A 130,845-nucleotide genomic window follows, 5' to 3' on the forward strand; every position below is an offset into this window, starting at 1 on the left:
ACACTGTGTGACATAATCGAGGGTACAGACATTATTTGAGACTGAAGGGCATACTATACCAAAGTCAGCCTGGGAAATGACAGCGCTGCTTGCAATGAGCTCCTGTTATGCTGTCAAATTACTGTTTTAAACTAAAGGCTTCAGGCAGTGCATGAGAAACACGCTCCAGGATGGCATCAGTCATTACACATCATGTTATTGTACTTAAATGATTTTGTCATGAGGGACAGTTTGTCTCATTCATCGCTGAGATCATTGTGAGCATAAACTACGGGCGGATTTCACTTGTCACAGAACTCAATTTAGGAACTGACAATCAGAATACTGCATAAAGAAAATAGTTTGTTTTGAGAATTGTCCGTTAATTGACAAGTATTTCCGTGTGATTACATACAGAATTGACACATTCAATTTTGGTGAGATGAACTGACTGCATGTCATGGTTAAAACACTGTTAAAAGAGACAATAGACGCAATTTTATGCATTTATTCATGTAGTTATTCCACTCTGATTCAAAGGCTCAAGGCTGGGTCAGCGATTTAATAGCCAAAAATACTCTAGAATTTATGGTTATTGTTTTTTTTTATCTCCTTCAGGTTTTCTCTTCATTTTTTGTACCATCCTTCCTTAAAAATGCCACAAAACTTTGAAAAGTGCATTTTTGTGAATATCTCCAAAACTTCTCAAGTTGTTCATATACCCCCATAAAAATGTTCCCCGTCGTCAAGGCTTGTGAGGTCACAAATTTGCAACAAGAAACCACCAACATTTTTTCCCCAAAGGTTTTATAACCATCCTGTTCAAACAACATTCTCTTTTTTCTTTTTACACAGCCAGAGAACAAAAAAGATTAAACATAATAAACTCCCAAACCTTTTGTACAGAGAAATCAAACTAAATGAAGAAAACGTCTCTTATATTAGTCCATGTTTTATCCTCTGAATCCACTCTTGCATTTGCCATTAAATTGGGAAGGGAGACACAATTGTGTCAACATGAGGCTCTCTGTGTTGTACGCAATGTCAATCAGTCCGTTTCACTTGCTGGTTTTATCTGTTTTATATGGAATAGAAACCAGTAAGTCTAGGCCATTCAACAAGTAATCCAGTAATGTCTATGATAGTGTGTGCGTGTGTGCGTGCGTTCAAAGGTTATCAGTGTGAATGTGTCAGGAGTAGGCAAAACTAAATCAAGTGTTTGTATGCATGTCTGTGTGTGTGTGTTAAGAGTCTCAGTTTAAGCCAGTCCGAATCCCTCTGAGCATTCCTGAATGGCCAACAGCAGCATATGTCTCAGCTTCTCATAGCTCTCATAAGCCGGGAGGTCCAGCTGGTTAAAGCTGAGGGTGGGAGAAAGAGAAAGAACCTTAAAGTTAGTTTGTGCCTTCGGGATTGTTATATTATTATTTATGCCTTGTAATCTCGCTACGTCTTTACCAGGTATGAGCAGATGGCAGGCGGTCAGTGGAGCGATCATCACGGTGGATCTGGAACTTCTGGATACCGTTCATGCCCTCCAGAGCAGCGAAACCCTGGAGGGGAACCTTAGATGTGCCGGTGACAAACTGTAAGAATTTGGCCCGGTCGGCCTGGTCAAAGGACCGCAAGGCCCGCCAGAACCACTGGATCTAAAAAGACAAAAGTAGTTGAGTTATAAACATGATCTAATATAATTTTATGTGACTTTTTAAACTCCTGGGTTATGTCTCTTAACATACCCATATCAGTCCTCTCTAACATATGTAGAAGTGGGTAGACACTAACAATAATGTTGCATGTGTGTTTACTCATCCATACCTGGATGGAGCTGGACTGGTATTTGTGATATTCAGTGTTGGCCTTCAGGTCATCGATGTCGATAGTGGGCAGGCCAGAGATGAGCAGCTCCAGCTCCTGCTCAGTGAAGATGGAGATCAGCCTCTTGGGGATGATCTCATAGAAACCCTCAAGGAAGGCTGCAAGCTGCTTGCGGATCGCACCTAAAAAACAAATAAAAGTATTCACTCGGGGATCGTTCTGTGGCAGTGAGAATATTCTTTATTTGGCATGCGACCAATGTTATTCTACCAATTAAGTCGGTGGCTTTTAATTTTTTTTTTCCAATTAAGCAGCTGAAAACTCAAGCTTCGCTGAATAATTTATTCGAGCAGCAGCTGGAGGTACTGCTTGTGATAAATCAGCCATCTTCCAGAAAGCAACACCTTTGGCTCTCTGCTGCATGTTGATCAGCTCTAAATTTAGGAGCGCTGCCACCTAGTGCATCACTGAGAATAATACTTTTCATAAACTATACAACCTGAACATTTGGAGATATAGATCATTTGCAGGCACAACTTGATTTATCAGTCACACTGAGTATTATTACAGCAGAATTACAAAGAGAAATTAAATATGCAGTGAAGTAACCATAATCTCACCCGTCATCTTCATCTGGCATACCAGGTGCACATATTCTTTTTTGTTTTCCTCCGTGACTAGGATATTGGCTCCATTTGGCTTGAGGTCTCTCACTTCACAAACCCCAAACTCCTGGACCTACAAACACAAGAGCACATGAAGTCTTTCACTGGAGCTCCGTCTCGCAGAGTTTCAGCTTCATACTGTACTGTGAGTCACAGATGGTATCCATTAACAGCTTTTTAAGGCCATCAGATTCCAAATTACACTTCTGCAGCACTTATTTTACGAGCACATAAAGCATCTGGGATTCAAACCCTTGAGGGCTAATCCTAATTTCAATGGTTAAGGAGAGGATACAGCAGGAGAATCAATTTTCCACTTGAAGCTAATTGAAACATTTAGAGAACAGACACAAACCTCCGTGCTGAATGTCAGCTCATAACCCAGAGTGGACACATCGTTCTCCAACAAGTACACCAAGCCCTGGAAGAATGGGTAGTCCTCGCTCTCCATGTCAGTGTACCTTATAATACCACAGAGAGACATCCACATTATTACCACATCCAAGAAACAGACCGCAAAATATGGCTACCCAGCCCCCTTGTTGGCAAAAACATTTAGTGCAGCACTCAATAAGCCATGGTTTGTTGGGATAATTAGTGTAGTTGGAACAGTCTTGGAAAATTAGCGTACTTGGCTTTAACTGCCAGAAGCTCAAATACCTGACACTCTTGCCCAGGATGTGCTTGTAGAAGCTGCGGGTGAAGTAGCACTCCAATAACCGGTTATCATAGACGGCCTTGGCCACCACGCGACCCACAAACTTGAAGTAGCTGAGGTGGTTGGGGTTGCAGTGGGATGAGGGGTTGATGGTATAGGTGACACGGTCGCCTGGCGAAGTGCGGAACAGGGCGTACATGGGGTTGAACATCTCTCGGGAGATGATCATGTACCATTCCCTCAGCAGGCCACCAGCGTCCTGGCCCTCCTCCCCTTCAAACACAATGTACCTGTAATGGAAAGGGAGAAGAGTATTAGGCTGAGTGGTTCTGAATTGAGAGGACACACAGCTGGATGGAGGGGCAATGGAGCCTTACAGTCTATTCTTCATGTCCTCTGGGCTCTTGCGATGCAACTCCCTGTAGGAGTCCTCGAAAACGTGATCTCTCCTCACATGCACGGCCATGTCCTCCTTCCTCAGGCCTTCATCCAGCCGCTCTAACTCCTGGCGGAAGTACCTGCAGAAAGAAAGAAAAATACATCAGTGATTTAAAAAAATAACAATAACTCTGTATTTGACTGTGTAAGACAAAAGTGTAAAATAATCCTGCTTACTTCCTCTTGACGTCAAAGTCCAGGATGCGTATGTAGTCTACCAGGACTGCAAAAGGCCCATCAGCCAAGTGAGTGGTGGACTGGCGCAGGATCTGGTTAAGCACTGTGCGGTGAGTTTCTAAAACGAGGAAAAACAAGTCCTGTTAGGCATTACCCTTCACATGAGTATTAAGCTGTATCGCTCTACTTATATCTTTCAGCCTCACCGGCAAAGCGGAGGAACTTCTGGGTGTCTGGTGGCAGGTTTGAAGAGATGTGCATGGAGGATGGTTCCCTGGAAAAGAACGGGTCTAGGGATGAGGGTGTGGCAGGTGTAAGGGGTGCTGGCGACAGTGGTGGAGGCTCGTCTTTGATGTGAGAAAGCTGGCTCTCCCGGGTGTCCCTCACAGGTGGTTTGCTCTCTCGCTCGGTGGCATGGACGAGGAAGAAGGCCTCCACAGCAGGCTGGAGAACTGGGGAAGGAAATCATTATTAGGGGGACATATCTAATATAAATAACATACAAAAAAGATTTCTTATGAAGGATTCCATGTACCCAGTACGGCATGTTGGTCATGGGACTCCTCCAGCTCTTTCAGGCACTCCCCAAGCATGTCCCACAGTTCGTCCAGCAGCAGCTGCTCACTGAGCAGTGGGAGGTCTGGAAGTCTCTCCTCACTTTCTGATTGGCCGTTTCCTTCTTCATCTAAAAAGGAAAAAATTCCACTTTGTTCAGAACCATTACATCATTCATCATAAATATCTGCTAATAGACTGAAACCATTATTTGGCTGCTAAAGAACTGCTCCAGAGGTGACGAACAAGCCCAAATGTGTTTATCAATGTTAAAATTGCTTGGTTTATTACAGCAGCTCCTTGCTTTTTTTTGTGTTTTTTAAATGCAATTTATTCCAATCATGATAAAGTATATAAGTGATCAAAAGCATACAAGCCTTTTTTACTAACAGGTGGGCATTCTTGTTCAGATTGTTCTGTTAGTAATTGTTAGCCCCAACATGTTTCCTTTCATATAATAAGTTTGTGCACCTAAAATTTAAAATAAATAAGACACTGAAATGACAAAAAGCATACAGCTGTTCTTAAAATGCATAATGTCACAATGTCAATTTCATTGACGCATTCCTCATCAAGTCTGTACCATGTAACCAATTAAATATGTCATTTCTAATTGATTAAGTTCCTTATGCAACTGCTGGACTAAATAAATTAAAAGCAATTTGTCGTAATAATGAAGACTTATAAACAGAGAATGGTAGACATATTGGGGTCATTTACTAATCAAACAAACAAAAACACAACATATCAGCAGGTGTTTTATATTCTCATTAGGGCTTCAGTTCAGTTCAGTTCAGTTCATTTTCTTGACCGCTTTATCCGTGAGGGTTGCGGAGATGTTGCCGCTTTCTCCCCCCCTTTCAGGGGGTTGCGGGGGTTACTGGGGCCAAATCCAGTTTTCTTATGGGCGGAGGCCAGGGTATGTCCCTGGACGAGTCACCAGCTCATCGCAGGGCCCTCTGACGGCAGAGGCTGCCACACAAGGTGCCAACTGCGCGTCAGGAGCAATTTCGGGGTTCAGTATCTTGCTCAAGGATACTTCGGCATCATTAGGGCTTTTCACAGTGAATATTTTTATCCCAGGACCATCCTTAACCCAGGGCTGCCTGAATAATTAGCCCCTTTTCACACACAGATTGTTAACCCAGGGTTAAGCTAGGCTCGGTGCTATATGATTCACACTACACTTCTACTAGCCCTGGGTTACGCAATAAAATTGTTTTGAAGCTAATGTGAACATTCTACAATGTTGTGTTACTACTCTGTTTACCTTAGCCCCATTTTACACTGGCACCGCTTAACCGCTTGATTTTCTGGGGATACCCACACAAAGTCGGGAACACTTACCCAGTGGTGCAGGGTCCTGCTCTAGCGGAGATGGCTGGTCCACGTCCATTGGAGAGTCATCTCTCTGGGCTGCCTGGGTTTCTGACATGGACTGCACTTCAGACTACAGGAAACAAACCAGGAAGGACCAGAGAGGCAGAGACAGAGGTTCAACAACATGGAACAATTAATTATTAACTTTTTTTTTGTTCATGGTAACCATCTTGACTGATACTGCCATGCATAATGACATTCCCATGATCCACTGTGAGAGGAGAGGGACTGGAACAGAGTATGGAAGGAGGGAGGGCCAAAGCATGAAGCCATGTCAGCCAGCAAACAGACAACATCAGTGGAACAGATCAAACAGTTTGGAGCAGGCAGCACACTTATATTCAGACCACTTCAACAGTAGAACATGTCAATGCAAACTCATTGAAAGAGAACACAGTGGGTCACTGGCATATCTGTCTTTGTGATGGGGCTGTCCATATTCATCATGGCAGCAGTTGTCACTAAGCATAAACCACTTGAGGTAGCAGGCTGATGGTGACTGTACACTCAATTATGTAATTTACAGATGCAATGCAATACACCATAAGAAAGGTTACCCTATAATTTATAATTTGTGTTTTCCAAATGAGACAGATATGCATACAAGTAATGGGGTTAGCTCATGATTTTACAAAATGCACAAAGCCAGTACAGGCAAAGCCAAATTAGACAAGAAGCATGACGGAATGTCGTAGCACTTATCTTGCTGACCACCATAGTAACTTTGAAATAATTATACTGTGATGGTCATACTATGTGTTTAACAATGTGCTTTTTATCAGCTTCCAAATGGTCTCCTACTGCAAGTGTGTGCAGTGTGTAAGTAGAAGTATGCCTGCTATCAGTGCAGCCCATGCTAACCGTGGCAGCAGCAGCCGTGCCAGCAGGGGGAGCAGCACCAGTGGGGGCATGGGGGACAGCCACTGAAGATCCGGCGGCGACGGCGGCAGAGGCAGAAGAGGCAGTGGGTGGGGGTGCCTGTTGAAGCCGGCGTGCCCGCTGGCCCTCTCTCACCATCTGGATGATGGCGTCAGCTTCAGCCTCGAGCTGACGCACCGCAGCCTGGATGCTGCTGGCTGAGCCCAAACTGGTTGAGCCTGGCCGGTGAGAGGAGGAGACACCATATCACATGACACAACAGGATATTTTATACATCACGAATACTGTGTGTATGCAACATCATCTTACCTAATCGCCCTGTCTGTTTGGCTTTCTTGTTGGCGCGCCGAGTGTCCTCACGGAGCTGGATAATGACCTGCAGCACTCGCAGGAAAAACTTCTGCGTCGATGTCTTGGAGGTTAGCGAGCTCATACAGGGAAGCTGGAGTTCACGTCCGCCGAGTGTGCGCTTCTGTGCAGCCACAATCACGACACTCTCTGAACCGTCAAACCTGTGCCCCAACCAACAAAGACAAACAAGGTAAAGGAAATTGTAGCTGTAAGACATCCTTGCATTTCCTTGAATGCAAAAACAGATGTACCGTCATTACATGCTGTAGGCTAATCTAATTTAGAGATTAGATGCAACAGAACGACCATCTCTCTTGCATATGTATTGAAAACCTAATGCTGCCCAGAGTCATCACTAGCTAACCTGCTAGTCATCTTGCCCTTCAGCCTGGCTGAGATGGAGGAATCCTCAGGAGGGCCATCTGGAGAGTGTGAATCAGCTTGTGCCCGTCTCTGCTGCTCCAAGTTATATTCTCTAAGTTCGGCCAGTAACGTGCCTGAGAGAGAGCGTAAAAACGTTAAAAAATGTGCATAAAGGGGTAAATTGAATTTGCTTCAATAGGAGCATGACAACAGGCATCTGTAAAGTTGACCAGAACTGACCGATCTGTTTGCACAGAGTGTAACCGAGGTGTCTAGCTCCACTGAGCAGCAGTCTGAGCACAGTGTCTCTGGTGGCACCGTCTCCTCTGGATAACTGCAGCAGAATGTTAGCTGCATCTTCCAGACCTTCCTCTGAACATGAGTGAGATGTCAACACCTGTTAAGGAAAAGAGTTGTTAGAAAATAGAGGTCTTTGAGTGATGGATGTGACAATTCAAGCACACCATCAGTGACAACCATTTGATGGGAGCCCAGGTGGTGTCTGGAAGTAGATCAAAGGAAAAATACATGGTGGTGTGGCACACATCACCCACACACCTTTTATTACCGTTTACTGCTCATTTAAATATTGATTCACTGAAAACCCACATATTAAAAATGTTGAAAAATCGTTTTCAATAGAATTTTATCTGGATTATACTTCAGGTTCCCACACAAAGTAATTTTTTATTTTTCCTGCCTTAGGACACTGCTAAATACAGCTAAATGTAATCAAGGTCCTCTTGTAGTGAAGACAGCTCAGCATTCTTCCAGTAACAGAACTTTAATGGAATATATGCGTTTATGTTTTGGTAGTAATGCTGTTGATCAACCAGAGCCCCATAAATAATATAACATTTAACGATTATACCGTGTTTGGGCTGCAGATAGCATTTTAGTATCCGACTTTCGCCCACGGTTATGACTTCTAGATAAGACAACTAATATTCTTAAATATCCAAAAAAATACTAAAAAATTCATGAAGTCACATACCAAAATTTAGCTCTGCTCTTTTCATCATCCAAACCTCCCTCCTGAGTGTGCCATCTGGCTTGCCTCAGATGATACTCAGAGGTTATCCAAACTATCCAAACTAGTATTTAAAGTTACACTTTTCCATGAACAGTTCTAGGTTCATGTTCAACAGTTCTTTTTAAACTTTTCCCCCATACCTCTACAGAGAGTTGAAGCTGTTTCTCCGTGAGTCCAGAGGAGGCCATCTTGTTGTCACTCTCTATAATGCTAGCAGTGGCCCTCAGTTTCCCTGTTTTACCAGGAAAAAAAGGTCATTATTTTTTATACTGAAATTGCCGTTAGATGCTGATAGATAGATGCTGGTACATTTATTTTTTGGAAATAATTAACACTACCTGTAGAGGTTGTTCCAGTGGACGTGGGTATAGAGATTGTTGTAGAGGATGTCTGGGAGGCTGCTAAACTTGTCCCTGAGGATGTTCCCTGGGCCGCAGCTCCTACAGAGGCCCCTGGGACTGCCACAGTGGGCTGGGTAGAGCCGGCTGACACCATGCCCTGTGTTGTGATTGGGGCTGTGGCTCCTGAGCTGGTTGCCACACTGGGGTTGGCAGCCTGTGGGGTGGGGTGTCCAGCAGGCACCTCGGTGGCCTTGTTGTCAGGCAGGGCGATGGATATGAGGGAGAGCAGGCGCAGCAGCTTTTCAGTGAGCAAGGAGCTCCGTCTGATGACTGGGTGGGACAGCATGTTCATCAGCTGGCCTAGAGGGGAGGTCTCCAGGCTGAACTGAGCCCCCTCAGCCTCTGCACTGCCCCCCAGAGGCACTGTCTTCATAGAGGCTTTGCCCTTGCGGCTGACATTCATGTTGTCCAGCTTGACCAGCAGGTCCCAAAAATCAGTGGAGATTCCCAGAGACTGGAGAGTAGCAGCAGCAGAGCCCAAGGAGTTCTGGGTGTTGGAGGCATTGGAGCTGGGGTTGCTCTGAGACTGCGACCCTGACCTGGAGCCAACAGTTCCACCCCCTCCTCCAGAGGTGACCGAACAAAGACGAGAGTCCAGTTCAGAAGCAGATGCTGACAGATCCTTACAGCGCTGCTGGGTGAAGTGGCTGGGGAACACCTGCAGGGACAGACAAACAAAAACAACTTTAGTGAGTTTTTATGTTTGTGTTGATGTTATGTTGATGATGTTTTATGTTGTTAAATGTTTACAGTAGGGCATCTACAATAGATGATGCAGCAGGTTTATAAAAAGATAGGTAGACTCATACCTTAGCTAGCTGGATAAGTGTGTCCAATACGTGTCGACAAACTACTGGAGCAGCTTGTGGGTGGATGTGGACAGTGGAACCTCCACCTCCAGCACATGTGACACCTGTAGCAGTGCCTGACACTCCTCCCAGTGTTCCAGATCCTGTAGATCCCCCAGCTGAGTGCCGGTCCGCATGCTTTCTACCTGATACTCGCTGAATCTGGAAAATGTTTGTCCGACAGCCCAAAGCTGCATCCATAGAAACAGAGAGCCAGGAAAGCTGACTGGAGCTGCGAGACTCCACCCTGTTCAGTAGCTCTAAGGAGGAAGATGAGGATGACGAAGAAGAGGAGGATGAAGAGGAGAGGGAGGAGGTAGCTGAGCCTTTCCCTCCACAGCTTCCCTGGATGCTCCTCTTGCCGCGAGAGTCTTCTAAACGCGAGGTCTCCACACACACCTCACTCTCGCTGCTGCGCTGGAGAATGGATAACAGGCTGCGAATGACCCATCCGCGCGTCTGAGAGTGGTAGCAGAGGTTCCTGAGCACACGGTGCAGACGACTGGTGTTGAGCTTTGGCTCATCCACAAACAACAGAACCAGCAGGCAGGACAAGGCCTCGTGGTCCAACAGCAATCGTCCACGCAGACGCAACAAGGAGTCCACACTGGAGCTGGATGGTCTGTAGAAACAAAGAATAACATAAATTTAGTTTGTCATCCGTCATGTGCAATATGATTTGATGAAGAAATGTTCAATAACAAAGTCAAGCAAGTCCCCCTAACCTGTCATAATCACTTCTTGTCATTAAACAAAAATATAAGGAATTACATTTTCAAAACCTACAATTAAATCAAAGTCTCCCCTCACCTGTGGTTTGTTCCTCCCCCCATCTGAAATGTGCCTCCTCTCTGCACAGCCAGTCGGGTGTACTGGACGCCACGATTGCTCCCTAACCGACTTGTGAAGGCTGGTGAGCGCAAGATGGCTGAAAGGGCTGAAGATGAGCTATGACCAAACAACCTCTCATGCATCAGTTGTCTCTGCCGTGCCTCTTGCTCTCTACGCAAAGCGGCTGCTTCAGCAGCAATGTCCGGAGGCATGACAGCCAACACGCTGTCCTCCATGTCCTCCAGGACGCTACGCCGGAGCTCTGAGGGCAGCGTCTGGATGAAGGTGACTGGATCCAGAGGAGTATCTCCTTGTGGGGGCTGTTGGGCTAGCTCCCGGCGCTGCTGCTCTGCTCGCTGCTGGGCAAGAACCTGAGACAACCAATGGCATACTTAGTTAAATGAACGGATTATCTATGACTCCTTTACTTATTTGCTTGGAAATCATATAGTCCTTTTTGTCCCAGTTAACAGGTCTTTAAAAGGTAAACATTTAGTGACGAGTCTCTCACCTCCTCCTGGATGGCAGGTGGCAAAGCCGCCAGGAACTCAGGGCTGACCTCTGTAACCCCTGGTCCTCCCAGTACCGGTGCAGTAGTGGAAGGCAGGCTGGTAGCAACAGGAGGACGGGAGGGTGGTCTGATGCCAAGCTGGTTTTGCAGCACCTCTCGGCGGATGTCCTCAGGAAGAGCTGCCAGGAAAGAGGGATCCACACCCTCTGGCAGACTAATGCCTGCCAGGAGAAAATTATCAGAAAAAATTAATGGCATAATATTTTATAAAAATGTTTTTTTAAAAAGGCAGAAAAGATAAGGTAGCAATAATTTTACCTGCAAGTGGGTCCTCATCCTCATTGCTGGTGGATGGGAGGGGCTCTTCCTGGATGGCCTGAGACTGGCTGTCAGCACTATCACTCCTGGGCATTGTTTCCCCCGGTGATGAGACAGAAGTAGAGCTGTTGACATTAAAAAAACAGAAAAGGAAAAAAAAATGGTCACACAACAGCAAATGTGTGTGGATATAATTGGCTGATTCACAGCGTCAAACCGACAGGATGGGGATTGTGTTTGGAAAACGAGGTCAGAATTTTGCTTTGGCCAGCAGCTGGTTATGAGGACCAACTGTTTTTGAAACCAGAAACCAATGCATTTCACAAAAACAACTTAAAAAGAGTTGGTACATAAACTGAACCTTAACTCAAATTCAGACGAAGCCAGCAGAAATGTTGGCTTTCAACCCTCTTTTTTAAAATCTGTCTGTATTGGACTGAAACAGAAGTTACATACACTGGCAAAGGAAACGGGGAGGGCATTTTGCACAACCTCCTACTATTTAAATTTATGGTTATCAGGCACGGGGATAACAGGGAACATGATACTACTTTCAAACATCAATTTGTTCAGGGATGATGCTGTGAGCTACTCACCCAGTCTCTGCATCTGTCTGCCTATCGGTCAGCCCACTCTCCCCACTGCCAGACAGCTCCTGAGACAGCTGGGCAGTTTGAGCAGGGTTAGTAGCAGCTTCTTCCTGAGTGGCAGAGGCAGGGCTGCTGGTATCCATGGGTGACCCTTCCAGCTGTGACACACCAACCGCTGCAGGCTCCGAGGTCTCCACAATGTCTGGACTAAGAGAGGCTGGTTGAAAAAACAGTGGGGATTACGGTTAGGAAATCATGCCAAACAATGCAATGTTGCAAAAATCCCTTGGGTAATTGATTTGTATTTCATAGTATTGACAAAGTTTTATGACAGTACTAACTACAAGCACAGTCAACAACATCATTTACATTACAGATGTGTGTCCTTACTGTTGGCCAGTCTATATAAAGAGAGTTTTCAAAGTTAGTCTACCTTCCCTGCCTTCATCCAACGCTCCTCCTCCTCCACCACCCCCACCGACTCTCTCACCGATTGTGGGTGCTGGGGACATTTCCATCTGAGATGCCTCCGCTTCACTGTTTGGTCTTTCAGCTGCCGACAAGGGTGGTAGGCCTGCCCCCGCCAGAGCAGCGAGTGAGCTTGCATGAGACTCGGCCAGGAGCAGGTCGGCAATTGGCTGGTGGACCTGCTGACTGATCGCAGTTTCCAGAGAGACTAGGGCCTGTTCGTGAGGAGCAGGTGTGGTGGGAGTGACTTCTCCAGATGGGGGAGCAGTGAGGAAGCCCTCTGAGACCCTGGGTGGGTCCAGACATGACACAGTACCACCCTGAGCCTGTTCACCCTCTGCAACAGCGAGAAAGAAAAAAAACACATGTGAAGACAGAAACATAGTTTTTATACATTCTTTGCTGGGGAAAAAAAAAACACTTACTGCTCTTAATTTTTTCAGTGATTTAACAAAGAGGTTTTAAACAGGAAAATACTCATTCTGAACTACTACACAACTGTTACAAGTGACTGGCTGTCTTTCTCTATGCTTACCAACAGCTACAGATGCATACTGTTAAATTGTTTCCAAGTCCTTTAAAGGCATTAATGACTGATGTTCAGAAGAGGAGAGCTCAAAGCAACCACACAAACAGAACTGAACATGTGAATCAGTTATCGCTCGTTTTCTACATAGATGCCATGGGCCTCCGCTGAGGAAGGCAGTAAGTTGTATAGTTATCTCCTGAACGGGGTGCACAATCCTGATCCCCAACAACAACACAACTTACTACCTCACCACAGCAAAGCCAGCTGCAGAAATTACAATGAATGCAAGATGCACATGAAGCAACATTGTACTCCAGAGATATGATGTAAAAGCAATGTTCATTAAATATTTTCAGTCCGTTTCAAGTTAAGAGTAGATCTTCTTTGAGCAGATGAAGATGTCAAGCTGGTATAGCGTTGCCATAAGAAAGACAGTAGACTGTATAGTTATCTCCCAGATCTGGTGTGATCCTAAAACTATACAAACTACTACCTCATCCCACAGCACGCTCTGCTGGCTGCTCGTCTCTGGGTGCCCATCACTGAGATGTGTGGTAATCCCTGAAAATAATTTAACATTAAGACAGAAGGAGAAAGAAAATCTATACAAACGTCAGTACCTGCAGTGTTCTCTGCACCATTAACTGTCCCCAATCCAGAGCCCTGTTGACAAAAAACAGTTGACATTAGCAAACCTTTAATAAAAATTCCCAAGATCATGCACTTCAACAGTATGTTGGAAAATTCCCTCTCCTGCACAGCCTACAAACATGTATTATTTTCCCACCTGCAGGCTCTGTTCCCTGGCCTGTTCAGCTCCAGATGCCCTCCTCTCATTCTGCTTAGACTCCTCCTCCTCAGCCAGCTGACGCCTTCTCTTCTCTCTACGCTCTTCCAGTTCCTCATCTCGCAGACTCTCCAGATGCTGCAGGATAGGCACCTTCACCACTGAAAGCAGACAGAATTGTCAGAATTCATCCTTGGCGGTGGCGGCTGTAACTTCAAGGTATAACAAGTCACCACGCTCAATTAATGCCAATTTAGCTTAAAAGCATCATGAAAGTGTTTTCATGCTTCACGTTTTCTAAGAAAACTTGCTGGACCCCACGTCATTCAGTTACTTTACTGAAAAGTAGATCATCACACTGTCTGATTGACTTTTATGTTAAAATATCACGAATAAAGTCAATTGATATGTCTGCATTCTCAACTCGGAGATTACAGGGTTTCATTATTAATAAATGAGACTCCAAGCAAGATGTAATCATGGTCCATCAAAATGTTGTCCAACTACTGGAGTATTGTAGTGCCTACAGCTGGGTTAAATTAATATATACTTATAACTTCTTGGCGATCATATCCAAATTTTTAGTAATCCAATTTTTCAGACCTACCTGCCACACAGTCATGCATACTCTCAGCATCCAGCACTTTACACTCATCTGTCCATCTAGTTAAGGCAGTGGGAATGCTGGAGAGGGTGCCTAGAGAGACAGAAAGAACGAACACATTAGGAATTTAGGCCAATCCTCAACAAAAAGAACAATACATTAATGACAATCTCTAGTAATTCTCACCTGCTTGTCCCCCAGTACTGCTCTGCTCATGGAAAAAGTCATCCAACAACTCGTCATCAGAACGAGCGATGATGTGCACATCCTCATTTCCGACCAAAAGGCGCGCACGACCACGAGATTGCAGAGGCAAAGAGCTGGACAGCTGTAAAATGTCTGCTGCAGCACTGGGGCCCAGCAATCTAAATAAAAACATTACAGGAGACATTTTAATTAGCATCATCATTCAAAGAATGGTGGTGTAACAGATGTTGCAAAATTTTGTGTCGTTTAACACAGCCACCAAAAATAACATTCTTTCACCTTTGCAAGATCAGTGGAGGGTTGGGCTGGCGGTTGCCGGGGTAGTGGACGTGGATGGTGTGTCCACTGTTGGCAGTGAGCTGGCGCAGTGTTCGCTGGCTGCGACCCATGCCCTGCGCCAGGCGGCTGCTGGTGCCTGCTACACCGAGGGTGAGCGAACCGTGGTCAGCATGGCGCACCATCAGTGGGTGGGAGCTGGGGATATTGCCTGGGGAGGGAGGGATGTCAGCTGATGGAAAAACAACAGAAAACAGTGGGCAGACATTAGGGGGACAGCTCTGGCACAACCCCGAGTAACGTTTGTGCGTCGTATGTAGCTGGAGTCTTTGGAAGAATGGCTGAACGTGTTTTTGGAATGATTATGGATTTTGAATTTATTTTTTTCAGTACAAAGATTTTTTGAAACCAAGAAGTTAAATTCAATTAAACTGAGATAGCCATTCTTTTAATAATACAATAAATACAAATAATAAATTTGACCTGACTAAATGTTAGTAATAAATTAGCCTGCTTACCGTTGTTGGAGAACATGTTGTCAAACTCTATGATGAGGTCATCATCCCTGTCAAACCTTTCGAAACGGATGTGTGGTGCAGCATTGATGTCAGGGAAGTCCTCATCCAACTCCATCTCCGAACCTTCATCATCATCATCCTCATCTCCTTCTTCATCATCCTTGAGGAAAAGTTGCAGCCATGAGTTATAAGTATACAGAACAATTAACTTGTTTACTTGTCTTGTTGACTTGTTTACTGAGCCTCATTGCATTGATCCACACCTGATCCTCCTCCTCCTCTTCCTCCTCCTCCTCCTCTTCATCCTGGCTGTCTTCATCATCATTGCTGCCGCTAGAATCTTCCTCCTGTGTGTGCTCCTCATCCTCTGGTTCCAGGATGTTCATGGAATCTGATGGAAGAGAAAAACCACACAGTCCCTTACACGGAGATCTTAAAAACAGAGAAACATTCAGTAAAACCATCGCAAACACTGGGGTCATTTGCCATGATTGATACACTTAGTTCTGATGTGGCCATGTCTTACCTTCCCTGTTAGCCTGAAGAGTGGATGCCTGGCTAATATTGGAGGGGGCCTCATCCATCAACACATCCTCTTGTGATTCATCTTCACCACTGCGTCCCACTGTTTGAAAAAACAGACAACAAGTGATACACTCACTCTGGGTATCCTAGCCTGTTTGCAAAACCTGGATTACCCGCTCTCTGGTTTAAAGTACCATAAAAACCATAACATTAAAAGGAACTGTAATTCTAGGGTGCAGGTATCTCTTTGTATTGTAATTGTATTGTTTTTTCTTTGTATCCAGCGACTATCCATTGAGGTTTAGTGGTTGTGCGAACAACTACTCTATAATTTTCCTTGCCCGTTTACTCTCTACTCTCACTGTGCCCTCCCAAATAAATCAAGTGGCTTACCTATAATTGTGCTGTTGACAGTGCCAGCATCTCTCTCCAGCAGCTCATCAATCAGGTCCACCAACTCATTCTCTACCTACAAACACACAAAATACAAAAGCAATGTCAGCCATAAAGTGGAAAAACAGGCATTACTATTTTGAGCTCAAGCATCTACCTTTGGTAAGACCTACTTTCATATTTTAGCCATTAATTATAGAGGTAGTTACCTATGAGGTAAAGTGGTGAAATACTATTAGAGTATTGTGTGTAATACAAAATCAATGACCTGCATAGCCTGTGTGCTGAGCACCTCTGGCTGACCAGCAATGACCACCGTATCTCCCTCCGTCTCGCCATCCATCAGGTCGCTGTCTGTTCCCTGCACCCGGTGACTGCCCTCCACTGGCTCTGCCTCACCAGACTCTCCTGGAAAACATGCCACACATTAACAACAACATATTTGGAATCCCTTGATTGACAGTGTTTAAGTTTCTCATCTGACTCATGGATACCTTGGTCCTGAGTGTTGCTGTTGCTGTCCCTGGCAGTGCCCACAGTGTCATGTTCTGTCTTGTTCTTGCTGGAGCCTCCCTTGCCCCCAAAGAGACTGCTGGGCTGGTTCACAATGCGGGACAGAGTCTCCAAGGGCTTCAGGGCAGCATTCACTGTGTTGGCCATGTTGGGACTAAAGCAAATGATGAAAAGGAAGAATATGGAGTCAATATAGATTTTATTCAGCATTAATAATTTTTTCTTTTTACGCAAAGTCAACTCTGCTTCATGATACCGAAAAGCCTGGGTTAAAGGTTATAGGGCTGGTGCAACACGTCGACATAATCGATTATGTAAATACATCAATTTTCGTCAGCTGGATTCACATTGGATCCGGTGGTACAGCGAACACTGCAGCTTGGTACGGCAGTGTGGGAGTGTCACTCCATGGTCCGTGTGTGTGACGTGTTGGGAACCCTCGCTGATCAGTTTGCAGAAAGAAGAAGCTGCTATGTTGTTATCCTACTGGCAAGCTGATCCTACTAGTGATTGTTCGTCCTCATCGATGGATTAAAAGTAACAGTTAACAACCAGGATGAGGTAGATCATTACTGTGTTTTAAACTGGGGGACAAGACTGAACCGAAGTGAAAGTAAAACTTAAAGCTACACAGAGGAATGGCTGTTGTGTTCCCTCTGTAGTATTTATCCATGCTAAATAATATGCCCTTCTTATCACCAGCTTATGTGATTGGCCACTGCAACACTGGGCTGTGTTTCTCCAAAAGTTGAGTCAGCTTCAGTTGGCACTTGACACATGTAAATATAAATAAAACTCCACAGGATCTCTTTAACTGACTAACCAGATCACAGCTTGTGATGCAAGCCCCCTGTAATACCCTCTGTAAGCAAAATTAAATCAATATGGTGTAATCATATACCTGGACAAATCCAAGCTGTGAGGGACACGGGCCAAGTCATTGACCAGCCCTTTCTTAAGAAAGAGCCTGATGATATTGTTCATGCCATTGTGTTGGGTCTTGGCTGCTGCTGTGCTGTAGAAGCTGGATGTGGAGGGACATGATTCCATGATGGTGCTGATGATGCACATTACTGCTTGAAGCCTGTGAAATAGATGTAAGGACAAAGTAAGAATGGGAGTCAATCAAGTGTTACAGTACCAATAGAAGGTTGGTGTACTCATCTTTTTATGCTGCTTACCTGGCATGTTTTTCGGCACCTTCTGCCATTGCCAGTGCTCGACTCAAGGCAGCCTTCACCTCATTGACCAGGGCCACCTGGGCATCAGTGCCCGTGCCAGCAGCTGCCAGGCTGGCTAGGAACAGACGTGCCAAGGCTGGGGTGTCCTTGTCCTCCGAATTCTGAGTGTGGGGCAGCAAGTGGTCGAGCACAAAGGCTAGAACACTGCAATCCTGTAAGGATACAAGGAGGTTAAAACAGGTTTAAGAAATTATAGTTAAGTCATACAGAAAAAGAAGAGTGGCACACTGACAAGAATTTGTTTAACTACCCACCTCTTTAATAAGCTCAGACTGTCCCGCAGTGTAGCAGTAGGAGGCAATTAGTGTGGCGATGCCCACATAGGAGCGCACCAGTTCAGCCAGCAGTCTCAGGATGGTGGAGGTAGGCATTAGAGGCTTGCTTGCCTTTACCTTGGCTGCTTTACCCTCCTCTGAGCTCGTACTCTTCTCTCCCTCCTGTTCTTTCTTTTCCTCCCGCATCTCTTCTGGTGTGGAAGCTGAGGAAAATGGGATGACAAAATGAGATTACAAACAGTACAAACTGTCCCGCATAAATAAAATGAAAACTCAAATTAAGTCAAAGTTAGGTAGAATGTTTTTTAGCTTTATTGTGCTTAATTTGCATGGGAAAACATCTTAGAGCAATTAACCATAAACACCCAGAGAAATGTTACCAGAGTATCTGATATGTAAAGTTACTTTGCACAAATAGTCTCACCTTCTCCCTGTGGTGTGCCAGACTGGGAAGACTCGGCCACACCTCCATCAGCAGCAAACACCTGAGTCTGAGAGGAAGAGGCACAGCTCTATTATTGATTTAGAAATCACACATTTAATTTTTCAGCATTGGACAACTAGTCTTTGAGACTCACATTGATATGGAATGCAGACTGGGAGTCAAAGTCGCTGCCCTGCCGGGTGAGTCTGTACTGCTGGTAGACGTCATCACCAACATCTTGCAATATCTGGCACAGGTCTTGTCCGCCAGGCACCGCTGCTGCACGTTCTTCTGGACGCTCAGCTGTGCCACACACACAAATACAATTAGCTGAAATGCTCAAATCACTATTTCCATTAAAGTTACACATTAAGCATTCAAATGTTTGTCAGGATCTTATTAACATGTATTACGTTCTTCAGGAGCGTGATAGGCAGCCAAGGCATTGAGCATGTCGTAGATGACCTCCTTGATGGTGTCAGGGATAGAGGGTAAGGGGGACAGTTTCAGAGGAGTGGTCTTCACCAGCTGCACAGCATTTGGCCCCTTAATCCGTAGGTTCTCAAACTCGTCATCAGAGGCTGTAGAAAAAAAGATACGAGTATGAGTTTTTAAGAGTAATTCAAAAATAAAATGTAGAAATGCCATGATAGATAAATAAATGTGTCAAACCAATTTACAGTGCTTCGAACTTCAAATATAATCAAAAGTTACCACTCATACTCAAGCTCAAAAAGCTTGCACTCTCACCTGTGCCAGCCCCACGGGGTGCAGGCAGAGCAATGCGGACACAGTTGCTGGCGGTTTCAGCGAAGCACTCAGGGTTACGACAGGCGGCCGGCCCCAGGACACGAAGGATATAATTAATTTCTCTGGAACCGAGGCTGCCCGACACCACTCCTGAGGTGGTGCTACCTGCTCCACTGGTCACAGCTGACCTCACCACCTATGGAAACAGATTTTTTAGGAATTTGTTTATGTTCTCAAAACAACTAAGAAGCATTATGTAGAGTACTATATTTAGCAAACATTAATTGCTGAGACAACAGTATACTGGCGTTTTTCATTATGTCTACCGGCTTAGCTCTACTCAATTTGACTCAGCGCGGCTGTAAGGCATTTTAAACAGTTTGAAAATAGACCAACCTTTTCCATGGTGTGCCGCAGTGTGGCTGGATCTTCTATGATGTGTCTGAAGAGCAGAGTTACCAGTGGGGTGAAGCCATTGAAGCCAGAGCTCTGCGTCAGCCCCAGAATCATCCGTGTGCTCTTCAGCTCAGCAAACATCATAGCATAGTGGTGATTGCGTGTGAGGCGCAAACACAGACGCAATGTGGCATGGAGGGTGTCTGGGTCCACAGGAACGCTGATCATACTGACACAGGCACGAATAAGAACGGTGGTCATGTCCTCAGTCAGGCCTTGGACGACAATATCAGCGCCCTGAGTGTAGTCAGACTCCAGGGAAGATGAGGGGCCAGATGTGGTCTCCTTCAGCTGGCTGGAATCATCCTTCGAAGCACTCATCTCAACTGCTGCCCCCGAGTCCAGATCAGTATGGGTTTCCTCCACTTTGCTCCTGTCTCCCTCTTCTCTCTCGGAGTCAGTAATGCTACCAGTCTTGGCAGGCTTGGGCAAGCGAGGCACTCTCTGGACAGTTAACATCACTGGCCTCCTGTTACCAGTCTCCTCGTTTACCTGTCCAATATCAGTGGTGTTAAATCAAACAAAGGAACATAGCAAATTTCTAGTAATACAAATAACCATAAAATTCAAGAGTCCATGGAGTCTAGTTTCTGGTTATTCTCTCGAAGTGGAGAAAGATGTTTAACTTTTTGTGTTTACCTGCACCATGGTGTTAAACTGCACAGTGTATCTCCGGCGGCCAGCTGTAAAGCGGACACTGCTCTCGCCTGCTCTCCATGCTGAATCAATGGTACTGTTGTTTGATGCACTGTAACTGCACCAACGGCCTGAGCGGTCGTCAAACCATCGCCAGTTATTCCCATTTGGCTGCAGATACTAAAAGGCAGACAAAGAGAGAACTCAGTTGTACTAAAGGGGTACATAAAATAAAAATAAAAAAAAATAAAAAATAAAAAAAAACCCCACCAAAACTACAAATGTAACGCACACAATTTAATAACGCTGGACACAACACAACAAAAGTTTATTATAAGCTTGACGTGGTTGCATTTATACAGTATATACAGTGCGATATGGGGTTCAATTTTTTTGCCTACCTCCTGTAAACTTGTGTTGAATAAAGAAAACCAACAGCAATGACATGCAAACAAGAGGCCTATGTGGTAATACTAACATACTGTAGGTACTTCTGTTTTTGATTTACTCTCTTCACTGACCCCTAGTACATGTCTGCTTGTCTATACCTGTGCTTGCAACGTGGCATACCAACTGAAGTATCCAACTTTACCATTATAATCTTCATCTGTGGCTTTGTTTTATATGATTAAGTTTTACCTTGTTCATTTGCTCCCTGCGCTTTGAAGAGACTGCCATCTTCTCATAGAAGTCAATGATCAGCAGTACTGGTGTGATCCATCTGCAGAAAACGGTCATTTTATATAATATAAATTCATAACATATGCACACACTTTATTGATTTCATGATAATGAGTCTGTAGGGTTGTGCCAAACTCACTTTGGTGTCTGGATGTCTTTCTGTTCTTTAGCAGCCTGCAGACAGGGCTGCACAACCTCAAGCAGCTTAATCAGCAAATCAAGAATCCCGCTGTTCTCCACCACTCTGGCACCCAACAGTTTCAGTTCCTAACAAAACAGAAAACAATAAATGATTGGTATGTGTATATGAACAATGACAAAAAAAGCAAACACCTTAAGGCTAGAATTTTATTAATGTTTGTGTTTCTATTACCTCAAAGAGCAACGTGAGCAGCAGAATCCGTGTTGCTAGCTTGGAAGCCTGGGGCAGTGTTGCCATCTGTCTGGTCCACTCAGACACCGTCTTTGTGTCACTGGTAGTCAGAGGCTCAGCCGCCTTGATCAGCACGTCTGCTGCCTCCCACACCTACAGACAACATGAACACAATCAGGCTGGTAAAAGAATGATGTGCTTCCATTGTCAAGACTCATTAAAAGCTTTGTGTTTTTTCACTTTTACTGTGTGGCATTTGCATTTAAGATGTGTTACTTACTAAAAGCACTTATTAAAATGCCTCACAATTAATTACATTCAACTGAATCCAACTAAATCTGCATCTGACAACTGATTTTGATATTTAAGATGAAAAGACGTGATAGTAAATGTGTTCTACTACAGTTGTAAGGCCAGCACCTTCAAAGCAGACGTACAAAAGGAAAGAGGAAGCTTAAAACAGGAATGAACAAGAACATCCACCACTGCCTCCTAGATCATCAGACCCTAACTCTGAACATTCATAGTAGGCTCTAGAGAGCAGACTGTTGTAAACATGCATTTATCCACTGACCTGGTGGACAACCTGTCCAAGGATGAGATCCCTGTACTCTGGGCCGCTCCTCTTAATGGCCGTCATGAGCAGGTCACAGAGTCGGTAGACAGTGTCAGGCAGCTCATCTAGAAGATGGAAGCACCCAGGCAGCATGGAGTCAGTGAAGGAATGAAGCTCCTTGGGGTCCAGCGGCTCAGCCTCCATGAAGCGCTCCAAGCAGCGGGCCTCCTCCTCCTCTGCCCGCTCCCTGGCTCTCCTGTCTTCCTCCTCACGCCTGCGTGCCGCTTCCTGAAGCAGACACAGAAAAAACCTCAACAGCTGCTCAGCTAAAAACTAAGTTATTCATTCATGAGGCTTTATTTAGCAACAGACAGTTTAGAGTGAATGTTTGTTCTCCATGTAATTTGAGCAGTGAGGGTGGCGGACCTCAGGAGAGTCAGAGCGCTGCTCCATGCTGACCTCTTGCCCGAGTGACATGGCAATGGCCCTCATCATCTGGTCCTCTTCAGACATAGTCAGATCCTAGAGGGAACAAGGGAAACATTGTTAGCTGCCTGAATTTGATTATGAATCTAAGAATGGAAGTATGTTTCTGTCTATGAATGCCTTACTCTGACTGCTCCACCAAGAAGTGGCGGAGGGTGTGTAAGTAGGTACTCAGTGGCCTGCTCCATGGTGCTGGTGTTCAGTAGAGCCTCCATAGCATGCTCTCTTGAGAAACCCATATCCATCAGCTAAAAAAAAACAAAAAAAACACAGAAAGTATTTTTACAGGAGTAACAAGAGACGGTGTCATGAACAAAGGGCAAATTAAGTGTGTGTGTGGGGGGTTGGGGGGTTTGACACACAAACGAGTGACTAAAAAATGTCATAAATAGAGAGGATAAGCCAAGGACGCTTGCTATGAGGGCAAGGAGTGTTTCTTCTTCAACTCGTCTTCCCCCCTTTTTTTGAAAACCCTTTTCCTATTACATCCTTATCCTGATAATCTGCCTCAATAAAAAAGGTATGAATCAAAATAATCTGGTCCAAATTTATCTCGCCCTTTTCTTGTTTTATTTGTCCTTATTCTCCAGGCTTTCTCTATTTTCTCCTCTCAGTTTCTCCCCTTTCCCTGATGGCTCTTATACCTGCTGGAGATGCTGCCGTTGGACCTGTGCAGGTCTCTCTCTCCCTCTCCCTCTGCCTCTTCCCTGTTATAAAACAAATGGTGGCCCAGGATTCAGTGCATGCATAATACGGGGCAGGAAGATTGGTAAACACGCCACCTCTGTTTAATTTTCTTGCTCAGATGGCCACCTAGATACCCAATTATGCAGTTAACCTGTGCTGCCAGAACTGCCTGCAGTAGTGGCACAGCACGCTGAAAATACTAACAAGGCTGCAGGAATAAACCACAGCTGGTGAGCAGAAAAAGCTTTCAAATTACAAACAATACTACATGATTAAAGGAAAAAAAGACCCATGCACACATCGTCCCCAGTAGTTCCTGGACTGTTATCCCAAAAGACAAAAGCCCAGTATCATGAGAAAGTGTGTTCAAAGGTGTATCTGACAGCTTTCCCACATACCTGTGTAAGCTGAGCCTGGTTAACCTGCGGCTCACGGCGGGGAGTGGAATTGGTTGAATCATCAGCTGATCCCCCTGCTGGAACTGCAGGTGTTGTTCCAGTTGGTGCTGGTGTCTCTCCACTTGTTGTAGATGCTCCAGGGGCAACGCTGGGTCCCAAAGTACCAGTGGAGGCTGCCTCATCATCCGGGCGCACCGTCCCCTCTCTCTCCTTGGCCAGGCGCTCCTGGATAACGGGCTCCCCTCTCAGGATGTGGCAGAGGATGGCCAGCATGGATTCAGCCATCCTGCCACCATACACCTTAAGCGGCTTCCTGTTCCACAGACTGCGGATGCAGGTGAATGCAGCCTGGATGAATGAGAGACTGTGTTACAATAATAAAACACGAACATATGTACATGGAAAAGTAATGTCCCTAAGTAGGAAAATGCAAATAAACTTTAAGATTAATGTGTTTTGATTGCTGACAAGGAGTCCAAATTAATCAACAGGTGATGTAGTATTTATAAAAAATAACTTGTATTTTTGATGTTGCAGAGGTCAAAGAAGCCCTTCAAAGCTGTTGCCAACCATTTAATTTTTCCTTGACATGTTATTAAAATTCAGAAATGCAACAAAGATAAGACAGCAGGAAGAATTCTTACAGTGTCCATCTTTTCTCATTTCCCTAGCAACTGTGTTCACATGAGATTAAAACCACTTGAATGCCACACAGACCATATAAGTGACTTCCCATGTTGGAAACAAATTTTCGAGGGCAGCAACAGACTCATTGTAGTCTATAGTCAGTGGATACTGACCTTCTGGGTGACTATGAGGAACCGAAGAGCGCTGAACTGGGGCATGGTAGGGGTGACCCCAGGCATTTTAGCTGGCAGGGAGTGGGGAGAGTCCAGCACTGTGCTTGGGTTCACCATCTTCTCCACCAGCATTAACCAAGCATCCAGGAACTCCCCTGTCCCATCTGGGAGGTCAGTATGCTCCAGCCCCTCAGACACAGGCACCTTCCCACCCATTGACAGGGCCCAGTTAAATGTCCTGCAGAAAAGCAACACAACCATTAAAACCCCCACATCTTGCATAAAAAAAAGACTATTAGAAAGCAACATTTTAGAATAAAATACTGTTCTTGATCTTGGTACGTCACTGTGTAGGGTTGGACTTACTCAAATAAGGCATCATGTCCCCCAGAGCAGAAGAACTTTTGCAGCATGAGGTGGTAGGGGTACTTCCTCTCATCAAAAAGCATGGGAGATGTGAAGCCCACTGAGCAAATGAAGAAAGTCAGCCTGCCAGACAAAAAAAACAATAATTAAAAAAAAAGCATTACATATCACATATGTGTGCAATGCATACAGTACAATAACACTGGCAAACAGTGGTGATGGTAGTCTGCTCTTACCTAAACCGAGGGGTGGGTGTGTAAGGTGGGGGCTGCCAACTCAGACCCTTGGTGAGGAGCTTCGTGAGGGCAGATGCAGTGGCCCGGGCAGCAGGCGTGGGGGTGGTGCCTGTGCTTGTGGCATGGTGCGAGCGTCGTTGCCGCACTGGGGAGCCCACACACAGCTTCACCAAGAGGCCAAAGAGCTCAGCCAGAGCCCTACCTAGTCGAGATGAAGCTGGAAAGACACATGTAGGTCAGTGACTCACAGGGATTTAAGGGCAACTTGAGACATTTGGTTAAAATATTTACAGACATAAAAACTTGATTGTGTGTCTCACCAGAGAGCAGCGGTTTAATCTGTTTGATGCGGGTGGCCATAGCTGGAGTAAGTTTGGACTTGGCCTTGGGGTCAGTTGCAGTGGGCTCGTCAGTCTCCATGGGAGCCAAGGTGTCCCCATCCAGACCCATGCCTTCCAACAGTCCACCAGCAGATGAATCCACAGACACCGCTTCAGACTCTGCTAGATAAAAGGTAGAGGAGACTGAGGTTGTTGGAGATTGTTCCATGGACATGCTGGTTTTCAGTGAACAAGATTAAATGGTCATATTACCGGTTCTCCTGGAGCCAGAGGCTGCAGTTGCAGCAGTGCTGCCAGATGGCTTCTCCTCTTTGGGAACCAGTTTCTGCATGTCAGCCTGGCCAAACTCACATCCTGGAGGCAGACTGTAGAGTAAAGGCAAAAGGTGTTAGAGGGTTACAACTGATAGCACAGTTAAAATAACAGAGGTAAAGGATTAGTCATTCACCTGTTAGGTGTGCAAAGGGACAGCAGCACGGTGCTCTCCCATACCAGAGAGCAGTAGAGCTGACTGAGCTTGTTGAGAACACTCAAGCCCAGCTGGGAGCCCCACTGGTTGACTGAAATAGCTCTGATCTCACTCTGTTTAAAAAGAGAAGAGAAGCGTTTAGAGCTGCTGAACCATTCTAAAAATGATCGCACATTTGGAAAACCCCTCCACAGCTTGAAAAAAAAAAAAACCCAAATCTAATTCTTAGTCATCACCTGCAATTTTCATCTGTTTCATTGTTTAAAACCCTGATATACACTACAGTGGCTGTAATTAGACCTTTTAAACACTGCTCAACAAAAATGAATGACAACAATTTTCTACAAATTCATCTAAATTAAAAGGTACCCTGTGAAGTTTTCTTATAATAAACAAAAGTTCTGTTTATGGAGCGTTTTAAACTTTGTTTGACAACCTGGGAATAAGACTCAAAAATCAACTATTCTTCAGAATTGCTTTTTAAAATGTTGCCTACATTGTGTTACTTTATTTGTCCACCTTTATAGAAGATTAGTGTGTGTGTTTCTATGCAGAGCATATGCGAATGTCAGTAGAAAGAAGGGGTAAAGCACAGGCAGATTGTCCTCTAGATCACTGAAGGCGTCGTTTTCTCAGATGGATGAAAGAATGCTAAAACGGGTCACCAAATATACTTGGGTTAATATACCTTAGTGCAGACCCAAGTCAGGCCTTTGTGTGGGGAAAAACTGTTATGCATTACTGTCATTTTAATACTGTGAAACTATTGGTACAAATGCATACCACCTTTGTGCTTGTGCATGAGACAAAAAAATCAGGGACACACACATAGAAAAGTGCTCTATAGTACTACAATAGCTCCTAAACTCCACGAAGGAACCTCTAAACTGAAACTTTGCCAATTTTCAACCAACTTTGTATCACTACACTTTTTGATAGTATATGCAAATGAACAATAGGAACCTGCTTTTCATTTTGCCTGAACCCAGAGCAGCCAAAAATCCTCCAAATGATGCACAACACTTTATCTGGAGGATTTAGGGCTGTTGTATCAACTAGAGATTGAACTTCAAAATTTTTATATGCGGATTGAGAGAGTTAGTTGCCCCAAAATATTTTCACTATACACCGTCTACGTAACATAAATCAAGATGGGGGACCCTGGGATAGATCTGTTCAAATAAGGTCCATGGTCTAATTCGTGTCAGTCTAAGTAACCTTGACCTGAAAAGGTTAGAATACAACTGCCATAACTGATAACATAAAATAAACAGAGACCAACTTTGTTTAGTCAAATTAATTTTAGGTTATCAAAATAGGGTGTGGGAGGTGTCAATTATTTTCATTAAGAAAATACCATCATATTTACCTGTCCTACCCTGCAAGTATGGACAAACATGAGGATGTAGGCATGCGCTGCAGTAAGAGCATGGAGCAGTGGTGTGGCACGGGCTGACAACGTGGCGTCGGTGACATGGCCCGCGTTAGCCAGTTCTCTGAGAAGAACAGACCCTCCAGGCACCTCAATTGGACGATGAAGTGGCTCCAGAGACGTCAAGATACTGTCCAGTTGGCACAGACCCTCCTGGAGTACCTTGGGCTCATGTGAGAGAGTCTAAGGGAGAGGAATTAGGGAAAAATACACAGTCTAAATACAGCAAACTGATGTTTCTTTGACCTATTATCATCAAGTCACCTTGGGACTTGCAGATTAAAAAGATTCTTTTGCAATCTTTCCTCTGTGCTCACCAGTATAGACTTGCAGACACCAGCTACCGCTTGGCAGGCAGCAGATGTGGGGAAGTCTATGGGCAAGTTGGGCAAGCCCAGAATAGAAACCAGGGGTAGCAGCCCCTTCTGGTTCACAAACTCCTGACAGTGGTCGTCTGTCGTATTGTTGCTTAGAATGGATTCCACAAACTTCATCTGGAAAACATGCATCGGTAATCAATAAGTTAAAAGAAATTAGGCAAGCACCACCTTTTATAGCTAGGAATCAACACAAGGATCAACACTCACCACATTCAGAATATAATCCATTAGAGGAATGGGTATCCGCTCCTCAGTGCCCACCACCCTGCAATAAGCCAAATATCATCAAAATGAGAAACGCCAACAAAAATATTTGAAATGTAGTCGAATGACTTGGAAAAAAATGAAAGTCTGTAAAGAGTTTTTGTTCTATTCTATTGTGTTATGAACTCAGCGTCATACAGTTCAAGTGGCACTGACTGTCTGTTGCTCTCTGGTTCCCCCTGCTGCTGGCTGAAGGTGTGGAGGGCCTCCTCTTCCTCTTCATCCTCACTTGAAGCTTCTTCAGCAGCGTGGCTGGAGCGTGCTGGGGGCACCGCCACGGTGCCATCTGCTTTCTGAATAGATGGTTTCTGGCAGATGTACTCAGGGGCTCTACCAAGGTTACAGATCTCCTCCAGTAACTGTAACACCAATTAATCTTTAATTTTCCTACCAAAACATGTGGCAACACTTGAAAAAATGCTTGTAAACCAAAGTAGAATACCTTAATAATGGCAGTAGTAGCATCAGTCTTCAAAGTGGGTTGGTGCCTCATGAGCTCATCCACAGCACTGCCCAAGTTGGATGCAGTATCCCCTGTAGCCAAACCAAATATATATCATCCACTCATGCAAGTTTGACAGGTGAAGATGTGAATAACACAGCACATACAGTCCAACTTACCCAATGGGTCTGAGCTGCGTCGCCGTCGCATGGCAGGCAGGTAGTCAGGAGACAAAAGCACTTTGAAGAGGCGCTCAAACGGCTGGCACTGAACGAACGAGTGCAGGCCTCTTGCATTCAGGCACAGGGCACTGAACACATTGGGGAGAGAACCCAACACCTCACGAGTAGCAGGAACCTGGGAAAGAGAAACATTGGAGAACATGCAGTAAAAGTTAGAAATACAGAAGGAAGATGGTGAAAGTTACAAATATGAACCAACAACTAACATTTTACCAATGAAAGACCAATTACCTTCCTCTGCTTTTTCAACAGTGCTGTCTTACCATTGTAACCCTTTCACACAAAACAAAATGACCTACATAATTCTTGCCAGAATCTGACCTCAGGTCAGCCAAGAGAGCCTATTAATCCAAGTATGATGTTTGTAAACAAGAAACTGAATAGTCTACAGCATTAAACCACACACATCCTGAAACAGTATAACATGTCATCAAAGTCTCTGAACATAACTGGTTAATGGAACTAAAGAGCAGCATCTCTCACAGAAAAAAAAGATAGTTTCATACAAGTCTGCCATATTAAAGCATTAATGTAATGGGACATTCACAGGACAGCAATGCAATCTGAAATCCATTAAATCAACCAGCTTCAAAACAAAACACAGTGCAGAAGGTAATTTTAAGTTGTAGGAGTTTGTGTAGGAGAGCATCCAGGGGTTCAGGTATGTTTGGTCTATCTGGAGGTGACTGATGTTACAAGGTGATAACAGTATCTGTCTGAAGCTTACTGTGATATAAATTATCAATAAATCCACAGGTCTAAACCCTTTTGCTGTGACAGTCAACCAATATCCAGACAAACAAAGAGCTCAACACAAGAGTAATCTATTGACTGTACTGTGCACAGAGATAGCTAGAAGAATTAACAAATTTAGATATTAAATTCAGTTAATTTGCCTACACAATGAAAAAAAGTGTAACAGCTGAAATTGAACTGTCATGAACTGTCTGAGACAAGACCAAAAAAAACGCAGCACACTAGAGCAGTGCTGGAAACTCACGTCTTTGATGAGAAGGGCATGCAGCATGACATCAGTGAGACCATTATCCTGCAGGGAGGAGAGCAGGGATGGCTCCTGGAACACAAACACCGTCACAACCTCCGTCGCTACAAAACCAAAAGAGAGAAAGAAAGGAAAGAGAGAGAGAAAAAAGAATAGAACATTAATAAAGCAAACATTAAAATGTCATCACATTCAATTACCTTTTCCAGTTGATACGGTTTAATGTGACATAAAAGCTGCATCTCTAAAATCAAGAGAGCACTTGACTCAGTAAGAAGAGTACCTGAAGGGCTTTTCTGATGCGCTACTGTGAACTCACCTAAGAGGAACAGTGAAGGGCCATAATATTCTGCATTACTGATGATGTGCTTGAGTGAGGTAGGCAAGGACCCATCCATTACTGTGAGAAGCACAAACACACGTGAACATCCAACATTTGCATAATGAAATCTTGAGGATACAATTCATGAATTTGTTTAACATATACCTAAGAGTAGTAAAACCCCTTTATCTCATGTTTATCTATAGAACAAGAAAGGGGATGCCAAATGACTCACCATGGCGGATACCATCGGAGAAGGCAGGATCTTGGATGGCTTTCTTCAAGAAGTTTAGCATTGACTTTAACAGAGCTGCCCTCTGGGGGATACACTGCATACCTGCAGAGACAAAGTGTTTTGGTGTTGATAGCGTGCTATCGTGACAGAAGTGTTTTGGGTTTGATTTTGCCTTTGCTGTGTACCTGCACGAGGCGTGTTTGCAGCGCTGCTCTGTGCTCGGTGGTCCGCCTCTGGTCTGGAACCAGAGGATGTGGACGGTCCAGGGCTGCTCTCCATGGCAACTTCTGACACTGCAAGAATACACAATGTTAGCAGTCATTACTTCATATGTATATCTTGGCAATACTGATTAATAGCCTAGAACCTACCTGCCTTGGCATTTTGACATTAATTTCTGAAGGTGAATACATTCTAGAGAAGTTTTAGGAAAAGTGACTTACTCTCCATGTCTGTATCCATGTCCTCTGACTCCACAGCTGTGTTAGGCCTCTGGATCTTTGGCTTGATGACAAAAGGGCACTCTTTCCTCGACAGGTCCACCTCATGCTACATATACAAAGTAATAGAGCGAGAGACAGAGAGAAGAATAACTGAGTCCAGAGGTTTGGCAAATGTTTCAATGGCTTTGTAGCTGAAGACTGTCGTGTTGGGAATAGAAAATTCAAAGTGCATCACCAACCTCTAGCCTGCAGATGAAAATGGAAAGGCCGCTGTGGGACTGAAAGGCAGCCATGTCAAGGTTGGTGATGAGGTCCACGACTCGCACTGCGCGTGTCACAAAGGTGATCTGGTCCTGCTCATCACCCAGGAACTTGATCACCTAGAAAGCCAAAGAAAAAATAAAACCAGAGTCATATTCCTTGTATTAGTACACATACTAGGCTAATAAAGCTAATTTTAAATAAATGGATTCATTTTTTTGTAAAGTACTGTATTTTTCTACTTTTTTACTACTTGGTAATGAGGTATTGGTAAGATCAGGATATACCTTAAGGAGGGCTTCCATCATGCCACAGGAGACAAGGGCTTCCCCTCCAGCATCATAGCTAGCCAAGTGGTAGAGGAATGAGAAGAGTGCAGTGGCAAACTGGTGCGGGTAGGGTTCCATTAGAGGATCTAGGGAATAGAAATCAATATTAACAACAGAACAACAGGGTACATGCAGGAATCCTGAAGTTAAATTTAAGACCTTTTAAGACATTTTTTACAAGACCCTTTCCATACATTTTAAGACTTCATCACCACTTTGTGTTCTAACCGGTTACATCAGCGACACATTTTAACTTACATTTACTATATATTGATTGTAAGATAGCACAATTAAACCGTCTTAGTTTGTGGTAACTCCTTGTCAATACAACATAATTCAAATAGGCGGGGTGGAAACAAAGCACAAGAGAATGAACTGAGTGACTAACCCAATGCAAGGTTTATTAGAAAGAAACCATTAGAAACCAGTATTTGACCAATAACTAAAAATGAAATATATTAAACTTAAAGCTTCAGGAGGGTCATGCCATGTAGGAACTCCCTCACAAATACCCAGTGGTGGAATAAGTATCAAAATATTTTACTGAAGTCAAAGTAGCAATAGAACAATGTAAAAGTACTCCACAACAGGTAAAAGTACAGTAACAAAAGTAAAAGTAAATAAAATTGGCCCTGTGACTGATATATTATTAGAGTTTTACCTCTAGGAGCCTCAGATATCCATTTAAATTAAACCATATGAGGAGTTAATAGGGGAAATGTCTGGTAACAACGCATGGTCATGCAATGATTAAAGTCAGGCAAACTTGACCTATTTGGATAAATATACATATTGAAAACAAGCTTTAAAATTTAACACCTAGGAAAAAGCAGTTTAATACTTTTAAGGGCCTTTTGCTGAATTGATTTATCAACTTTAAATCTTTTAAAGATCCCGTATAAACCCTGAACAAGCATACATTTCAATTGTCCCATTTTCTTGTGCATCAAACTTAACTGTTAAATAAACATTTAGGCCACATTCTTACCAATCATTGCCTGTATACAGTTGCGCACCAACACAGGCAAGAAGCCATGGTAGGAGGCAGTGCCGGTGCAGTCGATGATGTTGGAAAGCTTGGGCGTCCTCTCAAGATGGACAATCGAAGTTAAAGTGCGCAAAGATGCTGCCTTGATATCCTGAAGGACAAAAATCAAATACAGTTTTTCAGAAAACTTGTTGATACATCTGCATCTACACTGGATTACACAAACATTTATGTAATTTTGGCCTGACAAAGCAGCAAAAGATATTCAATGCCACATTACGAATAAAGTGCTAGAGCCTGTGTAGTAAAGACATTCAGCATAATGACAGTGATTAAGCAGAAAAAGCAAACTACTTTCTCACCACAAGCTGTTTGTCTGTAATCTGTAATACATCCACCAGCTCCTCTATCAAGCCATTATACAGAATACTGTTGGCTGACTCTTGGAGTGCATTTGAATACACTGCAAAGAAACAGAAAAGGTCAGCAGTTAAAATTTGAAGCAAAAGCATTTGTCATTTTTATCTGTGGAAGGAGTTTTCCACTCACCAAGAATAGAGATGGCATGCAGTCGGGCCTGCACGGCCTGCAACCTCTTCTTGTGATTTGAGAAACCATGGGCCAGTCGAATGTGTGTGAACAGCAGAGTCTGCTTGTCTTTAGGTATGTTGTACATCACTGTCAGCGACTCCATGATCTCAGATGGGCTCTCTGAAATCTGAGCGACACAGACCACCAAGCGTAAGCTGAAGAACTCGCAGCAGAAGATGTTATTACTTGACTGTTAATGACAACTTTAAAATCAGACTGTACCTTGTCAAGCTGCTCGATGTGAATATAGTGTAGTGTGTTACTACTTGTTTGCTAGGATGAGGGAAAAAAAAAAAGTTCACAAAGGTTTAGGAAGGAGTTGAGCCATCAACATAATATTCCTAAACTATATTTAGTTTTTATTGCATAATGATTTCATAAATAAATGTCTTTACCTTTCTCTCTACTTTGACCTCAGGGCCCGGTTCAGCGTAAAACTCAAAGTGCAGTGTGGTGGCACTGGGAGGGTACTTCTGCTCATGTGCCAACGGGGGCGGCATAGTAAGGAAAGATGGTTTATAAATAATGGTTGATTAGTCTCTTTAACAGCCTTAATGTATACACATAAAACTAAAATTCCCATGGCTGGAGATAGTTGACTGAGAGATTTATTGAACATCACTATGTTAAATTCTCACCGTCATTGGCAGATCCCTGCAGCACTCAGCCAGACCAAAGCCATTCTCCTTTCCTCCCCAGCTCTACAGAAGAGAACAAAGACACTAAACAATACAGCTCTTTCTCTTGAGGGACAGCTGGAATCATGGCAATAGGAAAACAATGGCATTCACTAGACCTCAGCCAGGTGTTGCAGACGGGCCAGCAGAGGCGTCCTTTTGTCAGAGCCCAGTCTTGTGATGTAGTTGGAGCGCTTACTGAACACATAGAGCAAGTTCAGCACAGACAGGACCACCTGCATGTCACATGACGCTAACAAGGTGGTTAAGTGCTGTAAAGGGGGATAGAGTGGAGATAAAAGAGGGTTAACGTTAGTGAGCTGCTTCACTTTTACCCCTGTGACATATGTACAGTCCAGAAAACAGTAGTGGTAGAGAAGAGTGTACTAATTTCAAGCCTACCTCTATGGAGCTGTAGAGGTGCCTAGAGAAGCTATACTCAATGAGCAGTGCAGTGAAGTTGAGCACTGCCAAAAGCAGGGCTTTGAGCTGTCCATTGTCGGGACGGTCACACACCAGCAGCCATGACATGTTCTCCACTGTCTGGCCTGCATCGCACAGAATGCCATCAAAGCGGTCCAGCAGATCCACCCAGTGGTACAGCTCACACTGTCAAAGACAGACAAAAATCATTTTCAATTACCAACCAAGTAAAGGTAAAGTAATCCACATGAACATCGTTGACAGCTCATATATAGTATTAACTGGTTACAGTCAATAGTATTACAGCTGATCAAACACTGTACATATAAAACAGTTGAAAACCACTAACCAGGAGATATTTTAACACTTTCAATCTTTTTTATATTCAGGGTGGAATCAACTTTTGCCTTTCTACCTGTTTTTATCAGTTGCCCTTTTTACTGATTTTTTTTTGTTTGGCTTTTTTGTGGAGCAGAAACATGAATATTCAAAATGCTCAGGAAAAAAGATGTAATTTGGAATAGTAATTACTTCTTGAACAATCAAGGCATCCTGGTGGGCAAGCATTCCCAGAGTACATCTATAAACAGGTAAATGAGACTGAACAGTGGTTTACTGGGTTGACACCAATATGCAGTTTTGTTGTTCACGAACCGAAAGGAGGATGATGGAGTGATTTTGACATTTGTCTACAGTAAAAGAACTGAATAATAGAAAGAGGTCTCTACAAAATGCTAGTGTGTCATGAAAACACATTTTCATGAAGGCAGCATTTTACAAATTAGGTTTAGTGTAGACACAGTCTAAGATGTGTCCCAGTTTCTGTCAAATTCCTGGAACACACTTCACATCCACTATATTCTGAACAATCAGCTGGATCTGTCGTAACAGATATGTTATCAGTCTTTTCCTTGGAACTCACCTTGCCAATATTCCAGGTCTTGATGTGCTGTAGTTCAACCAGCAGTTGCTCATCGCTGCATGCCTTGAGCTTTTCTATGAGTATCCTGCAGTCGGCAGGCTGTTGGTTCAGAAGGAGCACAAAATGGTTCATTAAGCAGAGCACACAGACCTCTGCCTTTTTTCTACTAACACAGTATAACATGCTTTAGCTATGCTGTGACATGCAGAGATAATAAAATTTGCATTTCCTCTGTGAACTCAGGGCAGGGTCAAACCACATTGACCCACAATATATTGTCCTGCTTAGGCGCATCTCCACCCTAAGCTGAGAAGTGTCACTGCACTAAAAGGATTGGCTCATCATAGTCGACCATCCGACACAAAGTTCTGATGAAGTATTATAGCAGCTTAACAGAGCAGCCTTACAGTTGTGATTTGTTCTCCTTTAACGCAAAGTCAGAGGTGAGATTAATGTGTTATTTATATGCAAACCGAAAATGTACAGCTGCTGCTTAGATGCTTACTATTATGCTACTGCTTTTTTTGTGACACACCCTCAGGAAGTACATCCTTATTATCACCAAGCAGCAATTGACTTCCTACTCCTTGTTTCAATGCTCTTTTGGTCAGCTGGTTAGATAAGAAAGGTGCAGGTGACAGGCGCATACTACTGCAAATCTCAACACATCAAACTAAGCAACCCATTTTCTTAAGCTCTTGTATTACAAAGAAAAACACTTGGGCTGTGTCCCCATTACATGCTCCAATCACATTTGGTCAAAGTAAAACTCAGTCTGGGTATTCCAACTGCAGGCACTAGTGAGGCAAACAATGATAACACAGCAAGTAATATCCATACTCACAGCTTCCGTAGGAGTTTTCTTTAACTTGCTTCTGTCGACCTTCATTGTCGATAATCTCTGTGTGTTGCTCCTGCCAAGAAATGTTCATGTCCATCAGAAGGCAACAAAAGCTGCTGAATTTTAGTGTTTTATGATACAGAACTATTTAGATGTATAATTTGTAAATAAGCCAAATATTCTCTAACTAAAATACATATATCAAATTGTATACAGCTTGAAATGTGGAATATACTTACAGAAAAGGATTTGGCAATACCCACTTAACAGCATGTTCCAGTCACGTTATCTGCAAAAGGATAGTGAAAATCAAGCAGTGTCCCATATGTCACAACACAAACTGAATTAAAAAAAGTGTACATATAAGATGCATCAACCTCAAGACAGGACAGTTTGATAAAAGACCTAGGCAAAGCTGTAAATGAATCAATCGAATAACATCCAATGCAAAACTGCATGCATAACACTGCATTCTGACGATGTATATGGAAATGTACATGATGTTCTGCAAGTAAAATGACAAAATTCAGACAATCAGTTATAACGTTGAATTTTGACAGGCACTCAATACACAAGGTCAGGGGCTATGAGTATTTTCCCTTTCTTCTGTATGAGTTAACAAATGACTGATCACAATCCTTGGTTTAAAAGGTAATAACGACACTAAATTTGTTTAGGTTATCTAGCGAAGACTGATCATCACAAAGCAGACCGAGGTAGAGCATTAGCTCGTGGCTAGCTAGCAACATACGACACAAAGTTAATTAAATCAGGCTGGGCCTTATTTGGTGGCCTAAAACATTTGTCTATCGCTCCACGTATTTGGAATTCAAGTGATATATTGATAAAACAGATCACTACCTCACTATACGCTTGCCCATCATCAACTCAAGTGACTTGACGCTGACAGGTTAAAGTTGTAGCGACCTAGCTAACAAGCTAACGTCACCCTTGCTAACAGCATAACGTTATTTACCTAATGTTAACAAGTCACTAAACACACGTTTGACTACAGTTGGTAAACACAAACGATATTGGGTTGCTTTGTTATTGGTGAACAACTCATCCGACAAAACAAAGAACATTAGGAGGCTCAGCCAACCAAAGAAATCTATCGGTAACGTTTGCTACGGAGTTGATGTTAGCCCCTGACCAGCTAACACTGAGCTACCGGCAACGTTAGCAAGCGATCTTTTCTTGAAATACTTCTAAGCATTTGAATACCACCAGAGCTTATACAAGTCAGCCAAGTCACAAACAAGACATGTGTGTAATCAACGACAAACAAAAAAAATAGAGCTAAACAAAAATTAGGCTGTTTTAGCCATCTGTGCCACAGCTGTCAATCCAGATCCCACAAATTTCACCATGCTGTCCTGACCTGACTCTGGACTAATTTAGGTCGGGGCTGCACAGGCCGCAAAAGAAGCCCGCACTCCCTTCTCCAGCACCATCTCTGCTTTACTCAAAAACGAAACTGTAAACATAACTTGGTGACCAGCGACAGTGAGATGGGTGTGTGTCAAATACCTGGAACCAGGTAACGTTACTTTGCTCGGGCTCTTACCCTGGTTCCTCAGCTAGACAGTCGTAGCACGCGCTAGCTAGCAGGCTAGCTACCGTTAGTTGAGTAGCCAGCAGAAACGCATAATAACTCGCTGAATCATTGCCGGACGGGTCTAACGTGACTCTGCGAGTTTTGTTTGCAGTTTTCTCTCAGGATGATTTACTGAAAGGCTATCGGCTCGCTAAACAACTGTGTTCATCCGCTCGTTGTATTAATTTGCAGTGTATCCGCGCTTGTTTCCATAACACTCAGGCACTAGCTGTTGGCACAGTCATCATGACTCTGGGTAGTGTGCAAAAAGTGAATAACGTTACGGCTGGGAGTGAGTAGCCACTGTTTATTGATGCAGTGCAACTGCCCCTCTGTAGACCCACACTGTACATCAACATTTAACATCATCATAAGTCTCCAATTGACACCAATCCACAGAAAATGACTAAAAACGCTACAATAATGATATCATCAAAAATCATTTTCATCAAAATCTATCAGGTGCACAACTGTAAACCGGAGGAAGGGATTTATATCTGCCTCACATCTAATAAACACCAAACTGACTGAACAGTTAACCAAACATACCAAAGTACTGAAGCAGAATGAGTCAACAAAGCTGCAGAATTTCATACAAGCAAACAAAGTAAAGGCATCATTTTAAGAGCATATTTGGCTCTGACCAAACCAGCTGATAATGACGCAAAAAGTCCAAGTTTTTATGCCAGCTAAAGAAAGCTCACCATTAATGGCAATGATGATCTTTTTATGTTGATAATTCTTCAGTTAAATCAGTAGATTAATATTTTTGTAGGTTAGATACAGCTACATTCTTTGTGCCTGACCAATATTGTGTTTCACAAGTAACAAAAATCAATTACTAGATTTATACCCCGACAATATTGGACATTTTTAAGGAATCTTCTTTGGTGGACCATATCACTCAAATTGCCAATAGCACTGAAATACAGAATAGAAGTCAAAATACAGAGGTGTGTGATTTTGTATTGTAGGAACTAACATTAGTTAACATGTTGGAACACGTTAAAAATGAATAGGAGGGATATGGTTATCCAAGACTGATGCACCCATCAACGAAACTTAGTGCATCATAAAATGTAATAAAATAGAGCACTCATTATTTCACAGAATGATTACTCCGTCATCACATATGTTATGGAATTTAATTTGTGCTGCAACATGATTTATATTTTGTTTTTAATCTTCTTTTAGAGGCTTTTTCTCAACTGAACACTTTTTGGCAATATTAAAATTTTATTCCTATCGTTTTCACTTGCGACTTCAAAGCATAAATTCAGATCAGTGGGAACTCATTTAAAACTCACAAATTAACAGCATCTCTGGATTATCATTACATGTGACAGCCATATTGTTAAGAGATGATGTGGCAATATCTGTTGGTATTCCCTAGTTATCGCAAATATTTCCATATATTGGCAGATGTGCAAATCTAAATCACAGCACATAAATCCTTTAAAGCCATGAGATGCATTTTGACAAATATTTCTTATTTCTAAATTAAAATAATATTTATTGTATTTATATTAACTTGAGTGGAACTCAAGTATATTCAGAAAAATAATTTATTATCATAAACAAATCTGTAATCAAAGGACTAAATTATTGTCAAATATTTTTTTACTCTCATTATCAAGTATGGCATTAAAAATTCTCATACCAGTCAGCATCTAAGAGTTGATGACTATCAAAACCTAATTTTCTGGAGCTATTAGCAGCACAAATCCCGTGACACTGAGCTCCATTGTACTGAGGTGAACTACAGCTGTGCACATTACAGTAAATCACCCCAACACCATCCGGGTGGATCAAGAAAACCACACGGAAGACAAAATTAGCTGCCTTTGTTTAGGGTGAAATCCCCATGTAAGAAGCTATACCATCTACTTTCATTTTTATTTTTAAGGAATGTGAAAAAGATTGGGTTACTGTAGAAAAAAGATAAAACATTTTTTAGATATACCTTACTTCATAGCCACAAATATCTGATAATTCCTGTGTGGAAAATATAGTTTATCATGTGTCGTTCATGATATTAACCCCTAAGTGGTAATTGCTTTTTTTCAGGATGGTAAAGGCTTAGATGAAATATTTATTACAAATCACCTCATCCCTTTTGCATTCAAATGTTTCACCACGACAGTCTTAAGTATACGTACTAAGTAGGTTAGCAGTACATACCAGAACCTGCTTTGGTTAAATAGCTCCACCATTTTCATCCTTGGCTTGCTTTGCAGTTTCTTTAATCTATCTGAAAAAAAAACATGACAATCAAATCAGATATGACAGACTGAGAAAATTCTAGCGGCATGAGCGTTTAACAGGTTTACGCACAAAACAAAGCTGGTGAAAAGAATAAAAAATAATGGCAACTTCAAACCAACTCTGTTAAGAAATAATGTTATAATGCAGATAAATGTCTCGGCTTTCTCAGCCACTGATGATCTAAAAACCCATTGTTAACGTTCTATCTTTGAGGTTTCCTTTTTACATGGACGTGTCCGCACATGTCTCTGTTTGACCTTTGCTGTTACAATTAAGATTAGATGGGTTTTTTTTATAGGTTATAAGTTCTTGTGAGGAGCATGGACCAGAAACTCATCATTCCTGATCAAAATTCTCTAATAAGAAGTTCAACTGATTTGTCTGCAATACAACTAGGTTACTTGATGCAGACTTGTTTTGGCTGTGCACATGCATGCCTTGGTTAGGTAAATCAAATGGACTGTAATGTCTCAATAAGTCTGAATAACCCACAATCTGAATTTTAGACCATCACTATCACTTAAATGGTCTGACACTTTAATGATTGCAATTAAAATCACAACATGTTTAAGATCACATACAATTAACCGAAGTGCCAAATATTTGGGGTACATGGCCATATAATTTCAGGCAAAACATTTTTCAGCAGGCTGTGCTATTAAGTGTCAACTTTAGTGTGCCAACTAAGAACTGACTTGAATTAATGAACTCAGATGTTGTTTTCTTATATAATAAATCAATGCAGCATTCTTTACATCAACTCCACTCCTCTGTGTAACTGTGCTCTCTGATTGAGAGGATGACAAGGACCAAAGAGGATGCAGACAGTCACCACGGATTCACTTCACATTTACACTGAAACAGTCTTGCAGATGTGATCCGTGTCTTTTGTTAGAAGCCTATCTGACAGTGTGATGCTTCCCTTGTGAACGAATTCACCACTCTTTCCGGGATAATTGCATTCACAAACGACAGCGCAGCATTAACGTCAATATCAGCTTCTGACGTTGTAAACGGATCAATTCATCTACATCAGAAAATACAGTAATGGCCGTGGAAAGTACCTCAGTTTAAGTAACATTACGACACTCGCTAACTCGTTTATCATTCTCAAGTTAGCTAGGTTAGTCTTACCCACGTAAAGACTGCTAACTAAGATGCTAACAGTGTTTGCCAATATTGTTGGACGTACCGTTAGCTGCCTAACGTTTCGCTGTTTCGGTTAGAGTCAACAGTGGGGCTAACGTTAGCAAAGTTAAGAGCTAACTAGTTACATGACGTTAGCTAGGCTCAGTAGCAGTTCATGCTAACGTTAGTTACTTCGGCTCCAATTCAGCTTTGACGGCTAACGTTAGCAGATTACGAAAAGTCAAATCTGCAACCTGACACACATTTTAACTCTCACCGGTTATTTCTATCATCACACCCGAAAGTCAGTAGCCACTGAACGAGGATACATCTTTGACTTGTAGTTATACAGAGGCGCATACCCACACACACTGAACATGAGTGTGTGTGTGTGTGTGTGTGTGTGTGTGTTGCTTGTATGTTTGCGGGTTTCGCGCGAGCTAACTAGCTAGCATCGCGAGCTCCGCACAATGCTCTATCAGTTGGATCATGGCTAAATTAAAAATGGCGGTTTACACAGCATATGATCGGTACTTTACCCTTAAAAAGACACTAGTTTGTAGTCTCTGGCCTCAGTGGTGGGTGCGAATCATCGATAGTAGGTCTTAAGGAAGAGAACTGTATGCCAGCGGTTAGCTAAAACCCATGTCAATGCTGTGCATTAAGTCTTTCTGCTTACCTCGAATGCGTGTTACATTTGCTTCTCCATCTTGCACTAGCGAGTGGTAGGGCAGTTGGGATCTCGCGAGAATACCTGCTGCTGCGTTTACCCAGGGCACTCCCTTGTAATTGTTGCACAGAAACGAAAAACGACGCTGGTGCATTTGCGTCTCAAAGAGGGCACACCGGCTATTAACTGGTATTTCCACAATCCATCTGATTAGATGTGCACACGAAAGCACACAGCAGAATTATCCGGGCTTTATGAAAAATATAATTCAATTCAATTTAATATGAAAGTGCGTTCAAATCCACTGACATAGAGGAAATGAAGACTGCAGATTTTTAATAACAACTGCATGTGACCCCCATTTGGACGGTGAGTTATACTCAAAATTCGGTTAAAGTTAAGTCATGTTTGTATATGAAAATAGTACAATTATTAGTACAACAAAAAAACCCGAGAAAACTGTCACAAGTTTTTCAAAAGTAAGATCTTAAGTGGCTTTAACATTAAAATGTATTTCATTGCAATAAAACAATGACAATACATGTGTTTAATAAAACACAGTATTATTTGTTGTATCTTAATGATGACTTTTCCAATACAAATTTTTTTTGCTTAAATCCCACCTTAGGGTGTGCTATAAAAACTGAGCTATCCGCACACAGTAAACAGAAAGCCATTAATTGGGCCCACACATCTCACTTTTGGTGTTCCTGAAATAAATTCAATGAAAAAGGAAATTTTGCCCAAGGTATATTTTATCTGTTCCTGGTCGTATTTAAACACATCATGTTTAAAACACACAGTACACACCAACACAAGAGTGAATATCAACAATAATTAATAAAACTAAATGGATGAAGTAAAACAGGGGCTTTTTTTTTCAGAACAATTCACTATTACACTGACGAGACAACATGACAAACTAAGCATGATAATTACTGCGTACAAATATAAAAAAATGAACTATTTCAGATATTTTCCAAATACAGCAATGTATCATGTACAAGTTATGTTAAGAAAGATTTCAAAGTTTTTGAACTATAAAAGAACTTAAATTACAACATATATTTACATATCAATTCATATCCTGCACCTTCACAATGTTTTCACACAGTTTAATCTAAATTACTGCCATTTTATCACTAGTACATTCTGTGGAGAGAAAGCACATCTCTACATCTGGCCCAAGAAAGCTGCCAACACTTGGGGCACAAATTATGGCAACTTGCAGGAAACTAGTCTCCTCCTCACAATATTATTCTGCTCTTCCAATGAAGCTATATAAATTACAAATATTACAAATATTTACAATTGCAACTTAAACTGTAAAAATTTCGACAAAGCAATGGATACAATTTTTATACAGGTATTAAGTGGTTGAAAATAATTAAAGTAGGGACCAAAAAGATGTACTGGGGAAAACATTCTGTGTTATAACAGACTATGAGATGGCAAAATGCTGGTAAATAAATATGATCACAATAAATAGAATCATATGATGTTACTCTTGGCATCGGTTAAGTGCTGTCTATTTCGTGTGTAGAGCTACAGTATATGGAGTTACACAAACATCAGTGAAAAATTCCTCAAAAAGAACTGGACATTGAACAAATGTGGCATACAAAGAGCTGATCATGTGCATAAACTACAGTTTGTGTGTATGGACTGGTGTCCTGTAATCATTATACCAAAGAAGAATGTGTGTAATGAGGTAAAAAGTCCACTAAACAACACTACAGCTTCATGGGCGTGTTTGTGGGATTGTGTGAGGGCTATACAGACGTAACATTTTACCTGACTAGAAAATTGGTGGGTTTTTTTCCCTTTTAAAAATCATGATGGACAGGAGAAAGTATCTGCATAAATAGAGCCACGAAAAACAGTCTAAACAAAAGAAAACATTAGGTTCAGTTAATTTATAATGCTGGTTATTCTAGCTAGTTTAATCAATGTCCACCTGTCCTTTTGAAATGCAAGTCACAATTTCCCATTGCCACTATCAAATGTGATCATCAAGATTTATCTACGACATTAAGTGTGCATCCAGCACATTACAGTGAGTTGTTTAAAACCACAGATGCGCCTGTGAAAATACCTTTATGCAGATATTGATAAGTGGAATGAGTTGGGATTTAGCTGGGCAGAGCAAACGGTGTAGGACAAGATGTAGTGAGGTTCAATAACAGGTGAAAACAGTAAACAAATTTATCTAGAGTACAAAATATAGATCACTATCTCTATGTCCTTCAGACCTACTTTCACAAAAGCCATTTTCTTCCTTCCCACTTAAAAGTCTTCAGCCACATTTCCAACATCTCTCACAAGAGAAGTTTGCCGTTGCGGTGTATTTTCAGAATTTTTCCAAGTCTCTGTTTTGCAGTTGCAAGTCCTTTCTTTGGACGTTTCCCTATATTAAAGCAAGAGGGGAAAATGCATTAGAAATTTGCCATCACTGAGATGTGAAATTATGCTGTTATTGCTTTAGGTTTAGGCTTACCTTGACCAACAACTGTTGTGCCTTGGCTGGCTAATCCTGCAGGGGATGCACCAGAGTGAGAGCTGCTGTTCTGCGGAGACAGTGAAGGTCGGCGTGAAGTGAGGAATACACCTGGGGCCATGGCTCCGCTGCCTCTAGGGCCTCCTGGGCCAAAAGGTCCTGGTCCTGCTGTGTATTCATGGTCCAACAGACTAGCAGAGTAGTAGTCCATCCTTCTGTCTGGGCTGAAGTCTGCTGCAGACTCTGCAGCAGGTGGTGGTGAGGGTGGAGCTGGCTCAGTCTGAACAGGGGGAGGAGTGACGACAGGAGCAGGAGGACGCTGCTTTTTGGTGTACTTCCTTTTCGCAGGCTTTTGCTGCTCCTGAAACATTACCAAAAGAAAAAACAGATGATCTTTTACTCACTGGGCACACACTTCAAACACCAATGGCCTTTGTTTCCCAACTCACTTGTTGTGCCAGCTTGGCAGCAGCTGCTGCAAGACCAGTTTCTACAGATGCGACTCTAGCCCCTTCCCTGGCTGGCCGCTCCTGTTTGGGAAGGGTGGGCATCACCCTGGCTATAAATGAAAATAAATGATCAAGAGACCAACCATCAGAGAGCTAAAAAGCAAATGTGAACCATCTTATTGCTATTTTTAAGCCAGCTACCTTTTGGGCTCCAAGGTGTGTCATCCCAGTTTTTCTTCCGCTTCATCTTAGCCTTGTTAGCATGGTCCTCCTCATCAGACTCCAAGGACGGGTAAACTTAAACAAGGATTGATTTGCACAATTAAACATAGGCTTGATCAATAAAAGCTTTAAACTTTATTGCTTGGACTAGTCTTGATTTGTACAGCAGCAGGTGTTAGTTGTTGAGTGTACTGCTCACCATAGTCTGAATCTTTAAAACAGGTTCCCAGAGTCTCTTGCTCATCTGGACTCTCCTCATCACTTAGGTGACGGGCTGGCCTTTTAATTGGCCGTTTTCCAGGCCGCTGGATGACAGGTTTCTTCTCAGGATTTGCTGTCTTTTTGACCCCTCCAGTCACCCATACAGCCCTGCCACCTTTATCCTTGACCTTCCCTAAACCCTGTGTCAGGCCACCAGAAATAGATAAGGGAGATGATGAGGAGGAAGACGAGGAGGAGGAAGGAGGGTTGGCCATGGACAGCATACCCTGAATAGCGTCACGGGTGCTGGGAGAGGCTGGGGCTTCCTCACTGAGAGAAGGAGAGAGTTGAGCAATCACTCATCATCAAATATGTGAAATATGCAAGTTTCAAAGGTTACTGGATTCTTGCAGCAACACAATGAGATTTTTTTTCCCCACTTGTGTTCTAAACGATTCATCTAGTCACAAGAATCCAAAGATCAGGAGGTGTATTTCAAATACACTACTTCAAACATTATAAAACTCAAATCAAATTGACCTATTTAAATAAACGTATTATAAATTACCATCACAGACATCCTGAATTTGAGTGTTAAATAATACAAATAATAAATGAATCACTAGTGATCAAGGAGAGCTAACCTGAGTGCTGCAGAGTCCAAGCCTGCCACTTGCTTGCTGGCCTTCAGTAAGTCCAGAATGCCCCCCGCGCCACCCTTCACTCCGTGGGCGGCTAGTGCCTCTTCATCTGTGGTGTAATCCTCCTGAAGCCACATGCACAGACATGCTATTGTTACTATTGAACCAGTGCTGGAATAATAAATCCGTTCTTATCTTGCGGATAATGCATGGCACATGTAACAGTAAAAGAACTGTCTTACAAATCACAAGTAGTCTATTCCATTGGACAGAGGACAGAGTGTATGTGCCACAAGGAGCAACTTCATTAACAGTGTATCTGTTTCAGTGAATGAGCAATTATCAAAAAATAACAAATTATTGTCAGATACACTCGCATTTACAAAATACAAATCTAGAACTGGTGACCTCATCAGCGATTCATTATTTAAATAGTACGATAAATATGTAGATTGTGATATGCAGTGAACCAGCTTGATCGAACTGAAAACAGAAAATTGTCTTGTAAAACAACAAATGTAATGTGTGTTTGGGGGCAACTACCATGTAACAAAAATAATTTGTGATGAGCTGTGGCCAGCGCAATGCTAAACTTGGAAGTATAGAAATATAATTTATCACTTTTGGGGCTGACTTATATCGGCTACTAAAGCATAAAGACGACATTCAGAATTGGTCCCAGAAATTCTGATTGTTGTGTCAATAATAATCTTACCTCAATGTCAAAGTCTACCTCTCCTGGCTCCCTGATGCGATTGGGGTCAGAGCACGGTTTGGCTCTGGGCAGCTTCCTAGGAAGACCTGATGGCACATTTTAACATAGTTAGGTTACAACAACAAGGTGACATTTGAAACTATACTACTAAATTATATTAGGTATTAACAGTCCAAGCATTCAAACATCTACACTGATTTTTCAGACTTAACTGGCAGATAAAGGAATTAAAGCAATGTGTGTGTATACAAGAGCTATAAAATTCATAATACTGAATTCTCACCGCTTAGTTTCTTTTTCTTGCTTGGTCCTGCAGGTTTGCGTCGTGGAGGAGGGGTCTCGTCAATCTGCAGCTCATCCTCAGACTCCAGGTCAGACAGACTGGATCCCTCCATGGCAAGATGTTTGTACTTTCCAGCACTTCCTGCACCATTACTGCTGCCATCCTTTTTACTAAAGCCAGAGGATCAACAGGTAAGAACCCAAACATTTGAAAGTCACATACAATCACAAAACTTATAGGAACAGCTGCAAAGCATACCCTTGAATTTTTCCATTGGTCAGCACAAGTTTCAGTTTGCTTTTATTCAACTTCCCTTCAAACTCCTCTAAAGGCAACTCCAACTGGAAAGACAGATAGGAGTTGAAAGCAAACATGAGGATTAAAAGTTTAGTAAAATTAAACATGTGAAGTAAACATAACCACTGTCTTCACCATCGTCTGCAAACATCATACCTTGTTCTTGTTTTTGGATTTGCCAGGTTGAAATTTCTTGAGTGTATGTTTGGTGTGGATCTCAATGAGGTCTAGTTCTCCTGCTTCTGCCTTAAGGAGCCCCTTTTGATTCTTCTTCTTGGGTCCTGGAGATCCAAGACCCCCTATCCCCTCTTTAGGCTTGGGTCCTTTCTTTTTTCCAGGGGGACGTCCTGAATTCTGAGAGGTGGTAAGGGGAGCTTTAGAGAGTGGTGAACCAGGAAACTGGGGTCCAGTGCGGCCAATGTTTTGCTGGAAGATATCCTATCAAAGGAGAACAGTACTGTTTAGTCAGTAAAACCAATTAAGTTATATTGATATTTTAATAATCACACATTTTAAAAATTAAAACAAAGCTAAAAACATGCACAAACTTTCAGCGATTCTATTATTTACCTCAACCAGACGAATCTCCTTGGCCAGGTCCTTCACTAAAGTCTGAGTATTGATGGTTTCAGGAATTTCCACTTCATGCTCTGCTAAAGCCTGAGTGGAGGGAGATAACTATTAGATAACTCATTCCACACAATTTTTGCAGTTAAAGTTACAATTGCATAAAAGCCATATTTAATTTAACATTGTCTTGTTTATATTCAAAATGTAAGGGAATAGTTTGGCATTTTAAGAAACCCGCTTTCTCGTGGAGAGCTACTTCTTCTTTTGCCATCTCCCATCTCTCCCCTGTCCCATCAAATCTAATTTTTAAATTGCATATGAGCGAATGCATGGATATTTAGTGGAGGAGGAGCGCTGGTGGGCGTCCGTCCTAGTGGAGTGGTGATGCACAGAATGGATGGGCAGGGTCATAGAAATTATCATTCTGATTAATAGCAGGAGGGTAAAATAATACAACTTTAATAAGGAAAATAAAAATGTTAAATGTTGCGATCCCCCAGCAGCAGAAACGTTAAGTGCATCTCTCAATTAAGAGAGGCAATGAGTGCATTTAAACATGAGGCATGTTTAACTTCATTGATTATTTAAATCTCCCGACACACCACCAGGATTGGCAGGATCTAAAGTTAGTAAATGTTCTGTGTTCTTTGACACATCCAAACACACACACAATGAAATTGTTTGGAGTAACTCAGTCGTCCTCCTGATAAATCTTCTTCTGGAGTATTTCCTCCGTCCTGCCAAGTTTATCACTACAGCTTTGAGTTTGCTACTTAAATGTGCCACGCTATCTTCTGCAGTGACATTACTACATGCATGGGAAAAAAATTACTGAAAAATGTCTCTCGAATCATTTCAGTAGTGTACGCACATAAACCCGCCAATGAAGGTGCATCCGACTGTCTGAATATTGCACCCTTTAGATAGTAGGAAAATACTGCATCACTGTCTTTAGGCCAGGCTTCTGTTGGTCTTTGGTGCAGTTGGCTTCTGCTGCCTCAAGATAGCAATTCACCAACAATGCACCTGACCACACCTCATTTAAGACCTACACATTCTTTTAATGTTGCAATTTATGATGGTCTTTTGAGATTTTATAATAAAAACAAACCTGTGCATTACCCTTTTTTAAATTGTAATACGTTTATTTAATGATTTATATAAAAATATTATTTTATGTAATAAAAATATAATTTTGCACGTCAGTTTCATTTGTTGTAGCTTGTGTCAGGTACATGTCAATGTCAAAACTGGTTATGAAGGGAATTAAAACCAATTAATGACACAAAAATAATATACAAAAAGGTAAATATTAAGTCATTGAATGACATTTTGCCAACCTCTTTACGGGTCCAGCCACGGAAAGCATTGTTCAGAGCCTTAGCTCCATGAACCAGGTAAGTTGCAGGGTGTCTGCGGTTTTCCCTCAAACCTGGGAGACAGAACAGCACAAAGTTAACAATATCACAAGAACAAACAATAAACATAGGCCACTCAAGCTCATAGGTTCACAAAAATACATACGAACATTATGAAATTCATTGAACTCACCTCTGAATGTATCCAGAAGGTGCTTTCCAACATACCAGCACACAGTCTCAAAGTTGGGAAATCTGAACAGGTCTGCTGTGCTTAATCTCTTCTCTATTTCATACGCTCTAAAATGATAACACAGCACAGGCAAATTCAGACATAAATGGTTATAGCCGCAAACTTGCAGATTACCTCTTCAGAGCTGTGACCGAAAATTGATAGAAATCACCATTTTTGACCAAAAATAGGAACGAAATAGGGTGGACTACAATATTCAGGGACTTAAAGGTCCATTAGCATATCCAAGTTCACGTTTCAACCGTGTCTGAGGAGTCATGAAGATTCAGCAAATTATAATAGAGTCAGAATAATGACTTGGAGGACAGTGGGTGATAAAACCAGAAAGGCAACCAAAGCAGCAAGGATCTGCCACATGTTTTTTTCCTGGTTAATACTGGAAACAATTAGCAAGTAAAATCAAGTTTCAATTGGTATCAACTAGTATGGAAATAGTCCTGAGGATACTAACCGCAGCTGCATGTCAATGTTGAGACTATGCAAGAAGTTTCCTCCAAAGGCCAGACAGTCCACTGGAGTCAGCACAGCATGAATCCACCCTGGAAGACGAACATTATAGTACTTTATTCAGACTTATAACAACTCTACTAAACACATTTTGTGACAAACAAAACAAATAGCTTACCTGTTGGTATGAACAAGGTGTTTCCTTGTTTGACAGAGCACTTGTAGCACATGTCAACCTGGTCTCCAAAGAACATCTCATTCTGGTTAGATGAAGAACTCCACCGCTCAAAAAGTGCCAAGTTGGCTGGGGTGGGGGAAATTAGGTAGAAGATTTTCTCGCCCTGAAAAGACATAGCGAGGCAAGCTCTTAGAATAATACCAATTCATTTTTAAAAAGGAAAATGTGTTCTGCAGTCAGTGTTACTAAAATAATATGATTTCATTTTTCCTCTCACCCTCAGGACATGGTACCATACTGAGGTGCCTCCAAAGTCAATGTGGAAGTCTGTGTAGCTGTCCTTCACTCCCATTAGGCAGTACTTCTGCACATTGGGGCGTTCAAACACTGATTCTTCAGGCCAGAGGTTTTCCACCCATGACAGTTTCCTTACAATCTTCGGAGTCTCCACCAAGTTTGACAGCCTGAAATAAGACCAACACTTGTCTTTAGTCTTTAAAATATCACATCAGTAACAACACAACTTCAGTTACAGAATAAAGTTCTCATTTCTTTCTTTTTTATTTTTTTAGTCCAACTAAATTTGACGGCGACGTAACATTAAACTCAACTAACCAGACACTGCAGTATAACGATGAACTGAACGTAAAGTGAATACGTTTGTGTACCTGGTCTCAGAGAACTCCAGGCTTATGACATTGAGCACTCTATCTCTGTTGGGGCTGTTGTAGTATTCAACAAAGTCTCCCAACCGCATCTTCAGGTCACATTGGCGAGACACATCAATCACATCAATCTCTTTGTCTGCACCTACATTTAGAACAAAATTAACACATTTGAGAAAAGTGTAGATGACTTAGTTACCATATCCAACACATAAAAAGTAAGCACGTTTTATTTTAGTATTAAATGTGTCAAAACTTTACCGATGTAGTGCTCCACATCGCTGACGCCAAATGATGCTGGAGGAAGGGTCATTCCAAGGCCATCCCGCCTCAGCACCATGACAGGAACGCTGAATGAATGCTCTTCTAGAAACTCAACTGTCAGCTGGGCGCCAGATGGCTTTAGCAAGACTTCATCCGCACTGTCATAGTAACACAAACAGATACATACACAAGTTTTGATTATGACCACAGAGAGAAAATGTTCAAAAAAGAGTGCTTTACAATTATGTTACAATAAGGCATAGGTTCTCCAACCAGTCTAAGACCAGAAGCTCTGGAGTAACTTCTGTACTAGAGCAACACTAGTACACAAAAATATAGCAATAACAACGTGATAAAAAGTATCTTACTGTATGTTCACACCTTATTTTTAGTTGTTGAATCAACATGTGATGTGCACTACAACCAGTCTGACATTTAATGCAAATCATGGTTTTGTCATTAAACTTGTGAATAGCAAACTTTAGCCTTTACAGGACACTGGAAGAGACTTACTTTGGGAAGGTGCGGCTCCGTAGCTCCCTAACAAACTGTGGGCTTCCTGTCTTAACAGGCCGACTTGGATCTCTTGCTCCACTAGCACCGTAATCTGTCTGTTTATTGCCTCCACGGCGTTTGCGCACTGGGACAGATGAGAGACATAGAGGGAGATGAATATCTGCATTTTTATGTAAAGTAAACCAACTGGATCATAACTTAACGTAACTTACTGACAGACGGCCCATGGGTGACCTGACAGTTGGGGCAGTGATACAGGTCAATTTCAGCTGCTTTGTCCTCCTCTACTCCCACACAGCTACATTGAAAAAGATCATGTATCAGACAAGGAATGCGCAGATCAGATAGCTTAATTGAGATAAGTCAAATACAGCCAAAAGAATCATGCAACTAATAAAAACAGATATAATAAGCACATCATAAATCATACAACATACCATTTGAATATAATTGCAACAGCACAGTTTTAAATCTGAAATCTTACCTTCCATGGAACCAGTCTTGACAAATGTCACACTCGATCATGAAGCGTGTCACATCATATGGCAGGCGACACAAGCAGTACACTGGCACTGATGCCATATTGTGTGTGTGTGGGGGGGACTAATTTTCAATGTCAAAATCTAGTTTAAATGGGAAGGACTATTTAACAAACTGCTTTATTAACTATGTAGTACTGGTAATGATATCACTGTAACTGAGGTTAGATGCAAGTCTGTCACTTCACTTCCAGATTCTTGTTACTGGTACATGCACACCGGGATTCCCTTGGAAGCCTGCTGAGATATAGGAAAGAAAGAAAAACGTGTTAATAACTTACTGTGAGACATGACAATAATGCAACAGCATGGCAAGCTCTTTAATTCACACAGTAAAGCACTAACACTAAAACCTACTCCTGCCAGAATATACAGTAGTACACATACACAGATGTGTATACATGCATACAATTAACATCAACTATTCACACCATATACACATTTCCTATATTTACTTTGTATTTCTTTGCACTACTTGTACTGTTTACAACACACAGAAAGGCTGACTTGCATACAGACTTATTGTGTATAGTTTAACGGTGCCGGCCATGGTTATTAATAGTAATGTAATAATAGTAAATAACTGAGTATTGTTGTCCTAAAATGCCAACTAGCAGGATCACGAAACTATTCGTTTCGGTGGCTTAACAAATACCTTAAATAGTATCAAACCATGTCATTCTCTTCATATACATAATTGGAGAAACAAGAGTGATCTTATATCATTCAGAGATTTTGATTAAAAAATATTTTGTTCTGCTTACCAGTTGGTAACATTAGCTAACTAACAGGTCGTAACGTTAGCTCGCTGTTTGTAAACACGCTATGCTCAGTGAATGTTGTATTGCTATCAAAACACTAACGTGTTTTGCACGTAAGCTAACTTTAGCTATGTTAGCCACCAATGCTAACCTAAGCATTTACTTTAACTTAGACAAGAAAACAGTTAGTGCAATCAATTTAACGTTTAAACTTGAAAGAAACGCTACATGCACTCAATACAACTGAATAGTTTGAGCCAAACAAAAGAAGCGTCGTTTGCAAGCCAAATTGATATTCAGCGCTAGCAACTTACCGACATCTAGCTGCGGCAGGCCACGCATTCAAAAGCCGTTGTAATCCCCACGCAAGGCCGGGGTTAGCTGCGGCCTTATTATGCAACGTAAATTATTAGCAGTTTGCTTTACCACATATTTATGTATCAACTCCGTAATGCCCAAATATAGGGGCCAGGTCCAAAAATTCACTAGCCCAGAAAGCTAAAACCTGAAGCGACCTAGACGACCATAATAACTACAAATAACGGCATCTTGAACTACATCAACGCCATTTCAAAGGCAGTAGCGTCAGACCGTTGTTTGTCGCTATCTGCTGTTGAAAGAACAATAAAGTTGCGGACAGTCAAATGTTGAGTTGCGTTCAGGAAAACAACGTTGCCAAACGTTACAGTAGCCTGCAAACTTCTTGTATTTGTAAATATATCGCTAGATCAATAAAAGTCAGAAAAAGTCTAGAAACACATAAATGAACACATATTTTACCAACTTTTATTTTTGACACATAAATTTATCTTCATTCATCAAAAACTATTTTTTGTCTTTGTTCACAGTATAAAAACTTTGAAGATGTCAATGAAGATCCTATGATTCGTCCTCTAGTTATGATTTATAAGAAGGTCCAATGCAATACTTTATGTGCAATGTGATCCATGCAAACACCCAACAAACCCACAGCTTTTCTTATGTCAAATATTATTTCACATCATAGTTGTGATATATTTTTGGTAATGTTCAACAACGTGCACACTGAAATGTAAAGATTTGTCTTCACCTTTATTTTACAATTGGAAGGAAGATTAAGCTACACCTCAAAATATATTAAATCTCAAAAAATAACTTAACATAATCTTCACAGATTACACATCTATTTATTAACATATGAATAATTTAATAGAATATTTTATTTATGAATCAATTAACTTATTTCCAATCAGTCAGCTTTGCTCCTCCTGTGTTTTTGCTTATTAGTTATTTTTATCACATTTTGAGATTGAGATTTTGAAATGAATTATTCCATTCAGTTTAGTTCAATGTGATAATCAGTTTGCAGCTTGTTTGATATTTTTAATTGATTAAATTTGAAATATCATCAACTTATTTGAATAATTATACAATTATCATTTCATAGTATTCAGTACTCATGCAGTGCACACTTTATAAATTCTGCTTATAACTGCATTGGTTAGAGTTATTTTGTGTTAGTGTGATTGCTGGGCAATAGCTTAGCCTTTACCAAAAGCAGAGGCAGACTTTATGTTGATTGTAATGGATCGCTATCTAAAAGTTCAAATATCTGCAAATTGATTTTAAATTTGTACTGCAGAAATCAAGTGTTTCCTGTAATATAATAAAATGTATGTAAGTATGTTTTCAAAAATGGTTGGCAGAAGTGTATACTCCATTTAAATTACATGTACTGTAAGTGATGTAACAACCAAGTCACACTTCTGGCCTTCGCACTTGGTTTGGTGATAAAGTCTCCACAATAAATCATTGTGGTGTGAGGGAGCAAAATTATGGCATGTAAAAACATCCACACTATGTTTGATGTTTAACATCATTTATTTTGATTAGTTACAAAACATAAATAAAATCAACAGTTGAATTAGTTACAATTTACAGAGGCTAAATCACCAGCAACGTACTTTATTTTTTGAGGTTTCTCTGCCCAAATGTCCTTTTATCATTGGTTCTCATTAATGCCATTTTGGGACTCCCCACATTTTTGTTGTATTAATTTTAAAGTTTATTAAATCTAAACTAAGGCCTAGCAGGGAGGCTTATGTCGCATGTATCTAACAGTTTGTCATGGTTCAAAACTGACATAAGATGTCAAAAATGAGCAAATTCTCTAAATATAATCTTAAATGACCCTGGCCTGTCAGGACTCATAGAGATATATGAAGGCAGGGGAGTCCCACGTAAACAGGGATGAAAACCAGCATTTTCTAGTTTCAAATAACCTCAGATTTATAATGAGAACACAATTTTACAATTTGTACAACCCCATTTCAAAATACAAAAATAATCTTTATCTTTTAGATAACATTTTGGTAACACTTCAAGGACAAAGCCAGCTCCACATCATGGATAATGATCATTAAGCTGTAGCTCGCAGTCAACATGTTAGTATCAGACATGACAGCACAGTATCTCACCTTCACTAATAAAGACCTACATCTCTGTGACAATGTGGGTTTTCTTGAAAAGCAACAAATACAGAAAATCGTGTTATATTCTAGATTATGCAATTGTGGATTCTGAACAACCATACCCTTTAGCACAAAGTATTCCTCCTTCACAATTTATGTTTTAAATGTCTTTGACTCACATTTAGCAGTCTTAAACAACCGGCACAATCTCCTGTTTTCAGTGGCACACAATCTCTATCATTAATAAAACAGAAATGCTGCTTTGACTACAGGCTACTTATTATGCCAAAAAATTTATTAACGCCTGACCATTGATACTCAAATATGTGTATGGCTAAGTGTACTGATAACCCAATAAAATGTGCCGTAATATATCAGCTGCTGATATATTACTTTGTGTATCTCTGCATCTAAACATGAAGTGAGTTTAGGAATTGAGGAATGGAGCATTTTTGACTAGAGTAAACCTTTTGCAATGTGCGTGAAGCACAATTATGGCCCAGAGTTCAGTTTCTGACAGATGCATTCACACTGACAGCCTATGGTCAAAGACTAGATTTCACTAAAGAAATAAGTCTGTTTGTCTAAGTTGACAAACAGGCAAGTGACATCAAGCTGACAGCCGGTATATGGTCTAACCTCTCACTTTTTTTGTTTTTGAGGAAACAAACCCAAAACATAGGCAGAGTAAACATTTTAAACAGTTGGGTACAGTGACATCTGAGAGGCCGCTTTGAATGAAAGAAAACAGGGATGCTATTTTTAATGCAATATACCATGGGACTATCACAAAGCTTTGTCACACAGAAAAACACTCACACACCCACAAAAATGCAGTAATTTTAAAAGGCAATATGGGAACAACCCATATGGTCTCCCCAGTCTATAGTAACTTGGCAGTTTTTTTCTTTTTAATGTTCCTCCTCAGCATGACACAGTGATAGACTTTGATATGCGGAACTCAAACTGAAAGCAAAAATGTCAAATGTGAAAGCATATCATACTGAAAACGAATTTACTTGTGACTGTGATCTCAGTAGGCTGCAAATAGTAAATGTCTGATTCATGAATATACAGCAAGTGCAAGCAGTTTGCACTCAGGCAAGTCAAGTTAGTCATAAGGTCATGCAGTCTTGGGCTGAGCACTGAACATAGATGGCGTTTTTCAATTTGCCATCACATTATGAATTTATCTGAATTTATCATCACATCTCTCATAGTAATTCAGGCTGTTTCTATGTTACAGCTGCTAAACATAAAATAATACAAATGAAGCACATGCTGTATTGGTGCACTTCACTGTAACAGTAGTATGTTTGGTCGCATTTTGGTAATGATGATAGCCAGATAACTTTGCCGTGCTCTACTGTGTAACATGCTGTTGTTTGATTTTTGTTTGATTGCCCATTGAAACACCTTGTGCTGTAGGCCTACAGTTTTAAAAGTTCATGAAAAGATTCTCTATGTTTTCATTAATGTGCTTCTACAAAAATATTTTATGCCTTACAGACAAATCCATACAATACATGCTGATCAATTTAGATGACCATTACTAATTGCACTTTTAAAATTGATAGTCCTTTCACTGTAAGCATTGACAAAATTGAACAAAAGATGTCAACACAACTGTCAAATATTTTGTCCTTCTCGTCTCTGCTTGGGGAGAGTTCAGGTCCAACTGAGTTGGTTGCAAAACAAATACATGAACGTTAATCTGTGTAAAAGGACAAAAGGGATATGTACTCTGATAGTCCATAAACACTCACCCACACTCATAAACGCACACACTCATACATTTAAGAATTTATACATCTCAACACCCAAACATATCATGATTCATAAACCCCAGCTCCTGTGTTCCATGTTTCCCTCTGTCTGTACATACTAGAATCTATCGTCTCTCACATTCACTCCCCATCTCGTCCAGAAGTACACTGGAATCCATATATTCATTGCATTCACAGCTCTCTCATGCATACACAGGACTAACACTCCAAATGGATCCGCTTTACTCTCTGATCCACTTAGGATTTCCATCTCTTGCACCTTCATGTTGACCTCACGCTTCGCCTTGGTTTCATTTCTGTCCCAGAGGAAGAGTAGAGGTGGGGGGTGTTGGGTGAATTTTGGCACTGGAAGGTAGAGCAGCAGTAGAGCAAGAAGAGGAAGAGGTTGAAGAGGATGAGGAACAGGAGCAAAATGTCCCCCCAGTAGCAGCAGTGCTATCCGTGGGTGCAGTGGTGCCGCTGCCGGGTGGCAGAGGCGCAGCCGTGGACACTGGAGATGTGGGCATTTGGGAAGGCAGCAGCGGTTGGCTTTGAGGTGGTGAGTGGGGCAGCTGGGTGATGGGTTGTGTCTGTGGTAGTGACTGGGACTGTGTCGGAGTTTGCATCCGGGGCTGCGGTATCTGCTGGCGGAGCGGGGACTGCTGATAGGTCATCTGCTGGAGGGGGAGAGACTGATGGAGGTGTAAACTTTGCTGCATCTGTGGCACTTGGGCCATATGCGTTTGTGGGGATGGTCCCGGAGATTGCAGGGCGGACAGGCTCCCTCCACCTGTGTAATGGGAAGGGGCTGCCACAGGCAAGCTAGCAGGGGTCGAGGATGCCTGGGGGTTCAGTGGTGCCACTGGAAACCAACTTGGTGAAGCCACCTGTATGGAATATAGTAGTGAGAACTAAGGGAATAGTACAGCACACAGATACAGCATTGAAATAAATGTAATCCATAGAAAATATCTTGAATATTTATGGCACTCAACCCGATGTTATGTCAAGTCCACAAAACATTTCATGGAGCTTCTCAGCAAAAAAGGGTTGCAGCACTCTCCTTAACAAGGAGATGATGTAGATGGGGACTTGTTCTATGAAACAAGTTTAAAAAGAATAAAATGGCTTCATTTAGCTTGTCTGGCATAATCCAAGTCTCCAGAAGCCCTGAGATTTCAAATTGATTTCGAAAGACATTATTTACACCCTTTCATGAGCCGAAATCTTCACTGTAGCAGCATGTGCATGAGCATCGAGGTTTCAAACAGCGCCTTTTCAAATTCAAATCAATTTGAGATCTCAGGGCTTCTGTGATTAAGGGCGCTCTCACTCTAGGCATCTGTACTGTGACCTAGCACATTTGACCCCCAAAGTCTAGTTTGTTGACTAATGTGAGCGCTTCGTACCATGCTCAAGCACGGTACACTTCCTTGGCCCTGGCACAGTTGAGGTGTGCTTCGGTACAGTACGGTTGCTCATGCACAAGCACAAGCACGGGTGCGCAATGTGGACATGAACTGTAATCGTGCATATTATGCATTATCAAGAAATCCAGGAATGTGAGAGGGCTGTCTATGACCAAAACAACACAAAATAAGCCACAAAAAAGTCAGTTAAGTTAGTCATGTTCTCTGTGTTGTTCTCCATTGTGCTGCGACCGTGCTACGACGTGATGACATATGTACAAGAAGTAACTGTGCTCAGGCCGGTTGCGGCCAGAGTAATGTGGGTGCAGGCCAGCCGGGGACTGGGGAGAAGGGACAAACGCGCTTCGGCATGGTATGGAGCAACTGGGTCAAGGGTGAGTGTGCCCTAAGATGGTCGAGCTGTATCAAGCGTGATATGTTTTTTTCTTTGTTTGTTTGATTTTTTATGTTTCATGTTGCTGTGAAGCTCCAGAAATGTTTCGTGGAGTACAAAATTTCACCTGGCTTTCCACTGGCATGAGGCTGAGTAGATAATGACTGAATTTTCATTTTTGGTTGAATTTAACCTTTAATCATCTCACGCTTATCCAAAGCATTTATGATAAAACATCAACAATCCATATATTAAACGTTATATCTTCCTACTTCAGTCTGCTGGCTCCAGCCTCCCAACTCCTGCACCTGCTGAATCTGCTTGATTTGATTGAGTGATGGCTTGGGCGGGGAGGGGCCCACCGTCTCCTTTGTCCAATTATCAACAAGTTTGTGCAGCTCATCTGTGAATGTGCTTTTTCTTAGAGGACTGTGATCTGTGGAAAAAAAAATGAGGGAATACATCATACCACTGATTGTCACTGAATTATGTGTAGCTTTGATATGTCAATGAGAAAGCATACCTCTTTTAGCAGGCAGTGAGGTGTGGTGCTCTGGGTTGCAGTATAGAAGCAGTCTACTCTGTTCACCACCTGAGAAACTACTCGACTGCTGAATCGCTAGATGAGAGATACAAGAAACAGTTACACAGACAGCAAGCAACAGAGAAAAGAGAGTTGAGAGAGAGAGTGTTGATAAAAAGCCTTACCGGAGTGTGTAACTCCATTGTTATCCATGTGAGAGTGAGGCCGTGGCCGGAGCTTGATTTTGGCTGGCCTGGGCCTACGAGGAGAGAGGAGAGGAGGTGCCGTGGGAAGAGGAGGGGTTCGGGACAGGGAGGCAGGCAGACTCTGCCTTTGGTCTTTGAGGGATCGAAGCTGTCTGTATAGTTCCTGCAGCTCTCTGTTCTGCTGGGCCTGAAGGGAAACCACCTCTTTGATGTGCCTGGAGAGCAAGAGATAGAAAACAGAGAGAAGGTGGTGAGAATTCTGAGGCTTAGACATGAACCAAACCAACGTTTCAGTAAGTGCAGTAATGTCACTGCAGCAAATATCATGCCACATTTAGCAGCAAAACTCAAAGTTGTAGTTATAAACTTGACAGGACAGAGGAAATTCTCCAGAGGAAACAGAAATAAGCTTTAAGCTTCTGGAATAAATAGTTATGCAGTCAAGTGGAGTTGTTGATGAGACAGATGATTGTGAAACGGCGGTCCCTCAATAACACGAGTGCCACTGTTTAATAGCAATGCTGCAGGTCCTGGTGCACCTGGCTCTTAAAGGGAATGGGAGATGAGACTCAGATTGGTTTAATTCATTTTATGCCCAAAACACACCTATGACTAATCAAGAGTCTAAATACAACCTCTTTACGCTGTGCACCTTACTCTGCACTGAGATTATGTGTCATTGAACTAACAAAAGGGAGTTGGACATGCCCTAAACACTTGCGCCATGCGCTTTAGACCATACGCGATAGATCGTTTAAATAGGGCCCTAAGAGATAAGATAAGATAATCAAAAAAACTGACTTACTTCTCTCTAAGCTTGTGCAGTTCTTTTCTCAGATCTTCATCTTCAAGCTCGCTCTCATCATCGTCATCGCTGCTGCCCAGGGGTGAGTGGCTGTGCCCATGACCTCGTGGCAGGTGAGCCATTGCTGGGGTCCTCTTACTTTCTTCTTTCTCCCCCTCCTTTGCCCGACATTTCCTTCTCTCCCTCTCTAAATCAGGAGACACTGGGGAGCTGTCAGTCTGTTTGTCTTCTTTCCTAGTCTCAGCCTGCGTTACAGAGAAGCGTCCCACTTTCCTGTGAGTGCTGCTGTGCCCTGATGGAGCCTCCTTTGGGGGAGAGGACTGGGGCACTGGGGTGACCTGATGGCAGAGGAGGTGGAAGACATTAGCTGCAATGAAGTTGAGGCGAATAGGTGACAAAGATAACAATCTGTGATGTTGCTCTTACGTGAAATCGCCCTTTGCGTGAGTGAGGTGGATTCAGGGGTGGCGCCTCTTTCTCCTCTCTAAGTGCCTGACTGCTGGAACGTCCATCTGATAAAGAGACAGGGGTGAAAAACAAAAAGGGAAGACAAGGACCCAAAGACAGGAACACAGAGACACGGCCGTGAAGAGCACATGAATGACGATGTAGACAAATACAACAGTGACAGACACAGAAAAATGTACACAACAGAGAGACATATAGATGCACACAGATAGACACGGGGCACGAACACAAAGGCACAGTGTCAGAAATCACCCACCAATGACACACATCATCAACTTTGTGACTTACATGGCTTGCATGCAGGTCTGTAAAATGTGTAAACATATGTTGAATTCTGTGTCAATTTTCTACATTACAAACAATAAATTGAAGGATAGGTGTAAGTTATTGTGGATGTAAAATTACATGCTGATGAGAAAAATGTAATGGGCGTGTGGGAAGGGGTGGTAAATGCTTGTTTCATTAAAAACACAATTATAGTTAGTCATTAAATAAAATAAAAAACATATTGTGAAATGGCAGTTGAATGTTAACAACAGTGTACCCCCACCCACCCACACATCCACTCTCTCATTCTCACTGACTCACCATATTCCCACTCATATACCAGACAACAAAGCCCAATATCACGTTTGAGAACCACAGTGATATTGTTCAGTGTGTTTGATATTTGGGATCACTACATTAGCAAATTGTGTACATGGATAATCACTGCATAATTTACAACCAACATTTACATATGCAGCCTGATATAGGTGTTACTTACAGATAACGATCCATTATTAGTCACTCGTGTAGAACATAACATAACATGCTCATGCATGTGTAGCAAAAAAAAAAGTTCTGTGCTACTGTCACACAGATTACACATATAAACACAAACGCATGTAAGATGGCTGAAACACTTTAACATATGAAAAGCCTTCCCATGTATAACAGAACCTGACTTTAGCTTGTAGGTCCTGGTAATGTCACAATATATACTAGAAATTATGCAGTAACTCTGTATATTAAGGTCCTTGTAATAAGAGTTAGTTAATAGGTAATAAGGCCCTTATTGGTCCTTATAAGATGCCTATTAACATTAAGACTATATAAGCATTAATAATAATAATAATAATAACAATAATAATAATAATAATAATAATAATAGCACCATTAACATTTTTGTAATTTTAAAAGACATTTATAAACCCCTATAAGAAACTTGTTTATAGTGTATAGACTGCTTATGAACGTTAATAAAAACTTTGTTGTGTCAAAGTTTTTCCCTCCACCTTGCCAGTGGGCCATTGTTAAACCTTTAATAAGCTATTTTTGTTGCTTTATTAAGGTTAAAACATACTTTATTGTGCATTTATTAGCAGTTCACTATGTATTTATTAACAGTTTTTTTATCCGCAGCTAATGGATCAACAGCAATAACAATGCTAAGGTAAATAAATCCTTTATTAGTCTTTTATTAACACCCTTGAGCGTCTATAAACTGTTAAGAAGTGTTTTCTTTTTAGAAGTGCTAATAAATTATTTAGTCTAAAAATAAACATGTTTACTATGTTATTATTATAACTTATATAGTCTGAATGTTAAGATAGATCGATACATAACTTTATTAATCCCCGAAGGGAAATTAGGCATCTTAGACTTGTAAGGGCTTAATTACTTAACTTACACAGTACAAGGACCTTAATATAAAGTGTTATGAATTATGCAAATGAATTGAAAGAGTAATCTTCATAAATGCATGTGCTACAACTACAGCATATAGTAGAGCCTCTTGGAGCAATGCTATACTGTATAAGCTGACACAGAAAGCGTACATATATTCTGATCGCATAATATCAGCTTAGCAACTTAGCATCTATCTTATCTGCATTATGACGTGAGTTGCAAGGTGCTGTCTACATTGCGCCAGCAGGTGGGGGTGAGGAGGTGAGATGGTTGCTGCTGGTCGTGCTTGCGGACTTGGGGCAATAAAAGGGGGGTGTCATATGAAGGGTTATGTCCTGGGCACAGGCACAGCTGGGCTTTTGCTGCAGAGCTCATCTGCACTGGGATGGGCATCAGATTTGTGATGCCAATCTCTTCCTACACTGTGCCAATCTTCCACCCTCCTCTACTCTCCACTGTTCTCGCCCCTGGGTGAGTAACCCATGCAAAAAGAAAGATTGCCAAGAAAGTCAAATTAAGTGAAAGGAAATTCAGAAAAGAAACCAGAACGAAACAAAAAAACAATAACGTATGTAGTGATGTCAACACTGACATTACATGGAGACTATTGTCACAATATGCAAAAACAGGATTTATTAGCTATAAACATTAACATCCTTTAACATTAACAGTTATTAATTCCTCATGGTTAAGAAAGTTATTTTACTATGTTAAAACTAGTACTAGATATTAGATTTAGGTCCATGCCCCAACATCTCATTCTCTCTCTCTTTCGCTCTCTCTCTCTCTCGCTTGCTCGCTCCCTAAGAGGACGCTACCTTGCTGGACTCTGGGCTTCTTGAACAAGCTGGCGGAGTGGCGCAGTTTGCACGCCCAGTTTTTGAATTTGCGAGTCCAGGATTTCTTGCTAACAGGATTTCTGATACTAGGACATGTCAGGTTTAGGCCAAAATATCCACCTCCTGCATTGTGCTTCTGCTGTCCATGCCGGAGGGGGATCGGGTGCTGATTGGGGGGCCACGATGCGTCTCCAGTGGTACTGGTGTCAGAGTGTGGGGGTACAGCCTAGAACAGTTAAGACAGTTAAAGAGTGGCTGCATGGAGTTGAGACGTTCAAAATGAGAGGGACACTCTCATTTGAAACATTTGAACATAACAAATATCACAGAAAAAGATCCGAGTAGGGTCACATTTACACAGCTATACACTGAAATATAAACATTAAAATAATGTAAATTCAGTACAGTGAAAGACAGAATTGATAGAGAATGTACTCAAAATCTATTCTGTCGTGTTCACTCACAAGAATGGTTGGTTCTCCTGGTATGGGTGGGCGCTGGGGCCCAGCAGATTCATCCTGATCGGGATGCAGAAGAGAGGTAGGCAGGGTGGATGAGGCAGAGGTGGAGGGGAGAGATGGGCCAGGCTGTTGATCCACAGGGCCCAGATCTGCAAAGTTGGGCACTTCTGAGGGAGCTTCCACTCCTACCCCATCTCTCTCCGGGTCAGGGGAGGTGGAGGAGGAACGGGAGGTGGTGGAGGAGGTAGTGGAGGATGAGGAGTGAGGGGATGTATCTGAGGAGGAGGCAGGTGGGGGGAAAGATGAATGGTGGATCGACTGTGGCTCAGACGACTCGTCCCCTCCTGCTGATGTGGAGGCAGCTGATGTAGGGCCAGAGGCAGCTCCTCCGCCTGGTGCTGCTCCGCTGCTGTATTCCTGATACAACAAGTTCCTCAGCTTCTCATCCAGAGTCTTTATGCGGTTGTCTACAAATTCAATTTTGGGGGGGCCTTCACTGTCTGACTCGGCCACAGACGAGGGCTGAGCAGGTGATGGCGTCATTGTGAGGGAGAGGGAGGGTAAGGATGCATCAGCGGTGCCCAGACTGAGAGGTGGCAGAGAAGAGTCAGAAGGAGGGTGAAAGGGGGTAGAGTAGCTGCATGTGTCCTCTGTGAAACTTGTCTCTCCTGTGGACACCTCTGACTCTGACATCTGTAGAGAGGACTGCTTCTGCAGCGGAAAATGCTGTTGTTTCTGGGGTGTCTCCATGGCTTTAACCGCCTCTTGTTGCTGCTGTGACTGTGATTGTATGTGTTGATGAGCCAGCTCAGCAGGGATTTGAGCCTGCTGTTGAATCTGCTGTGGTGGTACAGGGCTAACATTTAGCTGTGATTGTTGTTGAAGAAACTGTTGACTTATTGACAGGGGTAGCATCTGGGTTTGATCTGGCTGCAAAGCCACAGCTCCCATAAACAGTTGCTGCTGCTGCTGCTGCTGTAGCTGCTGCTGCACCATTTGCTGTTGCTGTAAGTGTAACGTCTGTTGTAGATTTAACTGTTGCTGCTGCTGGTGATCAATGTGGGCCTGCTGTTGGGGCATTACAGCAGCTTGTGGTGCCATAACCTGCTGTGGTGACTGCTGTAACTGAGGCTGTTGCAGCAGCTGTGGGGCGTACTGTTGTGTTTGCTGTTGAGGAAGGGGTTGTTGTGTCTGCTGTAGGGGCATTGGGGGCAGAAACTGCTGCAGAGGCACAGACTGTTGTAACAACTCAGGCCGAGGCAGCACCTGCACCTCAGTCAGTTGTTGCTGAAGTGTTATTTGTGTCTGCATTAGTTGCTGATGGTGTAACTGCTGGAGAGACTGTTGCAGTGCTCGTTCCTGCTGCAGCTGTATTTGTTCTTGATAAGCTTGATGTTGTGGTTGTAGTTGCTGCTGTATCTGTTGTGCCTGTTGATCAATCTGCGTTGCCTGCATTTGCTGTTGAACTGCTGGTGCCTGCTGCTGTATCACAGGCTGTAGCTGTGGCTGTGGTTGTAGCTGTGGTTGTAGCTGTGGCTGTAGCTGTGGCTGTAGCTGTGGTTGCTGTGGGGCTGGTTGGGCCACCTGGGTGAGTGTCTGCTGCTCCATGCCAAGTTGGCTTACCGCAGAAGAGATCACTGTAGCAGCAGCAGGAGGAGGAGAATGAAAAGTGGTTGAAGACTGATCCACTGCAGGGACACATGGCCTTGAAGCAGGCATCACTGAATCCCCTATACTTTGACCTACATTGGAGCAACCACTGGTTCCAGGAGAAGAGAGTACATCTGGCAGAATAGTGGTGGGTGTGGGAGACACAACAGTAGGAGCAGGGGACAAGGTGGGGAGGTTAGCAGCAGCAGCAGCAGGTATTGGTATGGATGAGGGAGCACTGGGAATTTGGTCAACAGAAGCTGGGGTGAGGGGACCGCCTGAAGCAGTGACAGGAACGGAGGCTTCAAGAGTGGAGGCTGGCGCAGAGATGCTCTCAGAGGCAGCGGTGTTAGGGGCAAGGGCAGCAAGAGTTGAGGGGGCCATGGAGGCAGGGGCTGAGACAGTGGAGACTGGAGGAGAGGTAGCAGAGAGGGTGGGGCAGGGGGGGGAGGCCATTCCAGTCAAGGACTCCAGACTGTGGGATCCTTCACTTTCTACATCCACAGAGAGGAACACACGGTTAGTTTCTGTTATGCTGCCAACTTAGTCATGTTAATAAGCAAGAGCATTAAAACTGATCTGGGTAGAGCTCACCTTTCTCTGCTTTGGGAGACTGAGGTATCCTCGCCTCTGAAGTGGGTGGTGGTGTGCCTGCTCCCTGGCTGGATAGAGAGTCTCTATGGCGGATGGTCTGGTTGATAAAGAAGCGCCAGCGTCCCACTGGGGAAGAATGGGGTACCGAGTCCACTGGAAATCATACAGATATTTTACTTGTTATGAAAAGTTAAGTTATAGCACGTACAGCATTTTCTCATTTTGTAGTTCCACTTTTTTTGTGAATAAGAAACAATATAATCATAACTCACCTGAAGAGCCAGTTGGTGTGCTCACATGCAGCTGGTCAGTCGATCCAGTCTAATAAAGAAATAAAGATTCAAATTAATTGATATTCAATCAAAAAAAACAAAAACAAGAAAAGGTCAACGGAAATATGCAAATCAACATACCAGTGAAAGTGTTTGAAGAAGTTCATGAGCTTTCTTGACTATGGCTCTAAGCTCCTCAACAAATTTCTCTTTCTCAACATCAAGGACAAAGTCCTCCTCCACCTGCAAGCAAAATCCAAAGAAAAAGCAATGATTAAAATATAGATTTTTTAAATTTTTTTGGAAACAATCCTATTGTGTGAATACGTGAGTAGTCTACCATGTATTCTGCTATGTCCTCCGGTGCATCCCCTTCAATGTCGAATTTAAATGTCACCATCTTGTTGCTATGGGTCTCCAACTGGCACTCCACCATATTGTCACCAGTGCCAGACACCTGTGGTGGGGAAGACAAGTTAACATTATATACTTGTCCAATAAATTTAGCAACATAGTTGGTTATTTTTGACGTTTTTTTTTTCTCACCTGGAGCATGCTCAGTTGAAACTGATGTGAAACCTTCTCAGGCCTCTGACAGGAAGCTCTTCTTTGAGTTTTTAATTTATCTAGCTTCCCATTGGCCAGGAGCTGAAAAGTTTCTTCTCCATTAGCTGGAACAGACCTGTGGGTGGTAAAGTAGCAGGGTTGTAACACATTGTCCTGTAAATGACAGGTTCAATAGCAAGACACTAACCACATACTGTAACTGCATTGTCTGTGAGTCGCTGAAAATAAGAACATTATCTAAAATCATGTATATGTAGTACATACATGTATTAATAACATGCTGTTCAATTACACTATTTTATAGCAAATGCCTTATACATGCACATTGGAAGACCATTAACCACTCTGTATGGGCAATATGGACAATGGGTCTCATGCAAGAACCACTCATACAAACAGATTTGTTCTGGTACGTCCAAGTTATTAAGGAACTAAATTTACTATAATAAAATATGTAACATAGACAAACTTAATGCAAAATGAAAAATAATGTTCTGTTCATCATATCATCATCATCATGGCTTGATAATTAGAGTTTATTTTAAAAAAGATTATATGATTTTTATTGGCATTTTCTGAACTAAAACATTTCAATAGTTTCTAGGATCTTTTTGCAGTTCTCTGTCCAGTATCATCCTCTGTTACATCAACAATGAAAGATCACCTTCTGATGGCTATTTTTTACTTCTTTCAAACTCAGCACCAACTGAACAATGTCCAAGCACTGCTTGACAGGACCGGATGGAAAAGTATTAACAAGCCAGCGGCCTTAACTTCAACACATGTCATAGCATCGTGCCTGAAGAGTGGCAAATATTAGCATGTTCACCTGGGTCTTGTGTTAACATTACAACTGATCCGAGATGGACACGATAAATACCTGCAGAGTCAATTGACCCAGGAGTGAATGCCATGTGAAATGAAGACAAAAGCCAGATGTTAGGACCATTTTGCTTTAGAAAGAAGTTGTAAGCATCTAACTTACTGTTACTGACAGGCTCCCTGTGTCCAGCTGTTTAAATTATTCCCTCTTTATTTCTGTCACATTGCAGTGCTGCTTTGATAATGTCATTAACAGCTTTACTATTAATATGTTTTAATGGTTTATTGGTTATGTGGTACCTCTTTTTACTAGTTGTAAACATTTTGTGAAGTAAACTTTCCCAATAATGGAGGGTAACAGGCAGCCTTGTAAGGCTCCTCCTCAAGAGTTGGCATCCATTGGGCTGAAAAAAGTAATTTTACAACAAGTCTGTCCAGTTAAGAGAGTTGGTAAATTCATCTTGGAACACTCACATGAGTGAGTCTCACAAAAAAAGAGATGTTGTATTAAGAAGCCCAATGAGTTTAAGAAGTACAATGTGCATTCTTTGGCCTTGTTCAGCTGTTTCCAAATTAGGGCGATCAGATTCTCCCAGTATTTCTACTCATATAGCTTTATCTGATGAAAATGGACATACTGAAAGACTTTTGACTATTACCAGTAAACAGAGCTAACATCAGACAACAATGATATCAGACATACCCTGAAGAAGAATGACGTTCTGTACTTGACAGGTATGGACCATCCTATAGTGTGACGTGAACACAGACACAAAGGAGTATGCAGGCACACAGGAAAAAACAGAAAACAATTAGAAACATCAAATGCAAAGAAAGCTGTAGTGTAAATATGGATATTACATTTACTAATATATTTACATATTCATTTTTTAAGAATTAAAACTTGTTAGTTTGAATCAAAATGGCAAATAATTAGGTAGCAGTATTTTCAATCATTCTGCCAGTATGTCAGCAAAGTAAAATTATTTTGTAATTAACACAGAAAACTTTCATTCTTCCTGTACCTGAGCAATACCCAGCAGGGAAAGGTCACAGTCTTGCAGCGAGGCTTGGGGCAGTTTGGGGGCATTAGAATCAAGCGATTGTAGAGTAGTGACAGGCGGAGGGGAGGTGGGGAAAAGGTCGGCCTGCCCGGGTAAGGTTACCTGGGCCGCTGATGGAGATGAAGGCAGCTCTGGCACAGGGGCAGCAGCAGGATGGTAGGATGGCAGGGATGGAAGAGATGGTAGTGATGTAGGGGGACATGAGGTGTGAGATGGGCTGAGGGGTGTTTGCTGTGCAGGAAAGACAGCATGGTGCAGGACAGGCTGTTCAGCGATAGGTGTCTCGGTGTGTGTCTGAGTGTGAGAATGAGCCTGTATCTGAACCTGTGTCTGTGTTTGGGAGTGTATTTGTGCCTGAATGCTGGTTTGTGTGTGAGTGTGAGCTGGCAGCATCTGCTTCACTTGATGCCGCGGAGACGGAGGGGGGCCTGCCACTAGATGACTATACAGGGGCAGGGTCCTGGGCTGGGACTGAGGCCCGGCCACATTACTGGTGACTATCGGTGCAGCCAGATGTGAAGCAGGTGGGGTTGACAGCTGACTCTCCTCAAGGGACATCAAAGCCTGCTTTGGAGGTTGCTGGATGGGAGCTGGGATGGGCTGTGCTAATATCTGGGCCTGTGGAGGAGGTGGAGCTAGTGGTTGCTGCGCTTGAGGAAGCTTCTGTAGCAGTTGCTGGTATTGCCCAGACTGAGGGATAGTAGGCTGGGAGATGGGCTGGATGACTGAGGGGTCAGTAGTATTTCCGAGGGGCTGCTGCTGGGACTGAACCACTGGTTGTAGTGCTGTTTGGCCTGGAACATAGGCTTGTCCAGCCTGCTGCACAGGATGAGGAGTGGGGACAAAGTTTGCAGGATCAACTGCAGAACTGAGACTTTCTGGTGTAGGTCCAACACTTCCAGCTGGGCCAGGAGACAGAATCGCCTGCTGATACTGAAGTACAGGCTCTTGCTGCTGCTGCTGTTGTGTAATATGAGTTATATCCTGCTGCACAGATGGCATGGCTGGGTGGGTAGGCTGAGGGACATACTGAGGGGTCAAAAGGCTAGTAGCGGCCTGAGCATGCACCTGGATAGGTGGCGTGCCTTGAGTTTGTTGCTGGAGCTGTGGTTGCATGAGTCCTGGCATTTGAGCCGTTTGCTGAACAAGAGTCTCAGGTTGGCTCTGACTGGGAATTGAAGTAACTGCAGCTGGAGGCTGGACCGCAGCTTGGCTTTGTTGGCCCATCATCTGAATATCCACCGCTGGACCCTGGCCATGTGTTGGCTGGGACAGGTGCAGAGGCTGACTCTGGATTAATGGCTGAGCGGTTACTTGGCTCTGTGCGGTAGCAGCAGGTCCTGGGTAACTAGTCTGTAGCGGAACTTGCTGGGTCTGGATGATGTGGGTCTGGCCCTGGATCACTGCCACTGGAGGAGTAACTTGGGCCTGAGCTGCTTGGACTGTGGACTGGGCTATAAATTGGACTGGGACCTGGCCCTGGTTCTGGGGAAGAGCCTCACTTTGTCCTTGTTGGGTAAGGACTTGAGCTGGGACAATAGCAGGTGTCTGGACAGGGATCTGTGTAGTCTGAATGGCCATGGGAACCTGGACCTGTGAGATAATTTGAGTTTGGTGCTGAATCACCTCGGTGCTGGCTGGAGCTCCAACTGGGATATGAGGTTGCTGAGACTGGGCAACAAGCGCTTGTTGCTGCTGGATCAGTGCTGCGTGATGTTGTTGCTCCATCACTTGCTGCTGTGTGAGCGAGGTATGGGGTGGAAACTGAGTGGTGTTTAGTTGCGTGATACATGCGTGCTGCTGAATCTGCTGCTCGCTGTTACTTTGTTGAATTGGGACAGCCTCTTGTTTCTCAGTTTGCTGAAGCTGAATGATGGCTGCTTGTTGCTGCTCTTGAATCTGTTGCTGTATCAGAGCCTGTTGCTGTAGTCTCTCAGCTTGTTGTTGCTGCAGCAGGACTTGTTGCTGACGCTGTTGTTCTAAATGTTGCTGCAGCAGAGCTTGTTGTTGCTGCTCCATCTGCTGCTTGAGTTGCACTTGTTGCTGTTCTTGTTGCTGTTGCTGTAGCTGAACTGTCTGTTGTAGCTGATGCTGTTTTAAAATTGCCTGCTGCTGTAAATGCTGTTGTATTAGCGCGTGTTGCTGTTGTTGTTCCATTTGACGGAGTAAGGCTTGCTGCTGCAATTGTTGTTCCTTTTGCGGTGTCTGCTGTAATACAATTTGTTGCTTCTCAGGTTCTTTTTGTACTCCAGCTTGGTGTTGTCCAATTTGTGGATACATCTGGTTCTGCTGCTGTTGCTGTAGAGGGGGCTGTTGTTGCTGCTGCTGCTCTAATTGATGCTGTAAAAGCACTTGGTGTTGTTGCTGTTGTTGTAGAAGACCTTGCTGTTGCTGCTGCTGCTGCTCTTGTTGTTGAATAAGAGTTTGCTGTTGCTGCTGATCCAATAATTGTTTGTGTAGAAGAGCTTGCTGCTCCAGCTGTAGTTGGGCCTGTTGTTGCTGCTGTTGAAGCAAAGCTTGCTGTTGTTGCTGATCACGCTGTTGCTGGACATACGTCTGATGTTGCTCAAGCAGCAAAGCTTGTTGTTGTTGCTGCTGCTGTAATAGAGTTTGTTGTTGCTGAAGCTGTTGCTGCAGTGGTTGTGGTTGTATCATGGTCTGCTCACGAGGATCCACTGTTGTTTGAGGTTTATAGGTCTGAGGTTGCTCTCCTGGCTGTGGCAATGACACAGCTCGCTGCTCCATACCTGTTTGTGTAGGTAATACTTGCTGCTGAGGAGTTGTGTGGACAGGAGGAACAGGCTGCTGTACAAAGATCTGCTGCTGAGGCTCATGTTGATGTATCTGGACAGCTGTAGCTGAAAGGCTATGTGGATGCTGCTCCGTTGGGAGCTGAGTGGTACTAACTTGCTGTTGTTCGAGCAGAGCGGCCTGGGCCTCCATTTGCTGTTGTGGCTGTTGCTGAAGGGTGGAGGTCTGGGGATCCATCCCTATCTGTTGTTGTTGGACAATAGTCTGCTGAGGGATCATGACGGGCTGTGTTGGCTGGGGTGCTGCCTGGGGAATTATGTCAGTGAGCTGCATGGGAGTGGCAGGGGGTTGGGTCTGCTGAGCGAGGGGCACAATGTTCCCCGCTAGTCCAGCAGGATCACCGACTGACATGGATGTAGTGAGAACGTTAATGGGTGCGTGTGGGGAAACAGGGGGTATGTATGACTGTGAGGGGGCCATTGAGCCATGGGGAGTGGCAGTCTGAAATGCATCTGATGGGAATGTTTGTGACTGCTCAGTGATAATGACAGAATGACGATTTGGTGTTGAAAGAAGAGGGAAAAGAAAGTAGTAGAAAAATTAGGTAAGAATAAGCTTTGGTGAAGAGCATCAATCATCATCACATTTAATTATAGAACAGGGTTTCCCACAGTGTTTTATAGTGGAGGTGGGCTGCCTCCCCTGAAATAAAAACTGCACAGCTAAAATTAGAAAAGTAAATACACTTTTACTGAGTAAAACATTGATCCTCAGGCAAAATGAGCAGAGGAAGGCTACACAATATATTTAATCTTACCACCTCCACTATCACATTTCCTGGGGGAAACCCTGAACAGCATACAGTCAGATGATCTTAGAGGATTATGAGGATGAATCGTAGTTGGGTAAATAGTTACTTGAGGGGAAAGAACCAAAATGCGACAGAGCAGTGGGACCATAGCTTCACTTCCATTAACAGTAACAGTACATGTTGTAGCCCCAGTGTAAATATGGCTTTCATTTAAAAAAGAAATTGTATCATCACTCTTTTCACCTGAAAATATTGTTGAGGGACACTTGGGGATACCTGTGGAACCATGGAAGTGGGCTGAAGAAATGTCTGGCCAACAGGTCCCCCTCCACTTTGGCCTATGGACATGCTGGACATACTAATACTCTGGCCAATGGGAACACTTCCACTCTCACCAATAGGGACCATCTGAGGAAGAGCCGATGCACCAGTGCTCTGTAGTGCAAGTAAATAGTTAGTGAACATGTGATTTATAAATACAAAAGATTCAATCAAGGATAAATGGACCAGTTTGGTGTATGAAAATACACCAAAATGATCCATTAATCGTTGACTGAATAAAGACAAAACAATGCATAGACCTACAGATGCCGTAGGGGGGAGAGGAGTCTGGGAGTGGGTGTATGATTCCCCTGGTTGAGAGTACGCCTGGCTTTGTCCACTTGCATAAGATTCACAGCTGGCAGATCCCATGCTCTCGCCTTTAGAGACAAGACAATGCAAAACAAGAAGGAATGTAAAAACTCACACACTTGTCAGTCATATTATTCACTAGGTATTTTACATTTGTTCAACTTCTGCCATGTCTATGTCTATTAACTCATAAGCTGCCATCATATAGTCTTTTCTGCTTAGAAAGGTTCCTAACTGAGTGAAATGACGCAGAACTATCCAAGCTCCAGTTCTAAATACTAAGGAAAGGTGCTCCAATGCTTCCTTTTTAATCTCCATTAGCATACGGTACACTGGACTACCTTATACTAAAGGAAATGAGAAAATGACGTCTCAGATTCTCTTCGCACCGTGATTGTTTTCCTAATTCTTTATGAATAATCCTTCACATCTCTTTTGTGACATTTACCATCAACGTCAAGGACAAATGCTTAAGAGAAGACATAGGATGTTTTTTGGGACGATTTGATAGCAGCCATAGCGTCCCTTTCTAATAAACTCCTGGCAAATAAAATATATCGTAAAGGTGCACACTCTACCTGGCAGACCAAGTGTTGTCCCACTGAATATATGCTGCTGCCTGACATGCTGATCCACTTCAGGCAATTCCTCAGACTCCTGCCCTCCTCCTCCTGCCCCTCCTGTCTGTCCAGCTGCCTGTCCTGGCCCAAGTGAGGATGGGCAGTATGGATGAGCAAAGGTGTAGGAGGTGAGGGTAGAGTCTCTTCTTTCTTCAAAGCCCTGCTGCTGCTGGAGGAGCTGCTGCTGCCGACGTTCCCGTGACTTTTTGATCAGATTTACTCGGTCCCGGATGGATTTTCCCACCACTTTGGCATCACTCTCATGGAAGAATCCTGACTTCACCTGAGAGAAAGAGAGAAAGTTATAACTAAAGATAGGCTGAGTGAATCTAGGTCAGAAGGAGGGAGCTTGAAATGGCTGATAAATGAGCTGAAGGAATTCCCACACCTGATCTTCATTTAAGCTTTGAAGCATCAAAGCCATTTCCCAGTCTAGCCTATCCCACACCGGACATTCGCGACCCCCATTTCCACAAGTAAGGATTGTCCCAGAGTCTCACCATCTCTAGAGCCACTTCCTCAGCGCTATCATTCTCCAGGTCGTAGCTGAACTCTATGGCCTCATTGTCTTTGTGCTTCCCTTTTAACTTCTTGGGCTCTTCCACCCAAATCCGAAGAGCCAGGCAGTCCTGGGTGCCAGTGTCCTCCTCTGCCAGCTCCACCCGGACCCCTGTGTCCTCCCCGAAGAATGCGTGATTCAGGAGGTCTCTGATGGAGAGTCTGTCAAGCAAAAGACAACGATCAGGAATCCTGCATCAGACAGTGCAGTATGTCATGTTAGGGGTATAATAGGTCTAAAAGGTATAATAAAACTTGCTAACCTCTGGCTCTTGTTCTGACGAATGCAGCCTTCGATGATTTCTTTGATCTCTGGGTCATTCACTTTATCAAAGCTGGCTGGCTTGATACCCTGCCGAAAAAATTCAGATATAATCAACTGAATTAACAGGAAATTACCCAATTAGGTTTTGGATTATTGAATATAATCATTGAAGACATTTTGAACTTGGAGCCTGATAGATGGGACTGCATTTAAATGAATAAAGAATCACTAAAGAATTAGGTCTACATGTGTCATCACCACAAATGTGCTGGGTAATGCAGTCAGAGAGACTCACACTTGTGACTTTGCGATAGATCTGAGCAGCATTTTGGCACTCAGAGTAGGGGTATTCTGAAGTGGCCATCTCCAGCATGCACATCCCAAAGGCGTAGACATCCACAGACTCATCATAGTGCTCCTCATACATCTCTGGAGCCATGAACTCGGGGGTTCCTGTGAAGACCAGATGGTAGTTCACTAAACAGCTAAAATACCGTTCCAACGCTATCAATGTTTACAATCTGAATTTAGAGTCACATAATGCTGTCCGCAGAACACTAATGCCCCAGAGTCAATGGATGAATTAAAATTCAATTGAAACTCTGATAACAATCTTCCTGGCCATTGCTCTTGCTTACTGAGTTCAACTTTATTTAGCTAAATGGTGCTCACAGTGCATTGATTAAGCTGGCTTACAGAGCCAACATCACGTCAGTGGTCTCTTGTTTACATTAAGTGCTGCCCACATGGATTTTAGAGTTACTCTGTCGATAATAATCTGTACCCCGAGGCAGCTGAGGCCCTCTTTAAAAATCCAAACAGTGCTGAATGCAATGAAAAGTATATCTATAGGCCCTGACTCAGTTTGCTGACACAGTGTTTCCCACACATAGACTTTCCTTGGGCGGTAGGTAAGGTATATTTGGTGACTCATGCTAAGCTTTTTTTTTACTTTAGTCGTTTTATCCAACCAAAAGAACAACGCCATCTGGGGTTTATTAACTAGTGGATTATCTGCCCTCATTCTACCCCTCCTGTCTACTGACATTCACACATGCACTGCTGAGAAACAGAGAGAGAGCGAGAGAGAGATGTTCTCTGGAATTACATCCCTCCTGTAAACACAGGATAGTGAAAGTGATGCGACCTCTCCTATTTAATGTAGGCCTACCTATGCAGTTGTTTCACACAAGCTTCTAAGTGCACCTGGTTGTTGCGATGTAATTTGGTTTCAATAGTTTTCATAGGCTACATAATTAATGACAAGCTTTCTCCACATGCGGCTTACCTGCTGTTGTGAAAACAGAATCGTGGGTGAAAGAAATCTAAAACGTAGGGTGTGTTTTTTGGGTGACTTTATAAAAAATATTGCTGATGGATAAAGTCAACAGAGCAGACACATACTGGGAAAGAAAGATCTACTACATGCCTGGCATTGTTCTTGTAAGTAGTTGATCTACTTATGTGGCCTACCTATAACACTCTTGGCAAAGGAGGTCCGCATGAGAGTGGCCAGTCCCAGGTCACCTATCTTGACTGAGCCTGTGGGGCCTGTTATGAAGATGTTGTCACACTTGAGGTCCCGGTGGACTATTGGAGGAGTCCTGGTATGAAGGAAGTGAAGCCCCTTTAGGATTTGCCTACACCAGCTCCTCAGGACCTTGGGTTTCATCACTTTGAAGCGCTTCAGGTAACTGTGCAGAGAGCAAAAGCAGGATAGATATCAATAAATGTTACATTTTGCCTTTAACATTTAGATTGATTATATTCATTTTCTTCCAGATAACGATAAGTGAAAATAGTTTTTTCTGTCATCATAATCTCTTTTAGTATTTACAATTGAGGTTATCATACCATGTACATTTTCTTTATATCAATTTTTATGTCTTTTAGGACATTATTATTATCAACCAAAGAAACCTTCTGTTTTCATAGATGTCAGAGTCACTGTAATTGATAATAATAATTCTGTAAAACCATGAAACCGTGGGACAGTTATCGTATTGTGAAAACCTCATACCACTGCAAACCTAATTCACAGTATGACATACTGATGACATCAGTCAGAGAAACTATATTGCATTTTCCAGACCTTTCCTGACATGTAAATGATGATGTATACTGTATATCAGCTTAGATTTGTTCAGTTATTTTAAGTGGCTCATTACTATATAATCATTTGCAGTAGAGAGCTGCTGTCTGTGCGTGACATTTACTCAAGTTAATGCCGTGACATGGCCAAGCCATACAGACAAGTATATTAGGATTAGAGGATTTCATGTCAATCAGAGACTATCCCTAAAAGATTATGCTTAATAGAAAGGAAAAAATGACTTGACCAAATGACAATGATAATGAGCTGTCACCTAGTGAAGAATAATAGATATGAGGTTGGTGTGCTAACGTTTTGAGTGTTCCTGAAGTCATGAGTTCAGTGACCAGAACGATGCACTTCTTGCCGCGGAGCACAGACTCCCAGGAATCATAGAAACGGACGATGTTGGGGTGCTGAAGCCCCTTCAGCATCTCGGCCTCCTCCTTGAAGCGTTGCTGCTCCGCCTTGGTCAGCTTGCGGTCCTAAGGTGAGTGGAACACAACAAGTTATTTGGTATGAATATGAACAATTTCTTCCATAGAGCTTTAGAGAGCTTTTTCTATTTACTGACTGGCAATTCCAACACAAAACACTAGCTTATTTATCTCCATGAGCTGTACAAACATCCTAAGGCTACCTGACACTACACTCATGAATGTGCACTAACACCTACTGCCACTAGATGGTACTAGCAATACAGAGTTGCAGCAGTGCTGAGACAACACCCAAGCCTTAGCTCTGTAAAACACATTTGTGCTGTATCTGCCACACATCCCCAGTATGGCGGACAGAATGGACGCGGCAGAAATCCAATTCACTGTCACTGGCAGCATCCCACAGGAACTGAGACAGCCATTGACTAATTCTGTTACACTGGGGCATAGGCTATTTTTAAAACCTAAGACTCATACATGCACTTGCTCAGTTCTGCAGCTGAAAAAGAAAAAAATGTTCATTTTCTTAATCTTATTACTTGTGTATTCATATGCATTATTCTATTTTCTTTAACTCATGGTCCTCCAATGACATCTGATGTATGCATGCAAAAAATAAACACATCTTTAAATCACCTGAATATCAGACCACTGGGAAATAGTGTGATGTACGCAAGGGATGTGATGGTGAAATAATATTAAATAATTAAATACGGTGCTCGTAATCAAAGCATTCATGAAATCCTGATTTCATCAGGGGGCCTATGCCGGGGCCTATTTTTAGACTTGTCACAAACAACTGTTGTCATCTGCTATTTCCATGTGTACAAATAACAAAGCATTTCAGGTCCGTGGTCTTTTGACCTTTGTTGACCTTGTGACCTGCTCTTCGTGAGCATTATTAGATGGTACTGAGAAGTTTGAAGAGAGCCTTTATCCATTTTGGAAAAGCAAAATATAAGCAAAGAAAAAAAAAAAAAACGGCGTGTCTGACTTAACATCTACGGGGGAGTCGGATGGCAGCCGCCGTCGTGTCACAGACAGGCCTCACTATAAATAGAAGTCATCATAACACTGGCTTTCCACTGATCAATTCTATTGATGTTCAGCTTTTTGCTTTACACCAGGCTCCCCCAATGGAGGCGATGTACTGCAAATGTTTGGATGCAAATAAAAAGATGTTATGTGATGCAGTTTCTACCTTTATATCATCATGCACCTTCACCCTGTGTGTCTGTGTTTCATCTTCTCATATATCTTTAGCTCTCTGTGTATATACTGGTTCAGTGTCCTTTTCTGGAAGTAATGTTGGAAGCAATCCCTCCACCCCTCCCCTCTCAGCAGGGAAGTAGCATCAACAAAAGGACTGCTCATAGTTGCACTATTATGGCTAAGAATAAGTTGCCAGCCTAGGTCTACCCTGTTCTCATTCCTTTAACACCAACTGCCTCATGTAGCTATGTGCAAGCATGCTTATGCAATTGTGTGTGTGCACCTGACCGTGAGCAGGTGTGTCTAACCCAGCGTAGGTCTCAATGCTGCCTATCTCTCCAGTCCCTCCAACCATATCTACATGTCTCCTCTTTCTGCTTTACTTTGAAGGGAGCATTGCCTCTGTTTGGGTGTCCTCTGTCTCACTCTTCAGTCAGAGCATCAGTCTGCTTCACTGTCTGGCTCAGGGTGAGACAGAGTGCTGGCCTGTGTGTCCCTGTCTGCTGCCTCCTCAGCGTTTATCATGTCTCCCTCTGAGTGTCACATCAGACAGCCTTAGGGTCGCCATTTGGCAAAGGTCGCAAAGAGTTCAGCTGGTGAGCTTGTGTCTAGACAGGCTCATACAAACCTACTCCCCATCCACGTACTCACACACACACACACACCCCCATACACACCCATATTGACGACTGGGGCATGACAACAGCTATACCGGCTCTTCAAGTGCCATTATAAAGTCAAGTCCTTTTTCTATTGCAAAGACAGTTGAACACACCCTAATACAATTACGGCTGTTAGGAGGCCTCACTAACACTGACCTATGTGATAAATGTAAGTGAATAATACTCAATAAAGTCTTGGAAATTATGGCAATAATCTGGAATTGTATGCTACAGCGTATAAGTCAAACTTTGGCACAGCAGCAACTCATAAAAAACAGATCTGACAAACAAAATGGCACAGCACGGGAGAAAAAGGGACAGAACCATCAGATGGAAATGGGGAAGCAGCGGAGAAACAGACAGAAAGTGATGTAGAGAAAGTGCAGCTCAGGAGCCAATGACACAGCTCTTTCTTCCTGTAAATCAGCCTGAATGTTCTCCATTTCTGAAACCTCATGAGGTAAATACTCTAGCTTTCAAGCATATAGTAATATAGAAAGAATAAACATAATAGTTCACATAAATTAGAAATACAGATACGTGTATATATGGATGTAAATGCCAAAAAACTGTTGATAAGTGTAGTTGTCTGTATCATGGACTTCTGGGGCAGGTATCCTGATGAATACCTGAGACTGTATGCAAGGCAGCTACAAGGTGCTGTTTTTATGACGTTTGTTCCGATACTGCTGCCATACCGCCTAAAATGCTGGAATTGGTATCGTTGAGTGCACCAGTCCATGCACCAATCCGATACAACATAATACATTTATTAGAAGCGGGATCTTGCTACTTTTCAGCAGCATCCCGTCCCCCTATAACCAACTTAAAATATTTTTTTTACAGCACAAGTAGCCAATATCCTTAAACGCAAGCTACTTGTGTAACTACAAGCACCTCCATAACTAACCCTAACCCTAATACTAGTGTCGGTTCGGTACTCGGTATTGGCTGATATGAAAGGTTCTGATATCAGAATTGGTATCGGAAGACAAAACATAGTACTGGTACATCTCTAGTTTCTGATCACTCTATGTGTACTGTGTAAGCCATGCCAAAGACAAATTTCCATCGCCTTGTGTTGTGAAGTTTTTCTGATTCTGAAATCAACAAGAACACCAGAAAATGTGACCCAATCCAAGATGTTGATGTTCAATTTCTGTGAGATTGTCAGAAATAAGGGCTTTGCTTTGTGTTGGAAAGTGGTGCAGACGTAAGGGCTCAAATGAAAAACATTTCTAAAATGGTCGACTAAAACATATGTGATTTTAGGCAATCTAAGTGTGTGGTCTGGGTTGATATTCATGGCAGAAGAAGAAAATAATTTGCATAATGGCACATTGAAGGGGCATAGCCTAGGCTACTAATGAGTCCACTATACGAAAAATCCAAACTATGTTGACTCCTCAAGTAACAGACATCCGTATGCATCAGTCACATCCAAAGCTGCAACACCATGCAAACCTTTGGCTATCCTAGCGAGCTAGCTAGCTAGCTGATCAGCCCATCTAATGTATTACATTCTGATTTTATAGTATATGCGACTGTGCATCTCTTATCTAATGAATAACAGTTTTCCTGCACATTTTGCAAGCTTTCCTTAGCCTTAGTTTACTTTTCATATCAGGCTCTGGGTTAAAGAATACGCAGTGGCCAGTTCAGCAGGTGCTGATGGAGAGCAAAGCTTTCTCATTTGTTAGCTTACACCAAGAAATGTTAACTATTTTAAATACATTTCTAACAAGTTATGCTTTTGTGATGGAGACAAAACTGGCCATTTCAAAAAGTGGCAAGGACATGCCCCCAGTGTGACTAACAACTATGGTCAGAAATATATTGATTCAGCTGTTTTGAGACTTTAGTTTGCTATATTGATACAGTCTCAACAAATATTGAACATGAGTTTCACACATGTCTCATTGTAATTGATTCCATAATACTCAGGGTGTTGCTATTCCTATATCTTGTCCAAACCAGTACAGTCAGTTTGGTCATGCATGTTGTCACATGGCACCTCAGTGACCAGAGCCTAAGCACTATATCTTGGTAAACAAAGTAAGACCTATGACCTGGTTGTGCACCGTGAGATTTTTTTGGATCAGACATCTGGTGGGGCAGAAGGTCAAGCAGCAGGTTAAGTAGCCTCATAAAACAGGAAATGGACAGGATAGGGCTTACAAGGCACATTTGGTAGATGGTAAGAGGCTGAGGGGTCGTGAATGCCAAAGCATGTGAGCCCTAAAACATCTATTTTGGCAAACACTGCACAAGTGTCAGATATCATACAGACTACATAAGATGAACTTGCTTCCCTGGTTACACTCTAGTCTGAAGAAGGAGAGTACCTCAGCTACAGTGTGGAAAATAGGGCACTAACAACAAGTAGGGGAGCATTAACCTTGTGTAGGTTGATATTTGTACATTTATGAGGGTGTTAGTGTACTGTATGACCCAGTGTGGGAGTAAGCATGCCAGTGTTTGAAAATCCTAGGTGGCGGGTGGCTAGGATTAGATTAGTGTAAGCTACAATAGACTAACAAGATAAATTGCTGGAAAAGGGCTGGCCCTTGCATCGGATTAGAACCCGAGGACAGTGGGCCAAGTTCACTGAGCTTCGTAAGTCTTTTGCCAGTGCATCGCACTAGTTTTTCTTTTTAGGTGCCCACTTGTTTGAGGGGGAGATCTTTATATCTCTGTGTTTTACAGCTACAGGGTGGTGTTATACAAAGACAACATCTCATTTATGGTACCACACATCAATAAAAAATATTTGCTTTATGTCATATTATGTCTGTAAACAATCCTGCTCCTCATATACAAAGGTGTACAAAGGATTATTAATAGACATCACATCCTCAAGTCTGGCTTCCCTTTTTGTGTTGTGTTCTCTTTTTTGTAATGCTTTAGGTAATAATCACCTATGATCATTCATAGGTTCTTCAGATTTATTGAATTTTAATTAGGTTTTACAGTTAATACCAGTGTTATGTGGTAGTGGCTCAAAAATTCAATACTAGCAATTAAATTTCTGTTGCCGGTTAGGTAATCTGTCTACAGCCCGAGGGACACTCGCCAACTGTCAGTGCCCTGTTTGAGCATGCATCAGGTCAGTGTGGTTAGATCAATTCCATCCCAGTCTAGTCCGTTCAGCTGTAGCCAATTTGATTTTGCCTCTCCTAATTTTAGTCATGCATCAATAGCCTGTTGTTGCTCTACCTGGCCTTGCCCATCTGGCTTTTCATAATCAGACACAACCAAAATCTCCAACTCCTCCCTTTTGCTGTTGCTATTCATTACAATGAGCCAAAGAATTATTACCAGAAAAAAAACCTTTTGTAAATAAGTTATTACTACATATATTATTACATTTCTCTAAAATGCTTTCATTAGAGCTTGCATTGCTTGTTCTTATCAAGGGAAAAAAAGCAGCTATCTTTTATAACACGAGGCAGGCAGCTGGCAGTGACCAGAGAGGATCTCTTAATTATCAAGACGTCACCTGCCAAACTGGGGGTCTAATTGGATATAGAGGAACAAGAGGGGCTGAACACTGAACTAGCGAAGAGGGAAGTGTGCATCTACTCAGGGATGAGAGGCTTGTGCTTGTGACGCAGAATGTAAACATCAATGGCGTCCTCCTTGGCTGAGATGTAATGCAAGCTAGCTTATTTAGCTTAGTCAGTTAGCCTCTTGTCTATGAGTAGATGCACATTTCCTTCTGTGCCCTGATAGATTCTGCAGTTTTTACATGCTCACAACAAGGTCTGTGGATTATTTTGAGTAACCGGGTCATGATTTCTAGAACAAGACATTGCTATTGAGTTTTTCCGAGCGCCATCTAGTTCTATTGTATTTGACAGAAGGCAGACATCTTTACGGCTGGTGTCTCTAAAACTAAGCAACTCACACTAAAACAATCTTCATGGATAAAGAGCATTACAGGTTAGAGAAAAAATATGTAATTCTCATTTTGGGGTGAACTGTCCCTTTAATGTTACCCTTAACCATGTCAAAGTCCCAGTTCTCTAATGGTCTTAGTAAGGATGAGCCTTTTTACTAAGAATCATGGCACGGTGTTTGCAGAAGGAAGCCTCCTAAGCTGGCATTTATCTGCAAGCATAATTCCAAAAGCCTCTATGACAACACATGTTGAATATATCAAATATTTAAGGTGGTAATCATCATCCTGGCAACCTTCAGTACTACAGACTCTGCTCTAGTGTTTGTAGTCCTGTGAGTGTGATTGTGGCTTGGCTGAGCTGATTTGAGCTGGACCAGTCTGGGACGACTGGGTTGAACCAGTCTGGTTTCTGCTGCCCGAGTTATGCTGTCTATGCAGGGTTTTTGTTCCAGCACCCACTGTAATTAACTCCCCTGGATCACTCTGCATGGTCACTCACACAGACAAAAAGTGATGGAGGGAGAGATGGAGGGTGGGAGAGGAAGAGAGAGGGAGGGTGACAGGCAGACACATACACAGCGGCATATGTTGACACAGACGGACAGACAGCAACAGCTTGAACACAGAAATGTAATACATGTACAAGACACGGACAAATACAGCCACTTAGGGTGATGGATGGCAAAATATACAACTGAAGCTATAGAAACATAGATATAGATATATACAGCTCCTCTCTTTTAGGCGTGGAATTCCCAGGGAAAGGCAAAGGACAGAGGAGAGATGTCCGTACTGTGAACTTTAATTACACACTCTTTGAAGTTGCATTTGGACAGCTAATCCCCTGGCTTCCCTCTCTTTGTGGACACAGTAGGAGAGGAGCTAGGTGCTCCCAGGCTGTGGTCTCACAGGATAGTGGAGATGGCATCAAATGGTGCATTGGCTAGTCACGTAGAGGCTATTAATCCTGCTATCCCATTCATTGCCTGCAAATTGGGAGCACTGCACTGTCCGTAGTGTTTCGGCATTATGGACAGAAAGTCCACTGTGCCTGCTGTTTTATTACTGGAAGCTGCACTTCTAATTGGCAATGACTGTTGTTTAAATTTTAAAATTATAAGAGTGCGAAGAATTGAGTCAGCGTATAAAACATGTTTTGTCTTAATCACAGACATAATCAACAAATTTTAGACACCAGATTTTCACTCCATTGGCTGCATGTACATGCCAGATCTGATTTCAAGATTCTACTTTTAACTTTTAAAATATTACACAGACTTGCACCATCCTACTTATCACCCCCAGTTACTCCTCACATACCTGCGAGGGCTCTACGATCTCAAACTGCTGCTTTCCTAACTATTCCAAAAATAAATAAAACATCAGTTGGTGGTCATGCCATCTCTTTCCAAGATTCATCTTCTTTGGAGTCATTTTCATACCCAAATTCAAAAGTCGACTCTTTCAATATTTAAATCAAAACACACATTTTAGCATCAGCCTTCAATCTCACCTCATCTGCCCTACATACTTTCCACACCGGCTTTCCAACTTATACTCCGTCTATGTGAGCTTGGTTACATACACGTATATTGTGTATGTTACACTTTCTTTCTTTCTTTTATATATACATATATATATATATGTGTGTGTGTGTGTGTGTGTGTGTGTGTGTGTTGTCCTACTTCTGTATGTTTTTGTGTATTTTGCTAATGTTGCCTATTTGCTGTTTTTATTACATGTACAGCACTGTGAGACATGCTGTGTGATACAATAAACTTGACTTGACAAGAATATTGCAATTTATTGTAAATCATTAATCGAGATAAATCCACACTGTACTACGGGTGGGACAAAATATTGATACGGCAATATATTGCATCGCTTCCTATATGTCGCCAAATAGCATTTTTTTTATTTAAACAAGAAGGAATAGATTCCCATGAGAATTTGAATAACCAGAGTCACTACGTCATGACTCCTTGTGGTGTAAACTTCTGTAAACTTAATTGACACGGATAGAAGATTTGTTTTTGCCAGTTTCTGGCTGTTTTACATGGAATGATGGTACACGTGGACGTGGGCAAGCTGCAGTCAGTGTGTGTGATAATGAGGCGCCAAGAGTCTACACTTTTTTATACATTGCTTCATCTCAGCTAATGTCCAATTCTGTGAAACTGACATCACAATGCAATGAATAAATACATAGTTGTTATCGGGATGTATTGATAGATGATTGTCTTGCAATGTATTGATTATCGCAGAACTGATACTATCGTAACGTATCTTGAATTGTATCGCGTGTTACTCTGTGATCTGTGTTATTAAATATTTGCATTCACGGACACATTTATGTCATCAAGTCTATCATTATTAACACAGTTTATCTAATCATTAATATTCTGACTGTCCAGTCTAATGCCACTTTGCACTGTAAATAGGACAGATCATGTGATCTGAGTGACTAGAATGTTGCTCTGAATGTGGCACTGGATCCATCTATAGGCGTGTGACCAGGCCACTGTGTGTGTGTGTGTGTGTGTGTGCTCGCGTATGTGTCTCTCTGCATGTGGTAAGTTAGTGTTAGCTACACGACTGCTCTCTGGGAGGGATGCCATGGTAATCCTCTGTTTGGTTCGACGTCTCCCCTTCTGTCTGTCTCTCTCTCCGACTCATCATCACCTCCTGTGACTCTCCCTCATTTCTCACTCGGCCTTTTTCCCTTCACATTGGTGTCACTCTGAGTCACAATCTCAGTCTGTTTTCTCTAAAATGGTGTCTTCCTATCTGTTTACAGTCTAATTAGACTATAATTTATGCATAGAATCTTTCTAATTATCTCACTAATTTCTGACTGATGTAGCTGGTAATGTTTTTATGTTTCTAGAAAAAAACAGTTTTTCTCCATAAGATTAACTCTGACCCAATGTATTAGTGGAGGCAAAATTGGATATCACAGATTCAATATGGGTGCACAAATCAGCTTAAGCCTACTGTCCTTTCATTTTCACAAAATGCTTTTCCAGCTCAGATTTGCGCACACTCTCAAGCTCACTGGGCTGCCTCCGCTGGTGTCATGGAAGACTGCTGTCGGCTGGCAAAATATATTAATGATGACATTATTATTCAAGGTGAAACAGGCTACCTTTGCAAGCAGAGCAGAATTCTTGAAAAAAAAGAAGCCCACATTGTGTGTTTAAGTAGGACAGAACAGGAGTTGTGGCAGAAAAATACAGCGAGCAGCAGATCCCACCTGCTGATGCGAACCTGATTCACTGAGGTGTTCGAATAAAACCAGAAAAGGTGATGGGGGCACGCCTGCTGCTTGTTAGTCCAACAGACAGTCTGATCTCAAGGATTAGCCAAGGCTCTTGTTTTGGAATTATCTCCAAACCAAACACATGACTGACTTTCTCACACAAAGCCAGCAGTCAAATCAGATGGCTTACCACAACACAGCTCCCTATTGTGGGGCCAAGAGTCAGAGGGATGCATTTCTCCTCTCCTCCACAAGTCTGTCTCCCACCACATGTTGAATTCACACCATCTAACAATGTTTCCCATTACTCTCCAGCATGATAAATCGAGTTGTCTCCAGTATGTAAAGACTTTGACAGAGCTGTGGTCTTAGATATTTACCAGTTTTCATGATTACCCTCCCACTGGAATGTCCATACATGACAAAGAGGTTCTTACAGCAGTGTTTGCTGTGGTTACATCTACATTTGCTGCAATGTTCAATGTCTTTGCTCTGAGCGCAGAAAATGCATCCCATTCAGAGCTTCACTTCACACACATGACGATTTACATTTCATACCTCATTATATTACACAATAGACAAAGTAGGCTGTGACATGTACTGTAGCCTCGGCTATACCCCAGCGCATAATTAAACCAGCCTAATTGACAACAAAGTGTCAGACATATCCTTTAAGAACACAAACTTCTGATTTTAAAACTCATGATGCATGTTGACTGATTAATTCCAATTTCATAAAGTAAGAAGGCAGAGTGAACATACACCCTTCAAGACATTTCTTACACTAAAACAGTGTCATTAAAGCGATCCATTTCCCTGAAGTGTCATGAATGAATTAATATAATTCAAACTAATGCAGAAAACACTGTTTCTAATAGGATAACCTATCACAACAAGCAGAAGCACTGACAGCCCACGATTCTATTATTCATAACAGTCCTAGAAAAGGAAAAGCCACCACTTTCACTTTGTGCTGTCACTCAAATACAAGTGATGCTCCTCCTTTTCACCCCAGTCTCCACTGAACTGCAGTCTCGCAGTATGAATAGCAAGCAGACGACATGCTGAGATTTCTAGATGTCAGGAGGAAGAGCTCCTGGGACATTTCTAATACGATTCACTTCAAAAGAACAACATTGGGCTTAAAGCTCTCCAAAGCGCACTAATTGGAAATATTATTTGCTGATATGAAGTACGTCCATTTACCTCCCAGGGTTGTCTACACTTTCTGGATTTTTCCAAGTGCACTGTATATGTCGGGGTTATTCTGTCTTCAGCTAATGCAGAATTTATAATAATGGTTGAATATTCGGCATCATGGTGTAAAAAAAAAAGAGAACAGTCATCTCACCTGAAGTTCACACCAAGCCACCTCCACCCACGTCTCTGTGTCCAGGCCTTTATACACAGTCTTGAAGGCTCCTCTGCCCAGTTCAATGTCAAACTTGAGGAACCTGCCTCCAGGAGAAGTGGCCACCGCCTTCATCTCCGCCTCCTCCTCCTGCTCCCGGTCCCTCTCCTTCCCCCTCTGAGGGGGTGTGGAAGAAGGAACATCCTTGCCGGGCTCCTGGCTGGAGCTGGGACAAGATGGGTCGTGGCCCAGCGCAGCACAGGATGAAGCAACCCCTTGCTGCTGGGCAGTGCTGGTGAAGACTGAGTCTGACGAGCGCAGCTCCAGGTGGGGTGCACTGTGGGGTGCCTCAGGGAGCACCTCCACATCATCGTCCTCCTCACAAATCTCCACACTTTTCCTGAAGAAGCGCTTCTCTCTCCTCAGTCGTTTCTGGCCAGTGTCAACCGGTAAGGAGGGCGAAGAGAATGAAAGAGGTCTGACTGGGTTCTCCTCACCAGCCTGGCTGGCTTCCCCTCCTCCTCCTCCTCCTCTGATTCCTCCATCCTCTCCTCCTGTTGCTTTCCTCTCCTGAGTCTGGGAGGAGGGGAAGTCCGAGGGGGTGCTGTGTGTCCTCCCCCTATGTGGGTCAGCCCTGCCCTCCCGCTCCGTGTCCTCCTCCCTCTGTCCATCAGGTTTCTCCGTGGAGTCCTCGGTGCCGGTGGGCTCTCCTGGGTCAGTAGCCATGGGGAATGGCCTTTCCCACTCCTCCTAGACCTCCTCCTCCTCCTCCTCCAAACCTTTGCTCCTCCGTCAGTCCCCGTCTCTCTCTCTTTCTGTGGTCACCCACTCGCCCCTTCTAGTCTAACAGGCTGTTTTTTTCCAGTGTGGCAGGTGACTGAAGGCCGTCCTTAATCAAACCTTCTCCTCCTTTTCTTCCACTTTCTGTCTCCCGTCTCCTTTTATTAGATGTGTTACAGTACACAGGTGGGTGAGACCACAGCGGTTAGCGAATAGTTTCTGTCCTCACTTTCCTCCTCACCATTTCCTACATTTTCTTCAAAACCCACTTAGGTGCAGTACTAATCAAAGTAAACCACACGTCTCCCAGCTCTTACAAACACACACTGAACCGGGAGTTTTTTTTAAGCCTGTTGGGAAGCTGCAGTGTTGTTTCTTTCAAACTGTTGTGTGAACGTCTTCAAGTAAACCCTGCAAGACAAAAACAAAACACTGCATTAATATTCAGGCAGGCAGGGAAGAGAATTATTGTCAATGTTGTTGCCATTTTTAACTCTCTTAAGAAGAATGGAAGTGGCATGCTGTTTGTAATAATGACATACATTATAAATGGAAAGTCAGAGGGTCCCCTATACGTTGGAGCAGGACCAAAGCTGGCCTGACGTAGGGTTAAATTTAACGTAGGGTTTAAACTTAATTTTTATGCTTTTTATTTTTTCAGAGGTAAAAATGTTCTTTTATCCCTCATTATTTATTATTTTACATAATCTGAGCACAGCGGGCAGAGTGTACAGGAAGTCAGTCAAACAGGAAAGTACCATTTTGCATCTTAACAATGCAATACAATACAACAGGTGTTTGCCTTTGTTGTTAAGTTTGTCTTTTGTCCCTTCAAAGGAAAAGGTTTGGGCAGCCCTGTTTTCGAGGGACAAAATGGACCAACACAAAGAAGAAAATCCTTACAGTGCCTTTGTAAGGAAATTGACTTTTCAGAGTAGCTGAGTATGCCTGTGGTGGGGAGAAGGACCACTTTCTCCTGTAATCAAGATCTTAACTGGCTAGCATCTGTATTTGTTTTGAAAACATGCGAGAGAAAGATGCAGCATAGTTTTAACACCATTTTTCTTTTTTAAACACAGCTGTTTGCAGGATGCATGACAGTGAGGTAATATATCTATGTGTGGCTATATAGAATTTATTACTGTGATATGGCAATGGTGAAACCAAGTATACTTTGTTTTAGTGTCATACTGTAGCATCAGACTACAGAGCAACTTCTTTCCTCAGGCTGTGAGACACCCCAATTCATCCTCAGAACTCTGCCAGAAATTTTTTTTTTATTTTTATGGCTAATCCAACCCAGTGACAGGCATTAAGGATAATATAAAGAAAATAGTCAATATTCTCGTTGTCTCGTTTGCTTATGTAGGTCATATATACCCCCTTTTACCCAACATGAACCAAGGTAGTTCTTGGCTGGCGCTCGAGTTGTTTTGGAATTGCGAACCACCTGAGAACCGGTTTCCTTTTCCACGAGCTATAGAGCCATAGCCATATAGAGTCATGTCATTACATGACTGTGTACGGCTCACATTTCCCAGCATCGCGAGGAACAACTACAGTGGACTGCACTCACTTTTTACATGTCTTGCTCCAGGCTTTGCATGCCTATATTGGAATCCAAACAGAACTGGTCCAATGCATTTGTGCCGCTGATTGATGTGGACAGCGATTATGCTAGAGAAGAAATGTAATTACCGACCACCTTTTTATTCTTGTGAACACTGAGCATAAGCTGCTAATGTGTGACTTTGTGGGCCCCAGTCCTATCAAGCTTTGACTGCGCTCGTATCAATCCATGGTGAAAAGTCTTTTCATTCTTCTGTAGATAAGTCAGACAACACTACACACTACACTAGCTCTGTTTTTTTAAAATGGCCATCATAAGGTTTTAATTAATCCTTGGTCACGATAATCCCACCCCTGACGTAAGCAGTTCTTTGCCTGTTGAAATGCAAAAAACTGTTTTCAGAATAGGCATCATTAACTGGCTCCAAACTGGCCCTTGAACTGCCTTGGTGAGGAGGGGGTAATATAAGCATCAGTATTAAATTGAGACACTTTCATAACCAGTTAAAAACTCCTTGTAGTGTGTATAAAGTATGTGTAATTTGAATTGGATTGGATATAAAGTACTGTTTCTCTTCTAAAGAAGAGTTGTAACTGATTCAGCAGCTCTTTCTTGGAAGGAAGGAAGCCACTGCTAACTATTGCAAAGAAAAAAATGTCACTTGAGAATGTAAAGTGTTGGTTGCCTGTAAAACTTAAGGCAAACATTAAAGAGAAGATTCCATAATTGGTACAAAGTTTACAGTAATCAGATGCGGGGTAAAACCTCAGAAAGTAGAAATGTCCGTAAATGGTCTTTTTCCACAGCGACTTGCAAAGATGACCCGAGGTAATTAATGTTAATTCAAACTCTGTAGTGAACTCTGTCAGCCCAACTTGTACCCATATATGGTAAGAACATCCCAAAACCCATTTAGGAGAGTGACCATTTAATCAGCTTAAATCTGCCAAACAAAAGCTTCATCTCTGTTATGGGCTAAACTTTGACATCCTCAAGGAATATCCTGCTAGCGTGGTGAAGAATCACACATGGCTTCATCAATCATCAAGTGTGCGTTTATCAGCATCTTCTCACTTAAGTTGTGTATTCCATTAGTCAACAGAAAAGCTGCAGTTAGGAGTATGCGATCCTGACCATTAAATATGGATGATGAACTATGGGCCGCTTGAGTGTGAATAATTCATACACAGGGGGACTGTCGAACTATGCTAGAGTGACTACCACACATCTGCAACAAAGGGCTCATAAATACACATAACTCTGATTATGATTATCATCAGCACAGGCCTCAGCCCACAGTATTATTCAGTGCACACCCAGTCAACCGTTCAAGCAGGGTCAGTATTATCCTCTGCCAGCAGAAAGGTGAAACTGAACACAGCAGGTTTCCTCTGACCCTGCAATGCTGCAACTCATTCACAGTTTAGGTATGTGTGCGAGTACGTCTTTCTCGTGACATCTTTATCTTTACTTCTCCTCTATCACTCCCCATCTGTCCCTGGGAGGTTATCATATCTCCTCCGCCTTCTGACACCCAATGATCTCTCAGTGGCTGCATCAGAGCTGTTTCATTAAGACACTGAACTTACTCTGGAGCCAATATCTAAGAGGCAGGGTTGGGTTGGCAATTACGGTAGCAATAGCTACAAAAGCCCAAAGCTTGTGATTAAAGCAGCTGGACTTACAGGAAGAGAGCATGCTAATGCATCTCAACGACAAAAGCTGTAATGAAGTAATGAGGCTGTCCTGGGAGTGTAATGGTGCAGTAAATGAAAGTAAAAAGTGCATTCCAGGTCAAGGGATTAACTCACTTTGCATATTAGTTTACAACTCAACACATATTACTTTACCACTGAGCAAGTGGCACTTTCAAGAGGCACTGTCTGCACTCTGCACCCCTGTCTAGGGTTACAGGACTCTTCGGTATGAAGCTGTACACACAGACCACACATATACAGTCTATCCTGGCCCCCTGAAATCAGCACTGACAGCCGGGCCCGGTCAAAGTCACAGCAGCAAATCCAGACGTTTTCTTCAGTTTTAATGAGCAAAGCCCACCATGACCACTGGGGGGCTTGTCTAGCAGCTCGCAGCTGCTATTATCTCTTTTATCATGCGGTCATTAACACTCACATCAAGTCTGTTGTCTCTCCAGACTCAAAGCAGAAGAGTCCGACAGGCAATGCTAGTAGCTGTCAGTCACATTAGGGACACAATAGGCTGATATGAGACCAACTGCTAGGAGGCTCCTGAAGAGCAAGAAGAATTCCTGTTCAGCTACATTCCCGAGACACAGACACATGCTCCAAGAGACAGGAGGTCATAATTATCAAGCTAGTGGCCGCCCACAACACACTCCACACCTAATACTGGGGCTGCAACTAAGGATTATTTTCATTTTATCCATTAATCTGTCAGATATTTTCACAATGAATCGATTAGTTGTTTGAGTGTGAAATGTCAAAAAGTTTTAAGAAATGTTCAACACAATCTCCCAGAGTGACGAGAGCCTGGCCAATATATTGGTCGACCATTTTTGGCCAATCACAGATATATCAGTGTTGTATTATCTTACAGAATATGGTGCAGAAAAAGATGCTTGAAGTTTTTAAATGAACTCAGCTCTTTCACATTTTAGATGTGTTTTTGTGTTTCTGTAGCATTGAAGCTGAGTGTAATGATTGTAGCACTTGATAAGTATTAGCAACGCTGCTATTCAGTAGCCTTTCTGTCACTCAGTGGTTGTAACTATGGTGACGGTTGCCATCTGTAGCATTAGGGGCATCGCCTCTATTGAGTTATTCAAGTTTTCTGGTAGAAATTCCTGTATTGTGTCATATTGCAATATATATATTGCAGAAAAACAAAATACTGTAATGCCAGTTTTTTTATATTGTGCAACTAATGATTATGTTCATTGTTGATTAGTCTGTTGATTATTTTCTGGACCAATCAATTAGTTTCTTTGTCTTTAATATGTCAAAAAATGGTTAAAAAAAAATGTCAGTCACTGTTTCCCGAAGCCCATGACAACGTCCTCAGTACTTCAATAAATAGAAATAAAAGAGAACATATGACTTATCTAAGACTTCACAGTGACTAAAACTAAAGAGAAATGACCTGGATGAGGCCATATTGTACTTCATACTGTATTGTACAGTGAGACTAAAAAAGGTGAAGGCTAACAGGATGTGGGGGACATAAAGGGGGGGAAAAACAACAGGCGATAAAGAGAGGGAAGTTGCCCTTTAAACAGGAGCTTATTCGCCCATGTCCCCAGGGCAAGGAGTTCCCATGAAAGCCACATACCGGACAGAGTTATCACAGTACATCAAACACGTTCAACCCCATCACTGTCTCTCACACCCGCCCAGTCTCCCCTTCCAAACACACACACACAGACACACAGACACACACACACAGATATAAGACACACACAAGCAGGCAAGAACAAACTTTGTGTATCACTCTTTCGTTCTCTCTCTGTCCCTCTCACACTCGTTCTATCTTTTATACAGAGACAAAAACACACACCCACACACACCCACACACACACACACACACACACACACACATCCAAAGCAAACCCTCTCTCACACCCAAACCGCATGTCCCCTTTCAATGAAAGAATGCCGAAAGGAATTTCCTGACACCAGCCAAATGACCAAGCAACTGCCCATGTGGGCAAAAGTGGTAAACCAAAGTTGAAGATAACAAAATCAAAGTCGTAGCTTGAAGCAGCGACATCTTTCTGACGACTCCAGAGTGCAGAAAAAACATCGAGTTCACACGTCAGAATCATTGTCTGATCATTTTTCTATCAGCGCTGGAGTACATGAGAACCGAACATCTGACGCGCTGCACTATGCCTGCCCTCCAGGCTTCTGTGAGGCTCCTGCATGGGGAGAACACCTGCAGCTGCCTAATCATGTCTGAAATGTGCAGCGAAAATCATTGTGACACCTTTGCTTCATGACTGCCAAAGATGTGATTTCTATTCTTTTCTCAAAAAACGCTGAAGGCAAAGGTTTGTTTTTGCTAGAACTTTTTTTGGCATCTGCGCTCAAAAGTTTTGAGACAAGGAGAAAAAAGCCAAAGACAAGCAAAAGTGCACACACCAGAGTCTCTCTCGCATCCCCTACACGATCTATAACTTTAAACACAACAAATACATTGCAACCCTATCTGCCCACTGCACTTTTTTTTCATCCCTACTTCATGGGGATACACACATTAATCCCCTGGAACCAAACTGCCGCTGGAAAATTAGGCAGGCAAACAAAGGAAGAGCCGGGGGGACTCTGTGTGTGTGTGCGCACAGACAGCGCCGTTTTTTGCAATCGAGGGGGACGTGCAGATGAAAAGAGTGAATAAAAAGTGGCGAGGGGGACAGGAAGGGATTGTAGTTGGTGGGAGCAGGCGGACAGCAGAGTTTCAAACAGAGAGAGCGAGAGAGGGAAGGAGAGATGGAGCGAGGGGGGCCGGCTAGTAGAAGGGGTGGGAAAAATGTGTGTGTGAAAGAGAACAAGAGAGAGATAAAGAGAGGGGGGTGGCACAGACAAAAAGGGGGCTGGGGGGGATTTTGCCTGATAAAATATGTGCCAATGTTTGTGTGAATGAAAGCAGTGACTATAGCTAAATTTTTGACCCGGACAAAAGCAGCTACAGTTGTGCGTGGAGAGGAGAGGAGAGGAGAGGAGAGGAGAGGAGAAGAGAGGAGAGGAGAAGAGAGGATGAGGAGAGGAGAGGAGAGGATGAGGAGGAGAGGATGAAGAAGAGAGGATGAAGACGAGAGGAAGAAGAGAGGAAGTGGAGGAATGCTTTTAGTGGTTGGAAATGGTTGAGAACATGAGGCGTTTACATTAGCCTAGGAATAGTTTCCGTTGCTATGTCCAGTGTCACAGTGAGACTGGGCGCAGTGGGCTGAGGGAGAGCAGAGTGAGTTTATCTGTCTGACTGCACTCTAAGTAAAGATGAATCAAACAGGCGATCAACCGAAAATATATCATCGACTATTTTGTCAATCGATTCATGGTTTAGTCTTTTTTTCTTTTACAAAAATGCCACATCTTCTGCAATTATTGCTTCTCATTTATAAGATTTGCAACCTTTGTGTCTTATGTGATTGTAACTTGCATGTATGTTGGTTTTAGACCATTGGTTAGACAAAAAAAAACAACAACAAAATGAAGGTCTTACCCAGGGCTTAAAGAAATAAGTCTTTTTTGTTGTTGTTTTTTTTTTTTACTAGTTTTTGTTACTCAGCAAAGTTGTTATTGTGTTAGCTCAGTAAACTTGGACCAATTTTAAGAAAGTAAGCTTTTTTTTATTTAAATGAACAAGGTTTGTTGCATTAAAACAACTTAACTAACTTAACTATAAATTCAGTTGTAAACTTGTAAGCAGCATCAGATCTAAGGTGTGCAATTAGTGCGAAACTAGCCGCCTCAATTAAACAGAGCACGACTGATGATACTCGATTGTTGGGGGTGATGCCAATACTGATAATGGGGACTGAAAAAATTTGGATAGCGATGTATCGGCTGATGTTCTCATATACACAAAATATATACATAAGCGATGATCCCTCAGATTTCGTTATCAAACTCTTGTGTAAAAGATACATTAGCAACGGAGGCGGGATGTTTTACTGTGTAACAGTAGACTTCTTTGTCAAAAATGATATCAGTGCACTGAAACAGTAAACTTCACTGGGAAGTGAATGATTATAAATAACCTCGACAATTTTTTTCTGCAATATGTTGGGTTAGGGTTAATATTGGCAGATAATATTGGCTGGCCGATACGTTGGTCGAGCTTTACAATTAAACGCTGCTGCCCTCACCAGTCTGCAGCAGAAATACTAGTCGATTAAAATTTCTTATTTTATTAATTATGTATTAACTGGAACTTCCCATTGGTTATTTAATACTGATGCCTACATATGACCTACATAGGCAAAGGAGACCATCAGCAAGAGGAATGGGTTTTTTTCTTTAGTTACTGTTGTTATATTTAATCTCCGTCACCAGGTTTAGATCCCACTTATCTGAGTTGAATGAGTCATGAAATTATAAAATTATTTTTATGGAGAAGTGCTGAAAATGAATTAAGGGATCTCACAGCCTGAAGAAAGAAGCTGCTCTGTAATCTGGTGCTACAGTCCAGCGCTAAAACAAAGTTTACTTTATCATATTAGAGTCATTAATCTTACATAGCCACAGATAGATAATAACTTCAATGTCATACATCCTGCATAAAACTGTGTTTAAAAGAGAAAATAGTAATACAAATACGTTGCCTCTCTCTATTCACTCGCTTTCAAAACAAATGCATTCGCTAGCCAGGTCTAGATCGACACAGTTCCACTTTTGTCCACAGGGGCCGCCAGAATCAACAAAAAATGAAAGCTCCTTCTAGTAGCCTTGTGATTATTTTTTTAATGTTGAATATTGTTTTCAATGTCATCACGTTAGCATTTAAAATACGATTTGGTTGTTGAAGAGTGCGATTAACGGTTTCAAACAATTCATAAATATTTGTACAAACTTCAATATTAGCTGTACTTATAGATAAAATTGTGCTCAATTTGGACTGTTTCCTGTGCTTCTTTTTACTTAGGGGAAATCATTCAGAGAAATTATTTAGAAACAGTTAGAAATCAGTTAGTACAGTTGTATTGTCAGGTGTAATTCAAGTTACGAGAGCACAGCATCACAAGTCTGCATGTGTTGCACTTGCTGCATCAACTGCCAGTAACACTACTTTGCATATTATCACTTTGTTGATAATACTGATTGAGCTTTGACATGCCAGACGGGGAGGTTAATCTGGATCTCGATTACAGACTGGGAACTGAGAGAAGAATGACAAAATGGTGTTGTATTTCGCTGATTTAGCAGTGGAGTTCCCCCGCAGTCCTGATGATCGAATCCAAACCAATACCTGCCTGGAACAACAGCTTTTCCACCCATGATTAATGCAACACTCAAATCGAACCAGTCCTTTTCCAGTTCAGCATTAGTCCCACAGAGATTTAAAGGGGAGATGGAGGCTGAGTGATGTGGGGAGACGGGGCAGAGGGAGCACAAGGTCTGAGAGCCGCTGGCCAAAATTCAAATGGGCTCCATTTCAAGCATCAACTCTTCTGAAGTTCACAGGTCTACATCTGAACTGTGCAGCTCAGCTGTGGACCACATTGGCAGGTAAAAACAAAGGCTGTGCTTGTTTAGTTAGGTTGTGTCTAACAGGCAAGGCTGCTGCCATGAGCTCAGTCACACGAGGATACATCACCTTAAGTGTCAGGTGTAAACCTGCAAAGAGCTGACGTTGTCTGCTGCTGTCGTGTGGAAAACAGGAGGGACTCAGGCTCAGACTGTGACTGTGTGGCACTATAACAATAAATTACAATGTTCAAGATGAGCGCTATGCAATGTACACAGCTATGGGAGAGAGAGCACTACAAATTGAATTCAAGATAATTTATTAATGAGCAGATCTTAACAATAACCCTATAATAAAAGCATCATTCATCTGAACTCAGCACAGTAATTTAAGATCAGTGTGTGTGTGCAACTGAGCAAGAAAAGATAATGTCAGAGTTAATTAAAACTACTCCTCCTCCTCAATGACTGCACGAGTCGCTTCAGCACATGTTGGTTCCACCAAGCGTCTTCGGACGTTTTTCGAAATCCGATGAAAAATATCCAACGCCGGCCACTAGAATCAAACACACAATGATTGTTCTCGTCCCATTAGGGAAAACTCAAGGCTGAAAAACACAACAAGGACTTTTGTCCAATCCAGGTCAAGCATGGGAGAGTGGAGTGTAGGTAGCACACACACAGTACTGTTCAGCGAGAGGGAGAGGGAGAGACAGACAGAGAGAATATGTGTTATCTAACCCCCCTGTTTTGTTCTCTTTCATTCCCCTCAGCGAGCAGAACCGTCCCATACCAAAGGATTCCTCTAATCCAGGTGAGAGAAAGGCTCCTTAATCAGCCAGTGATGAATCAGGATTACATGTTGCTAAAGTGGCTTACTACTCCTGCAGCTCATATCGACAACTGAGCCCCTTTTTGCTCATGCAAATGGCCTGTGGAGTGATGGAGAGATCAGCAAAGTGTTGATTTCAGCATTTTTAGGAGAGGAAGCATCCTCCCTCATGATTGAGTGCACCACTATGGCTTGGATGCAAAGTTTTGATGTATATCTGTAAAATATCGATACAGGAGAAGCGGATGGGGATGCTTGGTGTTATATATCATTTATAGATCAAATACACTGACGCTGTGATTGAGTTTTAGGGATGATTTTACACATTAATTGTGAAAATTGCTCAAAGCAAAGAACCCATGATGTGACAGAAGCTCTGAAGCAATAAATGCCTGTTATTTATAGGCTACAGCAGCATATACACACACAGTGATGCCTGGATGTGCAAGCAGCATGAAGGGCAGCTATTGGCTAGCCGGCAGCTCAGCTGACTCCAGAAACGCCATGCAAACGGTGAAAGACACAAAGTACGATCACCACACAGGGCGAGGGAGAGAAAGAGGGAGAGCATAGGGACAGATGACTGACACCAGCACAAATCAAAAGCCCCAAACCTCCTGGCGTTTAATGGCATTTAATCACCAAACATGAAGGGCTGGATAGTTGGTGTCCGAGGGCCTGTGAGCTCGTCCCCTGCAGGTCTGCACTCAAGTGTTTATACACAGGGTGATTTATTTAAAGGTATTAAGCAGCCATAGGAGAGGAGGGATAACGCTACCCAAAATCCTCAAAACAAGACTGGATAAAATAAAAATAATAATGTCTCATTGAGCATCACTGTCCTGGAAATACGTACATTACTATGTGCCTTGTAATTGTAAAATAACAACAAACATTACTCACCCAGATGCAGCATCGTAGCTCGTCGGTCCAGCGATATATTTATTATTTTTAAAAAGACGAGCCTCTCAGCGCTGATAGCTAGCTAACTCACTGGAAATGTTGTATTATTCATTTAGCTTTGTACAAACGTTTTTACACGAGATTTACACTGGGCTTTCTGCCTACAAAAAATATTCTAGACCCACTGAAAAAATACATTTACAAAAAAAAAATGAAAAGAGAGAGAGAAAAAAAACAATCTTTAGAAAAATGTGTCTCTCTGTGTATGAGATCCGCCCGCCACGGTGCTGTCGGACTGAAAATCCCCAGCGGAGCCGTCGAGCCTCGGTCCGTGTGAGAGCCAGGCACAGAGCTCCTGGTGTACGTGTTCCAGTCCAGACGGTGTTTGCCGTCGGTGTACAAATTTCCCCGCTCGCTGCTCCGTTTAAAGGCTCCAAGTTGTGCGGCCGGCCATTCATGTGAACCCGAATAATATCAGGAACTTATGTACATAATTTACAACGCACGACTCCGACGGCCTTCAGCAGGTTCTCGTGTGTGCTGTGCGCGCTCTGCCTGCTCGCTCTCACTTGCCACAGGGCTCTTCATCATCCCGAGGACGACGGACACCGACAGTGAGCTCGCTGCGCCGCCAGAGGGCGCTGCTGATGCGTGTTTGTGTACGCGGCTTGTTGTTACGTGACTTTGGTGCTGCATTCAAGTGCCGCTCGTAAGCTTTAGCTGCTGAACAGAAAACGAGCATTTTAACCGTTTTTGTATATATGTTTATGGTTTTTGCTGTGACAATGACAAATACTTTTTATGGTTGCTGTGGTTTTATTTTAGAAACCAGGAAGACAAATTATTAAATCAATGTAGAATGTACAATTCTTGCATGTTGCACTGGTGAAAGAGCTATTGAGATCTTTTTACTCTATTATATATATATATATATATTTAATCACATTTGACTGTTAATATTATTGTTATATTTATTATTATTATTATATTAACGTTTTTAAATCATATTTTACTGTTATTATTATTATTATCATTATTATTATTAACATTTTTAAATCACATTTTAATATTATCATTATTATTGTTACATATTTTTTATTGCTTGTTTTTATCTTTTGTCCTTTATCTTTTATTATTTTAACTATTCATTTTTATTGCAATTGGTGTGCATTAGTCTCTAAACCTTTTTTCAATTACTTGTAAAGCACTTTGAATTGCATTTTGATTTGTTTGAGAGGTGCTGTATAAATAAAGTTTGAGTGATTGATCTTTGACCCAAGAAAAATGAGTGATACCACCTTATGAAAATACTAGGTTACAGGTCGAAGTCCTACTTGAGCAAAAGTACAGATGTAAATAAAGTAAGAAAAGTAAAAGCACTTCTTATGCAAAATGAACCTACTCTTTGATATACTTTATTTATTTTAACCTTATTAATATTCTATAAATAGTTTAATTTATACAGTGTTGTAAAAAGAACCCAAAAGTCAAACTTGAGTAAAAGTAAAGAAAAAGAAAGTCACCCATACAAATAGCACTTCAGTTAAGTATCTGATATTAAATGTACTTAAGTATCAAAAGTACAAGTAAAAGTAAACTACACCTTTATCTAACTGTATGCATATACTGTACCAAGGGTCGACTGATTATCGGTCTGGACGATTATTGATTATCACAACCGATATTTGCATTTGTCTGATTATTGGAGTCAGTGTTTTTTGTTTTTAAAAAAAATCTAATTTCCACTAACATACATTCATTTAAAAATGTGCTACTTTTATTCTGAAGCAGCATGCAAGCTGCAAAGTAACGACTACTTAAAGTTATCAAATAAATGTGGTAAGTAAAAAGTACAATATTTGCCTCTGATATGTAGCGCAGTGAACACATAAACTAGCATAGAATGGAAATACTCAAGTACAGGTACCTCAAAATCTTACTTCAGTAGTGTACTTGGTTGAATGTACTTGGTCACTTTTTACGTCTGGTCAGCATGTTTAAGTATATGTATCGGCAATTTTTAAAAATCTCTTTTTACTTATTTTATGTTTATCTTGTGCTGTAGAAACTTTAATTTGTATCCATTGCTCATCATGTACACAGAATTAGCTGCAGTGACAACTTAGTACCACAAGTGGAAGTAATGATGTGCATCTCATCTTTAACTTTAACTGAATATTAAGGTAGGCCCACATAATAGCACTTATGATGATGGTGGAACCTAGATAATACTCTTAGCATTAAACTAACCCAGTATTCTACCTCAATAACCGGCTCATGGTCTCTCCCTTTGGACATCACATAACCCACAGCCCTTAAAGGGGCACTATGTAGTTTTGGAAAAATAATTAAAAACTCAGAATTTAATCATTGTAATTATACAAACTCAGAAATTCTTTATTTTTTCCACAACTGAATAAACAAGCTGTTCTCAGAGGAAAACACAGTGCACCTTTAAGTACACTGAACTCATTTTTTAAAAATATACATGAATTCCCGGTTTTTTCTAACGACACTTGAAGGCCCCATAACACATTTCAACGGAACAATGACACTGATCGTGGTTGTCATCATTACGTTACAGACTATTGACTCAACCATCAACGCGATTTTATGCTGTGGCTGAATTCACCGTCAGACCTGAAATCTTCCACCTTCGGTCCGCAGTGTTTATCCCACCACGACATCTGCTAAGTGAAGCAAATGCCTTGAGCAGAATGAACTGAGTAACCCCAGTGAGACTTGGACTTTTGTCGCCCTCTGGTGAATTTCTTCAGGTAGGCCATCAGAAGGACCCATGGGTTAAAAAATACCCAAGTAGTGTTTGGATTTTTATTTATTAGCATTGTTGTCACAATATAAAGACAGACTGTAATGCCTTGTAGAAAAATCTTTACACTTGGATAGGAAGCTAAAATGAATTTCTAACATACATATAAAATAATGTTTTTATTTCTATGCATTTCCTACATGTGAGATTTGTAAGAAGCCCGGTTGGACACACTCAACGTTTAGAAAAAAAAAAAAAAAAATACATACACAACCACACATTTTAGGTTGAGTCCTTAAAACAAAGCACTCAGTGAAAGATGCTTGCAGGCCTGAGAAAACATTGAAAACATGGTTGGTGTTGTAGTGAACCCACACTATGAATGAGATTTCAAATAAATAGTATCATCAACAGAAAATGATCAAGGCCAAATTCAACTCAAATGTAAACATGTGGCAAGCAATAACCGGAGTGCATCAAGTTCAAAGGAAACAATGGCAGCGAACACTAAGCATAACAATTTCACAGAAATGTATACCACATGATGAAAATATATTAATGCATTTAAATATAAAATCTGCCCACAGACCTCGTGCTCAGTAGGGCATTTAAACTACTAATGTACCTCAGATATTTTTCCTATGCTGACGTGGATTAGGTTTCCCAAAGCCCTAGTGTGAAACCAATTACATCCTGTAATGTCCTGCCTAACCGGTTTTTTTATCTGTCTTTTGCCTGCTTAACATCCAATGTCGTGCAAGTATCGGACGCTTCATATTCCCATTGCTCGAGAATACTGACACCCTACAGGCAGGCTTACAGGGAGGAAACACATCTATTTCCTACAATGGCTTTGGAAGACCTACTCCAGCTGTATTCATTCACATGTCGCTGTTACACTTTGGTCGTCAAACATTTGGCCTCTCAAGTTCCCCTGAACCAAACAAACATTTTCCTCGTCTCTAAAAACATTATTTCAGCTCGAATGCGGCTCACAAAGCTTATTTGACAAATCCTCGACAGGTTCCAGCAATTTTAAATATATCAAGTCCCAGGACAATCTTTTCATTCAGCTTATGCCTCTGCCACGAGGGAGGGGTAAAATAAAAGTGTTTTCTTGTGGTTAAGATTTTGGATGTTTTCGCTCCTTCAGCAGCTCCACGGCTCTCTAAAAGTCATTTAGATCCACTGCTGCCGTTCCAAGTGTTACTGTACTGTATGTGAGAGAGTATCAGGCACTGTTATGCTTCCAGTGGTGCCCGCAGGGGAATACAGCCATCCATCTCCAGAGACTCGGGCCAACCTTCATACTTGTTGCTGCTCTTACTGTTCTTCATGCGCTAATGGGAACAAGCACAGGCAAACAGAACTGAAAACACACCACTGGGATCAGCTTCTCACTGCGTAGTAGCTGCTTGATGATGAATACAGAGAGCTGAACAAAAAACAATTTAACTTTTCATGGTCATTGATCATGTAAAAGGGCAATAAAAGCTTTCCAAAGTATACTACAAGTTATGAGACTCATAATTTTCTGACTTTCATATGAGCCCATAAATGTGTCAAGCCCTAGAAGTTTCCAAACCGCCCTTTTTTAATTGCATTACCATGCAACATAATATAAAAAAAAGATGCACAAGCTTGGAAAGTAGGAAAATCAGCAACGTCTATGGCCAGGCTTGTAAGTTAGTCATGTGCAATAAAAAAATGTTATGTCATGATTATCCTGCAATTCACAATATTATTCTGATAATAAAAACTCAATGAATAAAACTCATAAAATGACACTAAAACACACTTGAATCACTTTAAATTACGTTTTGTTAAGATACAAAATCATAAAATTAACACCTGGAAAAAAGTGCAATCCCCTTTGTGGCAAATGCAAAATAAATGGTAACGTAACCAAGCTTTTTCAAGTCACTCGTGAGGATACCTATGATTAACCCCAATAAAAGTAAATTCATCATGTTCACCTTATCCTGAGTGTTTCCTTCCAGATCCGCGATATCTCCACCCAGATACCACTGATTTCCTTTCCGATCTGATAACACTTTGTACAAAAGCTTAATAAAACTGCATTCTGTAGTTTTTATAATGTGAGGAACTCCCCTTGTTTGAACATCAACACGGAAACTGAAGCCTACACTGGTGTGAATCACTTTCCCACGGTCTGAAACTGAAATGTTTGACAGATTTGCTAATTAGAGTATGTCTCAGTGAGTAATCCGTGTTGGATTTCAAAAAGGTGGGTAAGCTCAGCAGAGGCAACCATCCGCTGGCTGGTCTCCACGTCGTCCATTAATTCCTGATAATGGACACCTAATCGAGCATTATCCCTTCCTTGGCTCGGCCGAAAGCGTGATACAATTTGTCTTCAATTTGACACAGCTGGGTGCGACTGTTTACAGAAAGTTGTCCATCATTGTGGATGCTCACATCATTATTGTTATAGTTACTGTTAGTGATTGTTCTTAGTGTGGACAGCCCTCTTGTGATTTCAGTACATACTGTGCGTGTATCCTCTCCTTTATTTATTGGATATAATTTAATTGCCTCTACTATAATATCATTGTAACTGTAAGCAGCAAGTCTTTATAATATTACCTGATGAATCTTTTTGCACTGCACTTTATATGATGAAACAGGGAGGATGCTTTTTTTTTTTTTTTTTACACCGCATCTGTAAACAGTAAACTGTAGATAAATTCTACCCTTATCCACTGTTCAGCTTTACTTGAAACAATAACATACCTGCTCAAAGGGACTCTTATTCTCAATGCCCTTAGCTCCAACAAACACCCAGCTGTCTCGAAAGGCAAGCTCCTTCACCGCCGTGCTCCCAAGCTCCTCAAACAGTCGCCGGGACTCGTCGTTCAACCTGTCACCAGAAGTGAGGATAAAGCAGCAGGTTAATGTTTATTAAATGGGTTGGCTGGTCTTCTAAACAAGAGGGTTATAGGTTAATGCAAGTGCTTAACCTCGGTTAGATTTTATTGAAATTACATGTAGGCTATTACCATTTCTCAGTGAGCTCCTCCCGGGCTTTAACAACATGTCAACGGAACTTTCTGGTTCAACAAGGAGGTTTAACCACTTTACAACCGTGACAATCCATAATGCGTTTGATGGTAACAGGGAGGGATTTATGATCATGCTCATGCTCTTAGCGGAAAGGCAGCAAAAGTTCAATAACAAATGAACCAGCCGTCAAATATAATTTCATTTATTAAAATGATAAAATATCTTTCAGCGACTGACTTATCATATCTTCAAATCAAATTAATTTTATTTCTTTAAAATTGATTTGATTTGATTTAATATGGTGTTATCAGAGCTACAGTTAGTAAAGTTATTTTAGAAGGATTTTCTGTTGTTTGCAAAAAAACTCATAACATCCTGAAAGCACTCAATAAATAAAATGCTCTGACAAATACAAAAAAAAAAACAAAAAAAAAAACATGTCTGTGACTGTTGCAGGCATCTAATAAGCTCATCCAATCATTACATTCAGCCTGAATAAAATGATTGGACAGCCTTCCCGACTGTCTACCAACATCCCTGCCTATGCACTCACTGTTCATGACCACAGTCACTGCCAAGGCTAGGCGGATATATTGCTAGTGCTATTAAGTGTGCCAGTCACATAGTGGGGTGCCTAGGCACTCAGTCATTTCAAATTGATGCAAAAGTTTTGTTTTCTCTTCTAAATTGAAGATAAGGGTCTATAGAACAAGAAACCAGATTGAAAGAAAAGTTTTTTGGCCCATTTTCTAAAATGGCCAAAATCGGAATTATGAATTTTTTTAAAAAGGTCTTAATTTTCTTACATTTGCTATGTAATCTTATTTCTATTGCTATTGCAAGTCAGTACTATGTGGGGAATCAACTGTTGCTCAAATATGGAAGTTTTGAAAAAATTATGGTATGGCAAAAATCTAAGGTGGCTACCAATTTTCATACCTTTTTTATATTAATTATATTAATTACTATAGTAACTTTGGAGAATGTCCTGAGTATTGTGAATAAGGGAAGGTATTTATTATTTATTCCATTCCACATACAGTAATTTGGTATAGGCCTAATGTCTGTCAAGAATATTTTACAATCTTACATTTCATGCCCTTTAGTTATTTATCTTCTATTCCTCATTTCCTTATTTTCCCTCTTCTACTGGTTAGATAAGTTCATTCGTCTGTGTGCCTCATTTGCAAAGTCCATTCAGTCCGTGTAGGAAGAGTGAATAAATGCCTGAAGAATACAGTAATTCCATCGTGCATTTTTATTGATGCCCCTCAGTGATCACAATTCACTGAACCACTTGGCTCTTTACTGGATAAGTTCTCATGGTACTGTTATTTTGAAGTGACTGCATAAGTTGCAATGAACACAAAAAGTAAGTATTCCTTCTTTTACTGTTACTGCTGAACCAACCCTAAAAGGGAGAAAGAGAAAATCTAACAGGTATTATGAGATGGCTGGGACAACAAAATGGCAGCTATGCATTCTGTGCCAAAAACAAAGAGAGGAAAAAACTTGTTTGCCCTCTTGCTAATCCAATTGTCAGTCGTAGAGAGGGAGCATACACAGAAATTATCAGCCTTGCACGTCAGTTCAACTTCCAGATGAAGAATCCACGCATCAGAATCATGCTGCCTGGCACAATATGACTTCTCTTTCCTCAAACTTGAATTGTGAGCCTCCACTCAAACTGCATTCGCAAACAAGAAGCAAGAAGTTGGTCGAACTCTTACACAAATATAGTCTGAGCGTGTCATATAAGAAGGTCCTCAGCACTGAAGCTAGCTTTGCAAAGGCTATTGGAGATCAAACAAGGAACAACGCAGATATAGTTTGTCCTACAAATTTGCATCAGTGCATTCACAGTTGCAGTCATGGATAACCCAGATCATAATCCCACATCACGTACTGCTACCTTCCATGGAACTGGGATTTCACTTTTTCAGTTTCCTATAACACAGAAGCCTGGATTGGACCAAGAATGTCTATGCATAATCTACCAGCTCTCGGTGCAAGTGCATGAAAGAAAAGCTGAAGTGTACACATCTGTGCAAGTGTAAGTGTGTGAAATAGCTGGATTAAGGCTGGTGGTGGGTTGGGAGCCATCAACGCCCCCTAGAGGTCAATTTTTTGACCGGCCTGTCTGGCCCTCGGACCAAAATTGTTCTATAGACCCTTACAAACAACTTAGAAGTGTAAACGAAACTTTTGCATCAATGTGAAATGAAAATGACAAATTGCCTATACACAGAACCCCACGAACACAAGAATAGCAGCAAAGTACAGCAAGAATGTCCAAATCCTAACATGCTAGCTCAACAGCGATGAGTAACGTCAGCACAAAGCACTATAACAATAGCAGGCATTCAATCAAAGGGGTTTCTTTTTCTCCAAATCTTCAGTCTAAATTGCTCACAACTCCTTCCCTGTTCTGCTCAGTGGTCAAATCCACCTCTCCAAACCTGGGCCTGCTGCAGAGTTTTGTGTTCTTTGTCTGTATGTCAGAGTTTTCATAGGCCCGTTCGTGATTGGATAGCCTTATTGGCTACAAAAATGCAGATGAAAAGGTCAAACTGTACTCAGTATACAATTATGATTTGAAGAGTAATGTAGTAGATTACATTAATGCAGACTTAACTAAAATTACAGACTTGAGAAAATACTAAAAGACTGAACACAGTAATTTGAGTAGCAATATATTCCAGTTATAACATAAAAAAGAGGGGTGTTCTTACTTTGTAGCTGGATCATCATAGGAAGCCACAAACACAAGTGTTCCTTCATGGATTGGCCGGAGAAACTTCAACAGGTCAGAAACATCTGAGAACAAACATCAAATGAGCTATGCACTGTGAATAATAGCTTGGTAATGCCAAGCCATATGTACCAGATGGGAAATGCATACTCTACATTAGTGTCTGGTTTTTATTACCTCCTGCCCACATGTCAAAGTTCTTTGTGTCCAAGAGCTCTCCCGTCACCCCTGGAGCAAAGAAACACCAGTCAGATGTTAAAAATAGCATCAGTTACCAGGAGCTGTAAATATGACTGCAGCACGGACAGGTTAAAAGGTGGAGGATGACACTCTTACCATTTACCAAAGCTACGTTTAGTCCTCTGCCAACGTTGTTCTTCACACTGCTCACCAACCTGTGAGACAGAAACACAAGAGGTTGAAGCACTCACTGAAACACTCTAGGAGAACACTTCTTTAACGTATACACGCTGCCTGGCACTTGAGAAACGACAACATATACAACAGGACCAAGACTACAGACAAAAAACAAAGAAATGGGGGACAGACAGAATGAAAAGAATACTTGCATTCAGCTCCACAGACAGACTCGGAGGCCTGGTTGTGACAGCAAAAAGGGAAAAAAAGAACAGAGCGTGAAACCCAAACAAAAAAAAGAAAGAAAAGAGACAGCACAGGAGACAAAGACATAGATGAAAGGAACTGGTAAGCACTGAATCTCACATCTTGTCCTCCAGGCAGATTTTGGGTCCAATGACGTTGGCAGCACCAGACACCAGACGGAAAGCCAAATGCTTTGGGGGACACGGAGCCGAGAGTCCACATTTATACCTCCGAGGGCGGGATTCAGCTGAAATATGATACATTAGTTAATGGTAATAAAGATTCAACATTATCATGATGATATTTGACAGGAACAGTAGTCATATTATACAGTTTCCTCTACTTACCAGGTGTTGGCTCCTCACTTGCACCTAAAAAAATAAACAGCATTAATCTCATAACTTAATTTCTTTGTTTGATCATTTTATACACTGGCCGTCCATCAATCCTGCACCAAGATTAAACCAGTAACTTGTCTTTATCAATTAGTCTGTCTTTTTTCACAAAAATGTCATCACTGTCTCCCAGAGCCCTTTGTGATGCCCTCTAATTGCTTGTTTTGCTCGACAAACTAAAAAAACTTCAAGATGATACATTTTCAAATTATATAAAAAACAGATAAACTCCCCAAATCCTCACATATATATATATATTTTTCTTACCGCTGAAGAAATGTCGCACGGACGAACCACTTTCCCCTCCGAATAATGTGTTTGCTAGCAGCCAGGTGAGCCCTACCAACAGCAGCACAGCCACAGCTCTGAGAGGGCCTGTCCAGAGAAAACAGGACATGCCAGTTTACTCATGAAACATGATACTACCTGCGAACTAACAAGCTCACACTGAATATACAAAATCTATTTTTTTTATATATATATATATATAACCAACCTGTTAATCTCATGATTCAGTGTTATAAACCTGGAAAGAGACAAATAAAGCCACATTAGGGGGGGTTTAAGTTCAGTCTAGTTTTTTTTATGTTTTAATTTATCATTTATAATAACAGACGTTTAAACAGACAACACACACAAATGGGTACACAAACAGTACAGTGAAGGAGATAAATTAACAAATACTATAATAAAAGATAAATTCATAATAAATTTAATTTCAAGCATTTTCAAAACAAGTTATTATACACTACCATTACTTGTGTATATTTTTTATGTAGCCTTTAAGAGTTGATCATGTCAAGAGTGGGCATTACTTTAGGACGACATCTTAAACACAAAGCTTTGAGTTTGGTACAGTGGTCGAGTAAGATGGCTCTGCAGACATGACGTTTGATGAGAAGACGTGAAACAAGACAGTCGCAAAGACAAGATAACAAGGACAACTCCGTTGACAATATAGTCAATCACTTGTATGTACTTGAAATGAGAAACGACATGTCTTACCGTAGTTCCAGGCGAGTAAAGCCTTTTCTTGCCACCTTTGCTATGATGTAATTAGCGGTAAAGAAGAGCTGTTGCTCTTGCCACCCGGGACTTCTGACTATTTCTTGCGCTGTTTCCTCATGGAGGCTCTCCTGGCAGGAAGCGGCTTTTAGTGAGAAGACATACTGAAGCCAAATGCTCAGTCGACCATTTGCAAAAGTCTTAATATTCCGCTTTTAATGGGCATGGAAAAAATTCCGCTTATCCCACCTGTCTTCCGGATATGTTACCAACCCCCAGTCTGTGCCTACTGAGTCTGCGCGGGGATGATCACGTGACTACCTTACATTTATTTTTTTTTATTATTGAACAAGATCTGTAATACGTCACATCTGTTCTTCCATAGAGTTGCCACGAAATCCATTAATCCATGAATAATTAATAAATATTGTAATTGCCTAAACAAATAAATAATACAAAATAAAAATACAACCAATGGCGCGAGCACAACTCCTCCTCCTCGTGCACGCGATTACTGCTTCACCATCAAGATGGCTGCCCACAGTGCTGTGCTCTCGATGTCTAAAATCATAAATCCTTTCTGGGGTGGACGCCTTGGAAATACGGTTAAAGTAAGACAAGACACGCTGCTTTTGTCACGTCGGTTGTGGTCGTTGTTGTGTGGCTCCGTATTAAAGTATATTATATTATCTGAGCACAAGGTCATATGGAGAATATCATACAGATGAACTGGCAAGCTAGCAGGCTTCTTCCACTCCCTTACTGTAGACAGGGATAGGATGAGATACAGTTGGCTAACCATTCACAAACACACTCTAAACTATATGTTTATTTTGTATTTCAGGTATTTGGAACAACTCTGACAAGTCACAGGAATAAGACCGTGCTTACAGTAAGTGTATCAGATTTTATCTGTGGGTTTCAAGCTCAGTAGAATGAGTAGATGTGATTTTGAGGATTTGCCACCATGACACTGAGTAAGTTTATAATGGTACTAGTAATGGCATAAATCACTGCTTCTCATTAATTGTTCATTTCCAGGCTTTGTGGCTTTTGGGCACTCTTTTGGAAGTGGTTGCGTACTTATCTGAGAGTGCTGTATACTGTATCTATATCTTCACACTCTTGGGCGAGGAAAACTTATCTGTACTGTAGCTGTCAAACTCACTCTTGTCCTTCTGCTTTCCTTGCTGTCCATCTACAACAACAGGGAGAAAATATAGTAAGTATCTTACTCTGACATCTTTGCTAAGCTGCAGTGCATCGCTTCACATACAAGAAAGAATACCTTATTTTTATATTACCTTTTCTGCTGTGTGGTGTAGAAAAAACAAAATGTTTTACAATATACTAGAACACCTGCTGTTAACATTAGTATACATCATAGTGCCAGTAAGCTCATGTCATATCACATGTCCAACAAAAAAATAAAATGAAAGGAAATATCTTGCTTAGTAATTTCATTGCAAAAATTATTATTCATTCACAACATGAAAGAACATCTAAAATATGATGAAAATAATAAATGATTAACAGTTGTGATATATTGCCTAGCCCTAAATAACACCGTCAGATTTTTCTGCTTAACAACACCCTCACAAACATACCTCGTTGTTGCCTTGCACAACTGAACTGTACTGGGGATTTTGCATTTTCTAGCCCATTAACTAAAGATTATTTGTATTTTCAACATATACCAAAGAATTCCAAATGTTTTTATAATGATTTCATTCATTTCACCGTGGTGTAAAATCTGAAATTATTTAAAAAACGTCTTGAAATTAAAAATCTAATTGTACATTAGTCCATATTATTAAGTCTAATGTGATGGCCACCAGAGGCCATTTTGGAAATCTGTTTCATGTCAATTAAAACTACTAAATTCACATGTCCAATTTTGTTCATCTTCTGATTGGGAGATTTTGAATGTTTTACTTTTTTTGGCAACATAATCAAACTAAATGTCTGACTCAAACTCTAGGAGACGATATACTGATATTAGGGAGACAAATATTCCAGTATCAATTTATTGGTATATATCAAACACTTGTGACAAAGATATGTAATGGAGGTAGAGTATTTTACAGTTTAACAATAAACTTTACTGTCTAAAATGACATCAGTGCACTGAAACTGTAAACTTCACTGGGAATTTAATTATTATAAATTACCCTGAGCATCTCTTTCTGCATTATAATCTCTTAAAAAAGTTTATAAGTTAATATTTGGGGTGTACCAGACAACATACAGTATATGCCAATATTGATAAATCAATAATAGACCAGTATTGGCAGATAATATTGAACACTAATCAAAATCTGAATGTCAAACCATCTTTGAAAGCAGCACAAACCGAAATCTCAGTTGAAAACTACATTACTCAAAAATAAATACAAGCAACTAAATGTTTACTGTGACAGATGATCTATCTTAAGAAGGTCATGTCCCTGCTTTTCCTTACTGATATTCATATTGTACTGGCATGAATGTAAAGTTATGTTTGAAATCAGTCTTCAAAAGTATGGCATTATATGGTTACACACATCAGCTACAATGCATGTATATACAGGTGATTTGTAGTGGGGTTTAATCTTGCAAAGCCCCCAGTGTTTTTCTTGAAGTTCAGTATTGTTAATTATGTATAAATGCCACTGTTACAGCCCCCTCCTGCAAAGTATGGAGGCAGACACACTGTGACCCTCATACCTGGAGATGGAATCGGTCCAGAGCTGCTGAATCATGTCAGAGAGGTTTTCAGGTTGGTTAAACTTAAAACTAAACCTTGTTCAACGTTCTGACTACAGATCGGTGCCTCATCATGTGGTTTGTATTTATGCTGTAGGTTCAGCTGTGTTCCGGTGGACTTTGAGGTGGTGAATGTCAACTCTGCTCTGGAGACTGATGACGACATGAATAATGCCATCACTGCCATCCGTCGTAATGGAATTGCCCTCAAAGGTAATCAAATATATGAAGCAAATATGAAAAGCTGAGCACAGCTTATTTAAAAAAAAGACTATGACAGCAAAATGTAACTGTTTACTTACTCCTGACAGGCAACATAGAAACCAAACATACCATGGCGCCGTCTGTCAAATCCAGGAACAATCTCCTTCGGTAAGAGTTATAATGAAATATTCAGTTACTTTGATGAGGCCTCTCTTTCCTCACATAGCTTACATTTCTTACATAATTTGACCCTTTGTGTCTGGTATTGTCAGTTGACCCATTGTTTTTCCTGACCCCGTCCCCTCCTTTCCTGTTCCATGTGTGTATCAAAAGCACAAGCTTAGACCTCTATGCGAATGTGATGCACTGCCAGTCCCTCCCTGGAGTTCAGACTCGCCACAAGAACATTGACATCATGATCATCAGGGAGAACACAGAGGGAGAGTACAGCAGTCTGGAGCACGAGGTCAGACAGCACAAAAACATAATCAGTTCTATTGTCTGGTGAAACACATGCCCCATCAAAGACCTCTTTTCTCTTTGTGTCTCTTTCTTCACAATTTCCTTTCTTCTCTTTTGAAATGGGAGTGAGGTACTACCCATCTTTTAACATACAGCGTTTATTTACCCTATATTCATTCCATATCATTTCACCTAGGACCTCCCAGTTCATGTCCTGGATTTTCTTGAAAAAAAAATCACGTGAAAACTTCTATTGAATTCACGGGACGTGGCAAAATCCTATAGTTCTACTCCGTATACTGTTGTTGGTTATGAATTTTTTTATCTTTGGCACTTTGAGCTAAATTGTCAGCATTTTTGTGAATGTTCTTGAATATCTGGCAGGCAGATTTTATCACACAATTGGGAAGATATTTGCTGGTCTTTTTATGTGATTTCTAGGAATCAGGCTCTTGGCTTCAGGCTGTGTTTCTAAGAATGATGTGAAGGATTTTGGCTTTGCTCTCTGTTAAAATCATCCTCATTTTGCATAAAAGCGAATAATTTATTATAGTCCCCCCTGGTAAAACTAAACCGTCCATCACTGTTTCTTCTAGTTTTTCAAATACTCTGACCCCACAGTCATACTAAGAAACACCGCCCCGTTCCTCTGGGCCAGCAGCTGCAGGAGGAGGACGTTATTGGCACATTATTCAGCACTGACCTTAAACATTCCCAGTCTGCTTCTCTTTGCAGTCTCAAGGGCACATCTCATTGTAATTGCACTGGCCAATATGTCATGTGTCCAATTCTGTGGGAAAGTTACAAAAGGATCCTAATTTCATATAGTTCTACTCCATGTACCTATCTTGGTTATGATTTTTTGAAGTTTGGCCCTTGGAGCTAAATGTAATCATTTTTCATTCAAACATTTTTGAATGTGTATTTTCAGCCTCACCCGCTGGTTATTTGCTAGAAAATGAAAACTAGTGGAGATATTATTTTCTGAAATTTCAAAATTCTTCATGAGGGTAAAAAAAATGATTTAAAATATTTATTTTCATTCATTCAAGTACTGTTAAACATTCTTCAACAACTATTTACATTACTACATGTTTCAAAGTATCCTTAGGGTTTCTTGGATGTTCAGTACAAATTCTGACCCAGTTAAGTGAGAAATAAGCGATTGGTGAGGCTTAAAATACACTTACAGGAACTCCAGAATTACGAAATTCATAAATAAAAAAAGTATTTGTTGTACAACTTCAGAATTTTTCAAGGTCCCGTGAACTTAATAGAAGTTTTTACATGATTTTTTTTTCCCCAAGGAAATCCATGACATGAACTGGGAAAAGTTCTGAATTTTCTGTGAGTTGGCATTCATTGACCCACAGTTGATCAGTATTGGTGCAGACACTGACCTTTTGAAACAGACTGAAAACAGCCAGACATTACAGATCCACAATAAATGTCTTGTAAACTTAATGAAATAATAACTATATATAAACTTTTAGAACCGTATACAATTTGCAAAAGCCTACTTTCTACTTTGACGTACAATTACAGCCTGATGTTATTATTTACACAGAAGAGGGATCCGACTGTTCTGCCCATGATTGTTGATTACAAATAAATGCTACTTCACAAATGACTCAGAACAGTGTTACCGCATTATTAACAGCAAGCACTTGAACTTAAGTTGTCATGTATCAGTCATCCTCCTCCCTGTCTTGTTTCAGAGTGTATCAGGGGTAGTGGAGAGTCTCAAGATCATCACCAGGAACAACTCCCTCAGGATTGCCGACTATGCCTTCAAACTGGCCAGAGAGAAAGGCCGTCGTAGGGTTACTGCTGTACACAAGGCCAACATCATGTGAGTTACTCTGACATAACTGTTTAATGCAAGTTAGGCCTCCTGAGCCTTATGTAATGCTGTGAGTTTGTTAGTGCTGGAAATGTTAAGTGTTCCCTCTCCACTCCAACAGGAAGCTCGGTGATGGCTTGTTCCTGCAGTGTTGCAGAGAAGTGGCCTCTGGTTACCCAGACATCACATTTGACAGCATGATCGTGGACAACACCACCATGCAGGTGAAAAAAGATTAGATGACACATCTCTTGACTTTGGTAAAGTTTCTAAATGTTGCCTTCCTGAATGATTTACCTGCCACCTTGTTTGTTTGTGTTTTTAGCTGGTGTCCAAGCCCCAGCAGTTCGATGTGATGGTGATGCCCAATCTGTACGGGAACGTGGTGAGCAACGTGTGTGCAGGCCTGGTGGGAGGGCCTGGCCTTGTGCCCGGGGCTAATTATGGCTATGCCTATGCTGTTTTTGAAACGGTGAGTGTTTGGCGGTTTCACAGTTAGTTGGACACTGTCCCCTCTGTTTCCTAATGAATGAAAAATAAACACATCCTGTCTGTCTGGTATATGTGACTAAGAGTTTTGTCTCTTTCTTACTGGGTCTCTCAGGCCACAAGGAACACAGGGAAGAGTATTGCCGGCAAGAACATTGCTAACCCCACTGCCATGCTGCTGGCCAGCTGCATGATGCTGGACCACCTTAAGTAAGCTTTTTCAGATAAAATACTTTTTGTGCTTCTATCTGAGAGGTAATGTTGAGACTAGGGGTGTAATGAGTCAGTTAATTTCATGTCTTGTTTTTTTGTTTTGTTGTTTTGTTTTTGTAGGTGTGTTGAGGACAAATAAGAAAAAAACGGGGAGAAAAAGTCTGGGTTTTATTAAATCAACTACAATTTATGATTTATGGAAAATCAAGAACAAGAAAGACAACAAGAAGATAGATTCAATTTATAAACTAAATTAACTGAATTGAATTAACTGAATTCATCATGAAGAGCGCAGTCAGTGGACAGAACCAGAACTAGTGATGAAGAAAGTCTGGTTTGATGGGAAAGTATTTTTTCTTTTTTATTTATCCTTACTGGGGTCTGGACAGACAGTAAACAGTGATAAGTTATGATTTTCTGAAACACCAATGTGAGTCAGGTTAAAAGTCAAAGCAGAAAGATTAAGTCGTAACACGGTGGTGGCAGCGTGTTGGTGGGCAGAGGGGTTATGATCTGGTCTTGATGATGGTAATGTCACCCAAGACCAAGGACGTTTGTATCGCAGCTTCAGTCGTGTTACACCCCTAGTTCTGATAGTATTATCGCAGTGATGTAAATGATTCTATCTCCTTTACATCTACAGGCTTTATGACTACGCAACATTGATCAGAAGTGCAGTCCTCAAAACCATGAATGAAAACAGGGTAAGTCTTCCTTCACTGAAAGGCCTCTCTCCTCACCTGCCTCTCTGCCATGAAGCTCACTGGTCATTGTTCTGAGACTGAGGCTTAGAGGCCCTGGTGGCTGGTTTGGCACGCATTCGAGTGGGCATCACAATACATTCACACAAAGCCGCTTTGTGTCCTTTCAATGTCACAAAGCTCTTATGAAGTGCTACACGGTATGGAATCTGATTTACATTGTGTGGCATTGGCATTAATTACAGTCCTACAGTGCATTTAAAAACCTGATCCGCTTATCATCCAAGGCAGCAGACTGGTTGCTGGTTTGATGAAATATGTACTTAAAAACATTTTGCGTACAGACACTTGACAAAAATAAAAAACACCCATACAAATAGAATAACATGCAATCCACAGTTTAAAATTTTAATGGAATTTGGTGATTCTTGTTTTTTTTTTCTTGCAGTTGCACACAGCTGATATTGGGGGTCAGGGCACCACATCAGAGGTGGTCCAGTCCATCATGAGGGTCATCCAGAGTGGAGGGCAGCTCACAACGGAGCTCTAAACACGCACACACATCAGAGGTGTGAGTTTGGACAGGTCTCTGTACCTGGGACAGGTGTAGAGAATGAGAGAGGATGTCCATGCATGTCGGTTGCCATAGTGTCAGGTCTTACCGCTTACGTCAGAAAGTTGTTTTTTTTTGTCTTGTTCACTCAGCTTACTGACCGTTTGACTGTACAAAGGACCTTTTATCCACACCTGTGTGTTTCACATATAATGACCTTGATTTAAACAGTTTACTTTTGATAAAATTCCATTATCACTCCTATTAGATAATAAATCCTACTGTAAGAGGAGGTTATATTTCCTGAGTTCATCAGGTTCACTCAGCTGAATAATCTCTTTTCTTACAAATTGTTATGAAACACAAAAAGGTCTCTTTTGTTTGGGTCAGAAGTATATAAAATATCCTTATGTGTGTACATACATTGTCCACTCTACATTCTTCAATGGGGATCATTATTTATTTTCCGAATGACGACTCTATGTCATGGCCTTTTTGATCAACCAAAATGTGCAATTTTCATTTAATGCCTTCACTTTTTTTTTGTCATACTGTAACTTTAATATCAAGTTGCCTGTTATATACTGTTCTGTCCTGTGTGTTCTCATCAGACCAACTGTACTATAAAAAATAGTGAGATGTAGCTATTTCCTATATACTGTGTCATCGGAGGAAGTGTGCATCAAGTAAATGCTGACGCTGAACTGTTACGCTTGTGCCATAATATTCTTTTCAGCTAAGTTTGGATCAAATCATAAAAATATACTGTTGTCTTAAAGTCTAACGGGTCAAGAGGTAAAAGTTTGAAGCCTGATATGAAAATGTGGATGGATATAAATACTGTATAAGACAAATATTATCAATAAAGAAATAATCTACCTTAAAGTGATCGTTTTGGACAGAGGGTCGAATGTGCAACATCTCAAGTTTAAAGGTAAAGTAAATGGATTTTAAACTATATGAACACTCAGCTGCCTGTTTAGTTTTAGTTAACTGTGAATAATAAACTGGCAACAGAGTGTTTATAGCATTTATAAAACAAAGTTTTTATCATGAGGAGCTCTTAAGGTTTAGCTTGATTCTTTGCCACAGCTCTGTTCTTACCTCTTGTAAGGGATAAAGCTCACTTGGCTCTAAGTAAGATAAAGTTCACTGATCCTTCCGTTTGCTTTACAATTTCACGCCCCGTCAATGTCTTACTTCACACCACATTGGATGACGAGTTGCTGTTTTGCGTTTCATCACAAGGTGGCAACAGCACTTTTTTAGACTGTAACTTGGAGCAAGCTGAGCATGTGCGCTCTGTAACATACGCCTTCTGACATGGAGGAAATTCAGAATTTATCACTGGAACGCTACATATGCATGTTATTACTGCAACTACCGCATTGTGAAGAAAACTACTGGGAAAAATGGGATGCAAGAATCTCTGGCAGGCAGACTGTATCATGCAATTGGGAACAAGATATTTCTTGCGTGTAATTTCTAGGAATCAGGCTGTTGGCTTCATGCTGTGTTTCTACGACCTCTGTGAGGGATTCTGGCTCTGCTCTCTTTTGAAATCATCCTCATTTTGCATAAAAGCGAATAATTTATTATAGTCCCCCCTGGTAAAACTAAACCGTCCATCACTGTTTCTTGTAGTTTTTCAGATATTCTGACCCACAGTCATACTAAGAAACACTGCGTAGGTCCTCTGATCCAGCAGCTGCAGGAGGAGGATATTAGTGGCATGTCATTCAGCAGTGACCTCCTGCCTGCATATATTGTACAAACAATCCCAGTCCGCTTCTCTTTCTCCGTCAGGGCCTGCAGTCTCAGGGGCACATCCCATTGTAATTGCACTGGCCAATTTATCATACGTCCAATTCTGTGGGAAAGTTACAAACTGTTCCTTCTGTTAGTGTATTTGCATATTGAACGAAGAAATCCTTTGTGATGAGGCTCCTACTTTTTTTGGACGTTGCTGTCATCAGGAATCAACAATCATGGGCAATCATCCGGTGTGCAGTGTGTGAAATATGCAAGAATTACTACGCGTGTACCACGGCCTCTGCCAATTGGCTGTCTTTTAACTGTTTTCCTCTTTCTCTATCCATGTCAGTTATTCACTCAGCAGAGACAGAGAGTTGGCTCTTAAACGTCATCGCTCTTTTTCGTTTAGAATCAATCTTTTGTTGTTTTGCCTTCTGTGAGAGGTATTCCACCCTGGGCCAGCTTTTTCTCATCATCTTATTCCACTTTGGCTGTTTACCTCAACGTACCTCACCTCACATTACTCCTCATCACTGTACATGGAGATATACACTCTCTCCCTTGTCACACCGCACCTCTCGGTCTCCCCCTTTCTGCTGGAGCTACGCCATGAGGCAGATGCAACACGCCACTGGCCACTTGACCTTTATGGGCCACTATTCAGCCCATGTACAGTAAAAGGCTGTGAAGGGGCCCAACATGCTGTAGAGTTTGATCTGCCTTTAAAGGGTTGGTTCACTCAAATAAAAATAAACAAAAATCTTGCCTAACCCACATGTTATCTACCCCTTCAGATAGTTTTGGTTTTATCTCCCCTGTTTTATAGATCTCTATCTCAGAGATTTGTGCTGACATTCCGATAAAAAAGAGGCATACAGAATTTCATTACTTGTTCACAGCTTTGACAAATCACCCTGATACTCTGGATGATCCACACAGCTCAAAATAGACCCCATGAACACTGTTCACAGTATGTTGTGATTATCCAGACCGATTGGGAAACTGTCACTGAAAAAAAAATGTTGTTGCCATCGAAACAAACACAATTTTATTTGTCTCTGTTTTATTGCTCAGCTGACACACAGACTGATATCTGGAAGCAATTAGCACAAATTATACCAAAACTATCAGCAAGGCTAGATACCACCAAACAAAAGGGGCACTATGTCGTTTTGGAGAAGAAATTCAAACTCAGAATTTTACTATTTACAATATTAATGAGGTTGTAATACAAAAAATCTATCTAAGAAATATCTATTTTTTCCATAACTGAGTAAACAAGCTGAAAAAGAAAAATAAGGTCCCCAGAACACTGTTTGAAGCTAGAAAGGTGGCAGGGTCCGCCACATATAAACTAAGTAAAACAGTTCTTACAGTCTGGTTTCTTGGCTATAGTGAATAAACACACTTGACCAACCAGGTTGATAAAGGCAAATTCCTTGATCCTTATTTTAGGCCTCTCCCTGTCATTCTTTTATCGTCTACACTCATACAGGTGTGTTTTGAGCTCTCTAGCACTCACTGCAGCTGCTGGCAGTTTTACCAGCTTGGATGATTTTTTTGGCAGCACCTCCGCCCAACTTCTCCTTCGTTCCTCTCATTCTCATGCCTCTCTGAAAGACCATGTTTAGTATTTTTCATCTGCCTTTCTAAGATAAATGCTAATCCGAAAGGTTGAGTCAAACCACGAGACATTAAAACATGTGCTTTTATTATTGGCCATTACTCTCTCCTGGCTCGCTCCTGATCATATCCAGAGCTCACTCGTTCTCTCTCTGACACTCTGTTCACCCAGTGTAATCCAAGATCCGATGGGTAATTTCCACTTCATATGAACGTGCCTTCTTTTCTCTTGTTGATCAGCTCTTCTGCTCTACGCACTGCATTGCAGGTGATTGCAATCAATCAACCTGCCTGTGATCAGGCTCAGCCGAGCACAGCTGCATCCAGTCAGCCAGCTCTGCTCTCTGTTAATGGGGCTCTTTTCCCCCACACAGCTATGGCTTAGCTACATTAAACGACGTCAGCGGTCAGCTATTCTCTACTACTAAGCCCTGGCTGTGTGTGTTTTGGGCTCTCGGTGTGTCCTCTTACCGTCCTCCTCAGTGTCTTCCTCTGCAGTGATAGCTCTAATCAGAGAAGAATTATGAACACGTAGTTAGTGCTGATGTTTCTTTGGCAGAAATGGATGCAGCAAGGAGGTCAAGAAGGATGGCATGCAGGGGGATGAAGGGGAGAGAGTGCAGAGGATAAGGGGGTGACGGGCTAATTGAGGGTGGGGGAGGACGGTGAGGTTTTGGTTTGGAGTGAGAGGAAGAGCAATTTGATATGTAGCTGTTATAGTTTGATAACCGGGGAGTTTACTGGGCTGTTTGCTGTTCACACACTTCATCGCCACCTTATCTTTCAAAGTGAAAGCAGCCAATAAAGCGTCTGACGCCTGCCTGCCTCTTTATCAGGAGCTGCACACTGTTATTTCTTACAAGGCAGGTTTTAACACGATAATGATACCACCTAGTGACATCATAAAGATGCTTATCATCGCAGCTCTGCTTAAAGGTGCCATACGCTGCTTATTATCAGGTTCATACTATTCTTTTCTGTGTCTCTCAGAAAATGTTTACATACTTTAATGTTAGAAAGTATATTTTTCTTGTCTCTTTAAGGCCCTCCTCCTGAAAAGCCCAGTCTGCTGGTACCACCAACCTTATTTCTGCATCAGCTCTATCAGGGTGTTTGCAATCACAGCTGCACTGAGGGCTAGGCTTGCCACAGTAATCGGTGTAACTGGTGTAACATGATGATTAGGCATACACCTGTACTTGCCCACCACCCCCGCCTTTGTTTTGCTTCTTTCTTATCAACATTAGGCGGACGACGGACCAAGACCTGCTTTATAATCAGAAAAGATAGGAAAGTTCACTTTCTACAGTCTTTAAAGTGAAGTGATGTCCTTCAAAATGGTCTTATTTTTCCATTTTCTGATCCGTTTGCTCCACTATATTCAAGGACTGATCGCTAGTCTGCCTGCAGAGCATGCACCCCTCCAACTGCTGGGGTTGCACTACCTTGGTAAGGTCAATCTTAAGAGCATGTTCGGGACAACGTGGTGCTTGATCCATGCAGTTACACAACAGTCTGTCTGACTTGACAAACTTGGCCACCCTGATACTGCTCTAAGCCCTACATAGTTACAGGGGGCTCCCACTCTGAGCTCATAGTCAAAATCTATTTGTGCAGAAACGCACGTGCTTGTTTTATGTGACTCCGGCACTTATCTTGTGCCTCGTAAAATAAATTTGTATGTCCAATGTGCTTTCTGCTTTATCCACTGGGGAGGAAACCTGAGGCTCCAGGCATAGCTGTGTGTTTGTGTATGTGCATATTTGCCCTGCAAACTGTATGTCTTATATATGTGTGCACATCTGTATATGCTTTTACTGGAGGCATGTTCTTAGCTCCAGGCGGAGAAACTGATCCCACCTGTACTACACCAACAATCCCCTCTACATGGCCCTGCCCTGGTATTCCGGCCTGTGGTTAAATGTTGCATGAGGATCAGGGGGGTCAGCATGCATATGGGGTGCCTTATTGCATTGTGTGTCTAAATGGGAACCTGTCTGTCTTGCTCACTTTTCTTTAACCACCTTACACAATTTTTCCCCCTCTCCCCGGCACTGAAAGACTCTTGGCAAAGCGAGAGCGAAGAGAGCCTGAGCTATTTCTGTTTGGTTTTATATTTATGATAAATTAGTGGTTGTGTTTCTGGCCGGGTCTTCTGAGAATGTTGATATGCGGTCTCTCATCAAAGATCAACAGTTGAGATTGCCACAGCACTTTGGCCAGATGTATACCGAAAAAGAAGGAAGGAGAAAGGCGGTGATTGATTGGTTATTGATGGACTATTTGTTCCGTCTGAAACCATTCCTGCAGCTCTGCCAATATTTCCCCTGTTCCCTCTCATCTTTTGATCTTTCTATCTCTAAATCTATGAAATGTTTTACCGTCTGTGCCCTTTCCGTGAGTTCAGGTGGCACTGCCAGAGTTACATTACATCAAGGCGAGCATGCTGCACTCATGACAACCTGCATTACACTGCCCTGATGTCATTACAACTCTGCTCCCCTGAAATCGGAGCTTCTTGGCACTTTGACAACTCAGCAACCCCCCACTCTCCAGCTCAACGTTCGCCAGTTTTAAAACTGTTTGTTCTTTTGGTTGCCAAAACAAAGAAAATTTCCCAGTGACACTCGTGTAGCTTTATCAAACAAATCTCTTGAGTCCTATCCACATCGAGTGACTCAGCTGTGCACTCTATGAGTGATCTCCCAGTTCCCACCTGTTGCCAGACACATGCTTTGAACAGCCTAAATATGCCATTCTAAAAGAGATATATAGTCCCTCTTAAGCTCTTAAAATGGGAAATATGAAATTTAAATGTTATCAAAATGCAAATCCTTTCTACTGCTATCAACACTTTTTCCTTATCAGTAACTGTTGAATAAAATCCAGATCCATTTCTCTTTAGTTCTCCTTTTTTCTATTTTGACCTCCTCCTTCAACTTGAATGTCATACCTGTTTTGGCCTTCACACTCACAAATGGAGATGATCCAACTTCCTGAGAAACACCACTGGAAATGTCCTCAGCTCTCCTTAAAAAAACACGCCTGGTTTTTGACACCACAAAAGAAGATGTAAATGTGACCACAGCTCCTTAAAAGACACCAGGTTTTGTTGCAACAAACACAGCTGGAAATGTCCGATGCTCTCCTTAAAAAACGCCCGGTTTTGACACCACAAAAACAGATGGAAAGGTGTCCAAGGCTCTTTAAAAACACCTGGTTTTGACGCCACTAAAATGGCAAGAAATGTCTCCAGGTGTCCTTAAAATATCCAGTGGTTTGACTTGAACTCTGGTTGCCCATTCAGCAGCCTTGTTGGATGTAATAACACCACAACCTTCTGCTGCAACAGGTGGCTAATAAGCATATAATGTGACTGGATATGCTACGTTTGTTACACATGTCAACCTTGGACGTTACTGTGGTTTGCAGAAACGTTAACTGCTAACATAATATCCTGGTGACTGGGCTGATTCCCCCCTCTCTTCTAGGGTGAAGCATCTCTAAAGAGTTTTGATGAGAACAGATTTCTGCAAATCCACCAGAAAACACAGATTTGATAATACTGTATGTCTCCATTCACTGCAAGGATTGTACGTCTGTGTTGGGGAATGCCAAAACCTGAAGTGGGTTTCTGATGTTCTGCTCATAATATCAAGACAAAAACATACTGAATATGTGCTAATGAAAGAAATGACTATGCTGACTTAATGCTGACGCATCTTTATGGCGCTGACGGGTTTTTGTGGCATGTTTGATCCTCGTGAACCATCTGTAGACGTCAGCGGGACCACATCTGGCCTCAGGGCAGGTGACCCGATGCAAAGCCAACTAAGACAAGAAAATATATATCAAAAGCACAGTCTAGCAATGGCCTACTTTCCATCACCTGTTTTATCTCACCATCTTTGAATAGTCAAGTCCGTCTTTGTGTAAATCCAGAGGGAATGAAGCCATAAGCATCCTCCATCTCTGACTTAACTGTTCTCAGTTGATCTACTGCCATTAGGTTTAAGCATGTAGGAAAGGTTCTTTAGTTGAGAATTAAAGCAGTCATATTGGAACAATGACTTTTATTTCTAACCTTTATCCTGCTTTTGATGTTATCTTATAGAACAGCACTGAGAATCACGAAGGAATGAAGATGCCCATGTATGTCTTTCTCTAAACTGATAAACAGGCTGGCTTATGAATTAAATGAATTTCAACACTGATATCCTCAAGAAAGACACTGTTGTTATTGAGGTTAAAGGGTCGCCACTATTTTTTTCTCACATTCTTTCACTGCTGCTGACCTGATGTTTCTTTCAGCAGCCCCTCAAGTGCACATACCTGCCCGGCCCCTTCACTTAACCGACTTCAAAGCCCCTCCACCATCCTTATCCATGGCTTCCTATCATCCCATGGCCTAATCTTAGAAAAACAACCCTCAGAGCCCGGCTAAAAAGAGGCTATACGTTCAACATGCCTTCATTTTTCAGATTTGGCTTTGACCTCATGCTGCAATTTTTTCCAAGTAATTAATGTATGTTTCTTCAAAGTGATTTAGGTTCATGCACAGGATAAGGACTTAAGGACACTAACTTTAAGTGCGCACACTGTGTCTGCATACTTACTGGCTCTGTGGTGTTCTGGCTCATTTCAGCGAACATCAAGCCAACAGACATCTCTCCTACACTCTCCTGTGTGTCATCACTACGATATCAGTCGTTGAATGATTACACATAATCGTGGAAAGAATCCCCTGAAGAGATATGTGTTTATGTGATTCTCTCAAGGTGCTTGTAAAGATTTTGTTTAAGGAGAGACAGTCCATCCAGCAAGCAGGTGGATTTCAAGATGCCGGAGAGAGACAGAGCTTGGGGTGACACTTAATGGCAGGCAGTCAGGACAATCATGAGGCCAGAGCCTACACTAAGGCTCATTTTCCATGGAAATTTGACACATAAATCAGCCCTAATCCCTGATCTGTTCCACTACACTCACAGACGACACACAAAGACCACATTCTAAATATATCCCTTTCTTTCTTTCTTTACACCCTTCTTCACACCTATTCAGCCATATATCCCCTCATAAAAGGTTAATCAAGACTGCTGGTTGTACTTGGACATCGTGCTCTGCCTCAAGATGTCTTCAATCTTGAGAAAATGCCTCAACATAAACAACAAATGACATGGTTTATATTTATAGCTGTGGATTTACTCTGGCTAATTGCTTGTGTGCGTTGTTTATGCTACAATCTACCCTATATGAACCCTATTGTACTCATATCCGCTGAAGAGCGAGGAAGAACTGGGGCCACCCAGGGATGGTTTACTTTGTGTGTACTTTGGTGTACTTTGTAGCCTCCCTTCAATCCCCAATGCAGCAATCTATATGTTACTAATTACTAATTACTAATAGAGTAGGTTTACATACTTTAATGCTCAAAAAACACATCAGTTTTCTCATGCACTCCCCCTCTGTCTGAGACACTCCTGTCTCTTTAGGGCCCCCCCCCCCCCCCCCCCCCCCCCCCCTCTGAATACCCAGTGTCCTCTGATTGGTCAGCTTAAACAGGCCTGACTCAGAACTGCTAACAACAGAGCAACTGTGCTAAAATAATTCTAACATGCCAAACTAGCCTTAGGCACAGTGAAAGGTTTCACATGGTGTTTTTCTAAGAACTGAAATGTACTCCGCACTCTCTGGCCATCACAGTAGAAAGGAAATGGGGGAGAGAACAGCTAATCTGCTGTCAATCACTGAAACTTGTCATCCATCCCATTTGGACCACTGATGCAGCATCATGACTGCCCTGTGACAGCCTTGTCCTCATAAACACCCAGCAGCCCCAGACTGAGTGAGCTATAGCAGATGGAGAGAGAGGCAGAGCTCACGGTGGGTTACCGGGAACACTCGACTTATGCAAGGTTACGCCACTCCGCAGGACACAAAGTTTGCTTACTGCAACATCCCGAGCACCTTAGTCAAAGCGACACCTCTGTCCCGGGAGAAGAGGAGCAGAAAATTATGAAACCAAGATCTTTTTATGGCCTGAATGGTCAAACTGTTGCAGTGTTTCCACAGCCGCTCAGTCTCCTCTCCCTGGGAACTCTGGGGTCACGCTCCTTGAAAAGCTGTGGGAACGTTGCCATGAACACGGTTATGCTACAGTAAATGCTCCACATTGGCACCATCAGGCTTTGCTTGATCTTATCTGCTCACGGTTGATCAAGATGTTACCTCCAGCACAAACAAGATTAACCATAAGTGTATGTCTAGACGCGATCTGACAAAGTTACTCTGACAGATTAGCATCCTGGTGAGGCTGACACCCTGAGACTGATCAGGTGTTAAGACTCCTTTAACACATGAGAAGCCTTCATTAAACAAACAGAAATAGGTAGACATGCACGCGCACACACACACACACACTGAAACATCCCCAAGTGAGGAGGGCCTCTCCGTGAAGACAAACCTGACACCTCACAAACACACTATGGTGACTGACACACTTAATGTTTCATTGACTGAAACAGGAGACGAACACCATCTTCCTAAACATCCTCTTTTATGCATGCAGGTTGTTTGTGTGTTTGTCAGTGTGTGTGTGTGTGTGGGTTTGAATTGCTACTTTCAGATGATGAAACACTGATGAAAACATCATTATCAACAGTGCATCTAAACCCTGTATTAAGACAAAAAACAATAAAACCCTCAAAAGGCTTCCTCTCTATTCCCCATTCCCTGATCTCCCTCAATCCTTCCATCCCTAAGATCCCCTCTTATTTCTCGTTCCCTCATTCTCTCCCTATTGAATAATGACATCCAGCCTGATTTAATAGCTCCTTAGTGGATTTAAACTCAGGAAACACTGAGATCTGCGCTGCAGAAATTGTTCTCATATTATGTGAACCGTGTCTCAAAGCGGAGCAGAGTGCGGCTGCTGGTAATGGGTTGTTTCCTGATAACACCGTCGTATCAACACATCTGTCCAATTCAGCAGACTGATTGCTTTACAGTGGTCAGTTCAAGCATTGAACAATCCTTTTGTTTATCTTGGATGTAAATACAGTTGGGTTATTGTGGAGTTATTATTATTTTTGGTTACCTTTAATTTCCATTAAGCACAGTGTGTTCATTCTGCTATTAAATATACCTCCACTGGTGTCTCTCAGTCCAAAGCAGCACCTTGCCAAGCTCAGATTTACACTGCCTGTCACACAGAGGTGTAATAACCAGGAGCGGGCCTTTTAATCTAGGCCAGACATTACTTACAGTGTCCAAAGACTAACTAAATGAAATTGCATGCGGTAACATATCACTGCATGACACTTAGTGCATAATAGACATAATGGTCCCATTTAAATTATAGCATAGGGGCACACACACACACACGCACGCACGCACACAAACACACAGATACGATCAATCAGACGAGGAACTACATTGACATGTAAACATACCACAAGAGGCTCTCTCTTTTCTCTCGCTCCCCACACAGAGAACTATTCACCCCTCTCCCCCACTCTCCATCTTCCTCACTCCCTCTCTCTTCCTGGCTTGCGCTCCGCTCCCGGCGGCCCCTCACACTGCACTCATTCAACCCCCATCTACCTTTTTCCACCTCGGCAGATAAATAAACACCATCATCATAATCATCATTAACACCATGACGTCAGCACTCTCACGAACGCATGATAAGTAGGTATGTTGAACACGCATGCTTGCGAGGGCATTTGCCGTCACATACACGCACACAAACATCCACCTTGGATTTGAGCAGTTCTTTTTCCACTGGTTTCTTGATATGACATAAACAAATGCTCATTTTGATGGAAAGCACAACACTTTAAAGGTGTGTGTTTTATGTGTGTGTCGACATTTGGGCTACAAGCCATCTTCCACCTTCAGTTGAGAGTTTGTTATAAGTGAAACCTCTAGAGATACTTGTTTCACTTTGCCTTTTTACTCTTATGTTGCTTCCATTCACTAAAAACACTTTCTACTCAAGTTTCCTCTTCGCCTGACTCAGAGTGAAATTGATATGCTTCTATTGTCAGTGCTTTGTTTTACTTCGCCCAGCCATAACTCTTCATCCATCTCTTCCAGTTTCTGTAAAACTGTTTAACTCACTCCATCTTACGGGGTTTACAGAAGGATGTTCCAGGATTCGGTGTGATCTGTCTAAACAAATATCTGCAGCACCTCTGGTGGTTATCTCTACTCCACTGCCATCCTTCTCCTCATACACTGCTGCTCCTGATTGTTAAAAATATGCGCTCTATCAAGACATGCACACGGCCAGAGTAAACGGCCATAGGTGGCCTCGCAGCAAGATTGAGCTAATAAGCTCCCATGTACCCTCCCTTTCGCTTCCAAGTATCAATCAAGTACGAAGCACACAGCTGACTGCACATGGCAGCTTGATTATATTTGGCCTAGAGCTCCAGAAACCAACAATTACTCCTTTGCTGGAACGCCCCATGACTCCAGGTTCGCTGTGTGTTTGTGGTAATGTGATCAAAGAGGAATTGTTTTCAGACTATGCACCATGAAAATACAATGTCAACTAAAAGCTCACAAAACAAGAAAGAGCCTCAGGACTGGGTAATCATTCATTTAGGTTTATTCTTTGGTAGACGCGTAATAATAATATTAATAATAATAATAACTTTATTTATAGAGCACCTTGAGTTTAGAAAGTGTTTGACAGAGCAAAAGCAGGACATTCAGGAAGATAACAGGATAAATGCTTAACAGTCAAGTCAAACTAGGAGAAGTTAAAACAAGAAGGCAAAAAAGAAGAAAGCACAAGTACATAGATACATACACATACGCATACACACAAACATGATTACAGACATAAACATATATATGCATACATATATACACATATATATATATACAGTATATACACTGATCAGCCACAGCATCAAAACCACCGACAGGCAAAGCAAACAATACCATCCACCCCAACACAGTGCAATGATCTGCCAGGAAACCCCGGGTCACGGCACCCAAGGGGGCGTAACACGATACACACCAACCACCCAAACACCATCGCAGACCAAGCACAGCCCCCCATGGCATCGGCAGCCCCTGATGGCAATCCGCCTCCCAGCAGGACAGCACACCCCGCCACACCACGAGACTGCTCAGGAATGGCCCGAGCAATGTGTGTACATATACATGCAAAATATACACAAATGAGCAGAAAACACAGATGTCCAGAGCATATAGAATACAGCTGCGATGGAAAACAGAAAATTGAAATTGAATTTAAGTGAAAATCTGCCACGTTTTATATGGATGTCCAATCAGTATTGATGGTAAATGTCAAAAGTCATTTGAAGCAAAATGCAAGTTATATTGACAGGAAGCTGAGTTCTCCTGTTGCAAAATCTGTTCTTTTTCCTCCAGTGAGCAAAGTAAAAACCACAAGCAACTTCAGCTTGGATTTAGCCTCCGGGTAGCCAGCGGGTGAACTGCTGCTCATAAACAAAACTTGTCACTTGCTTGTAAACTAGGTATATTTCTAAAAAGTGGAAAAGGGCATCCCAAAGTCCGAGTCCAGAGGATGTTACAGACAAGGATACGTTTTCACATGTAATGCATCCTGGTACATTTAGGCACTGCTGGCACGACTCTGCAGCAGGAGAACTCAGCTTACCCTGTCAATATAGCACTGAACTTGCATAGACCTATCCATACAGCTCTGTCAGTGCTAGAGAAAGGTCTGCCTGCACCGATTTGCATTTTGGGATGTAAATGCTCTGGCTTGTTTGCATGTCCTTAAACCAATCACAATCATCCCGGGCAGTACTTAACCTAGGATCTAGTGACTGCAAAATAGTATCGGGGGAAATTTGGTTTGAAGGGAGGTGAGACCTGGCATTAAAATGGCCAAAAGAAAAAGTAACAGCTGCTAGCTTGTTTATGTTCATGCCATTAGCAAACAGTTTGGTGTTAGTGTTACTTGCCATTTTTAGCGTGTAGGTTAATGACTTGGAGGTTGTTTCTTGTAGCAATTTCTTGGGAACAGTACATGCACATAGTGAAAGGAAGGGGGGAAATAGGCGACACACTGAGGAATTTATTGCTTTAATTGGGTTAATTTACCAACAACACTGGTTGGACATGCACATGAAACAAATTTTCCCTTTAAGGTAAAGCACTTTGTGTGTGTGCGTGTGAGTTTGTTTATTATTTTATTGGCCTTCACTTGACAGGACAGCTGAATGGAGACAGGAAATGGGCCCAGAGGGGAGATGACATGCAGTAAAGGGGCACAAATTGGATTCGAAACCTGGGCTGCTGCGACAAAGACATGACCTCTGTACGTAACGCTTTCTCTTGTATGTTGAAGAGGTCAATGAGAAGACTGACACCACTCTCATGTTTGTCCACTGAAAATTAAAATACCACCAGCTAAGCAGCTACAGACTGGAAACAAGGGAAAACAGCACAGAAAGGTAGCATAATTCACCTACCACCAGCACCTCTAAAGTTCAATAATTAACATGTTAAAATCTTGTGAGTTTAATCTGAACAAAGAGAAAAGTATGAAACTGAGTGCCTACTTTTTGGGGACCGTTCGGGGACTGGGGCCCCAACAAATGTAGACAGTAACTTAAACACATTCAGATGCACACACATACAGAGAAACAGATCCACACTGGCCCATAAAAGTATAAATAAAGATGCAATAAGTCATCAAGGATTCTGCATCCTCTGCTGCACGCACACACAAACACACACACACTGCAGGTTATGAGTCCAGATCCAGTGGGGGGTGTTGGCTGACATTGACAAAGTGGACGAAATTCTGACGGCAAGAACATCGTTGACACTGCCAGTTTATTCCAGAGACCCCCGAAGCGCACAGAGTGCTATTCACCACATCTGCATCTCCATCTGCATAGCCACTTCTCACACTCACGCTTCTCTAAACAAACTTCCATCTGTATGGAAACATGCGCCACACTGCACTCATGTACACGCTCTGTGCACACACATGACCACACCATCACGTTGTGCTTACAGTCTGTTTTTCCCTGGACAATCACGTTTGAGGCTCGGCGGGCACAATGCTCCTGAACCATGCACTTTATTCCACTGTGACGTCACCAGTGTTCCCAGGTCTTGCTTTATGTTCCCTAAACACTTGCAGACAGCAACCCCCCATCCCCCTCCTTTCTCAATTTACCCTGCTCTCTTCCTTCCCACTTAATCCCTCTAATACTTTCTCCTCATGTTGTCTGTTTTTCTTTTTCCAGGATGCAGATTTGTACCATTCCATTGCCTCCCATCCATCTTTTACGCTTGAATCACAGCCTATCCCATTTTCCCTGTTCCCAACTACTTCTTCAGAGGGGATGTAGGATTGGGGTGGACGGACAGACAGATAATGCGTGCAGAGGAAAAGAGGGCGAAAAACATTCCTGGGCAGAGAGCTTTCATAGTTTGTTTTTGTTGTAGCCTCCCCTGATTGATGGTTTACATGGCACATCCTTAAACACGGCTCTCGTTAGTGGATCAAAACAAAACAAAGCATCTTCATGCTGAGTTTAACAAAAAGCTTTCTTCCTCACATTGTTAACCATCTTGTCTTTCGCTGATTTTTACCCGCTTTTTTGTTTCCTCTCTTATGTGCGTCTTCTCTACCTGCTTCTTTATTTATTGTGTCCTCTTTCCTGTCAATACATTTGCTTTGTTTTTTATCTTTCCCTTATCCGAGCCTTTTGTGTGTTTGCTGTGCACACAGGAAATCCATCACTGCCATCGAGCAGTAAGGGGGCTGTGAGCAGAAAAAAAAAACAGACCTACAAATTAAGTGAGGGGCCACAAAGAGGAGAAGA

The 130,845-nt window shown here is 41.9% G+C and overlaps 4 protein-coding genes across 9 annotated transcripts; 1 reads left to right on the forward strand and 3 right to left on the reverse strand.

The window, feature by feature from the left end:
* Positions 1-473: 473 nt before the first annotated feature.
* Positions 474-41,343, reverse strand: huwe1 (HECT, UBA and WWE domain containing E3 ubiquitin protein ligase 1). 5 transcript variants are annotated; one of them, XM_073470027.1, is made up of 83 exons: positions 41,255-41,343; positions 39,364-39,433; positions 35,825-35,874; positions 35,589-35,658; positions 34,745-34,843; positions 33,802-34,008; positions 33,519-33,671; positions 33,361-33,423; positions 33,118-33,195; positions 32,945-32,995; positions 32,681-32,849; positions 32,494-32,594; positions 32,132-32,282; positions 31,102-31,229; positions 30,793-30,933; positions 30,554-30,659; positions 30,296-30,403; positions 30,111-30,212; positions 29,873-29,953; positions 29,551-29,657; positions 28,488-28,665; positions 28,309-28,400; positions 28,005-28,225; positions 27,810-27,867; positions 27,540-27,716; positions 27,160-27,405; positions 25,770-25,903; positions 25,574-25,686; positions 25,301-25,483; positions 24,981-25,197; positions 24,745-24,867; positions 24,379-24,616; positions 23,579-23,926; positions 23,138-23,200; positions 22,619-22,741; positions 22,434-22,529; positions 22,026-22,295; positions 21,452-21,604; positions 21,218-21,345; positions 21,037-21,118; positions 20,401-20,577; positions 19,702-20,253; positions 19,306-19,501; positions 18,969-19,136; positions 18,710-18,858; positions 18,556-18,622; positions 18,111-18,334; positions 17,797-18,008; positions 17,517-17,699; positions 16,597-16,769; positions 16,371-16,510; positions 16,103-16,178; positions 15,711-15,809; positions 15,448-15,575; positions 15,185-15,344; positions 14,670-14,898; positions 14,370-14,548; positions 14,187-14,276; positions 13,580-13,740; positions 13,413-13,455; positions 12,229-12,600; positions 11,802-12,012; positions 11,206-11,330; positions 10,888-11,108; positions 10,356-10,747; positions 9,507-10,167; positions 8,635-9,355; positions 8,437-8,528; positions 7,504-7,660; positions 7,265-7,397; positions 6,859-7,061; positions 6,685-6,767; positions 5,638-5,740; positions 4,271-4,420; positions 3,942-4,187; positions 3,736-3,853; positions 3,498-3,638; positions 3,123-3,410; positions 2,818-2,923; positions 2,418-2,535; positions 1,798-1,979; positions 1,438-1,628; positions 474-1,340 (listed from the first exon to the last, which is right to left on the reverse strand). In XM_073470027.1, exons 4-83 carry the CDS (start codon positions 35,631-35,633, stop codon positions 1,238-1,240), a joined length of 13,656 nt encoding a protein of 4,551 aa, XP_073326128.1. In that variant the 5' UTR covers positions 35,634-35,658; positions 35,825-35,874; positions 39,364-39,433; positions 41,255-41,343; the 3' UTR covers positions 474-1,237. The 5 variants fall into 5 exon arrangements, with proteins under 5 accessions (XP_073326128.1, XP_073326127.1, XP_073326131.1 ...); XM_073470026.1 differs by having other exon boundaries at positions 6,532-6,767; XM_073470030.1 differs by lacking the exon at positions 23,138-23,200 and having other exon boundaries at positions 28,023-28,225.
* Positions 41,344-41,978: 635 nt separating this feature from the next.
* On the reverse strand, positions 41,979-52,682 carry phf8 (PHD finger protein 8). Its single transcript, XM_073470141.1, has 22 exons — positions 52,416-52,682; positions 51,286-51,580; positions 51,014-51,099; positions 50,799-50,925; positions 50,283-50,443; positions 50,025-50,166; positions 49,634-49,820; positions 49,357-49,519; positions 49,183-49,270; positions 48,672-48,778; positions 48,461-48,552; positions 47,121-47,210; positions 46,707-46,988; positions 46,512-46,594; positions 46,254-46,423; positions 45,971-46,056; positions 45,259-45,380; positions 44,613-44,944; positions 44,393-44,488; positions 44,192-44,301; positions 43,743-44,103; positions 41,979-43,652 (listed from the first exon to the last, which is right to left on the reverse strand). The coding sequence occupies exons 2-22, from the start codon at positions 51,381-51,383 to the stop codon at positions 43,564-43,566; spliced, it is 3,072 nt and encodes a 1,023-aa protein (XP_073326242.1). The 5' UTR covers positions 51,384-51,580; positions 52,416-52,682; the 3' UTR covers positions 41,979-43,563.
* Positions 52,683-100,680: 47,998 nt separating this feature from the next.
* fam3a (FAM3 metabolism regulating signaling molecule A) lies at positions 100,681-108,702 on the reverse strand. The gene is made up of 10 exons (XM_073469951.1): positions 108,412-108,702; positions 107,903-107,932; positions 107,674-107,781; positions 107,359-107,382; positions 107,132-107,258; positions 106,745-106,803; positions 106,586-106,636; positions 106,389-106,473; positions 103,387-103,513; positions 100,681-101,972 (listed from the first exon to the last, which is right to left on the reverse strand). Exons 2-10 carry the CDS (start codon positions 107,913-107,915, stop codon positions 101,874-101,876), a joined length of 693 nt encoding a protein of 230 aa, XP_073326052.1. The 5' UTR covers positions 107,916-107,932; positions 108,412-108,702; the 3' UTR covers positions 100,681-101,873.
* A 212-nt stretch (positions 108,703-108,914) lies between these two features.
* On the forward strand, positions 108,915-116,510 carry idh3g (isocitrate dehydrogenase (NAD(+)) 3 non-catalytic subunit gamma). 2 transcript variants are annotated; one of them, XM_073469948.1, is made up of 13 exons: positions 108,915-109,022; positions 109,256-109,303; positions 109,622-109,633; positions 111,072-111,169; positions 111,254-111,369; positions 111,468-111,528; positions 111,694-111,826; positions 113,541-113,674; positions 113,787-113,889; positions 113,991-114,137; positions 114,270-114,364; positions 115,011-115,071; positions 115,517-116,510. In XM_073469948.1, the coding sequence occupies exons 1-13, from the start codon at positions 108,942-108,944 to the stop codon at positions 115,616-115,618; spliced, it is 1,191 nt and encodes a 396-aa protein (XP_073326049.1). In that variant the 5' UTR covers positions 108,915-108,941; the 3' UTR covers positions 115,619-116,510. The 2 variants fall into 2 exon arrangements, with proteins under 2 accessions (XP_073326049.1, XP_073326050.1); XM_073469949.1 differs by lacking the exon at positions 109,622-109,633.
* Positions 116,511-130,845: the final 14,335 nt, after the last annotated feature.

This window comes from Pagrus major, chromosome 7 (assembly GCF_040436345.1).
Source record: "Pagrus major chromosome 7, Pma_NU_1.0".
Classification (NCBI taxonomy): domain Eukaryota; kingdom Metazoa; phylum Chordata; class Actinopteri; order Spariformes; family Sparidae; genus Pagrus; species Pagrus major.

Coding starts and splice junctions, on each gene's coding strand:
- huwe1 (XM_073470026.1), bottom strand. CDS start 35,633: ATGAAGGTCGACAGAAGCAAGTTAAAGAAAACTCCTACGGAAGCT. Junction 31,230..32,131: donor CTGTATACAGGCAATGATTG/GTAAGAATGTGG, acceptor TCTATTCCCTAG/ATCCTCTAATGGAACCCTAC. Junction 15,345..15,447: donor AAGAGGAGGAGGAGGATCAG/GTGTGGATCAAT, acceptor CTTTTCCTCAAG/GATGATGAAGAAGGAGATGA.
- phf8 (XM_073470141.1), bottom strand. CDS start 51,383: ATGGCATCAGTGCCAGTGTACTGCTTGTGTCGCCTGCCATATGATGTG. Junction 50,444..50,798: donor CGGAGCCGCACCTTCCCAAA/GTAAGTCTCTTC, acceptor TTACTATGACAG/TGCGGATGAAGTCTTGCTAA. Junction 46,424..46,511: donor ACCAATGGAAAAATTCAAGG/GTATGCTTTGCA, acceptor CTCTGGCTTTAG/TAAAAAGGATGGCAGCAGTA.
- fam3a (XM_073469951.1), bottom strand. Junction 107,383..107,673: donor CGTGCGACATTTCTTCAGCG/GTAAGAAAAATA, acceptor TTATTTTTTTAG/GTGCAAGTGAGGAGCCAACA. Junction 107,259..107,358: donor AAGTGAGGAGCCAACACCTG/GTAAGTAGAGGA, acceptor ATCATATTTCAG/CTGAATCCCGCCCTCGGAGG.
- idh3g (XM_073469948.1), top strand. CDS start 108,942: ATGGCTGCCCACAGTGCTGTGCTCTCGATGTCTAAAATCATAAATCCT. Junction 109,023..109,255: donor GCCTTGGAAATACGGTTAAA/GTAAGACAAGAC, acceptor TTTGTATTTCAG/GTATTTGGAACAACTCTGAC. Junction 111,827..113,540: donor ACAGCAGTCTGGAGCACGAG/GTCAGACAGCAC, acceptor GTCTTGTTTCAG/AGTGTATCAGGGGTAGTGGA.